The sequence below is a fragment of the Hyperoodon ampullatus genome, assembly GCF_949752795.1.
Source record: "Hyperoodon ampullatus genome assembly, chromosome: 8".
In the NCBI taxonomy this organism is placed as follows: Eukaryota; Metazoa; Chordata; class Mammalia; order Artiodactyla; family Ziphiidae; genus Hyperoodon; species Hyperoodon ampullatus.
The window spans coordinates 39612334-39756512 of NC_136921.1; the positions used below are offsets into that span (position 1 = coordinate 39612334).

A 144179-nucleotide genomic window follows, 5' to 3' on the forward strand; every position below is an offset into this window, starting at 1 on the left:
CTCTTGTATTTTTTGGGAGAGTTTGACAAGGATTGGTATTAATTATTCTTTGAATGTTTGGTAGAATTCACCAGTGAGGCCATCTGGTCCTGGACTTTATTTTGTTGGGAGGTTTTTGATTACTGATTCAATCTCCTTATTTCTCTTTAGTATATTCAGATTTTCTATTTTTCATGATTCAGTCTCAAGGGTTGTATATTTCTAAGAATTTATTTCTTCTAGGTTGTCAAATTTGTTGGTGTGTAATTCTTCATAGTAGTCTGTTATGATCTTTTGTATTTCTGTGGTATCTCTCTTTTTTTCTTGGTGGGTCTAGCTTAAAATTTGTCAGTGTTGTTTATCTTTTCAAAGAACCATCTCTTAGTTTCATTAATCTTTTATGCTGTCTTTTTTTCTTTTTTTTTTTTCTTGTGGTATGCGGGCCTCTCACTGCTGTGGCCTCTCCCGTTGTGGAGCACAGGCTCCAGACGCACAGGCTCAGCGACCATGGCTCACAGGCCCAGCCGCTCCACGGCATGTGGGATCTTCCCAGACTGGGGCACGAACCCATGTCCCCTGCATCGGCAGGCGGACTCTCAACCACTGCGCCACCAGGGAAGCCCTATGCTGTCTTTTTAGTCTCTATTTCATTCATTTCTGCTCTATTCTTTATTTCTTTCCTTCTACTAACTTGGGCTTCATTTTTTTCTTTTCCTAATTTCTTGAGGTATAGTGTTAGGTTGTTTGTTTGTGATTTTTCTCATGTCTTGAGGTAGGTGTTTATTGCTATAAACTTCCTTCTTAGAACTGCTTTTGCTGTATTCCATAAATTTTGGTGTGTTTTATTCCCATTTTCATTTGTCTTAGGTATTTTTTATTTCTCTTGTGATTCCTTCTTTGACCCACTGGTTGTTCCATAGCATGTTGTTTATTCTCCACATATATGTGAGTTTTCTAGTTTTCTTCTTGTAATTAATTTCTACTTTTATACCATTGTTGTTAGAAAAGATGCGTGATATGATTTCAGTCTTCTTAAATTTATTAAGACTTGTTTTGTGGCCTAACATATGATCTATCCTAGAGAGTATTCCAAGCGCACTTGAGAAGAATGTGTATTCTGCTGCTTTTGGATGGAATGTTTTGTGTGTATCTGTTAAGTCTGTTTGATCTAATGTGTCATTTAAGGTCTATGTTTCCTTATTGATTTTTTGTCTGGATGATCTATACATTGATGTAAGTGAAGTATTGTAGTCCCCTACTATTATTGTATTACTGTCTATTTCTCCTTCTTTTTAGCCTGTTAATATTTGCTGTATATATTTAGGTGGCTGTTATGTTCGGAACGTAAATATTTATACCTGGTATATCCTTTTGCTGGACTGACCCCTTTATCATTATCTCCTTCTTTGTCTCTTATTACAGTCTTTGTTTAAAGACTATAATATTTTGTCTGATAAGTATAGGTAACTCAGCTTTCTTTTCGTTTCTGTTGCATGGAATATCTTTTTTTATCCCTTCACTTTCAGTCTGTGTTCTTACAGATGGAGTGTCTTGTGAACAGCATAGATGGGTCTTAGTTTTTATGTGTTTTTTAATGCATTTAGCCACTCTTTGTCTTTTGATTGGAAAATTTAGTTCATTTACATTAAAGCAATTATTGATAGGTATGTATTTATTGCCATTTTGTTAATTGTTTTCTGGCTGTTTTGTACTTCTTCTCGTTCCTTTCTTCTCTTGATCTCTTCCTTTGTGGATTGGTGACTTCCTTTAGTGGTATACTTAGATTCCTTTCTCATTATCTTTTGTGTATCTACCATAGGTTTTTGCTTTGTGGCTACCATGAGGCTTATATATAACAACTTATAACAGTCAATAAGTTGATAATAAGTTTGAACATATTTTGAAGTTCTACCTTTTTATGCACCCCCAACGTTTATATTTTTGATGTCACATTTTACATCTTTTAATCTTATGTATCCCTTAACTAATTATTATAGTTATTTTTACTACTTTTTTCTTTTTAGTTTTTTAAGTGAATGATCCACTATATTTACCAGTGAGATTTATACTTTCATATGTTTTTCTGTTACTAATTAGTGCCCTTCCTTTTCAGCTTAAAGAAATCCCTTTAACATTTCTTTTAAGGCTGGCTTCATGGTAATGTTTCCCTTTAGTTTTTGCTTGCTTGGAAAACTCTTCATCTCTCCTTCAATTCTGAATAATAATTTTTCCAGGTAGAGTATTCTTGGTTGGAACATTTTTTTTCTTTTAGCACTTTAAATATATTGTGTCACTACCTTCTAGCCTGTGAAGTTTCTGCTGTAAAATCTGTTCAGAGTCTTATGGGAGGGTTCTCTTGTATGTAACAAACTATTTTTCTCTTGCTGTTTTTAAGATTTTTTCATTGTCTTTCACTTTTGAAATTTTAATTGTAATGTGTTTCAGTGTGGATCTCTTTGGGTTCATCTTTTTTGGAACTCCCTAGACTTTCTGGATCTGGATGTCTATTTCCTTTCCCATGTTAGGGAAGTTTTAAGCCATTATTTCTGCAAATAAGTTTCCTGCCCTTTTCTCTCTCTCTTCTCCTTCTGGGACCCCTTTAATGTGAATGTTAATATGCTTGATGTCCCATAAGTCGCTTAGGCCATCTTAACTTTTTTCATTCTTTTTCTTTTTGCTGCTCTGATTGGGTGAGTTCCACTGCCTGGCCTTTGAGTTGATTGATCCTTTCTTCTGCTTCATCTCCTCTGCTGTTGAAACCCTTTAGTATATTTTTCAGTTCTGTTACTGTGTTCTTCAGTTCTGTGACTTCTATTTGGTACTTTCTTATATTTTTCATCTCTTTATTAAAGTTCTCACTAGGTTCATCCATTGTTCTCCCCAGTTTGGTGAGCATTTTTATGACCATTATTGAACTCTTTATCAGCTAAATTACTTACCTCTGTTTCATAGGTTTATCTTCTTCCTTTATTTGGAACATATTCCTCAATTTCTTCATTTTACATGACTCTTTGTTGGTTTCTATATAGTAGACGAAACAACTACCTCTCTGTCTTGAAGGAGTGACCTTGTGTAGGAGATGAACCTTATCATTCAGCCCTGCCCCAGCTCTTCGTTGTCTCTCAATCCTTTGTGACTGTCCACACGGCCTATTTTATTTTTAATAGTTCCCAGTAGTTGAGGGTGTGCCAAGACCTGTCAGTGTTCCAAAGAGGGGTATTTCAGTCAGCACCTTGATTCAGGCAGATTTAGAAGCCAGACCTTCAGGCAGCAGCTTTTAAAGCATGCAAATATATACAGTCCTATGGAACTGCAAGCATAAGTCCTGCTGGCCCCTAGAGCCAGGTGATCTGGAGGTGTTCCCTGGGCAACAGCTGCAAAAATCAAGGCTCCAGAGGAGTGTATAAGTTGCTTTTCTGGGAGTGAGGCAGAGGGAGAGAGTGTAGATGGTGTCCTCTTGCCCATATTTCTTGAGAGCACCTCCACATGCCTCTAAATGCATGCTATACCTGAATCCTGTCCCTTAGGCCAAAGCTCCAGGATAAGTAAATACCTCTTTCACAGAAAGACCAAAGGTGTGTTTCAGGCTTCTGTCTGTGCAGTGCCCTGGGGGTGGCAGTCTGCCAAGAATTCTCTCTTCTATTGTTACAGTCCTGTGGAACCCAGGAAGGTGAGCCCCTGTGGCTACCAGAGCCAGGTGATAAAGGGATGTTTCCTGGGTGGCAGCCACAGAAACCAGGGCACCAGAGGTAAAAACTGGGGCGCTAGACATGTGTAAGAGCTCCCGCCCAAGCAATACTGGCATTCTGGAGTGCCAGTACCTGCTCTGGAGGGAGAGCATGAAGGCTGTGCCTGCCCTCTGCAGTCTCTAGAAAGGTTTACAGTCAGCCCTTGGTGTGTTTTTAATTAGAAGCCTTGCCCCTATGCTGCATCAGTGATGCTAAACATTTAGGCCTCTTTCATAAGAAGACTGAGCTCCTGGCTCTCCTGAGCTGTTGCCTCTTGCTGTGCCCTAAGGGTGGTAGCTGTTTAAGAATTCTTTCTCCTGGCTATAGTTCTGTGGGACCCATAGTGTAAGCCACCAGAGTCAGAAAATGTAGAGGTGTTCCCTGGTGGCAGCTGCAAAAATTGGGGCACCAAACAAGTGTATAAGCTCCTTTCTGGAATATACCAGCAAGCTGGAGTGAAGCAGGGGGAGAGCACAAAGATTGTGCCCACCAGCCTCTCTTACCCAAGATCACCTCATAGAAGCGTGCCAGACCAGTAAAGCCTGCCGCTCAGGTCAGAGCTTCTGGACGAGCAAATAGGCCTCTTTCTCAGAAACACTGTAAGTTTTAGTAGGCTATCTTTGCAGTGCCCTGGGGGTAGTAGTCTGCCAAGAACTGTCTCTGACTGTTACAGTCCTCTGGCACCCAGGAATGTAAGCCCCCAGGCCTCCAGAGCCAAGTGATCAAGGGGCATCCTGTGGGCGGCACCCACAAAAACCAGGCACCAGATGCATATAAAACCTCCCCTCTGGGAGATGCTGACACTCTGGAGCACAGTAGAGAGAGAGCACAAAGATGGAGCCCACCCCCAAGAAGAGAAAACAAAGGTCTAGAGTGGGGAAAAAAGATGGCACCTCTAGGTTTAGCAAAATTAAAGTTTTAGTGAGGATGGCACTCCCTGGTTGGAGGGTAGAGATGACACCTGCCAAGGGGTGAGAAAAAAAGGCACCCACTGGCTTTAGCAATGCAGAGGGAGAGTGTGAAAATGGTGTCCACCATCCTCTGTCCCTGGAGAGTATTGCAGCGCATCCCACCCTTCTGGTGGATGCTTTAAGATTAGCAATTGAATCTCTTTCTTGTAAAGTCGAAGTGCTTTTCTAATGGCTGCTTCTGTGCTGGACCCCATGGTGAGTTCATGCAAGTCCTTCAAGGGCCATTTGTCAGATTGCTGCAGCCCTTTGGGTCTCATGGACATGAGCCCTGTTGGATTTCAAAGCCAGATGTTTTGGAGGCTTGTCTCTCATGTGCAAATCTTAAAAGTTGGGGTGCCTTTTTTGGGGTACAAACCTTTCACTCCTCAGGGAGCAGCTCTGGGTTTATGTTTCCTCCTGATTGTGGGTTGCCATGCCAGGGATGGGGTTTGTGATGAAATTGGATCTCAGCCTCTCCTACCGCTTTGATGTGGCCTTTTGCTCATTTTCCCCATGTAGAGATGCTCAGCTAGTTTTCAGAGGAAATTGTCCCATATATAGCTGTAGATTCAGTGTGTCCGTAGGAGGAGGTGGGTCCAGAATCTTCTTACATCATCGTCTTGAACTGCCTCCCTTGCTTGTACTTTTTAAAATGCTGTTAGTCCAGTTTCCTTATTTAACCTTTGGCTATCTGGTTTATCAAGTTTTTTTTTTATCCTTTAATGCCCTCCTGTGGCCTATATAACATTATTCTATTTTTGTATTTCCTTCTTCTTTTTGCCATTTTTGTAGTTGCATTTCTGCTTTGTCATAATATGTAACATTTGTACATCAGTTTTCCATTGTCATTCTGACCTTTGCTTCATATATTGCTTTATATATTTTTAAATGCTCACACCATCAGTCCTTTGCCTGAAATTTTCCCAGTTATCACTTGGTTGGATGAGGCTCATCCTTAATACAAAGGTTGTTCAAATAAGGCCCACAGGCAAGTATGGCCCATAGCCCATTTTTATATGGCTTATGAGCTAAGAATTTTTCTCCTTATTTTTAAAGGATTGTATAAAACACACACACACAAACCAAAAAATAATGAGTGACAGAAACCGTATATGACCCTCAAAGCCCATAATATCTACCATCAGGCCCTTTACAGAGAAAGTTTGCTGACCTCTGCTATTGCAAATTCCTTAAGAAGGGCTGATGGGTACAGAATTCTCTAAGTTTTTATATGTTTCTAACCAATTTTCTTAGTCTTGCTATTTGAAGGACAATGTATCTGGATATAAAATCCTTGGTTCACACACATTCTTTGAGTTTTTTTTTTAACACATTCTTAGAGTTTTAAAAAAATGCTACTTGTATTAACTTCTTTATTGCTGCTACCTTAAACCCTTAAAATAATACACACTTATTATTTCATAGTTTCTGTGCATCAGGAATACAGACACAGCGAGGCTAGAGTCTCACTCAGGGTTTCATAGGCTGAAAGCAAGGTATCAGCAAGGCTGTGCTTCTCTCTGGAGGTCTAGGGAAGAATTTGCTTTGAAGCTCAACCTGGTTGTTGGCAGAATTCAGTTTTTTTTGCAGTTTTAGGACTGAGGTCAACATTTCCTTGCTGGTTTTCAACCGGGGGCTGTTCTCAGCTCCTAGAGGACACCTGCATTCTTTGCCATGTGGCCTTCTCCATCTTCAAGGCAGCAAGGGCACGTGAAATCTTGTGCTTCAAATCTCTGACTTCCCCTTCTGTAACCAGGTGGGGAAAACAGTTTTTAAAAGACTCACGTGATTAGACCAGGATACTCTTCCTTTCTTAAAGTCAGTTGTAACATATAATTGAATCATGAGTAAAATCACCATTTTCACAGTCCCAGGGATGGTGTAGGCATGCATATCAGAGTGTAGGGAATCTCAGGGCCTTAGAATTCTGCCTACCACACTGCTGCACTGTTGCTTTGCTTGGTGTGTTGGTTTTTAAATGTCTATTGCCAGTTTCTTTTGCCTTTTAAGTTATTTGATCTTTTTGCCTGTAGACTTTGATAACATTTTGTCTTTGAAATCTAATAGTTTTATTAGAATATGTCTCAAAGTTGATCAGTTTTCCCAGGGTACCCACAGCATCCTTATAATGTAGATTCAGATATACATTTTTTTTTTCTAGTTTTGGAAAGTGTGCTTGGGCTGTAGGTTAAAATATTACTTCTATTCTACTGTTTTTTCTTCCTCAGGGCCTCCAATAACACAATTATTATTCCTTCTTTGCCTATTTTCCATTCCATTTACATTTTCTCTGAACTTCTTTATACAATTTTCATTTTCTTGGTTGTTTTCCTGCCTTTCTTCAATGACTGTTATTTTCATCTGAATCTGTTCTCCCTTGAGCATCTTGTAACTTATTCCTCATTTCTGAGACAATTTTGTCTTTTTCTTCCATTTCTTTCCTGAGTTTAAACAACTCTCCTTTTACTTCTGATTTTTGTCCATTTCTGGTCTCAGTTTTTGAATTTGTTTCCCAGTGGTTTATCGTGTCCTCAAAAGTTTGTCTGAAATACATTTGTTTGGAATGTTCATTTTTCGTGTCCTCCTCCATGAATGCCTATTGGAAATTTTCCTCAGTTGAAATGTAGGGAATTTCACTTCCTGACTTTCAGCAGTAGCTCTGTACGGACTTAACTTTCCTCTTGTTCACAGGTATGATATTTTATGCTTGTCTTTTTTCTTACTGGCCCTACAATTTTCCTTTTTTCTCTTTCCCCTTAACACTTTCGAAAGAGGGCTTCTCCCTTTTGCCTTTTTTACTCCTCCAGAATCTATGCATTTTGATGACTGCCCCCTTAAATCATGCCTGTACCTTTTAAATCATGTATGTACTTTGAAGTCCCTTTCCTGTAGTTCATGCTCTGATCTGCCTGGACACTTTTTAGTATTTCCAGATTTAGGGTGCATTTAGTCTTTGTGGTGGCAGTTCCAGATCAACCTTAGACTCCTTCCCTAGTTTCCTTTTTCTGTCTTCACTGCAGTTATTTTGGTCTACCTTTGTCTGCCACAGAGCCTTTTATTGAGGGAGGTGGGGCAGAAGTGGGAGAGAGCCATGCATGGGGATTTGGTGATTTTTTTTCTCCTCATTTTACTTAATTATTTTGAAGATTTGACATTATCTGCCTTCGAGTTATATAGAGTATGGTTTTGTGTAGAATTTACTTTTTCTTTCTTGTTTCATATTGCTTGTGAAGGGAATATTAGGAGGCAGACAGCTAAGTAGCTGCCATGTCTTTAGTTACCTGAAAGCCCCTATACATAGGTTACTAATGAAATAGTTTTAAAAGCTTCAGGAAGAACTTGACAGCTTGTGGCTGTCCATTAGTGCTCTGGAGGAAAACGAGTGTCAGTATGAGGACCCTATCCGCTACTCAAAGCTTTCTGGCTGCAGTGTAAATGAAGTTCACTAGTGACCTTGGTGTATTTTCTCCACTTACAAACTTTTGACATCTATGGTTTTGATCTGGTCCACCTCCATTTCCCCTTTCTTCTGGAAATATCACTTAGATTTCCTTTGGGGACCACCCTCAGTTTCAGAGATGGACATATCTCACATAGAGACCTAACCAGTCAGTATACAATTCATCTTTCAAGTCACAGTGATTGGTTGAGGGTGGCATTGAACCAATCCTTCCAATGAGACTCAATCCTGATCTCTTATTAGAACTATATAAGAAAAGAAAAACACTCTGCTGGGGCTGGTAATCAGGAAATATTCCAGTCTGTTTTAGTCTTCTATATATTGTTCATCGTTTCTGACCATTTAGAAAAGGGATTACATTAGCAAATGGTTTACAGAGTCCCTATTGCCCAAGGAAATCCAAGGTGGAGAAAATATTATAGTGTGGTACCACCATAGAGCCATCTCACTCAATGAAGTGAGAGATCGCCAGAGATAAAAGCCCAGAATAAACACTCTTGAGAAGAGAGATGTCAAATATTATCAAATAGTCAAATTTCTTAGAAAATCTCCTCTTTTTTCGAAAGTATTCTGGGGTAGACCCCACAGCTGAAGTAAAGGAGGACTAGTCCTCCCTTTTTTTTTAAACAGGCTCAAATATAAACTAGGGAACTTATTAAGAAAAAAATTGAAATGTGAAACTATTTTTAGAAAATATATAATATGTGGCCAGATGTTTTTAGAGAGGCTTAGAGAGTAAACAAGCTATGGCTCTCTAGATAAAAATTGACCCCTGAGATAAAAACTAGACCAAAAGGTCTTCTGTTAAGAATTGGAAGCCTGTAGGTAAAGAAGCCAGGAGAATAGTGCAAGTGAAAGGAGCACTGAAATAACAATTGTTCAATTCTGGCTAAGAAGCTGAAGGACAATCCAAAATCTGTCTAATCATGGCCGCTCTGAGGGAGAACCTGAGCCCACAACAGTTCCTTGTCCTTCCTCTAAACTCCCAAGTGGAACAATATAGCATTCTTGTTGATATTAGTGTTCTCTACCCTTAATCCTGCTACTCTGGAACATCAGATCCTCAGAGGAGTTTTGAGGTTGTCTAAAAAGCAAAATGACTTACAGTGAGAGAGAGAGAGAATTTTGTCTTAATGTAAAAATGACTGACACGATAAAAGATGATGAAGAATTTGAAAATGTAATCATAGAAGCTTGAGAAGAAATAAACTTGATTTGATTTGGTCTACTAGAACCGCTCTGAAAACTGAGAATTTACAACAATTCTAAGTCTCAACCCATACCTGATACTTTGGGATCTCTGCTGGAGAAATATTCCTTTCTTCTTTGTGGCACCTACAGAGTTAATAGGCAGGATCTACTTGCAGAGAAAATATACTGCAGCCCTTTCATATTATCAAATTATAGCTGATGTGACATTAGATTACCTACACTAGCCTAAAGAAATGACTCAAGGAATTACCAAAGATACTTACATGTGGAATCCCCCCAAAAAAGGTCAAACTCATAGAAACAGAGATTAGAAAAGTGATTTCCAGGGGTTGGGAGGTAGAGGAAATAGGAAGCAGTTGGGAAAAGGGTACAAACTTTCAGTTATAAGATAATGTATAACATGATGATTGTGGTTGAAAATACTGTCTTGTATAACTAAAATTTACTAACAGAGTAGAAATTAAATGCTGTCACCAAATTTTTTTTTAAAAAGATGTGAGGTGATGGATGTGTTAATTAGCAAGTTGAGAAGAATCTTTCACAGTGAATATCAAATTATTACAATGTATACTTTAAATATCTTATAATTTAATGTCAGTTATACCTCAATAAAGCTGACCAAAAAATTACCAAAGAAATAGCTATGGTCTCAGAATCCCCAAGGGTAAAAGACTTTACAGACAGGCTAACTGGAACAAAGTCAATTAGAGTTCAGATTGATTCTTCCTAGATTTTCATAAATCTCTTTTTGTACTTACATGAAATGGTTAGGCCATGCTCTAGGGGTGTTAGAAACATGGCACTGCCTGTCCCTTAAATCAGTAGAAGCCATGGCTTAGTCTCCTTGCTTCAGAACAATTACAGTCTTCAAGAAATTAGTCAAAGCATCTTCAGATCTTGTGTTAGTCTCACCTTTAAATCTGATGTTACCACAGGCAGTAAATCTCTATTGCTAAAGGGAATCTCTCATCATTTTTCTACTAGTTAACTAAATAATTATAAACTATTGCTGCTTTCTTTTTCTCATATTACCATCTACTGATATAATATTCTTTGAATATACAGAATAGTTACAATAATTGTTTTAATGTCCTTGTCTGTCAACTCTAATGTTTGTGTTAGTTCTGGGTCAATTTTGATTTTCTCATTATGGGCCCTATTTTCCTGCTTCTTTGCATGCCTGATAATTTTGCCAGAAATCGTGATTCTACCTTGATGGGTACCATATTTTTTTGTATCCTTCTAAATATCCTTAAGCTCTGTTTTGAAACACAGTTACTTGGAAATGGGTCATTTGGGGCCATGCTGTTAAGACGTGTTAGGAGCAGAGCTGTGTTGACTCCAGGGCTCACTATTCACCACTACTGAGGCCAGGCCCTGTTGTGTACTACCCAGTGCCCGGAAATCACCAGGTTTCCAATTCTGGCTGGTGAGAACTGGTACTGCACGCGCGCACGTGTGCGTGCATGTGCATGCTGGGCACTGTCACTTCTAACCCTTTTGGATGGCCTTTTCTCCAGCCTTAGGTAGATTCCTCAAAGGCATGTGCTGCCCAGTACTCAGCTCAGTACTCAGAGAGGACCTTGTGGGCGTCTCTGACATGCTCCCTCTGTGCGGCTCTCTCCTCTCCCGTCCTCTGTCCTGGAACGCTTGCAGCCTGTGTCTCCCCGGACTCTCAATTCTCATTCCTTAACCCAGGGAACCCATCCTGATTTCCACTCCTTGCATCACAGCCTGAACTCCCTCAAGGCTGTAAGTCGTCGAGGCAACAACAGGGCCCACCTCACTTGTTCCCTTTCTTTCAGGGATGAGAGTGCTTTGTTGCTTGATGTCCAGTCTCTTAAAAACCATTGTTTCATATTTTGTCTGTTTTTTTGTTATTTCAAATAAAAGTAGAGGGTCACAATAGAAGCTAGTATATATGATAGACACTCTAAACGTACTATAGAAACACTTCTAAAGTATCATAGAAATGCTTTAACAAATCATCACACTAAATAGGCTGTTTTAACTATCATCATGACTAGAAATGATCACCAGTCTAACTCTATAATTCTCCTCTTGTTCTGGATGAGGATATTAATATTCTTGGCATGTGACTGTCACGACAACACTCATTTGCAACCCATTAAGATTGATCATCTCTCCTGTGCAGCAATTGGGATCTTTGTTCCTATGCATAATTCAGGACCAAGGTTTTCAGTGCCACCTCAGGACCAAGGTTAATTGTTCTCTGGGGCTCTTAGTTAGGCTGTTTCAAGATTCTGACTCCCCAATACCATCAAATTGACAATACCTCCTTACCTCCAAAGGGATAAATACTATAGGAGTTAGACAACTTAAGGAGGCTTTTACCAGCCTGCCAATCAGTGAGTCCCTCACTCTTGAAAGTCAGACACAGAAATGGATGCCCTCCAGGAAACTTGCCTCTGAATGTCAATTAATCAACAATAGTCTCACTCAAGTACTACACATCTGCAGATGATGTCAACCCACTTAAACCTCTGAAACTCTTCCAGTGCTTGAACTCCATGCTTCCTCAAAACCCTATATAAGATCAGCAGTTTGCTCTGATCAGGGAGGCCACTGTCTGACTAACTTATCTCTCCCCTACCACAGGTAAGCAATCAATTCAGCTGTGTTTTTTTATTTTTTAGTATTTTGTTCTATTTTTATTTATTTATTTATTTATTTAGGGCTGCCTTGGGTATTCGTTGCTGCGCGTGGCTTTCTCTAGTTGCAGAGAGCAGGGGCTACTCTTTGTTGCAGTGTGTGGGCTTCTCATTGTGGTGACTTCTCTTGTTGCGGAGCATGGGCTCTAGGTGCGCGGGCTGCAGTAGTTGCAGCATGCGGGCTCAGTAGTTGCAGCACGCAGGCCCTAGAGTGCAGCCTTCAGTAGTTGTGGCACATGGGCTTAGTTGCTCTGCGGCATGTGGGATCTTCCTGGACCAGGGATTGAACCTATGTCTCCTGCATTGGCAGGTGGATTCTTAAACACTGCACCACCAGGGAAGTCCCCAGCTGTGTTTTTTTTTTATATTAGATATTGAGTGGTGGGCTCATCAACCTCTGAGTCTTATATTTGATATTCTAATTTTATAATTGCTCATTTGATTTAGGTCCTAATACTATTATCAGCAGCTACCATTACTTAAGCATCAATTAAGCCAGGTATTATGCCAGCTGTTTACATACTTTAAATCTGGATTACTTAATCTGAAATGAGAAGATAAAGCTGAATTTATTGCTTACTATAGTAAGGGAGAGCTACATTGGTCAGGCATAATCTCCTGGAACAGAGTTGAATAAACTTCTTTGTAAATGTCCAAGGAACCTGCAAATACAACCTCTGAGATATCTTATATACGAACAGAGATATGGTCTTATAAAAGGTGTGCTAGTAATTACCCAGCATAGAAGGGTATATGTTTACTAGACAGTGGGAGAGTTTTTACCACTTTTCAGGTGATCGTATTTCCAGGGAGTATCTACTAGATGTTAGACTAGGACATTTCACTGAAATAAAGTATCATATCATTTAGTTGCCAAATCATCCAGTACCTCATTAAATGCTTTTTGATAAAATTTACTTAAAACAATAGCCAAGTATCATGCAACAGCATCTCCTATCATACAACACATTAATATAAATTTACTGGGTGGAAAATGGGGAAAGGGACAAAAAAGATGGGGTGGTTCTGTATTGATATCAAAGAGTTCATAAAAGGATAAACTCAGGTCCAAAATCTTCAGTTCACATCAAAGACTTCATGTCCTGATGACGGTGGAAACAGCCCAGCCCTAGTTGCTGGGCTCAGGGAATCAGGGTGATGTAGCTGTTCTAAGTGAAGAAGCTCCTCTGTCAAGGACACCACCTTCTCTTTACTTCAGAATGACACTTCTTGGGCACAAGTCTAAGATTCTGTTTATTCTCCCATCAATGTAGAGCAGACTGATCGGATATGCTGCTGTGCCTTTCATCTTGGTCCTATTGGAAAGAAAACACACCCCAAAACTGTTAGAAACTAACTGCAGAGCTGAGGACCTATTTTGTCTTTATGGATGTCATTTTTTTTTCAAGATAGGTGGTTCTAAACTAGACAGCTTGGGAGAGGTAGAACTTTTAAGAAAGAAATTCAGTTCATTGGTTTTCCAAACAGTAGTTTAAAGAAATCTACAGATTAGTGGAGAGTAGCTGGATGAAGAGAGAACTTGTGTAATTAGAAATCTGAGAAGGAACAAATCCAGAATTGCTTAAGACACACAAATATTCCACCTCTTTCCGCCACCTGTCTTCCCTCTGCAACGGGTTTTTGGTCAGCTCAAGTTGTGGGCCATCGCATTTGCACTTAAACCAGAGCCAAGCTTCTTGCAGTTTAGCTGTTACCTGCACATACAAATGTTCTCATTAAAATTTACAACAAAGGAACACTTAATCTTTTTGTGTATTAGTTCAAGAGACTCTTTTTTTTTTTTTTTTTTTTTTGCGGTACATGAGCCTCTCACTGTTGTGGCCTCTCCCGTTGCGGAGCACAGGCTCCGGACGCGCAGGCTCAGCGGCCATGGCTCACGGGCCCAGCTGCTCCGCAGCGTGTGGGATCTTCCCGGACCAGGGCACGAACCCGTGTCCCCTGCATCAGCAGGCGGACTCTCAACCACTGCGCCACCAGGGAAGCCCGAGACTCTTTCCTTTTACACTGTATAATTTAAAAGCTTTATTTCCCCCCACAATTAGCAAATGGGCTTCATATTAGTTAAACTGGAAGTTTTCTTCCCATAGTTGCCAGTTCAAGAGACTTTACCTAGATATTAAAAGACTCAAATTCTAACTGCATGGTCTTTGCAACCTGTTTGCATAATACACATCCTTCTATAGATGAGAGAATAATTTCTGAATATGGAGTTAAACAATGAATGCAAACCTGCTGATTTTCATGCATTTGTTAATATTTCCTGGATGTGAACTGAGGTGAGAGGGCTCGGGAGAAAGTTAAGATAGGAGTGAAAGTACAAGATGGCATTGAACATTCATGTGGTAGTTCAAACCACACTTTGAGTTCTGTTCTCTAAGACTAAACACTTCTCCAAAGTCCCTGAACTGTAAAGCCTAGATTTTCCTGCTGTGCTTTATAAAGGTAATAGAATGAATTAGTAAAAACACTGCACCAGCTTAGTGTAAATGGTATTTTTTATTTCCTTTATCAAAATATTTTATACTTTAGCTCCTAAGCACAAACTTCCAAATGATCTGTTAGACTTGAAAACAGTCCCTCTAATAGTCTGCCTTTGAAGATGATCTAGAATCAGTATTCATTTACTTGACAAATATTTATTGAGTGCCTATATGTGCCTAGCACTTTTCTGTGTATTTGGGATATTTTGTGATTTTGAAGGTAGAGCCAACAGGTTTTTATTATATATAAAGGTTGCTTCAAAATAGCTGTAGAACATATCCTCTAGAATAAAAAGTAAAATGACTGGTTTTCCCCCTTTGATTATTTATGTTTCATGGACAGCATTTTCATGTTTTGACTCTGAGGTCTCAGAGACGAGTGTATTTCTCTCTTGCTTGGGAGAAGGCAAGCTCGATGAGAGCAGGGGCTTCTTCTGGCTTCTTCACCCTGTAGCTCCATCACCTAGCACGGCACCAGCCATATAATAGGTCCTTTATAAATTTGTGCTACTATGTACTTGTCCTGTATTAACCAGGTCACAGTGTGAGTACAAAATAGTGAGATAAGAAAATAGAGCTCTGCTTGTCATTTAACTTTTAGAAAGCTACAAAGCTAAAGTATTTTCCAGGTCTGTTTGTGCATCCTGACGACAGACACACTCCCATCCACCCCCAAACCAAACCCCACTTTTCTCTTTATCAGAAGTGGAGGGAAAGATGCTTGAAATGACATTCATTGTATATCATGTCTCCTCTTGTATGGTGAATGAGAATGGAGCCAACATTTATTGAAACTTACTCCAAGCCATCTATTAGAGTAACAGTGGTAGGTAATAACTTCCTGACTATTATAGAAGTGGTAACTGATGAGTTACAGAAAGTAAATGTAACTTCCTTAAGGGCCCAGTAAGTGTCATTGTTGGCAAACTCACAAGAGACGAGTCCATATTCCTTTTAATTAATTAATTAATTATTTAAAACATCTTTATTGGAATATAATTGCTTTACAATGGTGTGTTAGGTTCTGCTTTATAACAAAGTGAATCAGTTATACATATACATATGTTCCCGTATCTCTTCCCTCTTACGTCTCCCTCCCTGCCACCCTCCCTATCCCACCCGTCTAGGTGGTCGCAAAGCACCGAGCTGATCTCCCTGTGCTATGCGGCTGCTTCCCACTAGCTATCTAGTTTACGTTTGGTAGTGTATATATGTCCATGCCACTCTCTCACTTCGTCCCAGCTTACCCTTCCCCCTCCCTTTATCCTCAAGTCCATTCTCTAGTAGGTCTGTGTCTTTATTCCCGTCTTGCCCTTAGGTTCTTCATGACCTTTTTTGTTCTTTTTTTTTTTTTTAGATTCCATATATATATGTTAGCATACGGTATCTGATTTTCTCTTTCTGACTTACTTCACTCTTTATGACAGACTCTAGGTCCATCCACCTCAGTACAAATAACTCAATTTCGTTTACTTTTATGGCGAGTAATATTCCATTGTATATGTGTGCCACATCTTTGTCCATTCATCTGTTGATGGACACTTAGGTTGCTTCCATGTCCTGGCTATTGTAAATAGAGCTGCAATGAACATTGTGGTACATGACTCTTTTTGAATTACGGTTTTCTCAGGGTATATGCCCAATAGTGGGATTGCTGGGTCGTATGCTAGTTCTATTTTTAGTTTTTTAAGGAAACTCCATACTGTTCTCTATAGTGGCTGTATCAATTTACATTCCCACCAACAGTGCAAGAGGGTTCCCTTTTCTCCACACACTCTCCAGCATTTATTGTTTGTAGATTTTTTTTTTGCAGTACGTGGGCCTCTCACCGTTGTGGCCTCTCCCGTTGCGGAGCACAGGCTCTGGACGTGCAGGCTCAGCGGCCATGGCTCATGGGCCCAGCTGCTCCGCGGCATGTGGGGTCTTCCCGGACCGGGGCATGAACCCGTGTCCCCTGTATCGGCAGGTGGACTCTCAACCACTGCGCCACCAGGGAAGCCCAATTGTTTGTAGATTTTTTGATGATGGCCATTCAGACTGGTGTGAGGTGATACCTCATTGTAGTTTTGACTTGCATTTCTCTAATGATTAGTGATGTTGAGCATCTTTTCATGTGTTTGTTCGCCATCTGTATCTCCTTAGGAGAAATGTCTCTTTAGGTCTTCTGCCCATTTTTGGATTGGGTTTTCTTGTTTTTTGATATTGAGCTGCATGAGCTGCTTGTATATTTTGGAGATTAATCCTTTGTCAGTTGCTTCATTTGCAAATATTTTCTCCCATTCTGAGGGTGGTCTTTTCATCTTGTTTATGGTTTCCTTTGTTGTGCAAAAGATTTTAAGTTTCATTAGGTCCCATTTGTTTTTGTTTCTATTTCCATTTCTCTAGGAGGTGGGTCAAAAAGGATCTTGCTCTGATTTATGTCATAGAGTGTCTCTAAGAGTTTGATAGTGTCTGGCCTTACATTTAGATCTTTAATCCATTTTGAGTTTATTTTTGTGTATGGTGTTAGGGAGTGTTCTAATTTCATTCTTTTACATGAAGCTCTCCAGTTTTCCCAGCACCACTTATTGAAGAGGCTGTCTTTTATCCATTGTATATTCTTGCCTCCTTTATCAAAGATAAGGTGACCATATGTGAGTGGATTTATCTCTGGGCTTCCTATCCTGTTCCATTGATCTATATTTCTGTTTTTGTGCCAGTACCATACTGTCTTGATAACTGTAGCTTTGTAGTATAGTCTGAAGTCTGGGAGCCTGATTCCTCCAGCTCTGTCTTTCTTTCTAAAGATTGCTTAGGCTATTCAGGGTCTTTTGTGTTTCCATACAAATTGTGAAATTTGTAAGTTGCTTTGGGTGGTATAGTCATATTCACAAATGTTGATTCTTCCAATCCAAGAACATGGTATACCTCTCCATCCGTTTGTATCATCTTTAACTTCTTTCATCAGTGTCTTACAGTTTTCTGCATACAGGTCTTTTGTCTCCTTAGGTAGGTTTCTTCCTAGGTATTTTATTCTTTTTGTTGCAATGGTAAATGGGAGTGTTGCCTTAATTTCACTTTCAGATTTTTCATCATTAGTGTATAGGAATGCAAGAGATTTCTGTGCATTAATTTTGTATCCTGCTACACTACCAAATTCATTGATTAGTTCTAGTAGTTTTCTGGTAGCATCTTTAGGATTCTCTATGTATAGTATCATGTCATCTGCAAACAGTGAAAGTTTTACTTCTTTTTTTCTGATTTGCATTTCCTTTATTTCTTTTTCTTCTCTGATAGCTGTGGCTAAAACTTCCAAAACTATGCTGAATAATAGTGGTAAGAGTGGGCAACCTTGTCTTCTTCCTGATCTTAGAGGAAATGGTTTCAGTTTTTCACCATTGAGGACAATATGCCTACTTTCTGGAGGGTTTTTATCATAAATGGGTTTTGAATTTTGTCAAAAGCTTTCTCTGCATCTATTGAGATGGTCATATGGTTTTTCTCCTTCAGTTTGTTAATATGTTGTATCACATGATTGATCTGTGTATATTGAAGAATCCTTGCATTCCTAGGATAAACCCCACTTGATCATGGTGTATGATCCTTTTAATGTGCTGTAGGGATTCTGTTTGCTAGTATTTTGTTGAGGATTTTTACATCTATGTTCATGAGGGATATTGGCCTGTAGCTTTCTTTCTTTGTGACATCTTTGTCTGGTTTTGATATCAGGGTGATGGTGGCCTCATAGAATGAGTTTGGGCGTGTTCCTCCCTCTGCTATATTTTGGAAGAGTTTGAGAAGGATAGGTGTTAGCTCTTCTCTAAATGTTTGATAGAATTCACCTGTGAATCCATCTGGTCCTGGGCTTTTGTTTGTTGGAAGATTTTTATCACAGTTTCAATTTCAGTGCTTGTGATTGGACTGTTCATATTTTCTCTTCCTGGTTCAGTCTCGGAAGGTTGTGCATTTCTAATAATTTGTCCATTTCTTCCAGGTTGTCCATTTTATTGGCATAGAGTTGCTTGTAGTAATCTCTCATGATCCTTTGTATTTCTGCAGTGTCAGTTGTTACTTCTCCTTTTTCATTTCTAATTCTATTGATTTGAGTCTTCTTTTTTTTCTTGATGAGTCTGGCTAATGGTTTATCAATTTTGTTTATCTTCTCAAAGAACCAGCTTTTAGTTTTATTGATCTTTGCTATTGTTTCCTTCATTTCTTTTTCATTTATTTCTGATCTTTATGATTTCTTTCCTTCTGCTAACTTTGGGGTTATTTTGTTCTTCCTTCTCTAATTGCTTTAGGTGTAAGGTTAAGTCGTTTATTTGAGATGTTTCTTGTTTCTTGAGGTAGGTTTTTTTGCTATAAACTTCACTCTTAGCACTGCTTCTGCTGCATCCCATAGGTTTTGTGTCACCGTTTTCATTGTCATTTGTTTCTAGGTATTTTTTTGATTTACTCTTTGATTTCTTCAGTGATCTCTTGGTTATTTAGCTGTGTATTGTTTAGCCTCCATGTATTTGTATTTCCTACAGATTTTTTCCTGTAGTTAATCGATATCCAGTCTCATAGCATTGTGGTCAGAAAAGATACTTGATACGATTTCAATTTTCTTAAATTTACTGAGGATTGATTTGTGACCCAAGATATCATCTATTCTGAGTGTTCCATGAGCACCTGAGAAGAAAGTATATTCTGTTGTTTTTGGATGGAATGTCCTATAAATGTCAATTAAGTCCATCTTGTTTAATGTATCATTTGAAGCTTGTGTTTCCTTATTTCTTTCCAGTTTGGATGATCTGTTCATTGGTGAAAGTGGGGTGTTAAAGTCCCCTGCTGTGATTGTGTTGCTGTTGATTTCCCCTTTTATGGCTGTTAGCATTTGCCTTATGTTTTGAGGTGCTCCTATGTTGGGTGCATAAATATTTACAATTGTTATATCTTCTTCTTGGATCAATCCCTTGATCATTATGTAGTGTCTTGTCTCTTGTAATAGTCTTGATTTTAAAGTCTATTTTGTCTAATATGAGAATTGCTACTCCAGCTTTTGCTTTCCATTTGCATGCAATATCTTTTTCTATCCCCTCACTTTCAGTCTGTATGTGTCCCTAGGTCTGAAGTGGGTCTCTTGTAGACAGCATATATATGGGTCTTGTTTTTGTATCCATTCAGCCAGTCTGTGTCTTTTGGTTGGAGCATTTAATCCATTTACATTTAAGGTAATTATTGATATGTATGCTACTATTACCATTTTCTTAATTGTTTTGGGTTTGTTATTGTAGGTTTTTTCCTTCTCTTGTGTTTCCTGCCTAGAGAAGTTCCTTTAGCATTTGTTGTAAAGCTGGTTTGGTGGTGCTGAATTCTCTTAGCTTTTGCTTATCTGTAAAGGTTTTAATTTCTCTGTTGAATCTGAATGAGATCCTTGCTGGGTAGAGTAATATTGGTTGTAGGTTTTTCCCTTTCATCACTTTAAATATGTTCTGCCACTCCCTTTTGGGTTGCAGAGTTTCTGCTGAAAAATCAGCTGTTAACCTTATGGGGATTCCCTTGTATGTTATTTGTGCTTTTCCTTTGCTGCTTTTAACATTTTTTCCTTGTATTTAATTTTTGATAGTTTGATTAATGTGTCTTGGCGTGTTTCTCTTTGGGTTTATCCTGTGTGGTACTCTCTGTGCTTCCTGGACTTGATTGACTATTTCATTTCTCATGTTAGGGAAGTTTTCAACTATAATCTCTTCAAATATTTTCTGAGTCCCTTTCTTTTTCTCTTCTTCTTCTGGGACCCCTATATTTCGAATGTTGGTGTGTTTAATGTTGTCCCAGAAGTCTCTGAGACTGCCCTCAATTCTTTTCATTCTTTTATTCTGCTCCCTGGCAGTTATTTCCACCATCTTATCTTCCAGCTCACTTATCCATTCTTTTGCCTCAGTTATTCTTCTACTGATTTCTTCTAGAGTATTTCTAATTTCAGTAACTGTTTGTTTGTTTGCTCTTTAATTCTTCTAGATCCTTGTTAAATGTTTCTTGTAATTTCTCCATTCTGTTTCCGAGATCTTGGATCACCTTTACTATCATTACTCTGAATTCTTTTTCAGGCAGCTTGCCTATTTCATCTTCACTTATTTGTCTTTTAGGTTTTCACCTTGTTCCTTCATCTGTAACATTTTTTTTTTGGTTGTTTCATTTTTTTTTTTTTTTGATGGGTGGTGCTGTATTCCTATCTATCTTACTGGTTGTCTGGCCTGAGACGTCCAGCACTGGAGTTTGCAGGCAGTTGGATAGAGCCGGGTCTTGGTGCTGAGATGAGGACCTCCAGGATGCCTCACTCCCATTAATATTCCCTGGGGTTTGAGGTTCTCTGTTAGTGCAGCAGACTTGGAGCTCCCACCACAGGAGCTCGGGCCTGACCTCTGTCCTGGGAACCAAGATCTTGCAAGTTTTGTGGCATTGTAAAAAAATAAAAAGAAAAAAGAAAAAGGAAAAAAAGGACCAGAGCAGCACAATATCAAAGAATAAAAAAGAAAATAAAATTAGAAAGATAAAAAATATATTAGGAAATATAAAACTATAATTGAAACAACTGCAACAAGGTAAAATAAAACCACAACAGAAAAAAGAAAAAGAAAAGGGGGGTACAAGCCAAAAGGAGAGAACAATAACAAAGTATAAAGAATAAAATAAAATTAGAAAAATAAAAGATTAGGAAATATAAAAATATAAGAGAATCAACAATTAGTCAACAAGGTAAAACAGAACCCCAATCTAAGAGAGAAAAAAAAAAAAGCCTTAGCTATGGGGGGGTGGGGTTTAGGCAGGGGTGGAACTTAGGCAGGGGTGGGGTTTAAGGTGGGGCAGGACCTAGGCTCAGGACCCCCATAGCAGGAAAAGGCCCTGGGGGTGGAGCCTAGGTGGGGTGATGTTCAAGTGTGGGGCAGGGCCTCTGCTTAGGACCTGCGTGGAAGGAAGGGAGGGCCTCTGCAGTGTGGAGTTCTGGAGTTTGGAGGTAAGGCCCTGAATGAGGGTGTGTGGGTAGGGTTTAGGCCCAGTGCCTTGGAGGGGGTCTCTGAGTGTAGAGGTGGGGCCCTGGGTGGAGGGTGTAGGGGTGGGGCTTGGGCTCTGCGTAGTAGGGAGGAGGCTCCGAGGATTAGGCCCAGGAGCCCAACAGGGAAAGCGCTGGCCCTGTTTCCTTCCATTCCTCTGTGCCCTCCCCCACTGTCTCCTCCAGGGTCTCCCCCGTTGCTGCTGGACCCCTAACTGTGGGTGGGTCCCGCTGGGTGTAGGAACTCCTCCCCTCCCCCAGCCACCCCTCAGGGGTGCCAGTCCCACAGGTCCAGCCTTTACTTTTGTTCCCCCTTCCCTCCCACTCCCTCAGGACCCGCACAGCTGGAGGGGGCCTCAGTGGGCAGAGGGTCAGGCCCAGGATCTCAGCAGGTTCCCAGGGGCCCAAGTGGGCAGGGGAAACCTGGCCCTGCTCCCTTTTGATCCTCTGCCCTCCCAGTGGTACCCAAATTTCCCCCTTCAGGCATGGAATCCCTTCCCCTCCCCTAGCTGCCCGTCAGGTGCCAGTCCTGTCCCACCTCAGCTTCTCCTCCCCCCTCACTCCCCCCCACACCCCAGGTCCTACCTGGTCTCTGGGGGTTCCTCCCGTCCCCTTAGGTATCCGTGGTCCCCGAGGTGCCTGGTAGGTGCCCTCGTTGTGAGCAGACGCGAATTCCGCATCCTCCTAGTGCACCGTCTTCACCCCGCCCCCCCATATTCCTTTTAATATACCATTCTGACAGTCATATTATCATGTAACTTAATGGCTACAAAAGGGATAAACTGGCAGCAATGTCACTGTGATACCTTTAGCTTAAGAATCTCTTCTTCTTTGAATTTTTATTTATTATACAGCAGGTTCTTATTGGTTATCTATTTTATACATATTAGTGTATATATGTCAATCCCAATTCCAGGGATTTCTGGAATTTCAGGGGCTTGGACTACCAAGTTAATATTAGTCAATGTCAATCAATATTTTAGCATTCTATGATGTCTCATCAAGACACAGAATCTTAATCTAAAACTATTCTTTATAACGGAGGCTATACTAAGGTATTGGTTCTTGCCTTTTGCACTCCTGACAACTGTGTTACTGAAGGATATCACACGGACTTGTGTTTCAGGGTCATCGTGTCTGAGGAAGCTTGTCTAAGTCTTCATGTCTGTGGGTCTCGCTTACCTGTTCTGATTCCATACTAGCTTCTTTCAGTTTATCCTCTGTTGCCTCTTTACACTTCTTCAGGTGTCTAACTGTTTCTTCCAATTCCTGAAAACGTGATACAAAGATTTTTTACAAACTCCCAATGTACTATATATGGAAGGAAAAGCTTCAATATTGTAATAAATGAGCAACCAAATTATGAAAGTATGATGGGGTACTTTCTAACTCCAGGTGCTACCAGACTATAGGATAAAAACTATTATTTTCAGTTTAACCTACAGTATACATTTGTGTATATGATTATAGATTTTGATTTACAGATTCTCCTGAGAAAAGATGATTAACATCTCTTTCCAGAACTGGGGAATACTTTTCATAGCAGACAATCTCTGTTGGAAGGCAAGAGCTTGATGGTCTCTTGAAGTCCCTTTTCCGTAATAAAATGTGCTTTTCATTAGGTTGGGAGTAGATAAAAGTCCTGTAACGGCAACAGATGTATCTGAGCTACGGGGAAGAACCAAGGGGTGTAAAGTTCCTGAAAGACTATGAAGTTCACAAGTTTTACTTAGTAACTAGTACTTTGCATATGTGAGCTTTAGTCGTTCTTTAAAAATGAGTATCATTTTTATTAAGTTGAACATGAAGACGAGGTGCCATAGTCAAAGCTCCAGGCTTCATTCCTAGATATGATTTTAAGGACTTAGCTAAGATGAACGACTTGTAAGTTTGTCTTCTTCTATAGAGCCTAGAAAAGCCAGGTGCCCTCATGCTGGGTTTTGCACATGGCCTTTGCTGGTAATCTCTGAGATGAATCTTAGGAACCCTTTTACCTGGCACCGATGCTCCAGCTCCCACCTCCTCTTCTGCTCTGCCTCGAGTTGCAGCTCTTGCTGTTTATTCTGAGCTGACAGATCATGTTGGCTCTTGGCCAACAGCTGCATCTCCTGCTGTAGGTTAGTCATTTCAGATACACATTTCTGGATACTCAGTGACTGGTAGGGCACAAAGAGGGAGACGGTTGGTGAACCTGTCCAAGTTTGGGATTTCATGTGAATGGTAAACAGAGTGTGTGGAAATCATCTACCTGTTCATAGCTTTTTTTCAGATACTGATCCTTAATTAGCTCCACTTGCCTCAATTCTGTTTCTGTTTGCTGAAAGTAAATGTGGAAATAACATAGAAAGATGATCAGTGGAAAAACTGGCTTGCTCTTTTTGCCTATAGGCTGACAGAAAGAATCCCACATGAGATCCACAGTTACCAGTTCCTGCTGGGCTCTCCTTCCCATCCAGCCCCCTGACCCCGAAAGAGCAAAGTCTTGTACAATCACTGTGGAAGAGACAGCTGGGGAGCCAGAATGTGACACTGGCAGCTAATGAGAAACCAAACACGGATGCAGCAGTATGTCCGCGGGACAAAGAGTCTCCCCCCACCTCCCCCCAGGCAATCTGCCCACTTCCCAGGTGTAGCTGTAATTCCCAGAGAACACGTGGTGGTGGTGGGGCTCTGAAACCATCTTCCCCAGACACCACTGCCTGCCTGGATCCTCATCAGATACTAAGGAGGAGAGGAGAGTTAGGGTTTCTCATACAACCTTCCTCCTCTCTATGTTCTGAGCATTATTCGCCTTAGCTGACAAGTGGAACTTAATTTGGGCCTTTTGATCCTTTATTTTCTCCTTGCTGCTGTTCAGTATCTTTTCCAACTCTGTAAGTTTCTGCCGCAGCTCCTGGTTGGTCCGGGATACTTCCACTGATCTGAAGTTGCTTTCATCAAGGGCTTTCTTCAGCTGTGGGATACAAAGGGAAAATTAGAACATTTTAACCTTCCATTCAGTAAGAGAAGCTTATGTTTAGCTGTGTCCCTATATTTTGTTCTCTTTGGACCTTTCTTTTAAAAAGGAGGTTAAGTGATGGGACTTCCCTGGTGGTCCAGTGGCTAAGACTCTGTGCTCCCAATGCATGGGGGCCGGGTTTGATCCCTGGTCAGGGAACTAGATCCTGTGTGCCACAACTAAAGATCCTGTGTGCTGCAACTAAGACCTGGCACAGCCAAATAAATAGATATTTAAAAAAGGAGGGTAAGTGAGGCAATAATAATAAGTAGATTTGTGGAGAAACACTCTCAGTGATTTTCATAATTTTTAACACTAAAGAACACAATTTTTCTTAGAACAGATAATGTAAATGTATGTTCGTCATTTGCTTTCTAAGAGCATGGCTTTGGAATCAGACAGAAGTTAAAATCTCAGCTTCACCACACACTAGTCAAGTAATTTCAGATAATTAACTTCCCTAAGCTTCAGGTTCATCATTGGAAAAGTATGTGAATAGCCTACTTCATAGGATTCATGTAACAGTTAAACAAGAGGAGGCAGAGAAGAAATATAGAGCCTGGCACACACTAATTGCTCAGTGCTCATTGCTGTGCTTTAAAGGTTTTTTTTTTTTTTTTTTTTTTTAAAGCTTAAGCTCGTCTCTTTCTGTCACTTGTGACCTCATGTATGGAGAAGTGAAAATAAATTATACGGAGTTTATGTAAATACACCTATCAGTTATTGACTATCCTTGCATGTATTTTTATAATATTGCTTTTTTTCTATTGAGGTATAGTTGATTTATGATATTAGTTTTAGGTGTATGATGTAGTGATTAAAAATTTTTATAGATTATACTCCAGTTATTATAAAATACTGGCTATATTCCCTGTGCTGTACAATATATCCTTGTAGCTTATTTACATAGTAGTTTATACTTCTTATGAATACTGCTTTTTGTTTAGAAATTTTAATAAACTTGTCTAGTGGAAAAATAACATAGTGATTACTATTAAAAACAAGACAACAGGCCCACAATGAAGTCACTTATGCTAAACCTTATGTCACCAAACTGAGACTTAATTACAGTTTTGGCTCTCCCAGAAAAGGACTCTTAAACCAGTCAATCAGGAATGGCCTGATCAGCATTAGGTGAGTAATCTGCCTGACAGACCCCTGCCGTCCCTTAAAGGAAGTAACTCTGCTACTACTAACTAATCTACTTTTTTGCCTAGTATAACTTCCTTGTTCCTGCTCCCCTCTGCCTATAAAAGTCTTTCATTTTATACAACTCCTCAGAGCGCCTTTCTATTGCAATTGATTGCATACTGCCTGATTCAAATTGATTTTTGTTCAAATAAACTTAATTTTATTATTCCTCAATTTATCTTTTAACATTACTTAAATCATTTTACAGAGTTCCCCCTCCTCCTATGCCCTTAAATGAGTACCACTGGATTTTTAGGAAGAAGAGACGGCAGCTGAGGAGGGAGACGATAGGAGGGTGGTATTCTCTGTGGCTGGTAAGTATTTAACATTTCAAAGAAAAAAGTCAAATTATTTGTTACCTTTTCTCTTTATACTAGCTCATTCCCTCAGATCCTAACCTCACACTACAGTGTTAGTCTTTTATTATCACCCAACTAAATTTCTGTTAGATATTCCACCATTACCTCAATCACAGCTTTGTCAAAACTGGGTAAGCCCTAAAAACTAACCCTCAAAACCACCCTGGAAAGCAGTTGTGATGATTTCCATTTTGATTGAGGAAACTGAGACTCAGAAGTGAAGTCATCTGCACAGATAGTAAATTTACACATTGCTAATAAGAGGCAGCGCTGGGAGTCTTAAACAGTGCACCCTGAGCCCACCCCTGCCACTAACTGCTCAAGACATCACACTCATACTGTTCCTTGGTCTCTCCTGCACAAGTTCACCATCTTTACTGATCCCTGTTAAAAGGATTTAAACTTTTAAATATTCTGAACAACTCTCTCTGAATAAAGGTACTTTTAATTTCAGTGCCCATTTTTGTTTCCCACAGAAATTATTTTTATAATATTTTTAACACTTATACAGTGCTTTTTCAATTTACAAAGCACCATATAAACGGTTGAATCTGATTTTGTGACTGTGCGCTGTCAAGTGCAATTGCTAAATACGCTAAATTTGGCAAAATACAGACTGGCCACCCCAACCAAGTCTTGGAATTATTTTAATTACTCCCTCCCCTTTGCTTATGATACATTTAGTGTCTGATTTTTCCATTAATTAAAATGGATTTTTGATTTGATTGTTCTCTATTTTCAACAGAAACACTTTGATTGGCTCTAATCATCTGAAGCCCAAAGTTACTGCTCTAGTTCCCCTGAGCCTCCATGTTTCCAGTTTCTCTTCATTCTTACCTACTCTCCACTGCTAACAGACTAACCTACCTAAAACTGTGCTCACAGCCTTCTCAGAAACCTACAGTGCTCTACTGTTACCTAATACTGTCCATCCAACGTTCTGGTAGTCAAGGCCATCTACCAGCTGGTCTCATCTAAGCTAACCCCTTTTTCTCAGAAATTTCCTAAAGTCTCTGCTCTGATCAAGAGAGGCAAATCCTTTTTCTTTGCTCACATGTCCTATTTATTTCTGTAACTAAGCTTTGTTCATCCTCTTACATAGAGTGTCACAGCCCTGTCAGCTCTGCCAGTCTCAACCCTGTTGAATTTCGTCAAGCTTCCCCTCTTCTTCGATCACCCAACCAGCCTAAAGCAAACTTTCCCTTACTTTTGAATTCCTTTAAAATTGTACACAGCTTCTAGCTATCCAGGAAACATCTTCTGATGTCTTCCTAGTTGTCTCATGTAAAGAGTGGAGATGACAATTAAATAAGGGGTAATTTAGCACGGACCACATCTTCTGCTGTTTTTACTTGTGCCTCTTAGGAGGAGGTAGGTGCATGATGGATGCTAGTTAAGTGAATTGAGGAGACAGGTGATTTGCCATCTGTCTAGCAGATGGCAGTCTCCTCCTTCCCACTCAGTTATTATTCTCCAATGGGAAGGCTGTCACCAAGGCATTCCTTCATTGGGCAGATAACTGTATATCAGAAACTTTTTTTTTTTTTTTTTTTTTTTTTTTTTTGTGGTATGCGGGCCTCTCACTGTTGTGGCCTCTCCCGTTGCGGAGCACAGGCTCCGGATGCGCAGGCTCAGCAGCCATGGCTCACGGGCCCAGCCGCTCCGCGGCATATGGGATCCTCCCAGACCGGGGCACGAACCCGTATCCCCTGCATCGGCAGGCGGACTCTCAACCACTGCGCCACCAGGGAGGCCCCAGAAACTTTTTGTGTGTTAATTTACAAACAGCATAGAGACGTATCTGGCTTGCTGGCAAAAGGGGGATTAGAAGGACCAAAGAACAACTGTAGCCATTCTCGGAAATCCTGTAGTTGGTTCTCCTCTTCAAAGGCATTCACCTAGAGGGAGACTTTTGTCACTTGCCTCCATACCTCAGTCACTTCCCGTTGTGCTGCTTTGTTTGCAGTTTCTCTCTCAATTTGAAACTGCTTTCTTAGAGCATTTAGGCGTTCAGCATGCAACTCTGCTTCTATTTTGGATTCTTCACTCATCCGTTCTCTGTTTTGAAAAAGAGACATGATAAATCACCTTTAGAAAACATCTTAGTAGGCGTCATTTACCAATGAGAAGCAGATCAGTCACCAGGTAAAAATCACTGATCTGGAACTCATTAACAGAAAGAAGAAGAAATAAGCATTTACCTACAGCATTAAAAAACAAAAAGTTATTCAATATAAAGAGATCCACCCAAAAGAGTGAAACACATGCTCTTGTTTTAACCAATACTGAGTAGTCTTGAGCCAGCAACATTTCACCAGAATATAAAATTTGTACAGATTACAAATATGAAAAATACCTTCTTTGCTTTAGCTTATACTTGTCTGCTATATCAGTATGTTCACTACGTGAAAGGAATAAAGATCCACGTGCACAATGCATTTCCCTTGGGTATAAATTTTCATGGGATGTTATTAATATCTAAATCCTATTTGCCTAGATAAAGTTTAACCAAAAACTTTAGTGGCTTGACCTGAACTTGATGGGTTTGACCTAACTAATCTCAGGAAAAAAATGGAAAACAATGAATGGTTTAGCAGCTGCTTAAATGGAATTATCCCACTCCTGGAGGGGTTATTCCCATCCATGCTTCTGTTTCTCCTTTTCCAAATCATGCTTTTAAAGGACACATAAGCTTCTGATAGAAAAGGTTTGGCAGAAACATGTAAGTATCCCTTCCAACTTGGTTTAAACCTTCATGTACGGAAGAAGACCGACACTAGATGAGGGAAGAGCTGAAAAGGAGCGTACCCCAGCCAGCTAATATCTGCTCTGCTCAACTATGCCTGCTTCCTTCACATGGCTCTGCTGGGAGTACTAGCTCAAAGTAGGGAAAAAGGGTTTAACTGGTTTATGTGAATTAGCCAAACTTTCTCTCCCAGAGGCTCTTCCCTAATTCCACTGTGACTATACTGCCCTTACATGAAGGTTTCCAAATTCCGTCGCTCACGTTCTTTGCTTTCCAATTTCTCTTGAACAGGATCAAGCTTTGTTTGCAGCTGATGATTTGTCTGGAGAGCTTGCTCCAGGCTCTTAGCCAGTTTCCTGTTTTCTTCTCCAGCTACATCTAGAGCTTTTTGTAGAGCCTCTATCTGAAAGAGAGAAGAAAGAAGATTGTTTTAAATTCCACTGTAAGAGATACAAGAAGTCCATAACACTGTATATTCACTCTTTAAACTTTGAAACAATAATTATTTGGAACCAGAACCAAAGACTCCAGATGCCTGGAATATATATATGTGAGAACTTATTACAGACAGTCCTTAGGAGACTCTTAGAAGGTGATGGGAAGGGTATGCTCCACTGGTCACTAGAGAGTTTTGGAAAATAGAGCCAACTTATTTATCCTAATTTCTAAGGTTTTAAACCAGTTAAACTCCCCTTCCTGATCCTATGACCCTCTGGTCTCGCTGCCTAGAGAGATAAGAAGTGGCAACTGTCCCTTGTATATCCTTCTAGAAAAAGCTTTTTATAGGAAATATCTCTATTTTATATGTGTGCATACGTGTAGATACATATTCATGTGTGTATACACCTATAAACATGTGAGTATGCCTCCTTATTAAGTGGGATCACTCTAGCTACTTCTGACTAAAGTTATGTTGTTTTCTAAGCCCTTTAACTTCACTTATGCATTAATACATGAAAAGAATGCAGACCATATAAGATAGAGAGTTAGGCATAATTATGGTCCTGGTTTGCCAATAAATGGTTCACTGTAAGATCACAGACCCATTTCCCATTTGGAAATATGTCACTGTACAAAACTCAGACTTGAATGGAAAGGAAATTTACCCGATTGTTTTACTCCATTTTTCCAAAATAGCAATATCCCAATAAAATAAAAAATATCAACATTATCATCTATAAAAACCTGGCTTCTACCTTAGTGTTGTGCTGGAAATCCATGACAAGGATTCTGGCCTGCCACTGGTCCACTTCTGCTTCCAGCTTCTGTACCTGCTGTTGATTTAGAGCCCTGTAAATGAAGGGCACAGGGAGAGTGACCATAGAAAAGTACCATCTAGGAATGATACCACTGGGAGTTACAGCGCACCTTCCAGGAAGCCCAAATGGCATATGCAGTGGGCTACAGATGCTCAGAATATCTGAGAGTTGGCAGGTGACAATTAGTAGCCTCAGCTTCAGGTTAAGAAACTAATTTTCCTATGGATTAAAAACTTGTCCCATTTATGATTCAATTTGGCTTTATATATTAAAGTATCAGTACATGTTAATGACTAACTTACGGGCTGGTAACTTTATACTATATATATTACTAGTACAAAAATATATCACCTCTGTATGGACTGGCTTGCTGTTGAGATTTCTGCTTTTTACCCAGAATTTTATTGTGAATAGTAAACTATTTTTAATACCATCCCCTTGACTTTTTTAAGTTCAGAGGTAATACAGATTCATAATATGTAAAAAAACAAGCACAATGAAGAATATGAAACTCATTTGTTCTCCCATAACACAGAGGCAATATGTACCACTACCGTATTACAATATGTCTTAGAGGTCTGATTAAACTCAAACCATTTGTTCATTAACCTAAAAGGGAAACTTTTATGTAATTTTTGAAACATTTAAAGGAGTTCACTTATAAAACATGGCTAAAAGTAGTTCTCAGACTGATTCATCTAAAATAAATAGGATACTAATAAATGGATAATTAATTCAAACAGAAGTAGACACTTGGTTTTAATCTTGACAGTTACCATTCTGTAGACCCAAGGGCAGGTATAAATGGTGTAGGAAACAGCAAGGATAAAACAGCATATATCACATGAATTTCTAGAATACATACTTATTTACATCACTACAAAATATGAGAATTTTTGGATATCATTTTTATTTATAATTCCAGATTTTCCTGAATTTGCTAGTTCTTTAAATACCATTTTACTACTTTATTTTCACAAGGGAATCAATAGAAAATGACTGTTTCTTGACTGCACTCTGTTCTTTACTACAAGGCAGCAGAAAAATACAAGTACAAAGACAGAAAAATAATCTCTGGTACCTTTCTTTCTTGAGGCCTGCAATCTCTGCATCCCTCCGCCCAAGCTCTATTTGCACTTTTTCCAGAGCGCCTCGCATCTTACTGTGAGAAGCCAACACATTCTCCAACATGATTGTAACTTTGCAGTTGTCTTCTTTAGCTTCTGCCAGTTGTTGCTGAAGGTTTCCCACCTAATAGAAAATGAAATAAGACAAAGATATTTGATCTTTTCTGGTTATTCTTCTGCTGAGTCCCATGACTTCTAGAAGAGTATGGAAACCAGGTCTGGTAGAATGCTAAGAGGAATAATTAAATTATATTTTATATTTATTTTGTTTCTTAAGTTATTCTGACTTTGAGAAAAAGAAAACTAGACCCTAGATCATATGGATCCTATGAAGAACTCTGCAGTGCATCCTAACTATTGTCGTGTCACAGCACATATATTAACTAGAGACATAAGGACCAACAGCTTCTTGGGTCTAGAGGTGGCCCCAGACTGGCCTGTGCTAGCCCTCCTCAGCTATCTTACCATGGGGTCAGAAGAAGATAACACATTTGAAGCCCATCAGAATTATCTGAGGAAAGAGGACCATAAGTGGAAGCTGCTGAAGAATGATGGGACTCACAGCCCTCTTCAGAGGGGCAAAATCTAGCACCTGCTGTCAAGAAGTTTGGGATGTTACCTCTCTTCCCACTAAGTACACACACTGTTAAGCAGAAAGCATTTGGTAATTTGACTTAACATAAAATCTTAACAGTGTTATATCACATTAATAATACATAAGTAGGTGGTTATTATTACCAAGGTCAGATGTGTTTCAACAGAAAAAAATAGGACTTTTGATTATTTTAAGACAGGAAGAAAAAAAAACATTGGGAGTTAAATCATGTATTTTTAAAGGAAATATTTTAGAGCTCTTCTAAAGTTATCCTTTCTTTAGGAAAAAAAAAATCCTCCTCTGATCAATCCTCATTCTTTTTTACTAAAGGTAACAAGAAAAGAAAGAATATGGCTCATGAAAGATTTCAGAAGCGCTTCATTTCAGTAACAGATTTCAGAGAGGATGGATGTCTTGCCTTCTTGTTCTCCCTGTCCTCCAAAGCTTCGAGGTCACGTTTCAACTTCTGACTCTCTTTCAGGGCTGCAGCCCGACCCTTCACAACTCGTGAGAGCTCCCCTTCTTTCTTTTCAAGAATGGATTTCACCTTAGTAGAAAAAAAGAAATGATAAATGATTCTCCCAAAGCACAGTCAATCAGCAATTAGAATAAGACACAGCAATTTAGAAACCAAATTTAAAATGTTTAATTAAATATGCTTATATATTATTGTAAATAAAAACTAGCTTTAGTAGCTGTTTTTCCCCTTAAAACTACAAAGCAAAAAAAATCTGTTAATAAACATGGGCAAATCTCTAATATATGTCAATCTCTATGAAAGCGCAGAATGAAGGTAAGGGAGATAAGACAATGATGCTAAGATGAAAAACGGGGGAGAAACTGATTATCACAGAATTTGAAAATACAACGTAAATTAATATCATAAAAGCAAAGGTGAATAAGTACTAAATAGTGTCAAGAAAACAGTGTTACAGAAGTGTTCTAAATAGTGTCCTAATCCTAATTAGAAGTATTAGAATTTTACATCTCTGAAATACTTTTAGTATATCTACACAGTTGTTTCAGATTCATCATACTATTCTAAATACTACTCTTTTAAAAAATACTTTATCTTGAAATACAGACTCACAGGAGTTTATAAAATTAGTGCAGAGTCCCCATGCACTCTTTTCCCTGCTTCTAATGATGACATCTTATATTGTAGTTCAACATTAAAACCAGGAAATTGACTTTAATGAGATTAACTAGACTACAAAACTTACAATTTTCACTTTTTTTTTTTTTTTTGCAGTACGCGGGCCTCTCACTGTTGTGGCCTCTCCCGTTGCGGAGCACAGGCTCCGGACGCACAGGCTCAGTGGCCATGGCTCTCGGGCCCAGCCGCTCCGCGGCATGTGGGATCTTCCCGGACCGGGGCACGAACCCGTGTCCCCTGCATCGGCAGGCAGACTCTTAGCCACTGCGCCACCAGGGAAGCCCTTCACCATTTTTTTTAACCTGCATTCATCTGTGTATGCACACATGCACATAGCTCTATGTAATTTGACCCCATGCACATATTCCTGTGATCACGACAATCAAGATACAGAACTGCTCCACTGCCGCAAAGAACTCACTTGTGCTACTTCTCTGTGTTCACACCCTCCCCCAAACTCATCCCATGTCCCCTGGCAACCAGTAATTTGTTCTCTATCGCTACTGTTTTTGTCATTTCAAGAATGTTATTTTAAACATTTAAAAATAATTAATTTTAGTATAATACATTCACATTTTTAAAAACAGCCTTACTGAGATATAGTTGAAATACAATAAGCTATGTATATTTAAAGTGTACAATTTTGATATATGTATAAACCATAATCATGATAATGAACACTTGCATTATCCCAAAAGTTCCCTTATGCCTTTTTGTAATTTCCCCCACTTCTATCTCTCCCTGTTCCTACACATCCACCCAAGGCTACCACTGACCTGTTTTCTGTCACAATCAATTCACTTTTATTTCCTAGAATTTTATATAAATGAAATCATATTTTATGTACTCATTTTTGAATGATTTTCCACTCAGCACAATTATTTTGAGATTCACTCACTCTTCTTTATATATCAATACTTCTTCCTTTCTGTTGCTGAATAGTATTCTGCTGAACACTTGAGTTGTTCCAGTTTTAAGCTGTTACAAGTAGAGCTGCTCTGGGCAGTTGTATACAGATCTTTGTGTAGATATTTGCTTTCATTTATCTTTGGTGAATGCATAGGAGTGGAATGGCTGGGTTGTATGGTAGTAATATGTCTCACTTTTAAAGAAACTACCAAACTATTTTCCAGAGTGGCTGAGTGATTTTACATTCCCTTCAGCAATGTATGAGAGTTCCTCCACATCTTCACTAACACTTGGGGTAATCAGTTTTTCAATTTTAGACATTCTAATAGTGTGTGGTAATATCTCACTGCAGTTTTAATTTGCATTTCCCTAATGACTGATGTTTAACATCTTTTCAGGTGCTTATTTATCATCCGTATATCTTTTTTGGTGAAACGTGTGTTCACCAAATAAATAAAATACTTTGTGCCTTTTTTTTTCGGATTGTTTTTCCTTCTTAGTGAGTTTTGAGAGTTTTTAATAAACTGTGGAGACAAGACCTTTATCAGATATGTGATTTGCAAATGTTTTTTTCCCCCAGCCTGTAGCTTTTCATTTTCTTAACAATGTCTTTGAAGAGCATACGTTGTCAATGTTACATTTTTTCCTTTATGGATCATGCTTTTGATGTCAAATCTAAGAAATCTTTGTGTAATCCAAGATCACAATGGTTTCATCCTATGTTTCAGAAGTTTTACAGTTTTAGGTTTTAGGGCTTTCATCCATTTTGAGTTAATTTTTATATATGGTAAGAGGTATGGATCAAAGGTATTTTGTTTTTTTGTTTCTGCATATGATACCCAATTGCTTTAGCACATTTGTTGAAAAGACCATCCTTTCTCTACTTTTACTTATGTTGAAAATAAAATGTTCATAAAATTATTCTGGAAGGGTAGCACATTCACATTACTCTTAAGGAACAAAAGGATAAAGTGAAAAATCTCCCAGCCACTCAGTTTCCTTCCTCGAAAATAATGTTGCCAATTTATTACGATTCATTTTAGAGAGACTCTATTCAAAAGTGAATACATATGTATACTTCATCGCCCCAACCCTTTTGCACACAAATAGTAAAATACTCTGTATACTCTTCTGAACCTTGACTGTTTTAACCTAATAATAGATATGTTATGATTAAGATAAATATATCTTCAAACAGTATTCCAAACTATGGATATACCATGATTTATTTAGCCAGCCTCTTACTGATGGAATTTTGGTTGTTTCTAGTCTTTTGCTAATAACAAACAATACTTCAGAAAGTAACCTTGTAAACATGTCTTATGTACAAGCTAGTGTATCTGTAGGAAAAAGTACAACTGTGGGTGTAAAGTGATAAAGCCAAATTGTCCTCCACAGGAAAAGGGCATTCCAAACAGCAGCAAAGAAGAATGCCTTTTCCCCACATCTTCCTCAATATTATACTTCCTTATAACTTTTAACCTGTAACATTAAAAATACTTTAACATCTTCTGTAAGGATTCAAGAATAGTACAAAAGATGCTAACTTATAAGGTTTTGAAAACATATTGGACTTTGTTCTAGAAAAGTACATTAGGAAGAATATAGTTTTTATAATTTTACCAGTGTTTATAAAATATTTATAAAAATGAAAAGGCCACTAGCAAAAGTGCTTACAGAAAGGGTCTAAATTGTAGTTAACTCTAGAAGACAAGCTATAGTACTTTCTATTTTTAAATACCAAACAAAGATGGATGCTCTAGTAAGTTTTCTTTGGAAAGTATTTTCCAGTGTTCAAGTTCTCAGGGCTTCTATTTATGTATTTCTACTTTAAAATCAGGCTTTACCCATTTTACGGTAAATGTTAAGACTATTAGCATTAATTTTTAAAGTGAAAATTAGATTAAAAATCTCAATGGTTACTCTTAAGCCAAATATGACATTTCTGTGTCCAAAACAAAAACTAAGTATGCAATAGCCAGAATGATGGTTTTGATCTACATCACCAGTTTTTCCTGTTTGTGAAGAAGTTCTTTCCTTGTTGTTACTCACACCTCCAAACGTTATCTTTCTAGATGTTACTACTTTTCTTCACTGTTGTATAAATCTGAAATTTCCTTATGATTTAATTTGTGGCCTTCACTTACCGAATCCCGGTGAAGAAAATTTGGTGACTCATCATTTTTTAATGGTCTTGAGGCAAGAATGTCTATTTTACCTTCCAGTCTTCCCTCCATGGTTTTAATGGCATTCAAAAGAGTCTTTAGAGAGATCTCAGAGTCTCCGATCTCCTGAGAAGACCTCACAGAAGTCAGGGTAGGTGCAAAGGTCACATGGTCTGTAGGCCTAACACTGGGCAAAACAACTGATAAACTTCGTTTCTTTACATTGTTGACACGGGGCCTATGGCTTTCAAGTAATTTTGAAGATGCAGGCCTCTCTGGAAACTTCCTTCTTCTTGGAGGCATCACCAATTTAAAAAGACAAAATCAACTAAACCTAGAATTATTTTTCAGTGAGTGCCCCCTTTACTATGAGAAACAACACAACGTTCTAAATGAAGCTGGGATGGAAAATATACTTAAAAATGTGCTCCTTTGCTTTCAGAATGAAGAAAATACTAGTGTAAAGTATGTCCTCATGAAGAAACAAAGCATATCTAATGAGGTCCCCTTTACCAGTATAGTCAGATTGTTAGAACCCTAGCAGCATTCCATTTGAAGACACATTCTAGTTGCTTGGTTACCAAGGGTATACATACACAAACGTTATAGTTAAAGAAGTTACACATGCTTACACTGTTAAAAATTAAAATTAAATAATGTGATAAATTTGTAAATCACTGAATCACTTTCTTTTAGTAACATATTCCTGGATTATTTTCTTCACTAAATGTTTTAGATATCTTCTTTGTCTAATTTTCTCTGTTAATGTTAAATTGTTATGTGACCTATGAACAGTTGTAATAGTCTCAATAGTCTCAGTCTCAATAGCCACCATGCTAACAAGTAAGCACCTTCACTACTAATACCTCTTTCAAGTGCGCTATTGCAGGTATATCTTGTTGGCAATGAGTTCTGTGTTCGCCTGTAATTAAAAACCCAAAGATACTTGTTCCTCACGTCTGCCGAAAGTTTTAAGGCTCAAATTAAAAAACCACTTCCTCTATGATAGAGATTCTCGATGCTTTCATCATGATGATGTTCCCTATGCATGCTCACAATACAATCTATTTTGTTTCTGAAAGGCATAACCTTCTATTCTATAATAAAGTCTGCCGAGTACATTACTAATCCTGCAATTAGAGCATGCAAGTTGAATGTCCCAATACTGCTTCAGGCATCTTTATGAATTCTTCTGTGGTTGAGTGGAACCTTGTACATCGAGGGTGTTTAAAATATTTTTGATAAATTGAGTCAAGTGAGAGAATATTCATCTTTCTGGGATCATATGGTGAGGTGGGGAGAAAGTCACCAATTTCTTAAAAGCTAATTAAAACAACATAGAAGCAATCTGTTTTATAGCTATTAATCACACCTGAGCATATTTGCCCTCTAGTGCCTTATTCAACTTGCGTAGATGGTCGTTCTGTGAACTAGTTTCAGTAAAAGAATGTAGTTGTTCTTCTAGCTGCTTAACTTTTATCTAGAGGAAAAACAGAAGAATAAAAAAACAAGTCTCATTAACGAAGTATATATATATACTCCAAAACAGAAAAAAAAAAAAAGATGTCACAAGCTTTGCAGAAAAAAAAACCCTTAAAACTTGTAAAAAGCGATCCTGTTTTTCTAATGACGCTATTTCAACTAAAATAGCTATTTCAACAAATAAAATAGGCTATAGCCCTATACATGTACTGAGATAATTCATTTGGTTTATAGCATTTATGGAAACTCCAAATTAACATGACTCATGAATATAACAGTGAGACTTTGTGGGTAAAATATTTCAATTTTAAAGAAATTGTGGTATCTAGTATTCAAAACCCTTTCTGAGTACGGATAATTAGAATTGTCAATATGTAAGGAGACAAGAGTCTTGTGTTTACCCACAGAGAATTACGAAAGTTGAATTAACAGAATTCTTATAGACTGAATTATTATTTGAAAACTAACTCATAAAGCTGACTACTCACATCTTTCACTTTAAAGAAAAGATGATTTGGGGGAATAAAATCATTAATATTTACTCACAAATCTCCAAATTGTGTGTTTTTCTACATTTTCTTCCTCTTATTCCCAACCCTCTCAATACAAATAGACAATTAACATTACTGAGCCTATCTCTGAATCAGAAAAAATTTCATCCAAAAATTTTAATTTAAATCAACTTTTTCCTCTCTCAGTATCTTTTCTTGTTTCCCACCTCTGAAGGGCAAACTCCTCTTGGTGGTAGCCACTGATTGTTTTCAAGAACTGTTAAAATTTGAGTGCTAATACTTAGTTTTTTTTAGAAAGGCTACATGAAAACACATTTTGTCTTAGGAAATCTCTCTTGTTCCATCAGCAGAATCCTTTTTCTCATCTTTGCCTGTTTCTGGTGCTCTTTTCCACAGTGTACAGTATAAAACATGTTCCATGGCTCCCCCTTAAGTGTATTCACTTAAGGTTCAGAATTAGAATGGCTTCCTCTAAAGAGAGGTATTGATGCAACACTTATTCTCATTTTAAACGTAAGCAAACTGCTGTTAACCTTAGAACTCAGTGGAAAATACTGATGAACACTCAAGAATTTTAGATTTGCCTCTCTTCAAACAAAACACAGAATATCCTTATTCCACAATATTTCTCAGGTAACTTATGCTACCCCCAGCCTCACAGTACTCAATAAAATGCCCTGAAACTTGTCAAATGGCATGTTCTCATCTATAAAGCACTTTACTTTTTATACTGGGTTTCTTTTTTGGAAGAATTTCTAATTCAGGACACTGAAATGGGGAAGAACACAGAAGCAAATAAATCCTGCTGCCCTCAGAGATCTGATGTTTCTGTGTCATTAAAATCCAAGTAGCTTCCACAGCTAGCTTACCAGGCAGTCTCAGAAATACCAGTATTTAGGTCAAGGTCATGTCCTCCTATTGTTTCAAATGATCTAAATATATAGAGATACATATTTTTAAAAATTGAGGTATAGTTGATTTATAATATTATGTAAGTTCCAACTATACAACATAGTGATTCACAATTTTTAAAGATTATACTCCATTTATAGTTATTATAAAATATTGGCTATATTCCATGTAATGTACAATATATCCTTGTAGCTTATTTTATACACAGTAGTACTTCTTAATCTCCTACCCTAATATTGCCCCTTACATATATTTTCTAATATAAAACTATAAAAACATAACACTATAGAAACTGTGAGACACCTAAGAAATGGATGAAAAGGAACTTTTTTTTTTTTTTTTTTTTTTTTGTGGTACGCGGGCCTCTCACTATTGTGGCCTCTCCCGTTGCGGAGCACAGGCTCCGGACGCGCAGGCTCAGCGGCCATGGCTCACGGGCCCAGCCGCTCCGCAGCATGTAGGATCTTCCCGGACTGGGGCACGAACCCGGGTCCCCTGCATCAGCAGGCGGACTCTCAACCACTGCGCCACCAGGGAAGCCCTTATTTTTATGTGTTTTATAATGCAAGTATTCTAAATTAATGCTATTAATAAATTTCCTAGGTTTTTTCTTCTTCGATACATATGATAAGTTGGAAATAAAGTAGGACAAGCCTACAACGTTACCCCGAAGTTTGAAATGAGCTACAGAGATGAAACAACCTAAACTGCCAGAGTTATGTATTGTGACTAGAAGTATGAAAATACATTCATAAAACTGATCATTTCAGCACAGCACCCTTAATAATATTCATATAATTCCATGAAGCAATTCAAATCAAAGAAGTACAACAACAATCAACATGGATGGATCTCTCAATTATAATGCTGGGTGAAAGAAACAAGACACAAAAACTATATACTGTATTATTATATAAAGTTCAAAAATTAATCTGGGGTATTAGAAGTCAGGATGATGGATAGTAACATCATGGGGGATAGTGACTGAAAAAGGCTATGAAATGGGTTCTGGGTGCTGGGAATATTCTGTGTGCCAGTCACATGGTTACCTCTACTTTGTGAAAATCCATTAACTGTATCCTGCGTACTTTTCTGTATAATATGTTATAGCTCAATAAAAATTTATTAAAACAAAACAAACAAAACCTTTAAATAATCTCTAAATTAAGATCACAAATGCAGCTGCTCCTAAGGGGCTAGGCAGCTAAAATAATATTTGAATCTAGTTGGTATAAGAGTGATGGGGCCAGTGGCAGATTAAAGTGAGCATAAAGCACTAACTAACATATGTTTAAAGACAAGAAAAAGGTGTGGGGCTTCCCTGGTGGTGCAGTGGTTAAGAATCCTCCTGCCAATGCAGGGGACACGGGTTCGATCCCTGGTCCAGGAAGATCCCCTATGCTGCGGAGCAACTAAGCCTGTGCGCCACAACTACTGAGCCTGCGCTCTAGAACCTGCGAGCCACAACTACTGAAGCCCGCGGGCCTACAGCCCGTGCTCTGCAACGAGAAGCCACCACAATGAAAAGCCCATGCACCGCAACGAAGAGTAGCCCCAGCTCACAGCAACTAGAGACAGCCCTGCATGCAGCAATGAAGACCCAATGCAGCCAAAAATAAATAAAATAAATTTATTAAAAAAAATGTTGGAAATCTTTCAGGCATATATAGCAACATCCCTTCTATTCATCACTCAACTTAAAAAGAATAAAACATTACTAATATAGTTGAAACCCTCTGTGTAGCCTAATCCAACTAAATCTCTTCCATCCCGGAGTTAACTACTATCCTGAATTTGGTGTTTTATCATTCCTATTCCTTTTAAATAATTTTACTATAAATGTATCCCTCAACAGTATGTAGTATTATTTTATGAGATTCATCCATGTTAACACATGTCACTCTACATCCTCTTATATAGACTGCTTTCTAAACTGGTATAATTACTTTTCGGAGAAATTTGAAAAACTCCAGTAAATTTCAATTTATGTACATCATGCAACCCAGCAATTCTCCTCCTAAGAATTATACCTAGAATAGAGAATATTTTGGATGAGTACAAAGACATGTGCAAGAATTCATCATATCAGCATTATTTGCAAACAACTGAAAACTGCCTAAATTTCCATCGACATAAGAAAGGATAGATACATTTGGGCATATTTAGATAATGCAATAGTATACAGCACCATATATGAAACTGAAATCATGTTTGAGTGTGAGGCGACAGTTTCTGACAGTCTGCATTAACACGTAAAACCCGGTATTTACATCATTAAGTCAATTTTGACAATACAATATTTTATCTAATATGGTTCATATGTAATATTTTAATCGATTATAATCCAATTGAGAGAACACACAGCAGACTATTGTTTTGATTACATTTAATATGTAGCTCTTCTTTTAGATTATCTTGTGAGAGTAATATGCTATACATTTACAATAGCCAAGACATAGAAGCAACCAAGATATGCATCGGTAGAGGAATGGATAAAGAAGATGTGTGTGTGTATATATGTATGTGTGTGTGTGTGTGTGTGTGTGTATACGTGTATATATATATATATATATATATATATATATATACACGTATACACACACACACAATGGTCTATTACTCAGCCATAAAAAAGAATGAACTAATGCCATCTGCAGCAACATGGATGGCCCTAGAGATTATCATACTAAGTGAAGTAAGTCAGAGAAAGAAAAATACCATATGATATCACTTATATGTGGACTCTAAAATATGATACAAATGAACTTATTTACAAAACAGAAACAGACTCATAGGCATAAAAAACAAACTTATGGTTACCAAAGGAGAAAGTGGGGGGGAAGATAAATTAGGAGTTTGGGAGTGGCAGATGCAAGCTACTGTGTATAAAATAAACAACAAGGTCCTACTATGTAGCACAGGGAGCTATATTTAATATTTTTAAATAAAGTATAATGGAAAAGAATATGAAAAAGAACATATATACACACACACACATATATATAAAACTGAACCACTTTGCTGTACACCAGCAACTAACACAAGATTGTCAATTAAAAAAGAAAATAATGTGCTATATAAGAGCACTTTCCCTTGGGCTGATGAGGTCAGTGCCTTTTGGAATGTGCCAACCCAAGGCATGACATAAAAACACCAGTGAATCAATAGTTTCAAAAGTGTTCCACCTTTCAAAGGCTATCAAAAAGCTTCAGCCCTTATTACAGGAATATGGACAGAAAAAAAGGCATGTATTTTCCTTAAGATTATAAGGATGATCTCTAACATGTAATCAAGGTTTAAAAGGTCAGATAGGTAACATCAGACTCACTAATAAATCTTAAAATGTATTCCACTCCCAGCTAAAGTTTGGCATCAAGGGTTTAAGATTTGGCTATGAGTATTTAAGAGTTTTCTCACACACTTAAAAATATACTTCATTTCTCTTGGGAAAGCTAAAAGCAGGTCAAAATCATGGGCCACAGCTTCTATGAGATGATTAGTTTCACAAAGGAGAAAGTATATACCCAGCCTATTACACTGATCACTTTTCCCAGTGAGAAGTAAATAAGAGAGGTGTACTTCCCCAGCTCATTTCATAGGGGAATAAGATGAAACAAGAAAATTAAGACTTGTGCAAGGTTACACAAGTATAGATGATTATACTTAAGTGCATCACTGCCTCTGGAAAATATTAATTAAAAGCACACAAATAGTGGCCAAATAGCTTTATCTTTTTTTTTTTTTTTGCGGTACGCGGGCCTCTCACTGTTGTGGCCTCTCCCATTGCGGAGCACAGGCTCCGGACGCGCAGGCTCAGCGGCCATGGCTCACGGGCACAGCCGCTCTGAGGCATGTGGGATCTTCCCGGACTGGGGCACGAACCCGTGTCCCCTGCATCGGCAGGCGGACTCTCAACCACTGCGCCACCAGGGAAGCCCAGCTTTATCTTTTTACTGGACAACATACTGTTTCATAACCATGGTTTATCAACTGCCTTTCAGATCACCTGCCATTTCTGGGCTGGATCTTGTCTGCTAACCCTATGGTAAGTCCTTTGGGAAGATGAGGTAAGATTAACACTGAGGTGTTCGGCAAATCTCTAGGGAGATTACTTATTCAGTCAGCTCTATAGCTGCCAAGGCTAACCAGACTTCACTTCATACCATTCAGTCCAGTGGTGCTCAACTATGGGTGCACATTAGAATCACCGGGGATTTAAAAAGTATTGAAGCCTATGACTTATTTCCTGAGATTCTGATTTAATTGCTCTGGGGTGCAAGCCCAGTCATGGGGAGTTTTCCCTTTATATTTTATTATGAAAAAATTTAAATATACAGAAAAATTGAAATGTGCATACACCTGCCATTCAAATTCAACCATTAACATTTTTATACTTACTTATCATATATCCATCCATCATTTCCTGTATCAATCTACCAAACTATTTTCTTTTTTCTTTTTTTAATGATTCATTTCAAAGTAAATGGCAGACATCATATACTTTCTAGCATGAAGAGTTTTTAAAATTCCCCAGGGGAGCCTACTGTGTAGGTAAGGCTGAGAACCACTAATTTAGACTTCAGTGTTTCTACTGAAGTTGGTTTAAGGCAGGTCTACCCTTATTAGTGGCAAGCTTCCTGCTCTGAGGACACTGTAGGGACAAAACTCACATGGAGTGAAAGAACAGTATCATCTCATGCACAAGTCAATTCTGTTGCCTTGCCTCTCAATTTCCAGGGTTATTTCTTTTTAGGAATGTTATAAAAATTCTGCAAAAAGGAAAACATATGCGATGGAGGGAATCAAGATGGTGGAGTAGGATGATGCTGAGCTCACCTACCCCTACAAACAAATCAAAAACACATCTATATGTGTAGCAGCTCTCAGTGAAAACAAACTGGAGACTGGCAGGAAGATGTCTACAACCAAGGCTGCAAAGAAAGATCCACAGAGTTTGGTAGGAAGGGAGAAGTGATCAGGTCGGGACCTATGTCCCTAGTAGGGATACAGAAGAGGAGGGGATATCACAGGTTCAGAGATCCTCCCTGGGGATTTTGGGGCTTGAACCACATATTAGGAACCCCAGTCCTGGGGACCAACAATGGAAAGATGAATCCCACTAGCTGGTTTGAAAATCAGTGGGACATACCAGAGAGCTGTAAGAACCTGAGACTCCGCTCCTGAAGACTGCACACACGCTTGCTTACTCCCAGGAACAAGGTAGAGGAAACAGATTAAAAATGGCCTGGGGCTCTGGCCGGTTTCCCAAGACCACCCCAACAGCTGCCCTAGCCTGCACGGATGCCAGCTCCAGCCCCTCTTGCTGTGGAGCAGCTCCCCACTAGGTAAAGGCTGCCATTGTCAAGGAGGATAAGCACTTGGGGGAGATGGAGCAGTTCAGACTGGGCCCTGCATCTGAATAGGGTGAGGGCAATCATTACCAGTGTGTGCAGAAGTGGTGGGGCAGGAGCTACCTGGAACTCCCACTGACGTGCTGGGACCATCCCAGTGCATACCCCAGCCCATGCCAGGCACCTACTCTGGACCCTTTTGCTCTGATGCAGCTGCCCACTAGGGCAAAGGCTGCCATTGCTGGAGGGGAGAGGGAGTGCACACTTAAGAGGGAACAAAGCCAGCCTGGACCTGACCCTTAGGGCTTCTGCTCCAGCACCTTGATACCTGACCGTACACCTGATAGGGTGGCTACAGCCATTGAGCAGAGGAGAAATGCCAGCTCACACCTGGCTCTGGCTCTAGCCCCTCCGTCTCTGGCCCTACCTCCCACTAAGGTGGTAACTGCCAGCACACCCTGGGGGAAGATGTAACCTGTGCTCACTTCAGATTCAGCTCTCCCAACAAAGCCACTGGACACGAGCAGACTGCACAGGGACACTCCCACACAAGGACACCCCTTTAAGTTTGGGATAAGTAACTTTTACCTAGAGATACAGAAAGTAAAACAAAATGAGAAGATAAAAGAATTTATTTTAAACAAAAGAACAAAAAGCACCCCTGAAAAAACAACTAATGAAATAGAGATAAATAATTTACCAGATATAGAGGTCAAAGCATTAGTAATAAGAATGCTAACTGAACTTGGGAAAAGAATAGATGAACAGAGTCAGAATTTTAACAAGGGACTAGAAAATATAAAAAAGAACCAGTTGGAGCTGAAGATCATAATAACTGAAATGAAAAGTATACTAAAAGGAATTAATAACAGACTAGGAGATACAGAAGAATGCATAAGTAATCAGGAAGATACAATATTGGAAATCACCAATTCAGAAGAGCAAAAAGGAAAACAAATTTTAAAAAATGAGGATAGTTGAAGGAACCTCTGGGACAACATTCCCATTTTAGGGGTCCTAGAAGGAGAAAAGCAAGAGAAGAAGGTTAAAAATGTATTTGATGAAATTATGGCTGAAAAAAATTATTCCTGAGGATGAAGAAAGAAACAGATTTCTAGGTATAGGAAGTACAAAGAGTTCCAAAAAAGATGAACCTAAAAAGACCCACACCAAGACATATAATTAAAATGGCAAAAGTTAACGAGAGCATTTTAAAGGCAGCAAGAAAAAAAAATAAAGAGTAACACACAAAGGAACCTCCATAAGGCTATCAGCTGATTTTTCCATAGAAACTTGGCAGGTCAGAAGGGAGTGGCATGATATATTTAAAGTATTGAAAGGGAAAAACCTACAAGCCAGAATACTCTACCCAGCAAAATTATTATTCAGAATTGAAAGAGAGATGAAGAACTTCTCAGAGAAGCAAAAACTAAGAGAGCTCATCTAACTGATGTTACAAGTGTTAAAGGGTCTTCTCTAAGTGGAAAAGGCTACAAGAAGAATTTATAGGAAAGGAAAATCCCACTAGTAAAGGCAAATATAAGATAAAGGTTGTGGATCAACTACTTAAATAAGCTAGTACAAGATTAAGAGACAAAAATTATAAAATCAACCATAACTACAATAAATAGTTAAGGGATAGACATGATATGTAAAATATGACATTGAAAACACAAAATGTGGGGGGGGGGATAAAAAATGTAGCTTTTAAAAAGTGTATAAATGTATCTGAACTTAAATGACTACTGGTTTAAAATAAGCACATAAAGTTCTAGGTCAACATATATGAACTCCACAGTAACCACAAATAAAAAACCTACAATAGATACACAGAAACTAGAGAAAAGAATACAAGCACACCACTAAAGAAAATCATCAAACCACAAGGGAAGGAAGTAAAAGAAGAAGATAACAGAGAAGAACTATAAAAACAACCAGAAAACTAGTGACAGAATGGCAATAAGTACACACTTATCAATAATCACTTTAAATATCAATGGGCTAAATGCTCCAGTCAAAAGACATAGGGTGGCTGACTGGATAAAAATGAAGACCCATCTATATGCTGCCTGCAAGAGACTCATCTCAGAGACACACACACAGCCTGAAAGTGAGGGGATGGAAAAAGATAGTTCATGTAAATGGAAGAGGAAAAAAATGCTGAGGTAGCAATACTCATATCAGACAAAGTAGACTTTAAAATAAAGTCTATAACAAAAGACAACAAACAGCATTATATAATAATAAAGGGATCTGTACAAGAATAGGATTAACTTTCATTAACATATATGTACATAAAACAGGTGAACCTAATCAGGAGCATCTAAACATATAGAGCAAATATTAACAGACATAAAGGGAGAAAATGACAACAATACAATAATAGTACGGGACTTTAGCACTCCACTTGTATCAATGGACAGAAAATCAATAAGGAAACAGTGGTCTTAAATGGCACATTAGACCAGTTGGACTTAATAGATATCTACTGGACTTTCGTCCAAAAACAAGAATACACATTCTTTTTAAATGCATATGGGGGTTTCCCTGGTGGCACAGTGGTTGGGAGTCCACCTGCCAATGCAGGGGACACAGGTTCAAGCCCTGGCCTGGGAAGATCCCACATGCCACGGAGCAAATAAGCCCATGTGCCACAACTGCTGAGCCTGCGCTCTGGAGCTCGCGTGCCACAACTACTGAAGGCCGTGCACCTAGAGCCCATGCTCCACAACAAGAGAAGCCACTGCAATGAGAAGCCTGCGCACCACAATGAAGAACAGCCCCTGCGTGCCACAACCAGAGAAAGCCTGCACACAGCAATGAAGACCCAATGCAGCCAAAAATTTTAAAAAATAAAAAAGAAATAAAATTTAAATGCATATGGAATGTTTTCCAGGATAGATCACATGCTAGGCCATAAAACAAGTCTCAACAAATTTAAGAGAACAGAAATTATATCAAGCATTTTTTTATGAACACAATGGTATGTAACTAGAAATCAACTACAGGAAGAAAAATGGGAAAACCACAAACATATGGAGACTACACAACATGCTATTAAAACCTATGGGTAGGTAAAGAAATCAAAGAGGAAATCAGAAAATACCTTGAAACAAATGAAAATAAAAACACAACTTTCCAAAATCTACAAGATGCAGCAAAAACAGTCCTAAGAGGGAAGTTTATGGCAACACAGGACTACCTCAAGAAAAAAGAAAAATTTCAAATGAACAACCTAACATACCATCTAAAGGAATTAGAAAAAGAACAAAGCCCAAAGTCAGCAAAAGGAAGGAAATAATAAAGATCAGAGAGGAAATAAATGAAAAGGAGACTAAAAAAAAAAAACACCAATAGAAAAGATCAATGAAACTAAGAGCTGTTTTTTTTGAAAAGATAAATAAAATCAATAAGCCTTTAGCCAGGCACTTTAAGAAAAAAAGACAGAGGACACAAATGAACAAAATAATAACTGAAAGAGGAGAAATTACAACTGATATCACAGAGGTACAAAAAAACATCAGAAGAGAATACTATGAACAGCTATATGCCAACAAATTGGAAAACCTAGAAGAAATGGATAAATTTCTAGAAACATACAATCTTCCAAGACTGAATGAGGAAGAAAGAGATAACTGAACAGACTGATCACTAGTAGTGGAATTGAATTAGTAATCAAAAAACTCCCAGCAAACAAAAGTCCAGGACCTGACAGCTTCACGGGGAAATTCTATCAATAACAAACATATAAAGAAGAGCTGATACCTATCCTTCTCAAACTACTCCAAAAAACTGAAGAGGAGGGAACACTCCCAAATTCATTCTATGAGCCTACGATTATCCTGATACCAAAATCAGACAAAGACACCACACAAAAAGAGAAAATTACAGGCCAACATCTCTGATTAATATAGTTGCAAAAATACTCAACAAAATATTAGAAAACTGAATTCAACAATTATAAAAAGGATTATATACCGTGATCAAGCGGGATTTATTCCAGGGATGCAAGGATGGTTTAATACCTACAAATTAATCAATGTGATACACCACATTAACAAAAGAAAGGATAAAAATCACATGATCATCTCAACAGATGTAGAAAAAGGATTTGACAAAATTCAACAAACATTCATGATACAAACTTTCATCAAAGTTGGCATAGATGAAACATATCTCAACATAAATAAAGGCCATTTATGACAAACCGACAGCTAACATCATACGCAATGTTGGAAAGCTGAAAGCTTTTCCTCTAAAATCAGAAACAAGACAAGGATGCCTACTCTTCCCATTTATATTTTACACAGTATTGGAAATCCTAGACACAGGAATCAGACAAGAAAAAGAAATAAAAGGCATCAAACTGGAAGGGAAAAGGTAAATCTGTCACTATTTGCAGATGACATTATACTTATATATAAAACCCTAAAGTCTCCACCAAAAAACTATTAGAATAAATTAATTCAGTAAAATTGCAGGATACAAGATTAATATACAGAAATCTGTTGCTTTTCTATACTCTTACAATGAACAATCACAAAGAGAAAGCAAAACAATCCTGTTTAAAATCACACCAAAAGAATAAAATACCTAGGAATGATCTTAACCAAGAAGGTGAAAGACCTATACTCTCCAAAACTATAAAACACTGGTGAAGGAAATTAAAGATGATATAAGGAAATGGAAAGATATCCCATGTTCACAGAAATTTTGGTAAAATGTCCATACTACACAAAGCAATCTACAGATTTAATGCAATCCCTATCAAAAACGCATGACATTTTTCACAAAACTAGAATAATCATAAAATTTATATTGAACCACAAAAGATCCTGAATAGCCAAAGCAATCTTGAGAAAAATGAACAAAGTTGGAGTTTACATATGCTCCCTGACTTCAGACTATACTACAAAGCTACAGTAATCAAAATAGTATGGTACTGGAATAAAAAGAGACACATAGATCAATGGAACAAAACAGAGAGTCCAGAAAGAAACCCACACATATATGGTCAATTATTTTACAACAAAGGAACCAAGAATATACAATGGGAAAAAGGTAGTCTCTTCAATAAACTGTGTTGGGGAAATTGGACAGGCACTTGACAAAGAAAGAAAATGGACCACTAATTTATACCATTTACAAAAATTAACTTGAAATGGATTAAAGACTTGAATGTAAGACCTGAAACCACAAAACTCCTAGAAGCAAACACAGAACACTCTTTGACATACATTGTAGCAATCTTTCTTTGGTTCTTTCTCCTAAGGCAAAGGAAACAAAAGCAAAAATAAAACAAATGGGACCTAATTAAGCTTAAAACCTTTTGCACAGCAAAGAAAACCATTGACAAAATGAAAAGACAACCTACTGAGTGGGAGACAATGTTTGCAAATGGAATGACTGATAAGGGGTTAATATCCAAACTACATAAACAGCTAATACAACTCAATATCAAAAAACCCAAACACCCCAATTAAAAAAATGGTCAGAAAACCTGAATAGACATTTCTTCAAAGAAGATGTACAGAGGGCCAACATGCACATGAAAAGATGCTCAACACTGCTTATCATCAGGGAAATGCAAATCAAAACCACAATGAGATATCACCTCACACCTGTCAGAATGGCTATCATCAAAAAGACCACAAATAACAAACATTGGCAAGGATGTGGAGAAAAGGGAACCCTAGTGCAATGTTGGTGGGAATGTAAATTGTTGCAGTCATATGGAAAACAGTATGGAGGTTCCTCAAAAAACTAAAAATAGAACTACCATATGATCCAGCAATTTCTCCCAAGTATATATCTGAAGAAAATGAAAATACTAATTCAAAAACCCCAATGTTCAATAATAGTGGGGGACTTTAACACCTCACTTACACCAATGGACAGATCATCCAAACAGAAAATTAATAAGGAAACACAAGCGTTAAATGACACAATAGACCACATAGATTTAATTGATATTTATAGGACATTCGATCCAAAAACAGCAGATTACACTTTCTTCTCAAGTGCGCATGGAACATTCTTCAGGATAGATCACATCTTGGTTCACAAATCAAGCCTCAGTAAATTTAAGAAAATTGCAAAGATCAATAAAACTAAAAAGCTGGTTCTTTGAAAAGATAAACAAAATTGATAAACCATTAGCCAGACTCATCAAGAAAAGGAGGGAGAGGACTCAAATCAATAAGATTAGAAATGAAAAAGGAGAAGTTAGTTACAACAGACACCGCAGAAATACAAAGTATCCTAAGAGACTACTACAAGCAACTCTATGCCAATAAAATGGACAACCTGGAAGAAATGGACAAATTCTTCAAAAGGTATACCTTCCAAGTCTGAACCAGGAAGAAATAGAAAATATGAACAGACCAATCACAAGTAATGAAATTGAAACTGTGATTAAAAATCTTCCAACAAACTAAAGTCCAGGACCAGATGGCTTCACAGGTGAATTCTATCAAACATGTAGAGAAGAGCTAACACACATCCTTCTCAAACTCTTCCAAAAATTGCAGAGGAAGGAACACTCCCAAACTCATTCTATGAGGCCACTATCACCCTGATAACAAAACCAGACAAAGATACTACCAAAAAAAGAAAATTTCAGACCAATATCACTGATGAATATAGATGCAAAAATCCTCAACAAAATACTAGCAAACAGAATCCAACAACACATTAAAAGAATCATACACCATGATCAAATGGGATTTATCCCAGGGAAGAAAGGATTCTTCAATATATGCAAATCAATCAATGTGATACACCATATTAAAAATCTGAAGAATAAAAACCATATGATCATCTCAATAGATGCAGAAAAAGCTTCTGACAAAATTCAATGCCCATTTAAGATAAAAACTCTCCAGAAAGTGGGCAGAGAGGGAAATTTCCTCAACATAATAAAAGCCATATATGACAAACCCACAGCAAACATCATTCTCAGTGGTGAAAAACTGAAAGCATTTCCTCTAAGATCAGGAACAAGGATGTCCACTCTCACCACTATTATTCAACATTGTTTTGGAAGTCCTAGCCACAGCAATCAGAGAAGAAAAAGAAATAAAAGGAATACAAATTGGAAAAGAAGTAAAACTGTCACTGTTTGCAGATGACATGATACTATATAGAGAAAATCCTAAAGATGCCACCAGAAAACTACTACAGCTAATCAATGAATTTGGTAAAGTTGCAGGATACAAAATTAATGCACAGAAATCTCTTGCATTCCGATACACTAATGATGAAAAATCTGAAAGAGAAATTAAGGAAACACTCCCATTTACCACTGCAACAAAAAGAATAAAATACCTAGGAATAAATCTACCTAGGGAGACAAAAGACCTGTATGCAGAAAACTATTAAGACACTGATGAAAGAAATTAAAGATGATACAAACAGATGGAGAGATATACCATGTTCTTGGATTGGAAGAATCAATATTGTGAAAATGACAATGCAACACAAAGCAATCTACAGATTCAGTGCTATCGCTATTAAATTACCAATGGCATTTTTTACAGAACTAGAACAAAAAATCTTAAAATTTGTATGGAGACACAAAAGACCCTGAATAGCCAAAGCAGTCTTGGGGGAAAAAAACGGAGCTGGAGGAATAGACTCCCTGACTTCAGACTATACTACAAAGCTATAGTAATCAAGACAATATGGTAGTGGCACAAAAACAGAAATATAGATCAATGGAACAAGATAGAAAGCCCAGAGATAAACCCATGCACCTATGGTCAACTAATCTATCACAAAGGAGGCATGGATATACAATGGAGAAAAGACAGTCTCTTCAATAAGTGTTGCTGGTAAAACTGGACAGCTACATGTAAAAGAATGAACTTAGAACACTCCCTAACACAAAAATAAACTCAAAATGGATTCGAGACCTAAATGTAAGACCAGACACTATAAAACTCTTAGAGGAAAACCTAGGCAGAACACTCTGACATAAATCACAGCAAGCTGTTTTTTGATCCACCTCCTAGAGTAATGGAAATAAAAACAAAAATTAACAAATGGGACCTAATGAAACTTAAAAGCTTCTGCACAGCAAAGGAAACCATAAACAAGAAGAAAAGACAACCCTCAAAATGGGAGAACAAATCAACAGACAAAAGATTAATCTCCAAAATACATAAATAGCTCATGCAGTTCAATATTAAAAAAACAAACAACCCAATCCAAAAATGGGCAGAAGACCTAAATAGACATTTCTCCAAAGAAGACATACAGATGGCCAAGAAGCACATGAAAAGCTGCTCAACATCACTAATTATTAGAGAAATGCAAATCAAAACTACAATGACAGGGCTTCCCTGGTGGCGCAGTGGTTGAGAGTCTGCCTGCCGATGCAGGGGACACAGGTTCTTGCCCCAGTCCGGGAAGATCCCACATACCACGGAGCGGCTGGGATCATGAGCCATGTCTGCTGAGCCTGCATGTCTGGAGCCTGTGCTCCACAATGGGAGAGGCCACAACAGTGAGAGGCCCGCGTACCACAAAAAAAAAAAACAAAAAAAAACTACAATGACATATCACCTCACACCAGCTAGAATGGGCATCATCAGAAAATCTACAAACAACAAATGCTGGAGAGGGTGTGGAGAAAAGGGAACCCTCTTGCACTGTTGGTGGGAATGCAAATTGATACAGCCACTATGGAGAACAGTATGGAGGTTCCTTAAAAAACTAAAAATAGAATTACCATATGATCCAGCAATCCCACTACTGGGCATATACCCAGAGAAAACCATAATTCAAAAAGACACATGCACCCCAATTTCATTGCAGCACTATTTACCAAGGCCAGGTCATGGAAGCAACCTAAATGCCCATTGAGAGACGAATGGATAAAGATGTGGCACGTTTAAACAATGGAATATTACTCAGCCATAAAAATGAACGAAATTGGGTCATTTGTAGAGACGTGGATGGACTTGGAGACTGTCATACAGAGTGAAGTTAAGTCAGAAGGAGAAAAGCAAATACCGTATATTAACACATATATGTGGAACCTAGAAAAATGGTACAGATGAACCAGTTTGCAGGGTAGAAATAGAGACACAGATGTAGAGAACAAACATATGGACACCAAGGGGGGAAAGCAGCTGGGGCGGGTGGTAAAAAAAAAAAAAAGAAAAAAAAAAGAATTCTTTTTTACACTTCAAAAAGTTAAACATGGTCCCGAATAGGAATATCTACAGAAACAGAGAGTAAATTAGTGGTTGCCAGAGGCTAGGGAAGGGGAGAATGGGGAATGACTGCTAGTGAGTACAGGGCTTCTTTTTATCACGATGAAAATGTTCTGGAATTAGACAGTGGTAATGATTCCACAACTTTGTGAATGTACTATAAACCACTAAATTTTACACTTTAAACGTGAATTATATCTCAATAAACCCATTATTTTAGGGGGAAAAAAACCCCAACCTTCATAGCAGCATTATTTACAAAAGCCAAGATATGGAATCAACCTAAGGGTCTATCAATAGATGACTGGATAAAGAAGATGTGAGAATATATATATATATTCTCTCTCTTTCTCTCTCTCTATATATACATATACATACGTGTACGTATATATACACAGACACACACACATATATATATAGAGAGAATATTAGTCAGCCATAAAAAGGAATGAAATCTTGCCATTTGCAACAACATGGATAGACCTGAAAGGTATTATACTTAGTGAAATAAGTCAGACAAAGAAAGACAAATATTATATGTTAGCACTTATATGTGGAATCTAAAGAATAAAACAAAGCAATGAAAATAACAAAACAGAGACAGACTCACAGAAATAGAGAAAAAACTAGGGGTTATCAGTGGGGGAAAGGAAGGTGGGAGGGGCAAAACAGGGGTAGGGGATTAAGAGGTACAAACTACTATGTATAAAATAAACAAGCTACAAGGACTGATTGTTCAGTACAGGGAATATAGCCAATATTTTATAATAACTTTAAATGGAATATGATCTATAAAAGTATTGAGTCACTCTGTTGTACACCTGAAACTAATGTAATACTGTAAATCAACTATACTTCGATAAAGAAAGAGAGAACATAGGCTTTCTACATTGGCAGCAAATGACCATGCATAAAATAATTATAATAAAGTTTTATACTGTCACAGAATGAGCCTTGGCTTCACAATTTTAGGTTTCAGTATTATATTATAGGTGTGTAAATAGAAGTCACCTGGATTTGAATGAGGGACCAAACTTAGGGAGGCTTAAAAACTTGTCCAAAGTTATAGAATTAGTAAATGACAGAGCTAAGTCCTCTCAAAATCCAGCAAAATTTAGCTTGACAACTGGCATTAAGAAATTAGAAAACAAGGGCTTCCCTGGTGGCGCAGTGGTTGAGAGTCCGCCTGCCGATGCAGGGGACGCGGGTTTGTGCCCCGGTCCGGGAAGATCCCACATGCCGCGGAGCCGCTGGGCCCGTGAGCCATGGCCGCTGAGCCTGCGCATCCGGAGCCTGTGCTCGGCAACGGGAAAAGCCAGAGCAGTGAGAGGCCGCGTACCGCAAAAAAAAAAAAAAAAGAAATTAGAAAACAAAAATCAAAAAACAAAATCTCATACCTGTAGTCTTCCCTTTTCATAGGCCAGTTTATTTTTACTCTCAGTAATTTTTCCCAAGACATTTTCCACCTGCTGTTGGGCAAGCTGATAAAGCAAACACAGGTATCAGTACCTCTAGGCATAGAATGAATAATCATTTTCTTTCTTAAGTATTTATACCCTTACTATTTCTAAAGTTATGAATCCAGGATTCATATTTATTTGCTACTGCTATCTCTTAGTCTGTCTTTAGACAGCTGATCATAGTGTAATATGAAACATGTAGAGAGACTGCTAATGAAAATATGAGTGCCTTAGGACTCACTGTTGTTCTTTGTTTCCTAATTCTGTTTTTGTTATGTCAAGTATTCCTTTGTAGTTGCAACCTAACCCAGATGTGGGGTGGTTTTATCAGTGGTTGCAGATATGCAGTTTGAGGATTATATGCAGTCGGCCCGCTGTATCCACAGGTTCCACATCCACTGGTTAAACCAACTGTGGATCAAAAATATTCAGGAAAAATTAATTTCCAGTAAGTTCCAAAAAGCAAAACTTGAATTTGCCACACACGGGCAACTGACAACTATTTAAATAGCATTACATTGTGTTAGGTATTATAAGTAATCTAGAGATGATTTAAAGTATATGGAAGGATGTGCATAGATTATATGCAAATATCACACCATTTTATATAAGGGACTTGAGCATCCACAGATTTTGGTATCTGGGGGGTCCTGGAACCAATCCCCCACAGATACTGAGGGATGATTGTAGTTATTTAAGACAATGGGAGCTACAAATGATCACAACCATTTGGTCAATAACAGACACCTCAGTTACCATAGTAAAAGGCAGTAAAAAAAGAAAAAAAAAACTGAAAAAAAAAACAAAAGAAATGTTTGTCGGAAACTCCAACATTGTTTGATCAAGTACTCAACATAATGTTATCTAGGACAAACATTACTGAAGTCTCTATATTTCATGAAATTACATATTTAATCATTCAAACAGCCTTTAATAATGAGAGGTTTTTTTTTGTTTGTTTGTTTGTTTTGCGGTACGCAGGCCTCTCCCTGTTGTGGCCTCTCCCGTTGTGGAGCACAGGCTCCGGATGCTCAGGCTCAGCAGCCATGGCTCACGGGCCCAGCCGCTCCGCGGCATGTGGGATCTTCCTGGACCGGGGCACAAACCCGTATCCCCTGCATCGGCAGGCGGACTCTCAACCACTGCGCCACCAGGGAAGCCCTGGGATTATGTTTTGATCAAGCCTTCAGCAGAAAATATATGACAAGGATGGCCAATAATGCTACAAAAACAAAGCTACACCATAACCATAAAAGCTGAATTATTTAAAACTTAAAATTCAGTTCCAAGTCCTATAAATCAAGGTGCCCAATGTGCTGCAAAATGTAGGTATAGCTTATAAAAAGTCAAGAGCCAGATTTAACCAAAAATATGCTAGCTATTACAAATAAAAACACTCAAAAATAACTTTGTTTGCCTTCTTGGAATGTGGAAGGCTTTTTATTTTTTTAAATAACTTGGATAGTCTGGGTCTCTTATAAAATGTGTCCAAGAATTTTTAAAATAATGGCACTTTTTTCCTCAATAACATTCCCTCTTTTAGGCAAAGGCATAAAGAATTCTATTACTCTTTCAAATACACTTTTAAAATAATTTCCTTTTTGCCACCCAAGAGAACACTAATGCACTGATAAGTGAAAACTAAGAAAAATCAAAATGTGATACTGTTTGACACAAAGTCACTTATTTAAATTTATGACAAACAAAAATAAATTGTTCCAGTTGCTAAAGGAAAGTAGATGTTAAGGCAGTAACTTAAATTACTGTTTTCAGATTATTTAAATAGGCCCTGTACTTAAGAAAATTGGTGGAACACCAAAAATTAGAGAGAGACCACTTAAATGAGTGAATATCTCAGATTCTGAGTTGTGGAATGCAGAACTCAATGTAACCTTTGCTTAAATAATCTTGGCAATATACTATAAAAATTATTAATATACAGAGCAAAACAGAAACTGGAGAATCACCTGAGAAACAGCATACAAAGAAAAATGCTAATGGTTAGAATATACATTTTAACTCAAGCACAAAAACATCACTCCTTGGAAAAGCAGGAAGCGAACACAGAAAGAATTATCTTAAGATATGAAAGGTAGGTTGACAAGGATCAACAGTAAGCCACAAAGTGATTTCTAAAATAATTTTAAAAATCTGGGTAAACTCTAAAAGTTAGCAGAAGCTGTTAGAAGGATACATAAAACCAAGAGATAGTAGCATCTTGGTAAAGCTGTTTTATAAGTAGATTGTTAAGTACGAATTTTATTCAAAATGTTTAACAACCAGTATGACATAGCCCCCCCCCCCCGGAAATGGAACCAACTGTCACCCTCACAAGTATACACTGACTGAATGTCACCCTAGTTTTAAGAAATACTACATTTAATACATTGTTTAATTTCAAGTCATTATAATCCTAGTTGTGTATGCAACTAATTCTACTTCTGTCTGGTGCTACCATTTGAAAATGTATGTTTAAAATACAAATGAGAAGTGGGGCAAATAGTCAGTTAACTTGAATCCAGGAATAGTAACCTTCTCACATTTGGATCTTTTCTCATTGTGTTTCCCTGCATGACTGCCTGTGGTAACGGACTTAAATTACACCATTATTCATAGCAAACAGACTTGTGGTTGCCAAGGGGGAGGGGAGAATGGAGGAGGGAGGGAGTGGGAGTTTGGGGTTAGCAGATGCAAACTATTATATATAGAATATATAAACAACAAGGTCCTACTGTATAGCACAGGGAACTATATTCAATATCCTGTGATAAACCACATGGAAAAGAATATTTAAAAATATAAAAGTATAGCCGAGTCACTTTGCTGTACAGCAGAAATTAACACAACATTGTAAATCAACTATATTTCAATAAAAAAATTTAAAAATTACACAGTCATTAAAGGCTGAAATGGCAAACATAAACCTAAAATTAGGAAGTGTGAGAAAAAGAAGAAATTATATTTATACAAGTATACTGTATATGTTGGCCCTGTGAGGGGCACTTTACTCGCAGTATGACATTTAATCCTCACAGCCTGGTAAGACAGACATGACCCTCTTTGTGCTCTACCCAATCAACATTTCTTAAACACCTATTATGTATTAGGCGTTACGGTAGGCAAGGGAGTATACAGATGAGCAACTACTCTTCTTGCATTAGAAGAGAGTGAAGGCAGATGCATAAGCAGGCCAATTTCTAACTTAGCAGTTAGAAATGTAGTAACTATTTTGATATGGGTTTGCACAGTAGAACCCCACAGTTAGGGCAGATACCCTTGGTGCTGAAGGCCATAGAGGTTAAGAACTTGCCCAGGTCCCACAGTAAATGGATCTGAGTATTGTAACCAGGTCTGAATTTAAATCTGTGGTGTGGCATACACAACACACATTCATATGTATATCTCTAAAAATCAGTAAGAGGTTATACTAGAGGGTAGTTTTTATTGAGAATTTCAAGTGTTAATTCTCAATGAACAATAGGTTTAATGACATTGCTCGGATTGAAAAAAAAAAAAGTTCTTAACCTCTTTCCTCAAGACTCATACAGGGCTTCCCTGGTGGCGCGGTGGTTGAGAGTCCGCCTGCCGATGCAGGGGACACGGGTTCGTGCCCCGGTCCGGGAAGATCCCACATGCCGTGGAGCGGCTGGGCCCGTGAGCCATGGCCGCTGAGCCTGCGCGTCCGGAGCCTGTGCTCCGCAACGGGAGAGGCCACAACAGTGAGAGGCCTGCGTACCGCAAAAAAAAAAAAAAAAAAAAAAAAAAGACTCATACAGCCAAGTGAAGCACTTCTAGGCAGGTTTGGTCAGAGAAGATTCTATGCATAGACATATAAGCTGGAATTGAGGTATGGGATATCACTGGGAGACCTTAATCAAGAGATGCTGTGGACAGGCAAGAATCAACATTGAGCAAATCACTCGCAAGACCTGTCAAAGTCACTAATAGGATAAGGCCACAGGCCTGCTCACTGGCAGTAGAGGCATGAAAGAATCATGCAGACTGAGATATGGTCTTCCAGAGAGACCCAAACCAGGTGGGTGGATAAGCCCAGCTGAGGCCTGGCCAACAGGAAAGGACATGAATGAATCTTTAATCTTGGGGGAGGGAGGCGTGGTTTGAGACAATACCAGGAATTAGAGCTAATGCACCTTGTTGCTCTGATAGAAACTTACAGGCTTTCTTCTGAGACAGTTGATACTAAGAATTCAATAAATGTTAGAATGCTCTACATGCTTTACATGTATTAACTTACTTAACCTCAACCACCTACTAATAATAGTATGATTATCCCCATTTTGAGAGATTAAGAAACTCAGGCTCCGAGAGGTTAAAGATCACACCCAAGGTCACAGCCAAAATTGAAACATAGATAGTCTGGATCTAAAGCCATGAAAATGTAAGAGTATTTATACATATATTTTTAATTTTTATTTATTTATTTATTTTTGGCTGTATGGGGTCTTCGTTGCTGCGCACGGGCTTTCTCTAGTTGCAGTGAGCGGGGGCTACTCTTCATTGGGGTGTATGAGCTTCTCATTGCGGTGGCTTCTCTTTGTTGCAGAGTATAGTCTCTAGGCATGCGGGCTTCAGTAGTTGTGGCACGAGGGCTCAGCAGTTGTGGCTCGCGGGCCCTAGAGCGCAGGCTCAGTAGTTGTGGCACACGGGCTTAGTTGCTCCGCGGCATGTGGGATCTTACTGGACCAGGGCTTGAACCCGTGTCTCCTGCATTGGCAGGCGGATTCTTAACCACTGCACCACCAGGGAAGTCCCAGGATTTAGATTTAGTCTCTGTAATTTTTTATAGTTGAAGTAATGAGCAGCTTATGACAGAGTTTGAAAGAATTTAGTTCAGATTAAGGCAGACTTCACAACAGGGCCTTCTTTGGAATTTTGAAAGATGATTTGCATGTTATAGAAGCAATGGCTAATTCTTTCTCAAGTATTCAGAAGCACATGGAAAACTTATTAGCTGTTTAACATAACAATCATCTCTTTAAATCTCCTTCATCCGGAGATGTTTTAAGAATTCTACCATTTATTTGTAATGGATTGACCTTGTCAAGTAGCTTTTAGGAATCGAACTTACTATTGATTTCCTAATGGATGGAACTGTCAGAAAGAGAAAAAAAATACAAGTTTGTTCCTCACAATTTATGGAAAAGAAAATATTTTAAAACGTTAGAAATATTGGTGCTTTTCAGCATTATAGATCATCTGTGTAGGCAGACATTTAAAGGCTGTCTTAAACTCTTGTTTTCCTAAATCCTGTATTGTCTGAATACCATAGGGCTCTCTGACATATTTAGCCTGCATTATTCAGACTTGTGATAATTATCAAAAAAAAAAATGAAGGAAACCCATCTCCTGATTTCTGATTGTTTTTCAAACTCATAGTCATTAGTTGCTACTTTAGACTGACTTTTTATACCCCCAATGGTAATCAGAAGTTGCTTGCTCAAGTTCTAGGGAAGCAATTTGATCTGCCAGTTGCTTATTCTTTTCCTCTACAGTCTGCAGGTTGCGGGTTAATGCATTTATGCCTACCTTTAGAAGAAAACAGAGAAAAGAATTCTATGCCAGGTCCAAAAATATTATCTTGTTTTTTTTGTTGTTGTTTTTTGTTTGTTTGTTTGTTTTTTGCCGTACGCAGGCCTCTCACTGTTGTGGCCTCTCCCATTGCGGAGCACAGGCTCCGGACGTGCAGGCTCAGCGGCCATGGCTCATGGGCCTAGCCGCTCCACGGCATGTGGGATCTTCCCGGACCGGGGCACGAACCCGTGTCCCCTGCATCAGCAGGCGGACTCTCAACCACTGCGCCGCCAGAGAAGCTCTTATCTTGTTTTTAAAATGACATTTTTAACTGTAAAATAAATGGTATCTTATGAATATGTTTCCCTGCTTTTTAGTTGTCTTTAGCAGGAGAGTTATTACAAATTGCATAGTGTACATTTACTAGAAGTGAAAGTCCTTCTGGTACTTGGTACCTATTTATATATTAACTTGAGCATATAAATATAGAGGCAAAAATACTCCAGAAAATATTAGCAAAATGAATCCAGCAATATATAAAAGGATAACAAATCAGGACTAAGTGTAGTTTATTCCGGTAACACAAGGCTTGTTCAACATTCAAAATTAATTACTATAATTCACCACATCAATAGACTATAGAAGAAAAACCATATGACCATCTCAATAGACACAGAAAAAGCATTTCACAAAATTCAAATTAATTTATGATAAAACGCCAGTAACCTAGAAATGAAAGGGAACCATCTCTATGTGATCAATTATGTCTGTAAAAACCTACAACCAATATCAGTATTGGTGGAAGACTGAATGTTTTCCCCTAAGACTGGGAAAAAGGCAAGGATATCTGCTCTTGCCATTCCTATTCAGTATCATATGGGAGGCCTTAGCTGGTCCAACAAGGTTAAGAAAAAGTAATAAAAAGCATAGAAATTGGCAAGGGAGAAATAAAACTGTCTCTACTTACAACAGACATGATAGTCTACATAGGAAATCCCAAAGAATCTACAAAAGAAATCCTAGAATAAGTGAGTTTAGTAAGGTTGAAGGATACAAGGTCAAATCAATTGTATTTCTATATATTAGCAACAAACAATTGGAAATTGATATTTCCTAAAAGTTCCATTTATAACAGCACCAAAATCCATGAAATCCTTAGGTACAAATCTAAGAAAAAATATGTCCAATATTTGACATGCTGAAAATTACAGTATGCTGACAAGACAAATCAAAAGCCTAAATAAAATGGAGAGACATACTGTGTCCCTGTATTAGGAAGATACAATATTGCTAAGATGTCAATTCTCTCTAATCCCAATTTAAATTTTGTGGGATAATTTACCAGTGTCCACCCTTTGGTGGGGTCTAGACTGTGAGGCTAGAAAAAAATGCCCTGTAAGAAATGCTAAAGGGAGCTCTTCAGGCTGAAATAAAAGGGGATTAGATAATAACTGGAATTCACATAAAGAAATAAAGGGTACCAGAAAATGTAGCAACATAGGTACATGTAGAAGACATATAAATATGTAGTTTTTGTTTGTAACTCAGTTATCTATAAATCAAAAATATATAGTAAAAGAAAGGTTAAGGGAATTAAAATAGTGCACCAGAAATATCTACTTAACACAAAGGAAGGCAATACTGGAGAAACAGAGGAACAAATATCACATAAAACATATATAAAAATAGTAAAGTGGCAGATGTAAATCCTACCTTATGGGTAATTATGTTAAATATTAATGGATTAAACACTCCAACTAAGAAGCAGAGACAGGCAGAATAAATTTTTTAAAAGACCCAACTGTATGCTGTTTATAAGAGACACACTTTAGATCCAAAGACACAAATGGGTTGAAAATAAAAGGATGGGAAAAGATGTATGATGTAAACAGTAATCTGAAAAGAGCTGGAGTGGCTACACTAACATGAGACAAAGTAGATATTAAGACAAAAATCTGTGAGATAAAGAAGGACATTATAGGGTTTCCCTGGTGGCGCAGTGGTTCAGAGTCCGCCTGCCGATGTAGGGGACACGGGTTCGTGCCCCAGTTCGGGAAGATCCCACATGCTGCAGAGCAGCTGGGCCCATGAGCCATGGCCGCTGAGCCTGCGCATCCAGAGCCTGTGCTCCACAATGGGAGAGGCCACAACAGTGAGAGGCCCACAAACCAAAAAAAAAAAAAAAAAAAAAAAAAAGGACATTATATATTGAAAAAAGGATCAACCCATTAAGAAGATAACATTTATAAATGCATTTGCATCTAACAACACAACCCCAATGAAGCAAAAACAATACAGCAAAAACTGACAGAATTGAAGGGAGAAATAACAATTCAACACTAACAGTTGAAGACTTCAATATCCCTCTTTCAATAATAGGTGGAACAGTTAGATGATCAATGAAGAAACAGCTGATGACTTGAACAACACTATAAAGCAACTGGACCTAACAGACATCTTTAGAACACTCCGTCAAACAATAATAGAATACACGTTTTTCTCAAGTGCACACGAAGCATGCTCTAGGATATACCACATGTTAAACCATAAAACAACTCTCAAATCTGAAAGGACTGAAATTATATAAAGTATGTTCTCCAACAACAATGAAATAAAATTAAATGAATAAAAGAAGGAAATTTGGAAAATTCACATATATGGGGAAATCAACAACATATTTCTAAATAATCAATGGGTCAAAGAGGAAATTACAAAGGAAATTAAAGAATATTTTGAGATGAATGAAAATGAAAATATAACATGATAAAATGTATGGTATGCAGCTAAAGTGGTGCTTAGAGGGAAATCTGTAGCTGTATAAACTTATATTTTAAAAAAGAAATATCTCATATCAATAACCTAAGCATCCATCTTAAGAACCTAGAAAAAGAAAATTAAACTCAAAGCAAGCAAAAGGAAGAAAATAATAAGGATTATAGCAGAAATAAAACAGAGGCTAGAAAAACAATAGAGAAAATCAGTAAAACCAGAAGTTGGTTCTTTGACAAGATCAACAAAATTGACAAACCGCTGTGGTATTAACCAAGAAAAAAATATAAAGAATACACAAATTGCTAAAATTAGAAATGAAAGAAGAGACATTGTATTGAACTCCCAGAAATTAAAAAGGGGCTACTATGAACAACTGTATGCCAATAAATTACATAGCCTAGATGAAATGGACAAATTCCTAGAAAGACCCAAATGACTAAAACTCAAAAACAAAGTAGAAATATGAATTGAACTATAACAAATAAAGAGACTGGATCAATAATAATAATAATTAAAAACAAAACACTCCCCACAAAGAAAAACCTAGAACCAGATGGCTTCACTGTTGAATTCTACAAAACACTGAAAGAATTAACACCAATCCCTCACAAAGTCTTCTTAAAATAGGAGAGAGAACACTATCAAATCATTTTAAGAGGCCAATATTATTGAATACCTTGATACCAAAACCAAAGATGTCACAAGAAAAAAAAAAAACTATGGGATAACCCTTATTAATATAGATTTTTAAATCCTCAACAAAATAATAGCAAGCCAAATCAAACAACATATGAAAAGGATTATACACCATGATCAAGTGAAATTTATCCCCCAAAGGAAAACTTGGTTCAACATTTGAAATCAATCAATGTAATACATCTTAGTAATAGAATAAAGGACAAAATCCACAAGATTATTCCAACAGATATAGAAAAAGCAACTGAACAAGTTCAACATATTTTCATGATAAAAATTCCCAACAAACTAGGAATAGAAGGGAATTTCCTCATCCTGATCATGGGCATTTAGGAAAAGCACACAGCTAACATCATACTTAATGGTGCCAAACTGAAAGCTAACCCTCTAAACTCAGGAACAAAACAAGGATGTCTGCTCTCATCACTTCTATTCAACCTCTCATGGCTGGAGGTTCTAGCCAAAGCAATTACACAAGAAAAAGAAACAAACAGCAACAAATTGGAAAGGAAAAAATAAAACTATCTCCATTTGCAGATGGCACAATCTTATATAGAGAAAATATATACTCTATTGTTAAGATCACAATACTCTCCAAATTGATCTACAGGATCATACAAACCCTATCAAAATCCCAGCTCCTCTTTTTTTGCAGAAATGGAAAATCTGATCCTGAAATTCATATAGACATGCAAGGATCCAGAATAGCCAGAACAATCTCAAAAAAAATAAAGTTGGAGGGCTCACACATCTCAATTTTAAAACTTATTACAAAGCTACAGTAATCAACACCATGTGGTACTGGCATACGTACAGTCATATATATCAATGCAATGGAATTGAGAGTCCAGAAATAAGCCCATGCATCTATGGTTAACTAGATTTTGACAAGGGAGCCAAGATCATTCAATAGAAAGAACAGTCTTCCAACAAATCGTCTTGGGATAACTGGATATCCACAGGCAAAATAATGGAGTTAAACCTCTACCTCATACCACATATAAAATTTAACACAAAATGGATCAAAGACCAAAATGTAATCTGTAAAACTATAAAATTTTTAGAATAAAAAATGGGTGCAGGATGACAGTTGCAAGATGGGGGAGTAGGACATGAGCTCACTCCTTCATATAAAAACACCAAAATCACAACTAACTGCTGAACAACCATAGAAAATAAAACACTAGAACCTACCTAAAGAGATACCCTACATCCAAAGACAAAGAGGAAGCCACAGCGAGATGGTAGGAGGGGCACAACTGCAATAAAATCAAATCCCATACCCACTGGGTGGGCGACCCACAAACTAGAAAGTAATTATACCTGAAAAGGTCTCCCACAGGACTGAAAGTTCATAGCCCCATGTCAGCCTTCCCAGCGTGGGGGCCTGGTAAGAGGAGGAAGAGCCCCCAGAGAATCTGGTTTTGAAGGCCAGCGGGGTTTGATCGCAGGAATTCCACAGGACTGGGGAAACAGAAACTCCACTCTTGGAGGGCACAGATAAGGTCTCATGTGCACCAGGACCCAGGGAAAAAAAGCAGTGACTTCATAAGAGACTAGGCCAGACCTACCTGCTAGTATTGGAGGGTCTCCTGGAGAGGCAGGGGAGGTGATATGGCTCACTGCAGGTACAAAGACACTGGCAGCAGTAGTTGTGGGGAGTAATCATTAGCATGAGCACTCCTGGAGGCTGCCATTTCCTCCCAATGACGTAGCCCCACCCAACAGCCTGTAGGCTCCAGTGCTGGGACGCCTCAGGCCAAACAACCAACAGGGTGGGAATACAGTCGTACCCATCAGCAGACAGGCTGCTTAAAGTCTTCCTGGGCATGGCCCTGCCGAGAGGGACAAGAACCAGCTCTACTCACCAGTGGGCAGGAACCAGGAAGCCTGCACAAGCCTCTTAGACAGCCTCATCCACCAGAGGGCAGACAGCAGAAGCAAGAAGAACTACAATCCTGCAGCTTGCGGAATGGAAACCGCAATCACAGAAAGTCAGACAAAACGAGACGGCAAAGGAATATATCCCAGATGAAAGAAAAAGATAAAACACCAGAAGAACAACTAAGTGAAGTGGAGATAGGCCATCTACCGGAAAAAGAATTCAGAGTAATGATATTGAAGATGTTCCAGGATCTCAGGAAAAGAATGGAGGCACAGACTGAGAAGATACAAGAAATGTTTAAAAAAGACATAGAAGAACTAAAGACCAAACAAACAGAGATGAACAATACAATAACTGAAATGAAAAATACACTAGAAGGAATCAATAGCAGAATAACTGAGGCAGAAGAATGGATAAATGAGCTGGAAGACAGAATGGTGGAAATCACTGCTATGGAGCAGAATAAAGAAAAAAGAATGAAAAGAAATGAAGACAGTCTAAGAGACTTCGGGACAACATTAAATGCACCAACATTCACATTATAGGCCTCCCAGAAGAAGAATAGAGAGAGAAAGGACCTTTGAAAATATTTGAAGAGATAATAGCTGAAAACTTCCCTAACATGGAAAAGGAAACAGTAACCCAAGTCCAGGAAGCAGAGAGACTCCCAGGTAGGATGAACCCAAGGAGGAATATGCCAGGACACACAGTAATCAAACTGACAAAAATTAAAGACAAAGAAAAGATATTAAAAGCAACAAGGGAAAAGCAACAAATAACATACAAAGGAATTCCCGTAAGGTTATCAAGTGATTTCTCAGGAGAAACTCTGCAGGCCAGAAGGGAGTGGCAAGATATATTTAAAGTGATTAAAGGCAAGAACCTAAAACCAGGAATACTCTACCCACCAAGGCTCTCATTCAGATTTGAAGGAGAAATCAAAAGCTTTATAGACGAGCAAAAGCCAAGAGAATTCAGCACCACCAGACCAGCTTTGCAACAAATGCTAAAGGAACTTCTCTAGGTGGAAAAGAAAAGGCCACAACTAGAAACAAGAAAATTATGAATGGAAAGCTCAGCAGTAAAGGTAAACATGCAGTTAATGTAGGAAATCATCTGCACACAAATATGATATCAAAACCAGTAACTGTGAGAAGAGGAGAGCACAAATGCAGGATATTGGAATTGCATTTGAAATTAAAAGACTAGCAACTTAAAGCAATCTTCTTTATATATAGACTGCTATATCAAAAGCTCATGGGAACCATAAACTGAAAATCTGCAATAGATACACACAAAAAAGAAAAAGGAATCGAAACACAACATTAAAGGTAGTCATCAAATCACAAGATAAGAGAACAAAAGAGGAAGGAAAGAAGAAAGACCTACAAAAACAAATCCAGGGAATTCCCTGGTGGTCCAGTGGTTAGGACTTGGCATTTTCACTGCCATGTCCCAAGTTCAATCCCTGGTCAGGGTACTAAGATTTCAGAAAACAAGGGGTGCAGCCAAAAAACACCACAAAAAACCCCAAATCCAAAACAATTATGAAAATGGCAAGAGGAACACATATATTGATAATTACCTTAAATGTAAATGTATTAAATGCTCCAACCAAAAGACCCAGACTGGCTGAATGGATACAAAAACAAGATCCGTATATATGTTGTCTATAAGAGACTCACCACAGATCTAGGGACACATACAGACTGAAATTGAGAGGATGGAAAAAGATATTCCATGCAAATAGAAATCAAAAGAAAGCTGAAGTAGCCATACTCATATCAGACAAAATAGACTTTAAAATAAAGACTGTTACAAGAGATAAAGAAGGACACTACATAATGATCAAGAGATCGATCTAAGAAGAAGCTATAACAATCGAAAACATATATGTACCCAACATAGGAGCACTCCAATATATAAGGCAAATACTAACAGCCATAAAAGGAGAAATTGACAGTAATACAATAATAGTGGGGGACTTTAACACCCCACTTTCATCCAAAACAGATCATCCAGAAAGAAAATCAATAAGGAAACAAAGGCCTTAAATGACACATTAGACCAGATGGACCTAACTGATATTTATAGAGCATTTCATTCAAAAGCAGCAGAGTAAACATTCTTCTGAAGTGCACATGGAACATTCTCCAGGACTGATCACAAAGCAAGTCTTGGTAACTTTAAGGAAATTGAAATCATATCAAGCATCTTTTCCAACCACAATGCTATGAGATTAGAAATAAACTACAAGAAAAAACTGTAAAAAACACAAACATGTGGAGGCTAAACAATATGTTACTAAACAACCGATGGACCACTGAAGAAATCAAAGAGGAAATAAAACAATACTAACAGACAAATGAAAACCAAACCACAATGATCCAAAATCTATGGGATGCAGCAAAAGCAGTTCTAACAGGGAAGTTTCTAGCAATAAAATCTTACCTTAGGAAACAAGAAAAATCACATATAAACAACCTAACCTTACACCTAAAGCAACTAGAGAAAGAAGAACAAACAAAACCCAAAGTTAGTAGAAGGCAAAAAATTATAACGATCAGTGTGGAAAGAAATGAAATCGAGACAAAGAAAACAACAGGAAAGATCAATGAAACTAAAAGCTGGTTCTTTGAGAAGATAAACAAAATTGATAAACCTTTAGCCAGACTCATCGAGAAAAAGAGGGAGAGGGCTCCAATCAGTAAACTTAGATATGGCAAAGGAGAAGTTACAACAATCACCACAGAAATACAAAGGATCATAGGAGACTGCTAAAAGCAACTATATGCCAATAAAACAGGCAACCTAGAAGAAATGGACAAGTTCTTAGAAAAATATAATCTCCTAAGACTGAACCAGAAAGAAACAGAAAATATGAACAGACCAACCACAAGCCCTGAAATTAAAACTGTGCTTTAAAAACTCCCAACAAACAAAAGTCCAGGACCAGATGGCTTCACAGGCGACTTCTTTCAAACATTTAGAGAAGTGTTAACTCTTATCCTTCTGAAACTATTCCAAAACACTGCAGAGGAGGGAAGACTCGCAAACTCATTCTATGAGGCCACCATCACCCTGATACCAAAACCAGACAAAGATACCACAAAAAAGGAAAATTATAGGCCAATATCACTGATGAACACAGATGCAAAAATCCTCAACAAAATACTAGCAAACCAAATCCAACAATACATTAAAAGGATCATACACTACGATCAAGTGGAATTTATCCCAGGGATGCAAGGATTTTTCAGTCTCTAGAAATTAATCAGTGTGATACACCACATCAACAAATTGAAGAATAAAAACCATATGATCCTCTCAATAGATGCAGAAAAAGCTTTTGACAAAATTCAACACCCATTTATGATAAATACTCTACAGAAAGTGGGCATAGAGAGAACCTACCTCAACATAATAAAGACTGTATATGACAAACCTAAAGCTAACGTCATACTCAACTGTGAATAGCTGAAAACACCTCCCCTAAGATCAGGAACAAGACAAGGATGTCCACTCTCACCACTTTCATTCAACACAGTTTTGGAAGTCCTAGTCATGGTAATCAGAGAAGAAAAAGAAATAAAGGAATCAAAACTGGAAAAGAAGAAGTAAAACTGTCACTGTTTGCAGGTGTTTGCAGATACTATACATAGAAAATCCTAAAGATGCTACCAGAAAACTACTAGAGGTCATCAATGAATTCAGTCAAGTTTCAGGATACAAAATTAATACACAGAAATCTGTTGCATTTCTATACACTAACAATGAGAGATCAGAAGGAGAAATTAGGGAAACAATCCCAGTTACCATCATATTAAAAAGAATAAAACACCTAGGAATAAACTTACCTGAGGAGGCAAAAGACCATTATTCTGAAAACTGTAAGATGCTGATGAAAGAAATCAAAGATGACACAGATGGAAAGATATACCATGTTCTTGGATTGGAAGAAGCAATATTCTCAAAATGACTATACTACCCAAGAAAATCTACAGATTCGATGAAATCCCTACCAAATTACCAATGGCATTTTTCACAGAACTAGAACAAAAAATCTTAAAATCTGTATTGAGATACAAAAGACCCTGAATAGCCAAAGCACTCTTGAGAAAGAAAAACGAAGCTGGAGGAATCAGGCTCTCTGAGTTCAGACCATACTACAAAGCTACAGTAAACAAAACAGTATCATACTGGCACAAAAACAGAAATATAATTCAATGGAACAGGATAGAAAGCCCAGAAATAAACCACCCACCTATCATCAATTAATCTAGAACAAAGGAGGTAAAACTATACAATGGAGGAAAGATAGCCTCTTCAATAAGTGGTGCTGGGAAAACTGTACAGCTACATGTAAAAGAATGAAATCAGAACACTCCCTAACACCATACAGAAAAATAAAATCAAAATGGATTAAAGACCTAAATATAATACTGGACACTATAAAACTCTTAGAGGAAAACATAGGAAAAACACTCTTTGACATAAACCACAGCAAGATCTTTTTTGACCCACCTACTAGAGTAATGAAAATAAAAACAAAAATAAACAAATGGGACCAAATTAAACTCAAAAGCTTTTGAACAGCAAAAGAAACCATAAACAAAATGAAGACAACCCACAGAATGGGAGAAAATATTTGTAAACAATGCAACCGACAAGGGATTAGTCTTCAAAACATACAAACAGCTCATGCGGCTCCATACCAAAAAAAAGACCCAATCAAAAAATGGGCAGAAGACCTAAATAGACATTCCTCCAAAGAAGACATACAGATGGCCAAGAGGTACAGGAAAAGATGCTCAACACTGATAATTATTAGAGAAATGCAACTCAAAACTACAATGAGATATCTCCTCACACCAGTCAGAATGGCCATTATCAAAAAGTCTACAAACAATAAATGCTGAAGAGGGTGTGGAGAAAAGGGAACCCTCCTACACTGCTGGTGGAAATGTAAGTTGGTGCAGCCACTGTGGAGAACAATATGGAGGTTCCTTAAAAAACTAAAATTAGAACTACTATATGATCTAGGAATCCCACTCCTGGGCACATATCTGCAAAAAAACATGGTTTGACAGGATACATGCACCCCAATGTTCACTGCAGCGCTGTTTACAAGAGCCAAGACATGGAAGCAACCTAAATGTCCATCGACAGAGGAGTGGATAAAGAAGATGAGGTACATAAAAATAATGGAATATTACTCAGCCATTGAAAAGAATGAAATAATGCTATTTTCAGCAACATGGATGGAGTTGGAGATTATTATACTAAGTGAAGTAAGTCAGACAGAGAAAGACAAATATCATGATATTATATGTGGAATGTAAAAAAAAAAAAAAGATACAAATGAACTTATTTAAAAAACAGAAACAGGGCTTCCCTGGTGGCGCAGTGGTTGAGAGTCAGCCTGCCGATGCAGGGGACACGGGTTCATGCCCCGGTCCGGGAAGATCCCACATGCTGCGGAGCGGCTGGGCCCGTGAGCCACGGCCGCTGAGCCTGCGTGTCCGGAGCCTGTGCTCTGCAACGGGAGAGGCCACAGCAGTGAGAGGCCCGCGTACCGCAAAAAAAAAAAAAACAAACAAACAGAAACAGACTCACAGACTTAGAGAATGATCTTATGGTTACAGGGGGAAGGGTGGGGGAGGGGAGGGATTGGGAGTTTGGGACTGACATGTACACACTGCTATATTTAAAACAGATAACCAACAAAGACCTACTGTATAGCACAGGAAACTGTTCAATATTCTGTAATAACCTAAATGGACAAAGAATTTGAAAAAGAATAGGTACATGTATAACTTAATCACTTGGCTGTACACCTGAAACTAACACAACATTGTTAATCAACTATACTCCGATATAAAAACAAAACAAAACAAAAAGGTGTAAATCTTTGTGACCTTGGATCAGGCAACAGTTTCTCAGATGTGACACTTAAAGGAGAGGCAACCAAAGAAAAAGTTGATAAACTGGACTTTATAAAAATATAAAAATTTAAAAAGAACCCACAGAATGGGAGAAAAATATCTGCAAGTCACATATCTGATAAGGGTCTACCATCCAAGAACTCTTACAACTCAACAATTAAAAGACATTAAATAACCCACCTTAAAAATTGGTAAAGGATCTGAGTGGACAGCTCTCCAAAGAAGATATACAAATGGCCAATAAACACATAATAAGATGCTCAACATTATTAGCCATTAAGGAAATGCAAATCAAAACCAAAATGAGGTACCACTTTCATATTTACTAGGATGGCTATTATCAAAAAAACAAAACACAGGGCTCCCCTGGTGGCGCAGTGGTTGAGAGTCCACCTGCCGATGCAGGGGACACGGGTTCGTGCCCCGGTCCGGGAGGATCCCGCGTGCCGTGGAGCGGCTGGGCCCGTGGGCCATGGCCGCTGGGCCTGCGTGTCCAGAGCCTGTGCTCCGTGACGGGAGAGGCCACAGTGGTGAGAGGCCCGCATACCACACACACACACACACAAAAATAGGTGCTTCCCTGATGGTGCAGTGGTTAAGAATCTGCCTGCTATCCAAGGAGAAACACACTAAGACACATATTAATCGAACTACCAAAAATTAAATACAAAGAAAACATATTAAAAGCGGCAAGGGAAAAACAACAAATAACAGACAAAGGAATCCCCATAAGGTTAACAGCTGATCTTTCAGCAGAAACTCTGCAAGCCAGAAGGGACTGGCAGGACATATTTAAAGTGATGAAGGAGAAAAACCTACAACCAAGATTACTCTACCCAGCAAGGATCTCATTCAGATTTGATGGAGAAATTAAAACCTTTACAGACAATCAAAAGCTGAGAGAGTTCAGCACCACCAAACCAGCTTTACAGCAAAAGCTAAAGGAACTTCTCTAGGCAAGAAACACAAGAGAAGGAAAATACCTACAGTAACAAACCTAAAACAATTAAGAAAATGGAAATAGGAACATACATATGGATAATTACCTTAAATGTAAATGGAATAAATGCTCCCACCAAAAGACACAGACTGGCTGAATGGATACAAAAACAAGACCCATATATATGCTGTCTACAAGAGACCCACTTCAGACCTAGAGACACATACAGACTGATAGTGAGGGGATGGAAAAAGATATTCCATGCAAATGGAAATCAAAAGAAAGCTGGAGTAGCAATTCTCATATCAGACAAAATAGACTTTAAAATAAAGACTATTAGAAGAGACAAAGAAGGACATGACATAATGATCAAGGGACTGATCCAAGAAGAAGATATAACAATTGTAAATATTTATGCACCCAACATAGGAGCACCTCAATACATAAGGCAAATAGTAACAGCCATAAAAGGGGAAATCGACAGTAAAACAATCATAGTAGGGAACTTTAACACCCTACTTTCACCAATGGACACATCATCCAAAATGAAAGTAAACAAGGAAACACAAGCTTTAAATGATACATTAAACAAGATGGACTTAATTGATATTTATAGGACATTCCATCCCCAAAAAACACAGAATACACATTATTCTCAAGTGCTCATGGAACATTCTCCAGGATAGATCACACCTTGGGTCACAAATCAAGCCCTGGTAAATTTAAAAAATTTAAATTGTATCAAGTATCTTTTCCGACCACAACGCTACAAGACTAGATATCAATTACAGGAAAAGATCTGTAAAAAATACAAACACATGGACTCTAAACAATACACTACTTAATAACGAAGTGATCACTGAAGAAATCAAAGAGGAAATAAAAAAATACCTAGAAACAAATGACAATGGAAACACGACGACCCAAAACCAATGGGATGCAGCAAAAACTGTTCTAAGAGGGAAGTTTATAGCAATACAATCCTACCTTAAGATACAGGAAACATCTCGAATAAACAACCTAACCTTGCACCTAAAGCAATTAGAGAAAGAAGAACAAAAAACCCCAAAGGTTAGCAGAAGGAAAGAAATCATAAAGATCAGATCAGAAATAAATGAAAAAGAAATGAAGGAAACGATAGCAAAGCTCAACAAAACTAAAAGCTGGTTCTTTGAGAAGATAAACCATTAGCCAGACTCATCAAGAAAAAAAGGGAGAAGATTCAAATCAATAGAATTAGAAATGAAAAAGGAGAAGTAACAACTGACACTGCAGAAATACAAAAGATCATGAGAGATTACTACAAGCAACTCTATGCCAATAACATGGGCAACCTGGAAGAAATGGACAAATTCTTAGAAATGCACAACCTGCCAAGACGAAATCAGAAAGAAATAGAAAATATGAACAGACCAATCACAAGCACTGAAATTGAAACTGTGATTAAAAATCTTCCAACAAACAAAAGCCCAGGACCAGATGGCTTCACAGGCGAATTCTATCAAACATTTAGAGAAGAGCTAACACCCATCCTTCTCAAACTCTTCCAAAATATAACAGAGGGAGGAACACTTCCAAACTCATTCTACGTGGCCACCATCACCCTGATATCAAAACCAGACAAGGATGTCACAAAGAAAGAAAACTACAGGCCAATATCACTGATGAACATAGATGCAAAAATCCTCAACAAAATACTAGCAAACAGAATCCAACAGCATATAAAGAGGATCATACACCATGATCAAGTGGGGTTTATTCCAGGAATGCAAGAATTCTTCAATATATGCAAATCAATCAATGTGATACACCATATTAACAAACTGAAGGAGAAAAACCATATGGTCATCTCAATAGATGCAGAAAAAGCTTTCGACAAAATTCAACACCCACTTATGATAAAAACCCTCCAGAAAGTAGGCACAGAGGGAACTTTCCTCAACATAATAGAGGCCATATATGACAAACCCACAGCCAACATCATCCTCAATGGTGAAAAACTGAAAGCATTTCCACTAAGATCTGGAACAAGACAAGGTTGCCCACTCTCACCACTCTTCTTCAACATAGTTTTGGAAGTTTTAGCCACAGCAATCAGAGAAGAAAAGGAAATAAAAGGAATGCAAATCAGAAAAGAAGAAGTAAAACTGCCACTGTTTGCAGATGACATGATACTATACATAGAGAATCCTAAAGATGCTACCAGAAAACTACTAGAGCTAATCAATGAATTCGGTAAAGGAGCAGGATACAAAATTAATGCACAGATATCTCTGGCATTCCTATACACTAATGATGAAAAATCCGAAAGTGAAATCAAGAAAATACTCCCATTTACCATTGCAACACAAAGAATAAAATATCTAGGAATAAACCTACCTAAGGAGACAAAAGACCTGTATGCAGAAAACTATAAGACACTGATGAAAGAAATTAAAGATGATACAAATAGATGGAGAGATATATCATGTTCTTGGATTGGAAGAATCAACATTGTGAAAATGACTCTACTACCCAAAGCAATCTACAGATTCAATGCAATCCCTATCAAACTACCACTGGCATTTTTCACAGAACTAGAACAAAAAATGTCACAATTTGTATGGAAACACAAAAGACCCCAAATAGCCAAAGCAATCTTGAGAACAAAAAACGGAGCTGGAGGAATCAGGCTCCCTGACTTCAGACTATACTACAAAGCTACAGTAATCAAGACAGTATGGTACTGGCACAAAAACAGAAATATAGATCAATGGAACAGGATAGGAACCCAGAGATAAACCCATGCACATATGGTCACCTTATCTTTGATAAAGGAGGCAGGAATGTACAGTGGAGAAAGGAGAGCCTCTTCAATAAGTGGTGCTGGGAAAACTGGACAGGTACATGTAAAAGTATGAGATTAGATCACTCCCTAACACCATACATAAAAATAAGCTCAAAATGGATTAAACACCTAAATGTAAGGCTAGAAACTACCAAACTCTTAGAGGAAAACATAGGCAGAACACTCTATGACATAAATCACAGTAAGATTCTTTTTGACCCACGTCCTAGAGAAATGGAAATAAAAACAAAAATAAACAAATGGGACCTAATGAAACTGCAAAGCTTTTGCACAGCAAAGGAAACCATAAACAAGACCAAAAGACAACCCTCAGAATGGGAGAAAATATTTGCAAATGAATCAACTGACAAAGGATTAATCTCCAAAATTTATAAGCAGCTCATGCAGCTCAATATCAAAAAAACAAACAACCCAATCCAAAAATGGGCAGAAGATCTAAATAGACATTTCTCCAAAGAAGATATACAGACTGCCAACAAACACATGAAAGAATGCTCAACATCATTAATCATTAGAGAAATGTAAATCAAAACTACAATGAGATATCATCTCACACCAGTCAGAATGGCCATCATCAAAAAATCTAGAAACAATAAATGCTGGAGAGGGTGTGGAGAAAAGGGAACACTTTTGCACTGCTGGTGGGAATGTGAATTGGTACAGCCACTATGGAGAACAGTATGGAGGTTCCTTAAAAAACTAAAAATAGAACTACCATATGACCCAGCAATCCCACTATTGGGCATATACCCTGAGAAAACCATAATACAAAAAGAGACATGTACCAAAATGTTCATTGCAGCTCTATTTACAATAGCCCGGACATGGAAACAACCTAAGTGTCCATAATCGGATGAATGAATAAAGATGTGGCACATATATACAATGGAATATTACTCAGCCATAAAAAGAAACAAAATTGAGCTATTTGTAAAGAGGTGGATAGACCTAGAGTCTGTCATACAGAGTGAAGTAAGTCAGAAAGAGAAAGACAAATACCGTATGCTAACACATATATATGGAATTTAAGAAAAAAAATATCATGAAGAACCTAGGGGTAAAACAGGAATAAAGACACAGACCTATTTGAGAATGGACTTGAGGATATGGGGAGGGGGAAGGGTAAGCTGTGACAAAGCAAGAGAGAGGCATGGATATATATACACTACCAAACGTAAGGTAGATAGCTGGCGGGAGGCAGCCGCATAGCACAGGGAGATCAGCTCGGTGCTTTGTGGCCGCCTGGAGGGGTGGGATAGGGAGGGTGGGAGGGAGGGAGACACAGGAGGGAAGGGATGTGGGAACAGATGTATATGTGTGACTGATTCACTTCGTTGTAAAGCAGAAACTAAAAAAAAAAAAGAATAAATGCATTCTTCTGATATTTAGGCTTCTTGGGAGTGAGAAATAGATATTAGACTTAATTACTAGCAAAATTACATTAGACTGCTTAAACTAATGTATCATAATTTTCCCTTAAATTTCACATTCCTTTTAATCCAGTAAGAAGGTAGATGAAAGACTTTTGTAAGTTTTAGTATGGAAAGATCTATGGTGCCATTAAAGCGAAAACCTTGGTGGAAAAAAAAAAAAAAGAGTCATGTACCAAAATGTTCATTGCAGCTCTGTTTACAATAGCCAGGAGATGGAAACAACCTAAGTGTCCATCATCGGATGAATGGATAAAGAAGAAGGGGCATATATATACAATGGAATACTACTCAGCCATAAAAAGAAACGAAATTGAGCTATTTGTAATGAGGTGGATGGACCTAGAGTGTGTCATACAGAGTGAAGTAAGTCAGAAAGAGAAAGACAAATACTGTATGCTAACACATATATATGGAATTTAAGAAAAAAAAATGTCATGAAGAACCTAGGGGTAAGACAGGAATGAAGACACAGACCTACTAGAGAATGGACTTGAGGATATGGGGAAGCGGAAGGGTAAGCTGTGACAAAGTGAGAGAGTGGCATGGACATATATACACTACCAAATGTAAGGTAGATAGATAGTGGGAAGCAGCCTCATAGCACAGGGAGATCAGCTCGGTGCTTTGTGACTGCCTGGAGGGGTGGGATGGGGAGGGTGGGAGGGAGGGAGATGCATGAGGGAAGGGATGTGGGAACAGATGTATATGTATGACTGATTCACTTTGTTATAAAGCAGAAACTAAAAAAAAAAAAAAAAAAAAAAAGAATCTGCCTGCTGATGCAGGGGACATGGGTTCAAGCCCTGGTCCAGGAAGATCTCACATGCTGTGGAGCAACTGGGCCCGTGTGCCACAACTACTGAGCCTGCGCTCTAGATCCCACGTGCCACAACTACTGAAGCCCGCAACCCTAGAGCCTGCGCTCCACAACAAGGGAGGCCACTGCAATGAGAAGCCCGCGCACTGCAAGGAAGGGTAGCCCCCGTTCGATGCAACTAGAGAGAGTCCACGTGCAGCAACAAAGACCCAACACAGCCAAAAATAAAATAAATTAAATAAATAAATAAATAACGTGTTGGTGAGGATGTGGAGCAACTGGAGCCCTTGTACACTGCTGGTGGGAAGAAAAAGTGGTTCAGCACTGTGGAAAACAGTCTGGTGGTTCTTCAGAAAGTTAAACATAAAATTACCATATGACCCTGCAATTCCACTCATAGGTATATATCTCAAAGATATGAAAACAGGTACTTACAAATACACATACAAGTGTTTATAGCAGCACTAATCACAACAGCCAAAAGGCAGAAACAGTGCAAACATACATCAACAGATAAACAGATAAAGAAATTGTGGTATGTGTGTGTGTACATATATATACGTGTGTGTGCGTGTATACACACACACATACGTATATTGGGTTGGCCAAGAAATTCGTTTGGGTTTTCTGTAAAATCTTACAAAAAACCCAAACGAGCTTTTTAGTCAACTCAACACACACACACACACACACACACACACACACACAAAATGAATATTACTCAACCATAAAAAGGAATGAAGTACTGATACATACTGATACAAAAACATGGATGACCCTCAAAAACATTATGCTAAGTGAAAGAAGCCACATACAAAAGATCTCATATTGTATGATTATATTCATATGAAATATCCATGATAGGTAAATCCATAGAGACAGAATGCAGAGTAGTGGTTGTCAGGGGCTGGGGGAAGGAGGGAATAAGGAGTGATTGCTTAATGGGTATGGGGTTTCCTTTCGGGGTATTGAAATGTTTTGGAACTAGACAGAGGTGGTGGTTGCACAATATTGTGAATATTGTACTAAATGCCACTGAATTGTTCACTTTTAAATGGCTGATTTTATAGTATGTGAATTGCACCTCAGTTAAAAAAAAGAACCGCAATGAGATACTTCACACCTACTAGGATGGGTGTAATTTTTTTTTAAGTTTTTTTAAACAAGTTTAGGTAAGGACGTAGATAGTGCAATGCTCATACATTGCTAGTGGGATTGTAAAATGGTGCAACTACCTTACTTGTGAAACAGTTTGGCAGTTTCTCAAAATGATAAACAGAGTTATCACATGACCCAGTAGTTTTGCTCCTGGAGAACTGGAAACATATGCTCACAAAAAGAACTGTACACAAATGTTCATAGCATTATTCTTTTTTTTTTTTTTTTTGCGGTACGCGGGCCTCTCACTGTTGTGGCCTCTCCCATTGCGGAGCACAGGCTCCAGACGTGCAGGCTCAGCGGCCATGGCTCACGGGCCCAGCCGCTCCGCGGCATGTGGGATCCTCCCGGACCGGGGCACGAACCCGTGTCCCCTGCATCGGCAGGCAGACTCTCAACCACTGCGCCACCAGGGAAGCCTCATAGCATTATTCTTGATAGCCAAAAAATGCAAACGGCTTAAATGTCTATCAACTGATGAATGGATAAATGAAGTGTGTTATATTCATGCAATATTATTCAGCCATAAAAGAAACGAAGTACTTATATACACTACAAAATGGACAAACTTTGAAATCATCATGCTAGGAAGCCAGACCCAAAAGGCCACATACTATTTGATTCTATTTACATGACATGTCCAGAACAGACAAATCCATTGAGGTAGAAAGTAGAATAGTAGTTGCCAGAGGTGGGCAGGGGTAAATAGGGAGTGACTCCTAATGGGTACTAGGTTTCTTTTTAGGATGATAAAAAAAGGTTCTAGAATAAGATAGTGGTGTTATTTGTGCAAACTTGTGAATATACTAAGAAATCACTAACTTGTATATTTTAAGAAGGTGAATTTATGGTATATTAATTATATCTCAATAATAAAAGGTACTAAAACAATCAGATGATCCACCTAAGAATAAATGAACCTTGGACTACATCTTGCATGATATACAAAAATTAACTTGAAGTGGATCATACACCTAATATTGAACAAAAAAGTTCTAGAGAACAAAGGAGAAAATGTATGTAATCTTAGATTAGGCAAAAATTTCTTAGCTACAACACAAAAAGTATCATCCATAAAATGTGAAGAATTGATAAACTGGACTTAATCAAAATATAAAACTTCTGCTCTTTAAAAGAGCATGAAAAGGCATAATACAGAAGAAAAGTAGGTAAAGCACATATAAAATTTGTTTATATACAAATAGTAATAACTATTACATGAGGATTAATATGACACTATTTTTAAAGCTCTGAAATATAAATTATAAGAAAACAAACAACTGAATTAAAAATGGTTAAAAGATTTGAAGAGACACTTTAAGTTGTTGATGGCAAATAAGCAGATGAAAACGTACTCAATGTTACTAGTCACTGGAGAAAAGCAAAGTACACCACAACGACATACCCCTACACACCAATCAGAATGGCTGAAACTGAAAGAACTGACAATGCCAAGTGCTGGTGAGAGTGTAGAGAAACTGGAACTCATATATTCCTGGTAGGAATGCAAGATGGCACACATCCTTTGGAAGACAGTTGAACATATATTTACTGTAGGATCTAGAAGTCCAATTCCTGATATGTATCCAAGAGAAATAAAAATACATGTTCACATATGAATATTTATACAGGCTTTTTCATAACTGCCAAAATCTGGAAGCAATCCAAATGTTCTTCAATTGGCAAATGGGTAAAGAAACTGTGATATAACAGAACATAAACTACTGATACATCCAGTAACATGCATGAATCTCAAATCTCAAATGCTTTACGCTAAATAAAAGAAGCCAGACTTATAATGCTACATATTGTATGATACAATTTATACGATATTCTGGAAAAGATATAACTACAGGGATAGAAGAACAGATCAGTGGTTGCCAGGGGATGGGGATGGAGGAAGAGGCTGACTACTAAAAGGCACAAGGGAACTTTCCGGGGTGATAGAAATGTTCTATATTTTGATTGTTGTGGTGGTGGTTACATGATTGTGTTTATCAAAGCTCACAGAACTGTACAGTAAAAAAAAGGGTGAACTTCACTCTAAATTATAACTCAATAAGCCTGACTTTAAGAAAACATAGCTTTACAATGAGTACACATGTAAAAAATATCAAGTTAGACCAAAAAACGGAACTCTGTAGAAGCACTGTCATTTGGCTTAATAGAACCTCTCTAACAAGCAAGTATCTTTCAGCCCCATGAACATACACTTAGTCTACATTAAAACAAATGAAATCAGACAAGCAAAATAATAATACCATGTTTTAATCACAAATAGCATTTGCCTTAGCCATGAAATATTCACTAGCATTTTAAAGCAAAAAGTATTAATGAATTTAATAGTATCCACCAAATTCCCAAATTTTAAAAAACATATTTGAGGCCACATTGACACCAGCAAAGTCCTTGCCACAGGAAGTCAGCTTTATTTAAAAGATTTTTTGGGTGGACTGTTTTCAAATCACTAGATATGAGTGACTAAACCACAGAAGGTACCTGCCAGCTTAGTGAACTGTCTTTGAGCTCCAGCTCAGAATTTAGCTTTTCTTCTCTCCCCAGTTCTTAAACTAAAAGTTCACATATATGGTACTAAGAATGCTATTTAGTTGACCCAAGAAACAGTCAAGGCTTGATGACTATATCTGACACCTGTTGCTGGGTTTATTGAATGGGGATGGGCTGAGAGTCCTTGATGCTCCAGATATATTCTCTAGATGATAGTGATACATAATCTTTACCCTGTTCAAATTTTGAAATGCAAACAGCAATGTCTTAAAGTTTTTTTTTGATTGAATAAGGATTGTATTTGTTTCTCTGGCCATTCTACCTTCATAGAACCCAGAAAGGGGTATCTCACAAATAAAGTGGCAAGTGCTAACAAGTTAGGAAGCTTAGTTTTTTTAAAAAAACCCAAAAAACAAACAAAAAAAAACACCAGCATCGTCAGCAATCATCCCTTTGCAGCCCACAGGCCCATTAGCTCACTCTCAGGGGACTCCGTGGCTAAACTACTCGGTGAACACTAGGGTTCGAGGCAGTGATGACTCACTGGTAAACACGAGATGCTCAACAAGCAAACATTCCCCAGATGCAGCCTTATGCTGAAGTGACTGGGGTGCTCCAAGTGCATCCAGCTTCGTGGCTTCTCTATTTCCCCCACGTTTTGGTATTCAACAAAATAACCCATCTCCTCATTAAGATAAGCTGATACCGGAGGCAGCAATACAGAAGGAATTAAATATAATGACATAACAACAAATAAAATGTGGAATACCTTGCTTTTAGCTAATTCCTTTTCCAAGTTGCATTTTTCTTCTGCTATTTCTTTCTCGGTTTTATTAACCTGCCCAAGAGAAGGGGGAAAAAAAGAAATGGGTCATTTTAAAAACAGTTGACAGGCTCTACTATAGCAGATACACCCTGCATGTCAATTAATACCTACACTGCAGAGATAGCACATCCTGTCAGAAAAGGGGCCACTCGGGGAGTCTCTGAGGCAGAGCAGACTTCACAAATAGCCCTGAAATTAGAAAGACACGTCTGCATGTCAGACTCTGCCGGTTCTTTCCTAACTAGGAAGACAGGGCTGTTTCCTCTTACATTGTTTCCGCTACTCTGTCCCACTTCTACTGGGAAAATCGAGTTTTAAATCTGACTCCTTAACTAACATGAGGATGTGTGAATGGTTAACATTCACTCACACTATATAAGGGCAACTATTTGGCACAGTGCACTCACATGCTAAAAGACACAGATTAGCCACCCAAAGATTTCTTTCATGGGCAACTCAGACAAACTGCATCTGGGTTGTATTTCTTGTCTTTTGCACTTACAAGAAAATTTTAAAACAAGATCACCACCACAACCAGGAGGTAACATAAATCTGCCTCTACCTACCTCTCCCTGAAGTCCTTCTTTCTCCTCTAGCAGAGAGGTCTTCTCTTGCATTGATGCTTCCAGTTCACTTTGCAATCTTGCAATAGTTGTTTCTAGCAGCTCTTTTTGCACAGCTGCCCTCTTCTCAGCATCCTGTGCTTTCTGGATACACTGGTTATGCTCAAGGACTAAATGGTCCCTGCAGGAAGAGAACAAGGAGATATGAAAGCTGAACGAGAGTTCTTCTTTAACAGAAAGACTAAATGTTCTTACAGAACATATCTCCTGCCTGAGAGCAGTTACTGAAATGTTCTAACAAAACTAGTTCCTTGAGGGCAGAGTCTTTATTTTTGTGACTGGCCCAGCAAATGCAGAATTAAACATTTTCATTAAAGATAAGAAATACAAATGCGAAAACAAAAGTTGCCCACAGTTTACTTATAGATGCATTTGGAGCTGTGTTTTCTCATTCTGAACAGTCTGTAGCTCACTTGTGATACTGGTATGGGCTGCATCCAGCAGTAAGTTTTGTTCTTGAAATGTCTGTGTCATCATTTTCTGTTCTTCCTGAGTGTTAGAAGCAATATTAAAAGTTGAGATGCCAGAAGTCATTTGATAGGGTATCACTCTAAACAACTGATCAAAGATACTGATACTTACAAAAGACAAATTTAATTTATATAAATAAAACCTCTTTTTAAAAGAATTTATCTTAATGTCCAGCTTGCTCTTTGTACCTACCCTGACCTGACCACAATTCTATCATTTTATAGCTCTTCTAGCCAATAATCAAGAGGCATTATTTATCCAGCTTGCTGCAAAATTTATAAAACTCCTAACATGAACAAATTTTTAGATATCATGCATAAAACAGACAACTGATAGGAACATACTGTATAGCACAGGGAACTCTACCTAATGCACTGTGGTAACCTAAATGGGAGGGAAGTCCAAGAGGGAGGGGATATCTTTATGTGTACGGCTGATTCATTTTGTTGTGCAGTGGAGGCTAACATAACATTGTAAAGCAACCATACTCCAAAAAAGATTTAAAAAAAACTATATTAAGTATATTTTGGTACTTCAAAACTTCAACATGATACTATATTTTAAAAAGTAAAACAATATCAACGTATATAAAGTGAAATGATTGCTCCACCTCTATCTCCCCCACATCTCTTCCAAATAATTCCATTCTCCAGGGACAATCATGTTTCATAGTTTAGTGTAAATTCTTTTGACAGTATCTGAAATTGCACTCAGATATTGCTACAGCAGATGTCTAAGACTGTTCTGCACAATTTCCTCTGGCTTTACTATTTTCAGTTATCAAAACAGCATGTTTATGCACACCTCCTCTACCTACAAGTTATAAAGCTTCTGTAAATAGAGTATATATTAATAACTATATTTGTAAACATATTTTAAAACACTTCTTTTTGAACAATATTTGATTGCAAGGTAAACCTTCACACCTTCATACTTGGTAAAATGGGATCTCACTTGTGTCATATTCCAAAGTTTTAAAATGTTTGTGAAAGTGTTGCATACGTAAGTCACATTATTCAGTCTACTAAATTGTAAGTTCCATGAAAGTAGGGACTTGTCTTGTTCACTGCCATAATTCTATCTAGATCTAGCAACATACTTGCATGAGGTAAACACTAAATGCTTGCTGAATAAAAAATACTTATTGAGTACTTGTTATGTGCAAAACACGCTTAGCCCTATAGGTAATAACAAAGGTATGTAAGACAATGTCCTAGGAATGTAGTACAGGAAATGAGCCATGCACATAAACTACTACTATAGAAGGCAGAACAAGAGAAGCAACATAACATAAATGATTAAAAACACTGAGTCTGGAGTCAAGTCTAGATTTAAATCTGGCTCCACCCTACACTAGCTGGGTGATTTTGGGCAAGTTGATTAACTTCTCTAAATCTTATTTTTATTATCTGTAAAACAAGGATGACAAATATCCCTTTACGTAACTGCTAGGAGTAAAGGAGGTAATATATGTAAAATCCTTAGCACAATGCTTGGTATATAGTAAGTATGCTCAAAAAAAAAAAAAGAGAGAGAGAGCCTTATTATTACAGCCTGTTCAGTGTCCTAGAAGTAGAAATTAAAAGACAAAACTGATTTTTTCTGACTGGAGTGATCAAGCTTCTGGGTGAAAGTGAGTCTTAAAGAATGAACACAATCTCAAACAGTTGAAAATGAAGTAAAGACCATTCTCAGCAGAGGGAATGGCATAAGCAAAATGGGAAAGCACAGGTCTTTGGGGAAAAGATAAATACTTTAGGGTCAGTCATAAGTATTCTCCATAATTCTATCAATACTGGGACAGGTAATTACTTTTCCTAAAGTAATGATATTTGAGAAGAAACCATTAAGAAAGCTCTGAGTGTAAGGCCAAATGACCCCTCTGATGAAAACAGAAAACAACTAATTAAAAAATAAAATAGTTCAGAAAAACCCTTGAAATTAATTGCTAAAATATTTTATGTATCCAGTTGGCTATTTGTATTTCCTGATCTCTTAGCCAAGGAGGCTTCCTGATGACTCTACCAGAAATTGACTAGTGTTAAAAATGAATACCTGCAGAATGGCTTGGTGGTCAGCAATGATTCTGGTATTTTCCATTCTAACAGTCTGAAGCATTCTGTTCAGCTCTGAACACTTTCTAGTCAGTTGGTCATTCAAAATCTAAGACAACATATATAGCAAATCACAGATCTCTCCAATAAATAAGTCTTTTTACTTACGTATCATCATTTTTAACAATGGCATAGTATTTCACAATACATGTGAACCTTATTTATTTAACCTAATCCCAATTGATATTTCATTAGATTATAAAATACTTTCAAACATTTGGAGTCATCATCCTAAACAACTGTAAATTAAAAGGGGAAATTTGGTGATACAGTGGAACAACTGAAGCATTTGGCAGTTTACCAACCTTCCATTCTTCATAATTTTGAATGCTGGTCAATTACAGCAAGACATCTACAGAATGGAATTTACAATGTAGATGCATGGCCAATGTTATAGAAATCCATTCTCAAAACTGGATGATGAGCTTTCAGAATTGTTTAGCTGATAACAAAATACCTAAGCTCCTTCATCACCAATTACAGTATTCAAAAAAGCAAAATACAGATCACTGTGCCATTTCACAAGATTAACCTTCCAAAATAAAACAAAAATCTTTTCTATAACATACATGTAGTTAGTTTATAATTCTCTTGTCCTTTTGGTATTTTGAAAATTTGTATTCCTGTGGAAAATATTTATCTCAATTCTCAGTTATTTTTGCAAAGTATATTTGGTAAGGATCTTATGTTTTAATGTATAAACTCTTTAAGGATGGGGCAAATAACTCTGAAGGGTTAATAGAAAAAACACTCAAAAAAACAGTAACAAGAAAGGAGAGATAAAGATTATCTGTACAGCATCACAAGTGGGACAGCATCATAAGACAGGAATACATTCATGGGCATTTTAAAGTTATAACCAGATGCACAAACTACTTATCAAGAAATACTTGGGGGTAAGACAGAGGAGAACTCTTGCTCCTTGAAAAGAAATAGCTAATTTTCTTTACAGCTAGATTGCTGGGCTCAAATTCCAACTGGGTCACTTACTAGCTATATATATATATATTTTTTTTAACTTATTTTTGGCTGCGTTGGGTCTTCATTGTTGCACGCTGGTTTTCTCTAGTTGCGGTGAGCAGGGGCTACTCTTCATTGCAGTGCGTGGGCCTCTCATTGCGGGGGCTTCTCTTGTTGCAGAGCACGGGCTCTAGGCTCGAGGGCTTCAGTAGCTGTGGCATGCAGGCTCAGTAGTTGTGGCTTGCAGGCTCTAGAGAGCAGGCTCAGTAGTTGTGGCGCATGGGCTTAGCTGCTCTGCAGCATGTGGGATTCTCCCGGACCAGGGCTTGAACCCTGTTCCTTGCATTGGCAGGCGGATTCTTAACCACTGTGCCACCAGGGAAGCCCTAGCTATATTATTAAACTTCTCTGTATATCAACTTTCTTATTTTTAAAATGGTAATAATAATAGTTCTAAAGAAGTCCTATTGAGAGGATTACAATTTGTTAGTAACATGAAGTGCTTAGAATTGTGCCATGACTGTAGTATGGATTCAGTAAATGTTAACTATCATTTATAGTAAGAGTAGTAGTAGTTACTGTTATCATTATTTTATGAAAGATCACATTTTGTATTTTTTTTTATCATAAAGAGAGCATAACAACACTATGATCCTAACACTGAAATAATCAAATTTTACTAACAAAAAGTTCTTTTAAACGATCAATACTATTTCTTTGGGCCCTATGAGAAATAACTCGGTTGCTTGCATATGTGGTGACTCCTCTCCATATACATGCATATACAGAAAACATCAGCTGAATTTGGGAACCACCATCCCACATAAAATGATTACACATAACTCCAAAATCAGCAAGTATTTATTAGGTTCCTACTGTGCTTTGACATAGAAGATACAAAGAAAGTACAAGATAGCCCTTGGCATTGAACTGCTTAGAGTTTCATTGGGGGAAATAAAAGGTATACATTTAGTGAGTAAATTAGAAAGCAAACAAGGCAAAGTTTAAACTAGTGCATGGTTTAGCAGTATATCTCAAATACCTACGTATCACAGGAATTTAGAGGGTGAAATGGGAAATGTAGTTAATTTGATGATGTTTCACAAATGAAGTAAATCTTATGGAAATAAAAATTTTGGATGATGGCAATGGTATGAATTCATTTATCCAGGATTAATCTTGGTTCTTGGTTCTTTAACTGAACAAAATTAACATCTAAACACTAGAGAAACGGGAAGATTTACCTGTGCTTTTTCTGAGGCTTCATGAAGGGACATTATTTCAGACCTCAAATATGCATTTTCTTCATGTTCCTTATTGAAAGACATCTGTATATTCTACAGGAAAAAAAAAGAATTTCTCTTTTTCTACATGTAAGAGCTATTACATGTATCTCTATCAAAATACCTGTTCTGTATTGTGACTAGTACCAATTCAAGTTCTAATATACATAGATGAGTGTCTTATAAAGGATTTTTTAAAATCTTGATATATCCAACTCCCAAACTTCTCTTAATTTATAAATTATTTATCAAAACTATTTATTAAAAATATTCTCATACTGGGACTCCAATTAGAATGAATTTGCCTAAAAACAAACCTTGTTATTTACCTAGTATCCTTACATCAAAAAAACTCTACTATGATGAAATATTTTTAGTTTATGTTACATACACATTTCTTCCTATTAGCAGTATGAGCTTATTATTTCAAAGAAACACATGCAAGGATCTTTTAAAATTATTAGTAGGTGAAGAGATTTTCATCAAGGAATACCTGAGGGTGGAGCAGAAGAAAGCACCTTTGTTCTGTGAAAAAAAATGTTCTCTTTGAGATGAGGGAAAGGTGATGGGGATGTGAGTTTTGGGCTGGGTTTTACCTAATAGGTACTTAGTCAAATGGGGAAGAACAAAGTCTAAGTCCTCTTCCTTCAGAGAGAGAACCACTTTTCTAGCTTTCCAAAAGAAGCATCTCAAGAAAAGTTAACATCATATAACATCTACACCATGAGACTGATTTAGAAATGTCTTGATATAAAAGTAGTAACATTTATTCTATTTTTTATTTTTTATTGTGGTAAAATACACATAACAAAATTTATCATTTTAACCATTTTTAAGTCTTTTTAATGAAATGTCTTTTTTACTGAAGTATAGTTGATTTACAATATTGTGTTAGTTTCAGGTGTACAGCACAGTGATTCAGTTATATATAATAATAATAATATTAATATTATATACAAATATACATTATATTATTATATAATTACATATAACAATATGTATTCTTTTTCAGATTCTTTTCCCCTGTAGGGGAAAGGGGTGGGGAAGGATAAATTAGGAGGTTGGGATTAACATATACACACTACTATATATAAAATAGATAACCAGCAAGGGCCTACTGTATAGCACTATACTCATTTTAACTATTCCTAAGAGTACAGTTCACTTAAAACTATTTTTAAGTGTTAAGTGTTAAATTCAGTGGTAGTAAGTACATACATTCATGTTGTTGATAAACCATCACCAAAAATAGTTAATATTTCTTACATTTCATAGAAAAAGCTTCACAGCAATTCATTTGCAATAGGTATAAAATGCAAATAAGCCTCATTAGTTTTGTCAACTCACCTTTTTTCAAACTATAATAACATGCATGAAATGATTTATTTCCTAATACCCAGTTGACAACAGTTCTGGATATACACTCATTTACACTGAAACTTTTTTTAATAAAGATTTTAGGAGAATCAAAAGGACTGTAAACCAACATGAGTGAGGAAATACTATTTAGTGAAGAGATGAAAGAAAACCTCTGTACTCAAAACCTCAAAACCTACCTTATTTTCTTCAACCAACTTGGAAATGAGGTCATCTCTAGAAACTAAAAACAAAAAAAGTCCACATAACTATGATGATAATAACTTATAAGTACATCGAAATCACATGGTATTTTCCCTGAGAAACTTTGATTAAAAAAAAATTTGTTTTAGTCTGTATTTTGCAGAAATAAGGAGACCGCAAGTATTTCTATCATATTTTTATAGACTGGAAACTAAATCCTGAAATTATCAAGAAACTAGTCCACAGTCACGTACAATGGTAAATGAGGTCACATTTTACTCAGTGCACTGATGATGATGAGTCCGAGGGATTTCAAGACAGAGAGGCACACAATCAAAAAGATCAAAAAGCCTTTTGTTAGATTACCCTGACAAAGGCTCAATAAAGACAGGGAGATCAGGTTAGTAGCTGTTGCAGTAACCCAAGTGTAAAACAATGAGAGCTGGCTGAGGTAATGATGCAGAAGGAAAAGACTTGTGAAAAGCAGGCAGGGAGAATTATCAGGACTTGGTGACTGACTGGTGGGGTAAAGGCAATAGATGAGTCAAGGAAAATACCTAGTGTACAGACCTGGACAGTGGGGGTGGTTGGTGGATTCTAACAGGGAATTCAGGGCAAGGAGCAGGTTTGGGGGATATAATGAGTAAAAATGACTGCAAGACTTAAGCTTTCATCATGTGTTTTGAGGTATCTGCAAAGCATCTAAATATAGATGATTAGTTGGCAGTAAGATACCATCTGAAGCTCAGGAGGATGATTTGGTGTAGGAAAAAAAAAAGATTTGAAACCACTCAGAGTATGTATATACAGTGAAAATAAAACCAAAGGCAGAAATAGGAGAACAGTTTGGCACTGTATACTAGTAGCCAAGAGATATAAACTTTTCTGAGCTTAATGTTTGGCTTCATAGAAAATTCATAAGGATCTATTAGTTTTGTTTCACTTAAAAATTCTAAAGCCAGAAAATTATAAAACACATAAAAACTCATTTTATTTATGATATACTCAGAAAAACTGTACTTCTTGAAAATGAGTCCAAGACTCATTTTAAATAAATTCTAATTTAACATATGTGAAGGATCAAAAAGATAAACTACATGATCTATTTTGAAAATTCCACTAATCAAAGAAAGACTAAAAGGGGAATGTTTATCCTACTTTGGAGAACAATTTAATCACTTTAATTAATTTGTGTGTAATACACACACATATACACACACATATATACATATAATGTTTATTGCTAATAAATAAACAATTATTAATAAGTACATTTTAAAATTCATTGAAGCAAATATCTAAAGGCATTCCTTTTATTAATATAGTTAGAATAACTATTTGTACCTTAAAGTAATAAAATTGCATGCATGTAAAGCATCTATTATTCAATATGAAGCATATAGCTGGTATTCAGACAGGCTTCCTTTTTTTATGTTAATTTGAATTACTGTTATTCTAATCTCAATGTTTTTAATGGTCTTCCATATATTCTTACAAAATTCAAAAAGCATTAATACTTTAAGAAAGTAACATTTTAAAAAATCACTTAATCAGAAGGACAACTAATATAATAGAAAGATCTGTGTTTAGTCCCAGCTATTCTATTTACTGTGGGTCCTTCACTATAGATCTTTTCATCCTTTTGTAGAATGGGGTATATTTTCTTATCTTTCTCACTAGTTTGCTGTAAGGCTCAAATGGGATAATGTGGTAGTACAATAAAATGTAACATGTATTTTTGTAGGCATGCAGTCACAGGAAGACAGAAAACTATTTAGGGACATTATCAGTGAGAACTTCACAGAATGATTCATTACTCAACAACTATATGGAAAAAGAATACTTTCTGCTAAAAGCAGTAAGTAAAAGCATTGAATGGGTTACCCTTTATGGTTTCTTTTTTCTAATTTTCATTCCCCTTTTGGTATTCCCTGTCCTCATGACAGCCACAGAGCAGGGAGGCCACAGTGGCAAGAACATTGGGTTTGCAGTTAGAAGATCCAGGTTGAGGCCTCACTTCACCATTTACTCATTTTGTAACTTTAGGAATTACAGATAGTTTTGTGTATGACATGAAATAATGTATGTGAAAGCCCTGTGTAAACCATGAAGTGTTATTCATGCGTAAAGCACTGCACTGGAGCTCTGTGTGATCTCTATAGTGAGATCTACCTGAAAACTGCTGTTACAATTATATATTAACTAACAGTCGTCTGATAAGGGCTGTTGGGTTGGAAGAAGCATGTCTCTGAGCAACCTGGGATCAAGTCTAGACACTTCCATTTCCTAGCTCTGTCACCTTTTAGGACTCTTTTTTAAAACAGATGTTTTTTCCTCCTCAAACGAGTAGTTAATCTAACCTCTCTCTATGGTACCTTACAACTATCCATTTCTACAAATACAAGTTGACCAAAACAGGTCGATAACCTGAAGAATGGAGAGTCTGACATGATAAATCGTTAGAATCAGTAGGATAGCAAGGATTAATGACCTCATTTCCTTATTAGCATTCTATTATCCAATATTCAATCTAGATTTATAGAACCCAAATGTTCCCAAGTCCACAGTTAAATAAACCTGAAAAAAATCCACATAAGTTGACAATTAAGAGGGTCAAATTCTATTTTATTACCAACATTCTCTGTCTTTCTCAGTGCCACAGATAAAAAGGAAATCAGCAACTTTTTACATTCAGGTCTGTGGGAAATACCAGTAACATTGGCCACTTCGAGAATTTGGAATCTTAAGAGTTTTCGCATGAAATCTCAAAAAACTAACAAAAGTGTAATTTCTAGCATCTGTTTTCGTACCTAGATCAGACTTGAGCTGTGAGGTAGCGGTCTCCAACTCTCCTTTCTGTTGTCGCTCCTGTGCCAGTAGTTCTTGGGTGGTCTGAAAACAGCAATGCAGTTTTGCTGCAAAATTTGCACCTGAAATCGTATAAGAAAAACTCCTTTTCTGTAAGGTAAAGATTTCTACTAAGCTAACTTATAGCACAGGTGTAAGGTAGATTTTTCTGATCTTAATGTTCCTGGAGGAAGAAGCGGTGTTTATGTGTTACAGTTAAAAGATCTCAACAGAGTGCAGTGTCTTACAGCAGTGCTGTCCAGGAGAACTTTCTGTGCACTCTTCAACAGCACTCAAAATGTGGCCAGAGTGAATGAGGAACTGAATCTTTAATTTTGTTTAATTTTAACAAATAAAATTAATTTTCATTTAAATAGCCACATGTGGCTAGTGCCTACTATATTGGCAGTATAAAGTATAGCAATAAAGGATCATTTGCAAATTCTTTAAGTAGAATCCTCTTTATTCTACTTAAGGACATTGTAGAAGGACAGCACTCATTAAAATAATAAAAATTATGTAATCTAATAATAGGTATTATGATTTGAAACTACTAACTGCCTTGGTACTTAGAATTTAAAATATTCTAAATTACATATAGATATTTCAAATAACAACTTTGATGAAAGCAAAAACATTATGCTAAAATAAATAATGAGACTTGAAAACAGCAGTGTAAACACATTCCTGATTATTTGACTTATTCCTTGCTTCAAATGTCAGCTCAGTTTAAATCTTTCTTTTCTATGCACATCATATACAATACATATAACATGAGACTAGGTCAGTACCTTCCAAAATCAATTCTTGTAACAGAGATTATATGGTGTAGAGGGAAGGATTCCCTCCCAGGAACTAAGAGTTCACTTCTGCAAAGCCCGAGACAAAATAACCTCTCTGTCCTTAGCTCCCTTATTCATAAATTAAGAGCACTGGACTAAATGGCATCAGAGTCTTTTCTTATTTTGCACTAAAAGTTTTAAAATTGTAGTAAGAATGTTAATAGAGGAATACTAAAATAAAGAATTTAATAAATCTAGAGGAAATAAGCAAAACTATAGGTTTGTAGGTAAAACATTAGCTTTTCCCTTTTGGTTTCACTTTCCCAACATAAACAAGGAGAGAAAATCTCTCTACCTGTTTCCGTTCCACCTCCACTGTTGATCCCATTTCTTGAATTTTGAGTAGCATGGCTGGTCCAGATTTCTCAAGAGATTCCCTTAGGTGCTTCTCTTGAGACAGTTGTCTCCTTAGCTATAGAGCAACACTGCAGTTAGGCAAGACCAAGGGAACTTCATAGCAGTTTAACAAAGATCAAAGTCACCATGAAAAGTTTACCAGACACGCCATCTCACCCCCATTCTTTGTTCATTTATGACTACTCAGAAACATGCTTTTGTTTCTCCCTAACGGATAACCTTCTAGGAAATGCAGAGTCAAATTTGTTACCCTCATCTTCCTACTGTGTAAGTCTGTTTTCCAAACTGTGGGTCAAGACGCATTAGTAAGTTGCAAGAAGCACTTGAAAAAGGGGCGAGAAAAAAATAGAAAGAAAATATCAGAGCACATAGCAAGTAGTAAGGAAGGGTAAGTACTGCTTCATGAAATGTTTGTGTATATGCATGTATGTATGGTGTTGTACTGTAAAATATGTCTTACAATGTATTGCTGTCAAAAGAAGTTTGAAAAACACTAATATGTCTTAGTATATGTATTTTCTGTATTTCTCTATTTTCTAACTTTATTTTTTAACTCTTTATTTTCCTGTATTTTGATTTCTTCACCTATATATATATATATATAATCCCATAGTATTATAAACATGCCTCTGAAAGCTGTTTCAATTATGTACTGGAATTTTTTTTTCATGTATTGGAACTTAAAGATCAAAACAAATGAAGTAGTTGTTAAGCAGCAGACAAAAACAACACTCAAAAATTTGGGTACACTGACCTTATCTCCATCAATAAATGACTATAAAATGAGTCAGATAAAGATACAAAGAAGGTTAAGAGTCTCCTTTATCATGAAGTAAAATAATCCTGTCTAATTTAAATGGGAACTGAAAAATGCTGTTCCTTTTATGAAGTGACGTTAAATTGAAAGAATTTCCTTTTTAATTTATTTACTTATTTATTTATTTTTGGCTGCGTTGGGTCTTCGTTGCTGCACGTGGGCTTTTCCTAGTTGCGGTGAGTGGGGGCTATTCTTCGTTGTGGTGCGCGGGTTTCCTGTTGTGGTGGCTTCTCTTGTTGTGGAGCACGGGCTCTAGGTGAGTGGGCTTCAGTAGTTGTGGTGCACGGGCTTAGTTGCTCCGCAGCATGTGGGATCTTCTCAGACCAGGGCTTGAACCCATGACCCCTGCATTGGCAGGCGGATTCTTAACCACTGCGCCACAAGGGAAGTTCCAGAAATTCTATTTTTAAACCCCAGTAAACATGACGTAAGAGTACACTTTATAACTCTTCTCTACATTGTACATATGCACTTTATATGTGTTTTCTTGAAGGATGATATATTTAACAATTTAAGAAGTTTTTAAAAAGTGAAATGAGATGAAAAATATGTTGACATGAAATAGTTACAAGATAGCCCATTTTGGAAATGTTCTATGATTTTCTTAACCATACACCTAATATTGAACATTTGGATATTTCCAGTGTTTTGTTATTCTAAATACTGTTCTGCTGAACATGCTTGTGAATAAATCTTTCATTGAATTTCTGATTATTTCCTTGGGATAAATCCTACAAAAGGAATCACTAGGTTAAAGGTATAAACATTTTTTAGACTTTTGATACATTTTGTAATTCTCCTTCCAATTTTATCTTATCAGTAGTATTTGAATAAATCTCATCAGCACTACAGATTATCATTTTCTTAAATCTTTGCTAATAAATGAAAAACAACACCTTAATATTTTTGCATTTCTTTGGTTCCTAGTGAGATTAAACATTTTCTAATATGGTTATTAGTTCTTTATATATTTTCTGAACCGTTCTTATCCTTTGCCCTCTGTTTTTTTTAAGTCATTTAAGTTCTTTAAAAGGGACGATTATTAACTGTCTAGTTTTGTTATTTTTGTTATTTTATTAGTTTTGCTTTTTTTATACATATATAAGATTTTAATTTTTATATGGTCAAATTTATCGAGCTTTTTATAATCCTGTTCCTTCTTTTCAAGCTTAGAAATTCCTTCCTTATCCAATAATCAGTTAAATATTAATATTAGAATCTTATTTAAGAATGAGTTATAGTTTCTGTTTTGGGCTATATTTTTCAGGTTTTATTTTAGTATCAGATTATAATCACTTTATAATTTAGAGTAGCATAATATACTTTTCTAAGCTCTACATCGAATTATATAGTATAATTTGCTCAAGATATAATTTAAGTGCCTTATAAAGGGAATCTTTATTTGATAATTATACTACTATGATATTCATCCCTAAAGCATTATGAAGGGCTATCAGTTAATCTATTTCATGTTCATCAGAACCAGATTTCATATATATATATGTATTTCTTATCTCTTAGAAAGATATATACTGCATTTACTTTACCTTTGTATAGTCCTTTGTTATGGGCTGAACTGCATCCCTCTGAAATCCATATGTTGAAGCCCTAAACCCCAGTATCTCAAAATATGACTGTGTTTGGAGATAGAGCCTTTAAAGAGTTGTTTAAGTTATGAGGCCGCTAGGGTGGGCCCTAATCCAACATGACTGTTGCCCTTATAAGAATAGGAAATTTGTACGCAGAGAGACACCAGGGATGTGTACACAGAGAAAAGACCATGTGAGGACACAGAAAAAAGGCAGCCATCTGCAAGCCAAGGAGAAAGGACTCAGGAAAAAACCAAACCTGCTGATGATATCTTGATTTTGAACTTTTCACCTCCAGAATGGTGAGACATAAATTTCTGTTGTTAAAGCCACCAGTCTGTGGTACTTTGTTATGGCAGCCCCAGCAGACCAATACATCCTTCCTGCCTCACATACCCTCAAAATGTCCCTATTTGACTAGCACAGTCCTTCTTCAGGTCCTTGACAAGTTCAATGAAAATTCAACATTTTACTACAGCACCAAGAATTAAGACTTCCCCAATAAAAAAATAATGTTAAGTGGCAATCCAAAGGATAGTCTTTTCAACAAATGGTGCTGGAACAACTAGACATACACATACACAAACTCACCCAAAGAATCTAGATACAGACCTCACACCTTTCACAAAAAATAATTCAAAACCTAAATGTAAAATGCAAAGCTATAAAACTTCTAAAAGATAACATAGAAAAATCTAGGTGACCTTGGGTTTGGCAATGATATTTTATTAATAGATATAATACCAAAAGTACAATCCATGAAAAAAATGGGTAAGTTGTACTTCATTAAAATTAAAAGCGTCTGGGGCTTCCCTGGTGGCGCAGTGGTTGAGAGTCCACCTGCCGATGCAGGGGACACAGGTTCATGCCCCGATCCGGGAAGATCCCACATGCCGCGGAGCGGCTGGGCCCGTGAGCCATGGCCGCTGAGCCTGCGCGTCCAGAGCCTGTGCTCCACAACAGGAGAGGCCCTAACAGTGAGAGGCCCACGTACCGCAAAAAAAAAAAAAAAAAAAATTAAAAGCGTCTGCTCTGCAAAAGACACTGTTAAGAGAATGAAAAGATAAGCTAAAGATTGGGAGAAAATATTTGTAAAACACATACTGGATAAAGGATTGGTATCCAAAATATAAAAAGAGCTCTAAAAACTCAACAATAAGGAAAAAAATCCAGCTGCAAAGTGGGCAAATGATCTAAGATACCTCACCAAAGAAGATAGACAGATGGCAAATAAGCATATAAAAAGATGCTCAATATCATGTCCGTAGAAAACTGCAAATTAAAACAAGATACTATACATACGCCTATAAAATTGGCAAAAATTCAAAACACTGACAACACAAAATCCTGGTGAGGATGTGGAACAACAGGAACTCTCATTCACTGTTGGTGGGAACACAACATGGCATAGCCACTGCAACAGGTTGGCAATTTCTTAGAAAGCTAAACATAAGCTTATCATATGATAAGTATGAATCGTACTCCTAGGTATTTATCCAAAGGAGTTGAAAACTTATGTCCATACAAAAAACTGCATATGAATGCTTACAGCAGCTTTATTCATAACTGCCAAACTTGGAAGCAACTAAGATGTCCTTCAGTAGGTGAATGGATAAACTACGGTACATCCAGACAATGGATTATTGTTCACTGATAAAAAGGAGCTATCAAACCATGAAAAGACATGGCGGATTAAATGCATATGCTAAGCAAAAGAAGCCAGTCCAAAAAGGCTACATGCTGTATGATTCCAACTAGAGAGACAGTGAAAAGATCAGTGGTTGCCAGGGGCTTGGGGAAAGACAGGGGTCAGGGAGGGAGGCGCGGGGTGATGTGTATGTAGAGCACAGGGCATTTTTAGGGCAGTGAAGCTATTCTGTATACTGTGATGACCAAAAAGTAAAACTTAATCTAAACTGTGAATTTAGTAATCATGTATCAAAACTGGTTCATCACAGACTAATACAGAATGTGAACAACAGAGGAAGCTCTGGGGGTGGGGAGAAAGGATATATGGGAACTCTGTTTCTGTACAATTTTTCTAAAAACTTAAAACTGCTCTAAAAAGAATCTATTAAAATAGCCAAAATATTTTTTTAAAGCATGAAACAATATACTCCAACTAACAATGAACAATCATGCTTTTATAAGTAACTATTGGCAAAAAAAAATACTCTACATGAGAGAATGTCCCAGATAGCTACACTTACCACCCTAAACACACTGAAATTCATAATTTTTAAAATAGTATATCTATTTCTGTTTTGTATAACAGAATATTTTAAATATAACTTGATCCTTTGATTTGGACTAATGTCAACTATTATTCTGTCAGGGAATATTGAGGTTTTTAGGCCACTGTCAAGGTGTATTGAATTGGTAATTCTTCTGACTCTTCCACTGCTTTCAGCTGCAAATTTTTAGTCCAACAACTTTTAGCAGCCACCTACTCCATAATTCCAATCTGTTATCTACTTAAATTTAGACTGAAATGAAAGTTTTAAGGTAAAATTAGATGAGCAGACTTATTAAAAGCTTTTTATTTTAAACACAACTTTAGTGTAAAAGGTCTTTTTATGTCCACTTAACTCTAGTATATGGGCAACTGCATGAGTTTCACGGTAACTGTTTCCCTCCCGGCTCAGAGAGCATTTATTTTTTATTTCTGGTTTTGTGGCAGTATTGAGGTGAAAGGAAGTCTTAATGTCACATACGGGCAGGTATAACTTCATGTGGCATATTTTTTAAATCTTCCTAATAAACAGCCACATATTTTCTTCTTCAATGGTTTCTTTTCATTCTATCCACTACCTTGACTTCCCCCTCTGCAATTCCAACGCCCCCTTCACCTTCCAGCTTCCTTTTTATCTTACCTCCTGAATTTTAAGGTTCATTTTACGTTTTGTGGTCTTCAGTTCCTCTTCAATAATGGCTGCATTCTTCTAAAAATAGAAGGAGAAAAGGTTCTAAATAATCTGAAATGACAGGAAGAAACTGTCTATGGTATATCACAGTTCAAATCTAGACTTTTTTGGGGCAACCTATAAATGCTATTCTGAATACAGTTATAAACACTTCTTATTATGAGTCTAAAGTAATTATTACAATGAGATATTTAAAGTTATTTTATTACTTTCATTCATGACTTCTATCATTTTCCCTTTCAGATAATTAAAAAATGATTAGTCACATGTACCTCCTATGTAAAATTCAATAATCAGAGGAAAACCTGGTAATTGCTAGACATTTTTCTTACAGGGTATAGTCCTATCTTTTTAAGTACTCCATTTTTTCTAGCCTCAAATATTATCTATGCTTAGGAGTTGAGGATGAAAAACACAGCTTTCACTATTCATTCTCTCTTTTTTTTTTTTTTGGATTCTGTGTTGTTTATTACCATCCAAATACATGAAGTTCTGATGAAATAAAATCATAAGGTACAGATAAAAACAGGCCATGAAAGCCCAGAGTCGTTTTAGGGCCAAACTGCAGACCACCCAATAGTTCACATTTTAGGAATTTGAAATGCCTAAAAATAGATAAGGTGGTTTCTGAAAAAGAGAGAGAGAGAAGAAAAGAAGAAAGAAAAAAAGAAAAAAAAGGAGAGGAAAAGGAGGGAGGGAGGAGACAAGACAAGAAACCATTCAGGAAATGTTAGCTCCCAAGAACGCCCGACTTAGAAAGAAGGGACAAACGCATAAAAAATGCATAAACTTTGCGCAGGTTAATGCAATAGTAAACAGTAGAATACATAGGCCTCATAATACTTTTGTAATGGCATACATATAATGTCTCTAGCACTTTTGAAAACTATGCAGACACTAATTAAGGATGATTCTAGGTAAAAATACGTATTTCTTTAAAGGGGCGGGGTGGGAGGAGGGGAAGTATGGTCTCAGGGCGGATCCCCACAGACACAAAGATGAAACTATGTTTTTTGGTAATTCTAGTGGATATGGCAGCAAAAATTTGTCGTAAGGATGTTGGCTGGTTTTAAGAGGGTTATTTTCAAATATAACCGTACAGCTCTATTTGTAAAAAAATCTTTGTGAAAAGTTAATTTTATTAACCCTGAAAAATGCCTATATTGACATCTCTTTCTAAGATAAACTAAAAGTAGCAGAGTTGTGAACGGGTAAGGGCTATATGCTTTAAAGCAAATGTGAACCCTCTTTGGGTTCCTCTCACACAAAGGATACAGAGTCTTAAATACAATAAACTTCCTTAAAAATCTGCCACCTAACAATTGTTTACATCATAGAAAAATAGCATTTTTGTAAAAAGAAAGTTACTTTGTTAAAATGGTCTATTTTAAACCAGCAATTATTTTTCATATAAAGAATTTCTAAACATCCATACAGGAAATAAAAATAGATAATACTGAGTGCAAAGCAGACAACATCATGTTTGCAAACGATCAAAGTATCTCATTGCCAGATAAATAACATTTTCACTATTCATTCTCTTTTATATTATTATTAATAGCACTACAATCTAAGATGTAAAAACTCAAAGCTGTCCTTGCCTTCTTCTCTACCTTCAGCCCCTATCCAATACCACATTCTAACATATCTTTCCTCTCAAAATGCCACAACCGTAGTTCAGACCTAATAAGGTTTGTGTCTCAAATAAGGCAATGGATTCCTAATGGGTTTTCCTATCTCCAATCTCTTCTCCTATAATTGATACTATACACTACTGCTAGATTAGTTTTCTTGTTTTCATTATGTTACTTTCTTATCAAAAATTTAATCACTCTCCATAGGATCAAGCCCAACTACTTAATTATTCTTGATTTTGAGATCCTCTATGATGTTATCCCTTGCCAATTTCCAACTTATTTTACACAAACAAATCCTCACTCCTGTCCAGCTAGTTTATGCATTGCCTCCTAACTGCACCCAAGGGAAAGATCTAGGTTCAAATCTGAGTTACAGGAAGAAAACAGGCAAGTGTGATCTCAGAGAGGCGACTTCTCTCTGAGCCCCAGTACACTTATCATTAAAATAGAGACAATAGGGTTTCCCTGGTGGCGCAGTGGTTGAGAGTCCGCCTGCCGATGCAGGGGACACGGGTTCGTGCCCCGGTCCGGGAAGATCCCACATGCCGCGGAGCGGATGGGCCCGTGAGCCATGGCCGCTGAGCCTGCGTGTCTGGAGCCTGTGCTCCGCGACGGGAGAGGCCACAACAGTGAGAGGCCCGTGTACCGCCAAAAAAAAAAAAAAAAAAAAAAAAAAAAAGACAACAATATCCTACATCTTGAGGTTTTGCAGAGATTAAACAAAACATGTTTTAAACAAAATAACATCTGTTACACTGCCTGGCCTGTGGAGGGAAAACAAAATCATTAGTTTTTTTTCCCTAGTCTTATTTTTTGCTGCCTCTGTGTGTGGTCTTTTAAATGTCCTCACTTCACTGCTTTGCCTTCTAAGGGCTCATCTCAAGTCCCATCTTCTCCTTGAAGCCTAGCCTAATCTATTCTAGACAGGACATGCGCACCTTCTCAAACCCACCTGCATACAGAACACTTAGTTGGTAATATCTGCTTATTGTCCTACACTGTCCTTTAATATTTCTTATACCCTTCTTTTCTCTCTTTAGTTTTTCCTGCTGTGCCTTGTTCTCCCAGCTAGCATACAAGCTCTCGAAGAGCACAGACTCCCTCATATGTCTGGATCCGCACAGTCACAGGTAGAGGGTAGGAATCTATAAATACTCAGTTACTGACAGCACACAATGTTATAGGCTATCGATGTAGATAAATTTCAGATGTCAAGAATCCTCACACCAACATCACCTATTTTTAAAAGTCAGCTTTATGGGTCTGTTGCCTCCTCCAGCTAACACATTAACAGTGAGTTTGTATTCCAGAACTCTGGACTCAAACCTTTGTCTCTGAGGCAAGCTGCAGAGTCACAGTCAACCTTTGCACCTCATCTTGTGCCGTGTCTTCTTTCTCTTTTACATCTCTTAGTTGCTGGCACAAATTCGTCACTTCCAGTTGCAATAGCTTCAGATCCTTGGAATGCTCCTCCTGTATTGTATTCAGTCTTTCCTTCAGAAAATCTATCAGACAGGACAGGAGGGTCATCAAGCAGTTTAAAGAAGGTCAGGAAAGGAAAAGAATCATGAACTCATCAAGCACCCACACAGGACCGAATTTCTGATGACCCTCTTCTCTCTATACCTGTTTTCTGTGGGTTCAAATCTTTTTCAGTGTGCAGACGAAGATGTTCATCTCCAAGGACTGGATGAGGCTTTCCAGACGGCACATTCAATTTACCAGAAACTCACAGTTCTTCCATAAAATATCTGTTTTTCCTAAACAAATTATTTCATTCTGGATAGGGCTAATGATGTCCTGGCTCACAGGCTCTTCTAAACATTTTGGAGTTTCCAAGTGGCCTCTGGACAAAGATCCCAATATAACAATATTATAGGGTAATCCCAACCATCGAATCAATGTAACACTTCTACTGAGTATAAAAACTATAGTCTTTAGTTAACCAGTATCTGATAGCCCCTGCAAATTTAAACACAGAGAGCACGATTAGGTAAAGAGGATGAGACCAATGTGGGATGGGTAAAGACCACTGATTTTTTTTTTTTTTTTTTTTTTTTTTTTGCGGTACGCGGGCCCCTCACTGTTGTGGCCTCTCCCGTTGTGGAGCACAGGCTCCGGACACGCAGGCTCAGCGGCCATGGCTCACGGGCCCAGCTGCTCCACGGCATGTGGGATCTTCCCGGACCGGGGCACGAACCCGTGTCCCCTGCATCGGCAGGCGGACTCTCAACCACTGCGCCACCAGGGAAGCCCAAGACCACTGATTTTTTAATGGTTATTTTCATCGGAATTTTTTGTAAACTTATTTTGTATGTAAAAGCAAGTGATATATAAAACATGTTAAATGCTAATTCTATAATGGTAAACTAAGAATTAAAGTTAGTATGGAGGCAGTATTTCACATCCTTTTCAGAAAACTTTTAAACAAAGTGATAATAAATATTCCCATTTTGTTCTAACATACTCAACACTGGTACAAATTTAATCTTTGCTGAAGAGTTATTTTTCTACGTGTGCTATAATACCAACTATACCAATTTTAGGTCTTCGTAAGAGACATTCAGGAAATATATACATAATTTTAAAGAAAATCACACCAGTAAATTCAACATTGGCCACTTAAGCACCCAGATTCCTCAAGGCCTTTTGACAATCTAACTTTTAATGGCAATAACTTCTTCAGGAGCACAAAGGAAAAACACAGTTCTTTTTTTGAGTACTTCATTCTAAACTATGAATTTTTTTTAAGACTTATAACCTCTCTTTTAATTTACAATAAATCTGGAGAAAGAAAATACAGACCATATTAATGGCATGAATCAAGTTGTAGATGTTCACCTTAACTAATATCAAAGTCTATTTTTAATTTTAAAAAAGGCCCCCCAATTTTTTTCTAATTATGTAAAAAATTACATTTGTTTTTAATCAAGTATTGAAGGAGAATAGGATATCAAAGTTTGTGCACCTAATTAACACACTTTAAAAATATGTTTAGAATAGTGGTAGTAGCTCCATTACAGGAGGACAACTCTTTATCTTGCAAATATTTTCTAATTAATATTCTAATGTTATTTCTCAATTCTTTTCTAAGTACCTATTTCACCTGCCAAACCACCCACACTGTGACTCCTTATTAGTAACCAGTGAGGCAAAATTCTTCAACCTACAAAGATATTGTAACACAATTTTTCAATTTGTTACCTTTTTTCACCAAAGTCCAACATTATTAGGTCATCCCTCAGAGAACTGGTCTGTTCCTCAACTATTCTCATCCTTTGCTGAAGTACCGTGAATGTTTCAGAAGCTGTAGCATTGATGCAGGCTGGAGAGAGGACTGGTCTGGACATTGTAGTTTCCATATGCACCTGAGATTAAAGTCACAATATTAGTGTAGTCGGTTCTATTATTGTTCAGAATGGCCACTGCCCCTTCCTGTGGAGGATTATACATCCCTGTCCTGTTGAGCTTGGAAATGGCCATGTGTCCTGCTTTGGTCAATTAAATGTGGGTAGAAGCTTTAAGAGCCAACTTGTCATTCATCATCTCTTTTCCCTTCTCCATGCGATGAGCAACATCCCAGATAGGGCCTGCTCCCAGAGTAAAGCCAAGATCCCAGAGTAAAGATTACATGAGCAGAGCCATGGCCCATCCTTGACATACAGTGTGAGTGAGCAAGAAACTAATGTTGTTATAAGCCACAGATTGTTAGGTAGTTTGTTACTGCAGCACAGTCTAGTCTAACCTGTCTGCTACTATTAGACATACACTAGGACCTATGACTTGGCTGAAGGAGTTATTACCTCTTTTCATTGCCAGCCATTTTCATTTTAACATATTCCCATCCAACCTTTCTGAAAACAAAACAAAACAACACTCTACAGTACTTGGATCTCCGAGCAGTTGTCATAAAATAGGTTTACCAACTACCTTGAAGCAGTGACTTTTAAAAAGAACTTGCAAACATAACTTCATAGCAAAGACTCTTTTACACTTACTGACATCAAATTTCCAGACTCCTCCCGCAAGACCACATGAGAGTAAATGGGAGTAGTGAGACTACTCTTTCAGTTATTAGTGACAGAAGCAGAATCAGCTTATAAGAAGTCCCAACATTTAAACGAATCATGTGCTCAAAGTTCAATGACAGGATCATTGGTGGAAACTTTAAGGACATTTTCCTGCAACTCTATCCTGTACAGACAGTTCTATACTAATCAAACCATAAACCTTAAGCATCACTAGCAATAGTGTATCTGTGGGAATGTGTTCACAAAGGCCCCACCTGGGATATTCGTAATACAACTTTCTCTCCCACTTGCTGTGTGATTAGATGCCTCCCCGAGGTATCCCAGGCAATGGAAGTGGGGACTCCCTTAGGTTCAAGTCACTAAAGGTGGTCCCCAGGACCCAGGGAAGGAATTAAAGAAGTCTTAAAACTGGTGGCAGGATTTAAGGGGGCACCAGCGGAAAGGCTGAGCTTCTTGCCAGTGTAACACTGTTACAGCCACTGAGGACAGCTCTCTAACCACCTTCCGTCTTTCCCCCACTGGTTCCAGAGAACGGCCTGTTTCTCTCTTTTTACTTAAAACAAAACAAAACAAACTCCAAACAAACAAACAAATACTTTACTGAGGAATAGTTGACAAATATAATTGTATACATTTAAAGTGTACAACATGATGATTATATATACATATACCTTGCAGAATGGTTACCAAGATCAAAATAATTAATACATCCACATAATTAACAACCTCACATAGTTAATGTAAGTAACTTTTTTTCTTTGTGGTAAGAATACTTAAAGATACTCTCAGCAACTTTCAAGTATACAGTACCGTATTATTAACTATAGTCACCATGTTATACATTTGATCCTCAGAATGTCTTATTTGAAAAGGCAACCTGCAGAATGGGAGAAAATATTCGCAAACCATATATCTGATAAAGGGTTAATATCCAAAATATATAAAGAACTCATACAACTCAGTAGCAAAGGAAGAAATAATCCAATTAAAAAATGGGCAGAGGGCCTAAATAGACATTTTTCTAAAGAAAATATACAGGTGGCCAACAGGTACATGAAACGATGCTCAACATCACCAATCATCAGGGAAATGCAAATCGAAATCACAAGATAGTAGCTCACACCTGTTAGAATGTCTAGTTTTAAAAAGACAGATAACAAACGTTGGCAAGGATGTGGAGGAAAGGGAACCTTATGTACTGTTGGTGGGAATGTAAACTGGTACAGCCATAATGGAAAACAGTATGGAGGTTCCTCAAAAAATTAAAACTTGAACTACCATATGATCCAGCAACCCCACTCCTGGGTATATATCTGAAGGAACTAAAGTCAATATCTTGAGATATCCACATATCCATGTTCACTGCACCATTGTTCACAATAGCCAAGAGATGGAAACAACCTAAACGTCCTTCAGTGGATGAACAGATAAAGATGTGATTTATACATATATATATATATATATATATATATATATATATATATGGAATGTTATTCAGCCACATGAGAGGAAATCCTGCCATTTGCAGGATGAATCTGGAGGGCATTATGCTAAGTGAAATAAGCTGGACAGAGAAAAAACAGTGTGTGGTTATCACTTATATATGGACTCTAAAAACCAAACAAACAAAAAAATCTGATTTCATAGAAACAGAGAATAGAATGGTGGTTGCCAGGGGCTGGAAGATAGGGGAAATGGAATGATGTAGGTCAAAGGGTACAAATTTTCTTTTTATTCTTATTTTATGCTCCTGACCAAGATTTCTCTCCTTTGTGCTCCTCTATAAAACAGAATGCATTTCCGACACATATAACCTTTTTGAATTCTTTAGATTTTCTGTTAACAATCAGCTTAAGGACAGGAGGTAAAGAAGTTCTCTTCTATTAACTGCTTTTCATGCTTTCAATTCGTTCTTGAAGGGAATGACAAAAGTAGACCCAGATATTAATAGAGTCTCTGGATACACAAAGATGTGAAGTAAGGTTCATCTACATTTCTGAAAAAAGCCAGGTTTGGAGTTTCCTGCTCAGGTTACCACATGGGCCAGGATAGTGTCCCTCAGGTAATAGAAAGAAGAGCCTCGAAGACAAACCTTAGGGCTGGTTCTACTGCCATGAAACCAGGGCTAGGGTTGGGGGAACCACCAATAGTGTGGGGTGGGAAGAAAAGAGAGGTAACAGTGAAGAAACACCAGATGGGTTTACCCTCCATTCCATTTTCTGTCACCTGCTGTCTGGCTACTGCCAACATAGAAATAAACCAGGCCTGGGGTTGGGAGAAAAAGTACGGAAAGGGTGTTTAATGGGGTTTGTGACAGGCAGTTGGCTCCTTTTCCCTCCCTCCAAAAGCAGCTGAAAAGTTCATGTCTCCACCCTCCCTTACAGCTGGCATATCCATGTGACATATCCTGGCCAGTGAGACTTTAGGCAGAAGTTTGCAAGAAGCTTCTGGGAAGACTTTTTTTTTTTTTCTGATAAAAAGAACAGAAATGATGGCACCTGTCCTTTCCTTCCCCTGTAGGATGCCCGGAGCTCTGAGGGCTCTCTTTAAGTCAGCCATGCAGTACCTCACTGTTAAATGTAAACAACGGGTCGGGGATCACCAGCATCTGAGAAACAGGGAAAAGGCCAGAGAAGCTCAGATTAACCTGACTTTTTGAAATAAAACTAGTAACCTCCAAGCTTTGCTTATGTGAGAAATATAAACTTCTGTTTAGTCACACTTCCCTGTTGCTTGCAACAAGAGCAGTCCTGGAATACATAGTCGTCCCAGATAATAGTTGGTAGAGAAATGGGAAGAAGGAGGAGGTAAAGAAAATGACAAGCGGTGCCGGGGGTGGGAGGGGAGGGCAATTTCTGTGGCAACTTGTTAGGCCCAGGGAGCTGGTTATAATATAAAGGACTGTCTAATTAATTTATGTCAGAAGTCAGATCCATAATACTAACACAAATATAAAAGTTCATTTTTGGAAAAAAAATACAGAAAATGGAGTACAAGTTTCCCACATATTTTTAATAAGATGCAGATTCCCACCTAAAATTCTTTTGTGTAATTGTTGAAATGTCATAGTTTTGCTGTTATTTCCCCAAGGTACCCAAAATAGATATAAAATGCTTACATAACCTTACAGGGTATGTGTGCGCATTCAGCCATAAAAACAAGATGGAAAACAACACAAATTAAATGGCTTCATTTTCTCAGAAAAGAGAAAGTAAGTCTATATATGTTTAGGTAAGAATTTGATTGGCATCATCACTCACACCCACCTGAACCTGATCTATACTGGAGCGTCTCAGGCTTCTGGAGAGAAAAAATACTCTCAAACAAAAAAGAAGAAGAAACTTGGCCCCCAGCCTTTGAGGGAGAGGAGGTTTATAGAAAATTCATCCTACGGAGGGAGAGATCGAGGTGCCTGGGACACTGACTGACAGTGGGCAGAGGATAAAGCTTTTTAGTGAAATACATGGTGTTGTCCTTGAAATATCCTCTTAGTCAATCACTGAGGTTCAGGTCATCAAAGTGGATTCAAAAACGAAACAAGACAATCTACCCTTTGAGGATTTATTACAAACAGGTCTCAGGGTTAGTTGAAAATTCTTCCCTACCCCCTCTCCACATGGGGAGAAAAGCAATGTCAAGGTCAGGAGAGCCCTCAGAAACAAAAATGGAAGCAATGGTGGCCCAGTAGCAAGAGCAGGACAGCCTTAATATCCACCAGGAAGTCCCTGAGTACCTGCGAGCCTGCTAAAGGAAGAGTAAAGTAAGAACTTGGGATCCAGTGAATCCGTTGATTTGAGGTTTAGAGTCAGGAGAGATTCTCATTTTCGCTGCAGTTTCTCATACCCCTGCCTCTCCTCCCTTATCTGGCAGGTCCAAGAAAGGGTAACAGAAACACCATGCCTCCACACACAATCCGCAGGCCACCTGGAGGCCAGTGGCCATAACTCTATGACTTCCATGCTCAGCAGACTTGTAACTCTATATGTTATTAAGAAGTTACAGACTTTCAATTCTATCTATAACTTATGGGGATAGAAGCCATAACTCTTCTTACAAGAAGAGAACTTAGCTGTAATTGCTAATATTCCAGCAAAGAGACTATAGCTTGAACATATCTGTGCTTTGCTGTTTTTGAAAAGGAGTAAATATCATTGAATGCAGTCTTGAACCTAAGTCCTGATGCTTGATAGCAACGATAATAAAAATACGAAGATATAAGCTTTTATTTTTAAAAAAGTTAATTCACAATTACTTTCATAAATATATCATTATCAAATTAATACAGTGCTGTCTCTATGTTTAGGGAAAGTATTTCCAGAGAGCTCAGGTTACCTCACTGAAAGCATGGCATGAATAAGACAAATGTCATAAGTAATATACTAGTAAAAGCCAGGTGGCTTTGAAAAGGCAACACTTGCTTCTGTAGGCACAGGCTCCATTCTTATATCTGGCAATAGCTACAACTATATGCTGTTGGTTCCAAAGTAACAGGCCAGGAACTCAGTGTTGCTTACCACAGCCACTGGAAAATAATTTGGTAATATTTTCTTCATTCACTCATATGTCCAATAAACGTTTCCTGAACGCCTACCATGAGCCAGAAACTGTTTTGACACCAGGGAATACAGCAATGATCAAAAGAGACTAACTCCCTGCCCTCCTGGAGCTTATATTCCAGTTGAAGAAATAAGTAAAATATATAGTTTGTTCACCAGTGATAAGTACAATGGAGAAAAAGTAGGAAAGAGGATGGGAGGGAGGCTGTGGTGCAGGCTTCCAATTTAAACAGAGCGGTCAAAGGAAACCTCACTGAGATGATATTTAAGCAAAGACCTGGGAAGGAGGTACAGGAGTGACATAAGGATGGGACAGAAAGGTCCAGAAAGAGTGAACAGAGAGTGCAAAAGCCCTAAGTCAGAAGGCCTGATGGGTCCACAAACAGTAAGGAGGTCAGTTTGACTGGGAAGCACAAAGTGAAGGAGAGAATAGTGGGAGATAAGGTCAGAGAGTAATAACAGGACAGGTTACATAGAGCCTTAAAGGCTATTGTAAAGGTCTGCCTTTACTTTCAGAGCTATTGGAGGGTTTAGAGTGGAGAAGTGTTGTGATCTACCTTAATTTTTAACTGGATCGGTCTGCCTAGATGGTAGCCAGGCAGAGATGGTAGAAAGACAACAGCAAAGTAGGAAGACCAGTTGTAAAGCTGCTACAATAACCCAGGGGAGATGCCGCTGGCTAGGACCAGGGTGCTAGCAACGGAACAGTAAGAAGTGTCAGAGTCCAGACATATTTTAAAGATAGGTTTGGTTGATAGATTAGATGAGAAAGGATGCATTGGAAGCACGGTGCTGCCATTAACTGAGACAATGAAAGCCTTTAGGAAGAACAAGTTTCAGGGGGAAAGATCAAGAGTTGTTTTGGAAATGTTAAATTTAAAACACGAAAGATGCCCAATACCTGACTGAACTTGTAGATTTGGAGTCAGGGGAGAAAGGTGGACCTTTTTCCCCTGACTCCAAATAAGGGATATAAATTCTGAAGTTGTCCATATATACATGGCTTTTAAAGCCGCGGAGACTGGATAACAGAGAACAGAAAAGATTCAAGGACCTAGTCCTGGGCGCTCCAAGATCAGTGTGGAGCATTCAAGCCAGACTAACCCGAGCTTCACCTCAGTAAGCTCAGATTCTTAATCATTTTCTATCTTCAGAGCCCAGACAGTACATGGGACATTGTGGGTGGCAAACAGCGGTATAGTTCAACAAAAATTTAACTTTGTTCCAGCCTAACTGGTAGGAGCTGGGGAAACAGCAATGAACGAATGTAAATTCCTGACACCTGCATTCTAACGAGTGGGCCAGGGAAGATAACCGATGGCAAAACCAGAAAATTAACGAAATAGCTTTCCCAGGAACCTATAACGCCAACCTAACATATAAATAAAGAAAAGTCGGACTGGGGCTTATGCGCGACCCTCTCTGGTGGCTATCCTTCCCCCGCTGGAGCCAGGTCAATGCAAACCTCGCTCCTAAACGGTTTTCACCGGCATCCAGCGCAGAAGCGCCATTAATCAGGGTCCTGAGGTCCAGAGGGCAAGAGTAAACTCCGCCAGCTAGGGGAGAGGGCGGCAGGGAGAGATGACTGGGACCTTATCTTAACTGCCGACCCGCCCCCGCGGACGCCGGACCTCCCAGGGCCCCGCAGCCTCACCCCACAGTCCATCTGTCCGCCTGTGGCTCTATCCGGCAGCAGGTGGGCTGGTTTCTGTAGAACTAAGGCAGCGCTTAAACCTACCCGCTCTCCCGCGCGGTAGCTCCCGTACGCAGGCGCACCCGTGGCAGGGCATGCCGGGAATCACAGTTTTCCCGGCCCTGGAGGGCCCTCCGCCCCGGGCGGGACCCAGGCCGCTACCCGGGGGCGCGCACGGAGCGCGCAGCCCCGTGACCCGGACGACTACAGATCTTCGTTGTGCTCGCGAGCGAGGCACGCCGGGATAGGTAGTTTCAGCCCACTCACGTCCCGGAGGTCCTGGGGCGTCCGCTTTGCGGAATTACCCATCCCATGCCGGTGAGCGTGAGGCGTTTGGGTCATTTGACACATACCCTGCATCCGGTCAGAGTCCAAGAGAAGAAAATGTTTTGAGTTTTAGAAGAATGAAAGTATCAAGTAACTTATGAACGACAGGAAAGTAAGATTTTGTTAATGAGCATAAAAAATGGTAAAAATACCGAGCTCAAACATTCTCATTGAAGAAAAAAACAAGCCCCTCTTCATCCTCATTCATCATGGCCAGACCAAGAGTAAAACACACGTCTGCTCCCTGGTTTTTTGTCTCTTCGGCATAATTTATTTCTTGCTTTGTCTACAGGTGAGTAGGTATTTCTGTTTGACTGTAAGTAGCTGCGAAACGAGAGAGAGCACCGAGAATAAAACTGCAGTCGTTTCTGAGTTTTGCTGTAAGACTGGGAATTCACACTTACCGGGAAGTCTTCTACAGTGAAAAGGCAACACGGCTTTGCTTTAGGTAGCTGGACAGAACACCTTTTACCAGCACCAGGGCAATTAATGTATTCTTCTCGTCTCTCTGGGGTTGCAGCTGAGAATAACTTTAGCCCTCAAGTGAATGCAGTCAGATCCGAGATGAGTCCTCCTTTGCTTAGCGAGTGGCTGGCTGAATTGATCTGGCAATTCTTATTCTGATAGACAAGACTCACGTGAGATGGAGAGAATGTCCAAACCACAGCTGTAAGGCATATTCATCAAACTGTAGGGCCATTCGGTGAAGGAGAAATGAGCACCGCAAACGTTATTCAGGTGAAGGGGCCAAATAAAGCTTTTAATATGAAAAGTGGGGGAGTATTTTAGAGCGTCAATACAAAGAGCCAATTACTCGTAGGTTTTCTCTTGCAGTGACCTCTGATTTATGGATGAAGATCGGGGATATGTGTATGCACCCGGTAGATAATCTGCACACTTCAGTGTAATGAGAGTTTTCACCTTCCCCTTGACTCTCCATATTAAACAGCAGTCAGGGAGCCAAACTGATTAAATTTAGTGTTTTTAATTTATTTTCCTCTGTCAACCATTTGGTAAACCACATTAGAACTTAAGTCAGGCAATTACAGAGTTAAAGAATCTGAAGTCGTCAATAAACGAATTCATCTGTTAGAGAAGGGGTTTCTGGACACCTGAGAATTTACTATATTAAAAGTCTGGGGGTTTTTTGTTTTGCGGTACGTTGGCCTCTCACTGTCATGGCCTCTCCCGTCGCGGACCACAGGCTCCGGACGCGCAGGCTCAGCGGCCACGGCTCACGGGCCCAGCCGCTCCGCGGCACGTGGGATCCTCCCGGACCGGGGCACGAACCCGCGTCCCCTGCATCGGCAGGCGGACCCTCAACCACTGCGCCACCAGGGAAGCCCTAAAAGTCTGTTTTTATTCTAAGTGCCTGAACATATTGATTTTTTTTTCTATTTCCCTCTTGATTTTCAATTGATAAATAGTTTCACACTTGTTGACCCCACTCAAAAACAAGGTCTTTTCGACCATGGAAATCCTAGGGATTCCATGAGGACCATCCTCTCTCATGACTACTATGATAGCCTTCTAACTGGTTTTCTGATCACTTCCCAAAGCATCCTTCATATAGCTACTAAAATGATCTTTTGAGAAAGTAAATCTGATTATCTTATTCCTTTGCTTAAAAACATTTAATAGTTTCCCACTTGAACTTTTAGTTTCCCACTGAACAGTATGAAGCCCAAATTTCTAATGGCTTCAGCCTAATCCACCAGCCTCATCTGCATCTGGCCCCCCAAGGGAACCTTGAATTCAAGCCTACAGGCACGTCTTTGTGCTTGCAGGCTCTGCGCCCTCCGCCAGGCATGCCCTGCCTCTTATCAGTGTGGTGAATTCAACGGAAATGTAACCTCTTCTGTAGAGCCATCCTGTTCCCTCCCAAAGTATTTATTGTACAGCATAATTGTCAGTGTGCCTTACCTCCCCTTGATTAGGCTGTAAGCTACTTGAGGACAGGACCTTTTTTCTCTTTATTTTGATTTTAAAATTTTCAACAGCAAGCACAATGCCTGGCAGACAGTAGAGGCTTGGTAAGTCCTTGTTTAGTGAATGAATTAATGAATAAATTTTGAATGCTTCTACAGAGGCTATGTCTCACTCTCCTGACTAATCTTATATAATCATGGTACAGTGATCAAAACTAAGAAATTAGTACTGGTATGATACAGTTAATGAAACAACAAACTGCATTTGGATTTCATCAGTTTACCCACTAATGTCTTTTTTCTGTTTCAGGATGCAATCCAGGATCCTACATTGCATTTACTTGTCCTGTCTCCTTCCTCAGCCTTTGTCTTTCATGACCTTAGGATCTTTGAAGACTACTGGTCAGTTATTTTGTAAAATGTCCCTCAATTTGGGTTTGTCATGATTTCTCATGACTAGATCGAGGTTATGCAATTTGGGAAAAATACCACAGAAGTGATATTGTGTACTTCTTGGTGCCTCATATTCGGGGGGACATGATATGCCTGCCTTATTACTGTTTAAGTTAATATTCATCCCTTGCTTATGGTGATGCCTGTTAGGTTTCTCCAGTAATCTTACTGTGTTCTTCTCTGTAACTAATAAGTATTTGGGGAGAGACACTTCAAGCCTGTGCAAATATCCTGTTTCTCCTTAAACTTTCACCCACTAAATTTATCTGGTTTTTCTTGCTAACAGCTTTTTTGGTGTGTTAATGGTGGCTTTCTATTTTCCTCATTTACTAGTTTGAGTTCTTTGGTAGAGAGGAGTTGTATGTTTTCTCCCATTTATTTATTTATTCAGTTATTTACATCAGTATGAGCTTATGGATATTTATTTTATTCTTTGGGTTATAATTCAATACCACTATTCTTTTATTTCTGAAATTGTTCCAGCTTTGGCCATTCAGAGACCATTAAGGAGCCACTGTGTCTCATTTTATTTTTTTCTTTAAGCACTACCCTACTTTCTATCATTGCACGATTTCCAGGCTCATCTTGTATTTTCCTGGCCCAGCCCTAGATTCAACCACTTCTCCAAGGAGCCCTGTTTCTTTTTGTTAAAGAATGGTATTTAAAATCTGAATGCTAGGCTATCACTGCTTCTAGTTCCTGTCAGAAGACAGAGATAGGAAATATATGTATAAATACCACCCCATGCATACACATTAATATATCTATATTTCTGTATCTATCTGTGTATATATATATATATGTTTTACATGTATGTAAATGTGTGGATATATAAACAAGACCTGAGTTCATACTGATATTCCCACTCAAATCCAGCACCACAGTTTATTCTAACTTTTGCCCTTTTCTTTTAACTTCCTTCTGTGACTGTGGGAAACCTGGCTCTCAATATCCACAATACATCTACTTGTTTGTTCAACCCTAGTACACATATAAAGCAGTTTTAAAAATTGCTAATCCATACCGGATAAGAAACACATTTAAAACTAGAGCATGTTGCTTGGGCACAGATCTTTTTGTCTTTAGCCTTATAGCACCCAGTCCAAACACCATTTTCCAAAGTTACTTGGGTCACTCCTTTCTTCTCCACCTGCTTCAGGGTGGCTATTTGATTTATTTGTAATACAGTTAGATTTATATGTCCCAGTCTGCATTCCAACTTGTGTTCAGTCCAAATCCTGGTTGGTTTTATCTAATTTCCATATGGCAAAATGTACCATTTGTGGTGTACAGTCCAATGAGTTTCAACAAATTATTAGAGTTTTCTATCTCCCACCACAGTTGTATACAGAAGTTTCCTCACCCTCAAAATTCCATCATTCTACCCCTTAATAGTCAATCCCTCCCCCCCACCTCCCAGCCTCTGACAACTACTGATATGTTTTCCATACCCATAATTTTGCTTTTCCAAAATGTCATGTTAATGCAGTCATACCCTTTGGGTCTGACCTCTTTCATTTAGCAAATGAATTTAAGATTTATCCATGTTGTTGCATGAATCAGTAATTCATTTGGGCTTCCCTGGTGGCGCAGTGGTTGAGAGTCCACCTGCCGATGCAGGGGACACGGGTTCGTGCCCTGGTCCGGGAAGATCCCACATGCCGCGGAGCGGCTGGGCCAGTGAGCCATGGCCGCTGAGCCTGCGCGTCCAGAGCCTGTGCTCCAAAATGGGAGAGGCCACAACAGTGAGAGGCCCGCGTACCGCAAAAAAAAAAAGAAAAAAAAGAAAAAAAAATTCATTTTTATAGCTGACTAGCATTCCACTGTATTGATATATCAGTTTGCTTATTCATTCACTGGTTGAAGGACATCTCAGTTGTGTCCAGTTTCGGGGGGGAGGTTGTTAATAAAGCTTCTATAAATATTTGCATAGAAGTTTTGTGTAAAAATAAATTTTTCATTTCTCTTGGATTAGACACTTAGGAGTGGGATTGCTGGATTATATAGTAGGTATATGTTTAAATTTGTAAGACACTGCCAAACTGCTTTCCACAGTGGCTCTACCATCTTGCATATACATCAACAATGTATGGCATTCCCAGTTGCTTCTCATCCTTGTCCACACTTGATAGTGTCAGTATTTTTTTTTCTTTAGCCATTCTAGTAAGTGTGTAGTGGTATCTTGTGGCTTAATTCACATCTCCTCAGTGACTAATGATGTTGAACATATTTTCATATGCTTATTTGACATGAATGTATCTTTTATAATAATTTGTCTGTTCATACCTTTTGCCCATTTTAAAAATGGGGTGGTTTTTTTCTGGTAAATTTTTTGAGATACAAGTCCTTTATCAAAATGTGATTTGACAACATTTTCTCTTAGTCTGTGGCTTGTCTTTTCATTCTCTGAACGGTGTTTTGCAGAGCAAAAGTTTTTAATTTTGATAGAACCAACTTCCCAGTTTTTTTTCTTTTATGTATTGCTCTTTAGGTGTCATACCTAAAAATTCCTTGCCTAACCCTAGGTCATGCAGATTTTTTCTTATGATTTCTTCTGGAAGTTGTACCATTTTGTGTTTTACTTTTAGGTCTATGATCTAGAGTTATTTTTTAAAATTAGATATGAGGTATAAGTTGTTTTGTTTTTGGTTATGGACATCCAATTATTCTAGCACTATTGTTGGAAAGATTATCCATCCTTTCTTCTAGTGCAACACTGTCTTTGGTTAGTGTAGTTTACAGTATTTCTTGAAATCAGAAAGTGTAGTCTTCCAACTTTGTTCTCCTTTTTCAACTTTATTTTGGCTATTCTAATTCTTTTGCCTTTCTCTAGAAATTTAAAAATCAACTTGTTGATACCTACAAAAAATTCTGCTAAGGTTTTGATGGGGAATATGCTGAATCTGTATATCAAGTTGGGGAGAATTTAGGATTAATATTATTGAGTCTCAATCCACGAACATGATATATCTCTCTACTTATTTAAGTCTTCTTTGATTTATTTTATCAGTATTTTGTAGTTTTCAGCATATAGATCCTATTCATAGTTTGATTTACATCTATGTTTTCTTTTTTTTTTGGTGCTATTGTAAATATTGTTTAAAAAATTTTTAAATCCAAGTTAGTTTATAGAAATGTAATTGACTTTTGTATTTATCTCTTATCCTGTGACTTTGGTAAAGTCACTTACTAGTTTTAGGAACTGTTTTTGCTATAATTGGGGGGATTTTCTATGTAAAAATCCTGTCATCTGTATATAAAGTATTTCCCCCCTTACAATCTGAAATGACTTTATTTTTCTCACCTTGTTGCACTGGCTAGGACTTTCACTGTGGTGTTGAGTAGGAGTGGTGAAAGGAGATTATCTTTACCATGTTCCCATTAAGTTTGATATTAATTGTAGGTTTTTTTATTGTTATCCTTTATCAGGTTAAGGAATTTTCCTTCCATTTCTAGTTTGTTGAGAGTTTTTATTATGAAGCGGTGTTGAATTTTGTCAAACGCTATTGAGATAATCATGTTTTGTTTTGTTTCTTCTTTAGTCTGGTAATCTGGTGAATTACACTGCGTTTTCAGAAGTTGAACCAACCTTGTATTCCTAGGTTTTGCCTGACTTGGTCATTCTGTATTATTTTTGTTATATATGCCTAGATTTGATTTGCTAATAGTTTTTCTTTTAATTTTTATTTTATATTGGACTATAGTTGATTTACAATGTTGTGTTACTTTCAGGTATACACAAAGTGATTCAGTTATACATATACGTATATTTATTCTTTTTCAGATTCTTTTCCCATAATAGGTTATTACAGAATATTGAGTAGAGTTCCCTGTGCTATAAAGTAGGTCCTTATTGATTATCTATTTTTTTTGTTTTGTTTTGTTTTGTTTTGTTGCGGTACGCGGGCCTCTCACTGTTGTGGCCTCTCCCACTGCGGAGCACAGTCTCCGGACGCTCAGGCCCAGCGGCCATGGCTCACGGGCCCAGCCGCTCTGCGGCATGTGGGATCTTCCTGGACCAGGGCACGAACCTGTGTCCCCTGCATCGGCAGGCAGACTCTCAACCACTGCGCCACCAGGGAAGCCCTGATTATCTATTTTATATATAGTAGTGTATATATGTTAATCCCAACCTCCTAATTTACCCCTTCCTGCAACCTTTTCTCTTTGGTAACCATAGGTTTGTTTTCTAAGTCTGTGAGTGTCTCTGTTTTGTAAATAAGTTCATTTGTATTATCTTTTCAGATTCCACATATAAGTGATATCATATGATATTTGTCTTTCTCTGTCTGACTTACTTCGCTTAGTATGATAATCTTTAGGCCCATGCAGGTTGCTGCAAATGGCATTATTTCATTCGTTTTTATGGCTGAGTAATATTCCATTTATATGTGTACCATATCTTATTGCTAATAGTTTATTGAGGATTTTTGTATCTATGTTTGGGGGGGGATACTGGTATTTATTTTCAGTTTATTATAATGTGTTTGGTTGTGATATTAGGATAATCCTAGCAGTATAAAATACATGAGAGGTGTTTCCTCTTCTTATATTTTCTGAAAGGGATTGTTTAGAATTGATATTATTTCTTCCTTAAGTGTTTTTTAGAATTTGCCAGTGAACATTTGGGCCTGGAGTTTTCTCTGTTGAAAAGTTTTGAGCTACAAATTCAATTTCTTTAATAGCTATAGGACTAGGTTTTTTTCTTTTTTCTTTTTTGGTATTGCAGTGTTTTTTAGTGAGTTTAATTGATTTTTGTCTTTTAATAATTGGTCTCTTTTATCTGAGTTGATTTATAGGCATAGAGTTGTTTGCAGTCTTCTTTTATTATCCTTTTATTCTCTGTGGGATCTGTTGTGATAGTTCCTCTTTCATTCTTAATATTGGCAGTTTTTGTCTTCTTCTATTTTCTTGGTCAGTATGGCTAGAGGTTTATCAATTTTATTGATTTTTTTTTCAAAGAACAAGCTTTTGGTTTCATTGATTCTCTCTATTGATTTTCTGTTTTCAAATTTATTGATTTTTTTCTCTCATGTTTATTATTTAAACCAGAACATTTTCAAGAATAAAAAGGGGGTACTATTAATAATTAAACCAAGATAAAAAGCACAAACTGGAAATGTTCCAGGAAAACCAGGTTGTATGGTCACTCAACCTATAGGATATATGGGATGGGGAAAATGGTAGCTGGGAACCTCTGTGGGAATAAAACTTTACAGTGTATACCTTTTAGTATTATTTTCATTTTTAATCATTTGAATGTATAATCTATTAAAAATAAAATAAATGTACTTCTTTAAATATCTGGCATATAGTAAGATCTCAGTGTATGCTGTTGAATAAACAAATGAATCAGTCGATTAGTTAGCATTGGTGATTACCTGAGTTTCATTGGAGAAAATGGGATAATCATTATATATCCAACTCTGAAAGTCTACAACATATGTATCAGAATTGAATGATTAGTTTGCTCTGTATTCCTAACCTGTAGGTTTGGTGACATGAATATTATTATCTCAGACTTGGTTATATTGTTCTCATTATTTATATCTTTCTTTGCCTGTTTTTTGATTTATTTGAAGCATCTTACATATGAAGAAAGAGTAAACTGCAACTTACTGTAGAAAATCGGGAGAAAAGAAAGGGGCATCACTGAGGTCCTGCAGAGGGCATCATTGAGGATTTCCTCAGCACTATTCCTTTTCCTCAGAACCTGTGCCTCATCTCCATGGTTACTGTGGGGATTTCCATTTTCATACTTTGCTCTGTATATATGTCTCCAGCACAGCCAGAGCCTTTTCCACATAATTTGTGGCCAAGAGAAGCTGCACAGTAATGGGAAAATTGATGAAAAATAAAATTTATAAAGTGGTTGTTTAGAATTCAATGGGTGAAATGTTATAACTGCAGCAAGGACCTTAGTTCAGTTGTTTCTGAAATTTAGCTGCATTATTGTATATTCAGTACCTCCTCGAGTTCCATGAGTCAATAAATCATATGAATAGAATAAAATTTTCATTTATGGAATGAAAAAAGTTTCTTAAAGAATGATCTGGGGCTTCCCTGGTGGCGCAGTGGTTGAGAGTCTGCCTGCCGATGCAGGGGACGCGGGTTCATGCCCCGGTCTGGGAGGATCCCACATGCCGCGGAGCGGCTGGGCCCGTGAGCCATGGCCGCTGAGCCTGCGCGTCCGGAGCCTGTGCTCCGCGGCGGGAGAGGCCACAACAGTGAGAGGCCCGCGTACCGCAAAAAAAAAAAAAAAAAAAAAAAAAAAAAGAATGATCTGATAAGTTAAATGTAAGTAATGAATTCAGATAAGTGTTCCTATAAATAATAAGAATGCTCCTATTTTTAATAATCAAAGATTAACTCAGCCCTTCAAAACACAAGGCTCTGGAATAAGCTACAGGTCAGTATTACAACAGGAATGTGTCTCATCTAAAATATAGGAAATTTCAAGTGGGTGAAAAAGGTGGAAATCAAAATAATGTTTTACCCAGACATTGAATTCTAAACAGCCAATTTATAGATCTTATTTCTCAGAATATGTTCCATTATTGCTAAGGTTCTATGATTCCTTTATAGACCTCTCATAATTATAGTTGGACAGAGATGACACCTTGTTACAATAGTGATAATCCCTACAGAATATAAATATATGTATTCCACTAAAAACATTCAAATCGAGATCAAGGTATCACTTGGATATCTCAGTGAAACAATGATCAAATGGTAAAAGGTTAAATCTTTATAAAACATTATTTAATAAGATTATATAACAAAGTAGAACTGTTTCTCCTCTGGCACTCAACAAATAGGAACATCCATATTCACATTGCTTTCTTCTTTGTTTCCTCCATAACAATCAGTACTGAAAACCCACAAAGATAGTAAATTCAGTCAAACATATTGATGATAAAATCAAGCTTCTATATTAGCTCTGAAGTGCATACTGTCTCTTGAAACCTTTGACAACTTGGCTGGTTTCATTTTCTACCCCCGTGTATTCGCTTCCTGGAAAGCGTCCTGGCTTCTTAAAATAACTGTTCGTGGAAAGCATTCTTTCTAGATACAGTGCTATGAAGATATAATATTTTTCCTTATATAAACTCCACAGCTTAATAAAGTCAAAAGGACTACTATTTAATATGATAATAAAGAAATTGAGTTCATATATTCCTTGTTCTAGAATTACAGTATTAAAGATTTTTCTTAAACAGAAATCTATCTTTGTTCTAGAAATATTAACCAATATGCCTGACTCTTTAGCTGTATGATCTTGGGAAATTTACTAGACTCTCCATACTTTAGTTTCCATATTTGTAAAGTAGAGAGGATTAAGTAAGTTAATAATACCACCAGGATACAATTGTCTATAGGTCTCTCACATTTCTCTATGACTTGTGAAGAAAGGCACTGATTTCCCTTTCTCTGGACTCTCTTTTCAAGAATATTTTTAGAGGGAAAATAGAGATAGAGTCTGCCTCTGGAGCAAAGGGAAGGCTTGCTTACCATCTATTATAAAAGATTTGGATTCCCAAAGCTCAGGGATCCCTTCTTGTAACACCATCTACTTCATATGCAATGAGGCCCCTCTGGTAATTTGAGGAAAAGGGAACTAATGCAAACATGCTGATCCTTATGCTGCTTGCTGTGTCCAGAGTAACAAAGTCCTTTGTCTCTTACCCAGGAGTCTCATGTCTCTGTCAGCATCCATGAAACTGTGGCAGGATAACTTGTTAGCTTGAAAGTAGGGTAAAATCTGAGACCCTTTACAGTTTTTGGCACATATGACAGTCTTGGAGTCTGGAATGTAGAAAATGTTCAACAAATATTAATATTTATCACCATCAACATTATTTAGCATCAAAAATACTAAGATTTGACCTAGCAATTATACTTCTGGGAATTTGTCAGGCTGAAGGTTGTGAGATATGTGTAAAGTGCTAGATATTAATTGTAAATTTTTAATAAAAATTGGAATAAACATAAATGACCATCCTATAAAAATGCTATCACCACAGTAATACCATCAAACACAGCCATTCTAAAACTAAGTGTCATAAAGCCAAGCATTTATTTTCACATTTGTGATGTCTGTAAGTTGGCTGGGAAAACTCTGCTCCATGTGTCCCCTTCTGGGCCCCAGGCAAAAGGGGACAGTGACTATCTGGGGCATACTCTTCTTGGGAATGACAGAAGAACAAGAGGGCAAGCCCAATTGCACGAGCACGTTTCAAGCCTCTGCTTGTGTCACATCTGATAATATCCTAATGGTCAAAGCAAGTAACACAGCCAAGCCCGAAGTCAAGACATGGGAAATTATACCAAGACCACCACAAAGCCATGGTAAGGATGTTCAATGTACTATAGTAGAGTGAAAGATTGGAATCCACAATTTACTCTACCATAATCAATAGGAAAGTGGCTAACTAAGTACAGTGTATTCATACTAAGCAGCCATCAGAAAGAATGAGTGAATCTGAATGTTCTAAAATGGAAAATGTATACAATACATTACTGAACGAAAAGAACAAATTGTGAGATATGCATATGATCTATTTTCATTTAAAAGAAAAACCTTTGAATACATGTATTTATTTTATATGGACAATAAAGAGCTTGAATAGATATACAAACCGTTAGTATTTATCTTCAGGATTGGAATTGGGAGATGAGGGATAAATTCCTTCCACTTTATGCTTTATGCACTTTTGTATTATTAGAAAAAATGTTTTATAAATATGTTTTACTTTTGTAATAAAAAACCTGATAAAGATAAGACAAAAAGTACTAAAAGAAAATGACAAAAATGTTTTTAGCTTCCAGGTATTTTTTAGTTGATGTCTCATTTTCCATTCCCTTTCCCCAGTATACATAAGAATAAAATAATTCTAATACCTAGAAGATTTTCGTCTCAGATCTTGCCCCTACAAAACTTCATTCTGCTTCAGAAATGATTTGTTTCATTCCACATAATCACCCTTAGACTTATGTGATACATTTTGATCCTGTTGGGTCTCTCGGTAGAGCAGAGAATTCCTAATAATATTTAAGGATTTTCTGAGTTTCTTGACATTTATTTCAGATATGTAGTTTTTCTGTTTTAAAATTCCCATTTGGTTCTTTTTTGTTATTACTATAGTTTCTATTTCTTTTTTAAAAAAATAAATTTCTTTATTTCTGGCTGTGGTGGGTCTTCGTTGCTGCGCCCGGGCTTTCTCTAGCTGTGGCGAGGGGGGGGCTACTCTTCGTTGTGGTGCGCGGGCTTCTCGTTGCGGTGGCTTCTCTTGTTGCAGAGCACGGGCTCTAGGCACACGTGCTTCAGTAGTTGTGGCACGTGGCCTCAGTGCTTGTGGCTCGTGGGCTCTAGAGCTCAGGCTCAGTAGCTGTGGCACACGGACTTAGTTGCCCCACGGCATGTGGGATCTTCCCGGACCAGGGCCTGAACCCATGTCCCCTGCATTGGCAGGAGGATTCTTAACAACTGCGCCACTGGGGAAGCCCTAGTTTCTATTTCTTAGTTGAGAAGATCTCTATCTTTTCATCCATTTCAAGTGTTTACCTTTACTCATGGTGTATTGTTAAAATAGCTACTTTAGAATCTTTGTCTGATGTTTCCACCATCTGTATCAAGAGCCAGCAAACTAAAGCCTGTAAACCAAATCCAACCTATTGTCTGGTATTGTTTGGTTCATGAGCAAAGAATTGTTTTCACACTACAGTTTTAACCAAAGCTAAACTTTTAAATGGTTGGGAAAAAATTTTTTTAAAGGCTAATATTTTGTGATGTGAAAGTTACATGAAATTAAAATTTCACTTTCCATAAATACAAATTTATTGGAACACAGCCATGCTTATTCATCAACATATTGTATGTGACTGCTTTTGTACCACAATGACAGAGCTGAGTTGTTGTGACACAGATCATATGGCCCAAATAACCGAAAATGTTCCTTCCATTTGGCTGTTTACATAAAAAGTTTGCACCTGATCTGGGTTATCTCAGGCTTTGCATCTGTTGAGTGTCTTTTCCATTAAGAATTGGCCACGTGTTCCTAGTTTTTTGTATGTTGAGTAATTTTGGATTGTATTCTGGACATTTTGAATAATATATAGTGAGACTCTGGGACCTGTTAAAGTCCTCTGGAGAATGTTGATTACTTTTTGATTTAACAGAAATCCACCTAGTTAGGTTCACACTTTAAGCTCTGTCTCAACTTCTGTGGGAGTGGCTCCAATATCATTTCAATTTTTGAAGGCTTTTCTATGCTACTTTACATCTATTCCGTGTGTGTACAGCTCGGTGGTGAGCTTGTGACTTATGTTGGTTCATACACAGAACCAAAGATCTCCTTTAGCTCTCTCCTCTCTGATATTTCCATCATTTTCTCCAACTTTTTAGGGCCCCTTTTCGCAGTCTTCTGATTAGAAAGATGGTATTTCTCTCAGAGTTATAGTTGCCCATGGTACTGCACAGTTACACACAACTGGAGTTTTCTTTAGGTTAACACCAGCAGATAAAAGAGAAAAAGAAAAAAAGAAGAAAGGGAAATTAACCCCTGCACAGGCCATTCTTCAAATTTTGAGTCCTCTCCGTGGTCCACCTGTTATTTTTCTCCCTGAAGTCCCCAGGTAGTTGCTATTCATATACTGTCCATGGTTTATGTTTGTATAAGGTTTTAGCTCCTGCATGGAATTAAGGGGTTGAGATTTCCAAGGCATAAACACATCCTAAGCAATATCTTAATAATCCATATAGCACTATTTGGTAATAATTTTGCTCTAAAATTTTGGACTTCTTGGGATTCAGAATATGCAAAAGGCAATATCATGTTTGATTTACCCAAGACCATCAATCCTCATGAATCCTGAGAATTTATACTAGAATGTAACAGGTGAATGAATTCCCATGATGAATCCTCATTGACCTGGGTGAAGAGATTTACAGACCATGATAAATCCAAGTGGACTCAAACGATTTATTCTGTAAGATTAAATATGAGGAGTTTTGTGGTCAGTCAGTGAGGCCAGGACTCTTATTTGCAAGTGACAAGAGGAAGAGAAGAAGAAAATAATTTTTACAAGTCCAGGGGGGATTTAGTGTGGTAGAAAGACCAATGGCCCCCAAAGATGTCCACATCCTAATCCCCAGCACCTGTGGGTATGTTACCTTGCATGGCAAAAGGGACTTCACAGATGAAGATCTTGTCATGGAGAGATTCTCCTGGATTTTCTGGGTCCAAGTAATCACAAGGGACTTTATAAGGGAAAGAGGAAGGCAGGAGTGTCAGAATTATAGAAGAAGATGACATAATGGAAGCAGGGGTCAGAGAGAGAGAGAGCGAGCTTTGAAAATGGAGGAAAGGGCCATGAGCCAAAGAATTCAGGTAGCTTCTAGAATCTGGAAAAAGCGAGGAACCAGATTCTCCTCTAGAGTCTCCAGAAGGAATAAGTCCTGTCAATAACTTGACTTTAGCCCAGTGAGACTGATTTTGGATTTCTGCCCTCCAGAACTGTAAGGTAATAAATTATATTGTTTTAAGCCACTAAATTTGTAGCAATTTGTTATGGCAGTAATAGGAAACAAATACAGTTAGCTCAGCCACAAAATGGATCCATTGACTTAAATTATTATTAGCAAGGCTAGGGCCCAACCCCTCCCTCTCTCTCCCTCCCTCCCCCCCAACTTCCACCAACTTACTCTTCCTTCTGTTTATCCCTACTTGACCTCATTTCTATTGCAGATACAGGCTTTTCCCACATGGTAAGGAACCTGGCTGTAAGCAGCACCAATTTCACCTCTTTCTAGCCCTGTGTCTTTGGAGTCAAATGGGACTTTATGCCCTAGAGCCATTTAGAATCTCAGAGGAGGACTTTAATTGGCTTGGCTAGGGTCAGGCGCCCAACCATTGAACCAATTATCCCAATAAATGGAAGAGGGAATAATGATAAGCCAGAACTGCCTGAGTCACCTGCAGACCCCTCCCCCGCAACTATGTGGAAGGTAATGAAATGGCAGTCCCACTAGAAGCAAGTGGAAAAAGTAACAAATTCTCTGAAGGAGAAAGGGGTGCATTCAGACAAAGTGAACAAATGTCCACGACAACTAGTCATTTTACTAGCTAGACCCAGCAAGGATAATGTCAATACATAAACCTGAATTTCCACTGAGACTACCAACTAAGACCACAGTCCATCTCCTTTTCTATCAACGTGGCTGCGCTCACTTGCTCACATCCCCAGATGCTCAGTTAATGTTAGATTTTGCGTTAAGTGACAGTAAACTGAAAATAACAGTGGCTTAAATAAGATGGTGTAGGGGAGGGATTGTTTCTCGGTCATGTAAATGAAGTCAGGAGGTGGACACTTCAGGGCTGGAAGATGCTCCTTGGTGCCAGGGTTCTAGACATTTCTTGTCTACCATCCTTAAAAGGGACTTCCACGTTATGGTTCCAGATGGCTCCTCAGGCTCTAACCATCATTTTTGTACCACACAAGGCAGAAAAGAAGAAATAAAGAGGAGCACCTCTCCTTCCTAAAGATATTTCCTGGAAGTTAAACACATCCAGTTGATCAAAATATAGTCACATGGCCTGGTTCTCAAGCCACAGGCTTATTTCCTGAAAGCTACTGGAAAATATATTTTTTAACATCGTTATTGGAATATAATTGCTTTACAATGTTGTGTTAGTTTCTGCTGTATAACAAAGTGAATCAGTTACATGCATACATATATCCCCATATCCCCTCCCTCTTGCGCCTCCCTCCCACCCTCCCTATCCCACCCATCTAGGTGGTCAAAAAGCACCGAGCTGATCTCCCTGTGCTATGCAGCTGCTTCCCACTAATTATTTTACATTTGGTAGTGTATATACATCAATGCTACTCTTTCACTTCGTCCCAGCTTACCCTTCCCCCTCCCCATGTCCTCAAGTCCATTCATTATGTCTGTCTTTATTCCCGTCCCGCCCCTAGGTTCATCAGAACCATTTTCTTTTTTAGATTCCATATATATGTGTTAGCATATGGTATCTGTTTGGTTTTTTTTAACAACTTTATTGGAGTACAATGGCCCCAAAATGGTACATTAGTTTCTGCTTTATAACAAAGTGAATCATCTATACATATACACGTATCCCCATATCTCCTCCCTCTTGCATCTCCCTCCCATTGTTTTTCTGTTTCTGACTTACTTTACTCTGTATGACAGACTCTAGGTCCATCCACCTCATTACAAATAACTCAATTTCGTTTCTTTTTATGGCTGAGTAATATTCCATTGTATATATGTGCCACATCTTCTTTATCCATTCATCTGTTGATGGACATTTAGATTGCTTCCATGTCCTGGTTATTGTAAATAGTGCTGCAATGAACATTGTGGTACATGTCTCTCTTTTTTTTAAAAAAACATCTTTATTGGAGTATAATTGCTTTACATGTTGTGTTAGTTTCTGCTGTACAACAAAGTGCATCAGCTATATGCATAGGTATATCTCCATATCCCCTCCCTCTTGTGTCTCCCTCCCACCCTCCTCATCCCGCCCCTCTAGGTGGTCGCAAAGCACCGAGCTGATCTCCCTGTTCTACACAGCTGCTTCCCACTACCTATCTAATTTACAGTTGGTAGTGTATATATGTCATTGTCACTCTCTCACTTTGGGTCAGCTTACCCTTCCCCCTCCCTGTATCCTCAAGTCCATACTCTAGTAGGTCTGTGTCTTTATTCCCGTCTTACCCCTAGGTTCTTCATGACCATTGTTTTATGTTTTTTTTTTAAGATTCCATATGTATGTGTTAGCATATGGTATTTGATTTTCTCTTTCTGACTTACTTCACTCTGTATGACAGACTCTAGGTGCATCCACCTCACTACAAATAACTCAATTTCGTTTCTTTTTATGGCTGAGTAATATTCCATTGTATATATGTGCCACATCTTCTTTATCCATTCATCTGTTGATGGACACTTAGGTTGCTTCCATGTCCTGGCTATTATAAATAGAGATGCAATGAACATTGTGGTATATGACTCTTGTTGAATTATGGTTTTCTCAGGGTATATGCCCAGTAGTGGGATTGCTGGGTCATATGGTAGTTCTATTTTTAGTTTTTTAAGGAACCTCCATACTGTTCTCCATAGTGGCTGTATCAATTTACATTCCCATCAACAGTGCAAGAGGGTTCCCTTTTCTCCACACCCTCTCCAGCATTTAGAGTTTGTAAATTTTTTGATGATGGCCATTCTGACTGGTGTCGGTAATACCTCTTTGTAGTTTTGATTTGCATTTCTCTAATGATTAGTGTTGTTGAGCACCTTTTCATGTCCATCTGTATATCTTCTTTGGAGAAATGTCTACTTAGGTCTTCTGCCCACTTTTGGATTGGGTTGTTTTTTTTGTTTGTCTTTTGTTTTTTTTTTGCGGTATGCGGGCCTCTCACTGTTGCGGCCTCTCCCGTCATGAACCACAGGCTCCGGACGCGCAGGCTCAGCAGCCGTGGCTCACGGGCCCAGCCGTTCCGCAGCATGTGGGATCCTCCCGGACCGGGGCACGAACCCATGTCCCCTGAATCGGCAGGCAGACTCTCAACCACTGCGCCACCAGGGAAGCCCAGGTTGTTTGTTTTTTTGATATTGAGCTGCATGAGCTGCTTGTATATTTTGGAGGTTAATCCTTTTTCAGTTGCTTCATTTGCAAATATTTTCTCCTATTCTGAGGGTGGTCTTTTCCTCTTGTTTAAGGTTTCCCTTGCTGTGCAAAAGCTTTTAAATTTCATTAGGTACCATTTGTTTATTTTTGTTTTTATTTCCATTTCCCTAGGAGGTCGGTCAAAAAGGATCTTACTGTGATGTGTGTCATAGAGTGTTCTGCCTATGTTTTCATCTAAGAGTTTGATAGTGTCTGGCCTTACATTTAGGTCTTTAATCCATTTTGAGTTTATTTTTGTGTATGGTGTTAGGGAGTGTTCTAATTTCATTCTTTTACATGTAGCTCTCCTGTTTTCCCAGCACCACTTATTTAAGAGGCTGTCTTTTATCCATTGTATACTCTTGTCTCCTTTATCAAAAATAAGGTGACCATATGTGCTTAAGTTTATCTCTGGGCTTTTTATCCTGTTCCATTGATTTATATTTCTGTTTTTGTGCCAGTACCATAGTGTCTTGATGACTGTAGCTATTAAGTCCAGGAGCCTGATTCCTCCAGCTCCATTTTTCTTTTTCAAGATTGCTTTGGCTATTTGGAGTCTTTTGTGTTTCCATACAAATTGTGAAATTTTTTGTTCTAGTTCTCTGAAAAATGCCATTGGTAGTTTGATAGGGATTGCTTTGAATCTGTAGATTGCTTTGGGTAGTAGAGTCATTTTCACAATGTTGATTCTTCCAATCCAAGAACATGGTATATCTCTCCATCTGTTTGTATCATCCTTAATTTCTGTCATCAATGTCTTATAGTTTTCTGCATACAGGTCTTTTGTCCCCTTAGGTAGGTTCATTCCTAGGTATTTTATTCTTTTTGTTGCAGTGGTAAATGGGAGTGTTTCCTTAATTTCTCTTTTATAATTTTCATCGTTAGTGTATAGGAATGCACGAGATTTCTGTGCATTAATTTTGTATCCTGCTACTTTACCAAATTCACTGATTTGCTCTAGTAGTTTTCTGGTAGCATCTTTAGGATTCTGTATGTATAGTATCATGTCATCTGCAAACAGTGACAGTTTTACTTCTTCTTTTCTGATTTGCATTCCTTTTATTTATTTTTCTTCTCTGATTGCTGTGGCTAAAACTTTCAAAACTATGTTGAATAATAGTGGTGAGAGTGGGCAACCTTGTCTTGTTCCTGATCTTAGTGAAAATGGTTTCAGTTTTTCACCATTGAGGATGATGTTGGCTGTGGGTTTGTCATATATGGCCTTTATTATGTTGAGGTAAGTTCCCTCTATGCCTATTTTTGTGGAGGGTTTTTTATCATAAATGGGTGTTGAATTTTGTTGAAAGCTTTTTCTGCATCTATTGAGATGATCATATGGTTTTTCTCCTTCAGTTTGTTAATATGTTTTATCACATTGATTGTTTTGCATATACTGAAGAAACCTTGCATTCCTTGGATAAACCCCACTTGATCATGGTGTATGATCCTTTTAATGTGCTGTTGGATTCTATTTCCTAGTATTTTGTTGAGGATTTTTCATCTATGTTCATCAGTGGTTTTGGCCTGTAGTTTTCTTTTTTTGTGACATCTTTGTCTGGTTTTGGTATCAGGGTGATGGTGGCCTCGTAGAATGAGTTTGGGAGTGTTCCTCCCTCTGCTGTATTTTGGAAGAGTTTGAGAAGGATAGGTGTTAGCTCTTCTGTTGCCTTGCCAGAGCACCAAGACCCTGACAGCCACATGGTTCAGAAGAAAAGGAAGGGGCTTCTTAGTGTGTGGAAACTTTTCCCTCTTCACAGCTCCCTCCCAGAGGTACGGGTCCCATCCCTATTCTTTTGTCTCTGATTTTCATTTTTCTTTTGCCCTACCCAGGTACATGGGGATTTTCTTGCCTTTTGAGAAGTCTGAGGTCTTCTGCTGGCATTCAGTAGGTGTTCTATCAGAGTTGTTCCAAATGTAGATGTATTTTTGATGTATTTATGAGGAGGAAGGTGATCTCCACGTCTTACTCCTCCGTCATCTTGAAGGTCTCCAGCTGGAAAATAATCGAACTTGAGGGAGAAAAACTTTCTAGATTTGTAACTTTGGGAAGTCATAATCTAAGACTCAGTTTGAATTTGAGGGTGTGACAGTTAAAATAATTTTTAACTAAAAAAACACATTATTTCTCTTAGTTTATAATGGAAAGAATGTTCTGAACTGATTGTTTTGCATTTCTCTTATCTCTCTTTAGATATTGTAATTGGGTGACTAGCTTCAATACTTTCCTGTATTGGCCATTTGAAATGGCACTATTGACCTCCATTTTGCAGAATCCCAATGGCTTTTATTTGCCACCATTCCTCCTGACCTCTCTGCAGATATGACCCCATTATCACCCTTATCCTTTTGGACATACTCTCTTCACTTGAATTTTAGAATAGAGCACTCCAAATCAAGCACAAACTTAAATCCTCACAGCTGAGCTTGAAGCTAGACTCTATGCTGTAAAAAAAAAACTCCACTGAAGTCTCAGAGGATATGGAAGGGAAACCCAGTACAGACTACTGGCTACCTGTTGTGGCTGTTTTTGTAACCCTGGTTCATCCATACAACTTCTCTTCTGCCTAGTTACCACACTGCTTCTGTGGCAAAGGCTGGTTTCCTTCACCTCTTATGAATAGCTTCATGTACTTGGAACCCAGGCCTGGAGAAGGGGAGAAAATTCCCTTCTCACCCTATTTAAGGTCTTTATCTTCCAAAGATGATTGACAGTGACAATAATCACACTCTTCATAACAGCTCGAGTACCCTCCCTGACATGACATCTCAATGCACAGTATCTGATATGAGTACGGGAGATGCACTTCCAGCAGCAGAGAAATTGCAACCTTAAATCCCCCACTTCCAAATAGCAGAGAGACAGATTTTTAAAAACAGTTCTCAACCCTGTGTTATTATATTTTAAATAATATACGTGGTACAGCAGCAATTCAGTCTGAGATGAGCTTTGTCAAACCCAGTCTAGTTTCTTTTATGACCTCTTCTCCAGTGTGAGATGAAAATGTATGCATATGCTCCTGCCATTCTTAGGATTACGGGGTCTTATCTGTGATAACCATTCAAGTGAGAACACAGCCATCTCATCAGAACCCAGCAACATTCTATGGGCACAGTGCAGTTTAAATCTACTCACAGTAAACTTTTCTCCAAAGAGGACACAGATTGCAGAGATTCAGTTCTGGCTCAAGCAAAGAGACAAATCCATGATCACAAATTCAGTTCAGCTTCTTAGAACACACAGAGCAGACACTTGGGTGCCCCATGTCATATCCCGTTAGCTCATGTGATTCCAGCACAAAGGTGGTGGACAATTCCAAGCACAGTGCCAGTGTCTAGTCTCAATGTGGGCAGTGAAATCTCTCCACCTTTCTAGCTCACGGTTTTCTCTGAAGCCACAGAAGGCCACTCAGAACAAGCAGGCTCAGCTAGAAAGTTGGAGGAGGGGATAGTTAACAGCCCTGTGGGCAACCATCAACCAATGGTGGAGGGAGGTGAGAGAATAACCAGCCCCCCTCCAGTTCTTTAGTAAAATGATTTTGGAGCACATTCTACATGGTTCTTCAGAGGGTTCCCAGGGGGAATCAAACCCCAATTGCCCACAGGTCACTGAGGCACTCTTTGTTGGCTCTTCTCCTTTCTCTATTTCATTCTTTCCACCCTTTTATTTCAGCTTCCTGGGATCACCTCCTAAATAAACAACGTGTACCCAAGTCCTGATTCTGTTTCAGGTATTGGGAAGACCTGAACTAAAAATCACAGAACTCCAATTCTACACCATTTTACATGGGCTCCAGTTTTCTTTTGTATATTTAAATGTTCTACTTGGGTGGCTTTTTTTCAAATTAAGAATAACTCGTATCAAAGCTGCATTCAATTCTCTATATCTTACAATACTCAAAGACTGATTGTAGCTCTGAGATGACATTTTGCCCTATCCCCAGATTTCTACTATTTCCATCAGTGCCTCAAAGATCTTAGAAATGTGTTGAGCCAAGACTGAAGCTTAAAGAACCTTGTTCAATCCCCCTCCAGCTCTCTCTGCAAAGATGAAGCACCTGTGAAGCACATGCCTTAGAAATGGGAACTTAACCTTGAGCTGAGGGCAGAGGAAAGGCTACTTTTCTCTTTCACATCTTGCTCCAAGAGTCAATACCTTCTCACTGTGTAGTTAACTGCATTCTCTGCCAACTTCCATGTATCTTAAAAGTGCAAGCTTATTGATTCATTAATTAAACAACCATTTATTGCTTGGGTCAGACACAATGCTAACTACAGGGGGAACAGAAATTAATAAGACAAGAATCCAGAAGACAAGGGGATCACTATCTCATAAAAGAGACTGAAATGCAAACAACCCATCTGCTGTGATCAAGCCTAATAAGGCCCAGAGAGTACATAGGAAAGGCATCTCAAGAGGACATCTCACATGGATCCAGGTAGTGAGGTCTGAGAAAATTTTCTGGAGGAAATAATGCCAAGATTAAGTAAAAAGAGATGAGTAGGTGTTGTCCTGTTGACTTAAGGACAGAAAGGGAACTCCAGGATGGAAGAACAGTCTGTGCAAGTGTGTCTGTGGGGAAAAGTAAGATATATATGGGAACTGAAAGTGCAGTGTGAGTAGAGCAGAAATGGTGAGAAATGAAACTAGACAAGGGTAGTTGGATCAAAGTTATGCTAAGGAATTTTGTCAGTAAATATGAAGTTATTTGCCTAGGGAGTGAAATGGTTAGATTTACACTTTAGAAAGATAGATTTGTAGTTCTATGAGAACAGATTGGAAACAGGAAAGGATAGATATAGAGAAACTGATTAAAAGGCTATAGCAATATCCAGGCAAATGATTCTGAAGATCTGAATTTATATATGGCATACTTGATATACCACTGAAAAATTTTTGTGTGTGCAGTATCTACTTACAGTCCATGGAACAGAGTCTTCGAATTGTTAAATTAAGAAGCTATTCAGGAGGCAGAAATGGTGGCCCACAGAGACTGGTTGAATGTAGAGGTGAAGAGGGAAGAATTCAGGATGGCTTGGTCAACAGGGTAGAACATATAGCCATAAGGAGACAGAGAAAAGCAGAAGTGGATGAGATTCTGGGGTATATTAGTTATCGCTGCTGTGTAACAAATTTCCACAAACTTAGTAGCTTAAAACAACACATTATCTCAAAGTTTCTGTGAGCCAGAAATCTGGGCATAATTTAATTGGGTCCTCTGCTTAATGTCTCACAATGCTGTAGTCAAGGTATTGGCCAAGTTTGCATTCTCATCTGGAGGGTCAACTGGGAAAGTATATGTTTCTAAGCTCACTCAGATTGTTGGCAAAATTCATGTCCTGTGATTGTAGAACTGAGGGCCCCAGCTTATTGATGATGACAGCTGGAGGCTGCCCTCAGCTCCTTGAGGCCACTTGCAGTTTCTAGAGGCTGGCCACAGATCCTCGCCACTTGGACTCTCCCAACATGACTACTAACTTTGTTTAGCCAACAAGGAGTCCCTAGAGGAAGTCTGCTAGCAAGACAGAATCTAGTATAACTTAACGCCACAGGAGTGCCATCCCACCAACTTTGCCGTATTCTACTGGTTAGAAGCAAGTCTCAGGCCCCATCCACTGTCAGGGGGAAAGGGTTACACAAAGGTGTGAACACTATGAGGCTGGAATCAAGGGCCACAGAGGGGAAAGATGAGTTCAGTTTGGACATGTTGAGTTTCATGTAACATCTAAGTAAAGATGTCCAGTGGGATATGTGAGTCTAGAACCAAAAGAGAAGCTTAGGGCTGGAGCTATAAACCCACAATCCATGTTGAATATAAATGGCAGGTGAAATGATGGAAGTAGATGATGTTGTCCAGGAAGAGTGTATATGTAAGGGTCTGTGGAGATGGAGATGAATTAATAGCCTCTCTGTAAACTTGAGGACAGCCAAGTTGTTCCTCAGCCTTCTTCTTTTCAGAATGAAACAATACTAAGCACCCATTTCTAATTTCTCCGTACCTACTCATTTTTATAATCGTTTATTTCCTTTGTTCCCCTCTGGACATTCACTTGTTTTTGTACGTTATGCTTAAATTAAGGAACTAAAATAAGAGGTGGTGCATTAATAAAGGTTATGATTAATCCCCAACAAAGCAGAACTACCTCCAAGGAATTTCAACGTCTTTTTTGTTTGTCCCCATTAATATAATTCAAAGATTTTAAATAATTTATTCTATCCTAAAAGGTATTTCACTTACCAAAGACAATACTGAAAGAAGCAAAAAATAATTGAAGTCTCCTCAAAGTAATTAAAAACCTCAGAGCGTATCTAATAGTAATTTAAAGAGTGAGAAGGAACATATAGTTATTGACAGGTTTGACGAATTAATTTGGGCATCTGTGTTGAAGGGTAATAAATAAGGGAAGAATGTTAACAATGTTTCTAGTACATTCAATAGGTTACTATAATATAGCTGGTCTAGTTCTTTAGATTTCTGGAGTCAGAATTTACAGGAAAATTATAGATTGTGTAAGTTAGGGAGTTGCATAAATTAGATAACAATATTACTTTTTGCAGTGTTACAGCAAGTGACCAAAGAGTTGAAAAAGAGAAAGTATTGGGGTGATGGCTAAGGGGTGTGGACTTTCTATTTGGGATAATGAAAATGTTCTAAAACTGGTTGTGATGATGGATACACAACTCTATGAATATACAAAAATAATTGAATTGCATAATTTTAATGGGTGAATTGTATAGTATTTGTATTATATCTCAAAGTTTTTTGTTTGTTTGTTTGTTTTGTTTTTAAGATGGGACAATGGTGCTTATTTGCTTATGCATTTTTTCAGATGCTATATCTCTATTCTCCACTAGGGCAAGGTGAAGGGTGGAACCCGTAGTGATTCTGAAGATGCTCAGTTGACAGGAAATAAGAAACTTCTGTGCTCTTGCTGCTTCTCTAAGCCATCATAGAGGAAAAATAAATCTACCCCTTTCTTCAACGAACTCTGGAATCAACCAACCTCTCTGTGTCCCACCCCCGCTCCCCACCCCTCTCTCATCCCCTCTCTCTTCCCTCCCTCCACCTCAACCTCTTTTTCTCTTCTTTCTTTTTTTTTTGATTATCAAATGCATATTGATGAATAACTGTAGTGCTCAGAGATAAAACTTGTAGTTTAGTAACTTGGTTTCTTAACTTATGGTTGAAAGAAACAGTTTATATATCATTTTAAAATTAGATTTATGTACTTTATGATAGTCTTTATGTTAACTTTTAAAATACAGAACCATTGTGTTATCTGTTTGACTTTCCAGATCGCATTTTCACCCTTCTATTCCCTGTTCTGTGCCACAGGAAACTGACCTTTATGGAGAGCATCAGACAAGCTATCTTGGCTTTTAGTTGGTTGTGGCCAATGGAAGGCACAGGCAAGCGATCAGAGGAGGGAGGAAAGAGAGCCTGGTATTGATTTTCCCTAGAAGGCCTTGGTTTAGGCAACAACTGAGATCCTCTAATTCCTCTATTGCAGGTCAGAGCCCCATCAGACCCCTGTCCCAAACTACAGCTCACACCAGGTTCTGGAAACATGACTCCCTCCCCTTGCCCTTTCAAATGCACAGGTGGTCGGGACTTCCCACCGTTGCTACTTCCTGGATGCTTCACCACATCTTGCTTTTCTTTATAACTGCCCATCTCTCCATGAAAAGTCCCTTTTTGCCCTCCATAACCTCTCTCTAATTACTCCTTTGAGTGCGCCATCTCCTTCTTGCTGGGATCCTAACTGATTTAACCATAGCATATCTTATTTCTGGACATATACACAGGGAGAAAAATGTTGCCAACCCCCTTAAAACAAAACAGAATGGGAATGATGTACATCAGCTTCAGGGTAGTGGTTATTTTTGAGGAAGAGAGGGAAGGAGGAAAGTGAGAGTTAGGGGTTTTATTTGTTTGTTTTTGTTTGTTTTTAAGCTATTTCTAAACTGTCTTAGTTCTGAAACTAATACTTAACAATAACAACAAAAAAGTAAAATAAATATGGCAATTAATTAATGCTTGTTTAATCTCAGTCATGGACACATGGATGTCTTTTTTCTGTATTTTTGAAAAATAAGAAATGAAATAAAATTTACCTTATTTTAAATTTAACCTGTTTGTAAAAGAATCTACTCTGTATGACAGGTTGGATGTACACATGAATGCAGATTTGTGTTCATGGACTAAGGAAAGGGAAAACCATGCCTGAACATTTAAGGTCCTAGACTGGTTGAATTGCACACAAAAACTTAGCTGAGTCTATACACATAGTAACAAAGATAAGTTCCTATTGTTCCCAGGAGAAGTGATGACATTACCCATCTTAGAGTTCTCATGGAAACAGTATCTCAGGGCCACATAATCTCTTGAAAAATGTATATACAGATAAACTTGGAGCAGATTTAACCTTGAGGCTACTGCAAAGAGAAATCTTTACTGGCCCTGGCAGCTTCTGGTTTGGGGAGGAAAAGAGTCCATGAGCAATAGTATAAGCAGAATGGAAGACTGTGAGGATGGCCAGGGACTAGGAATTAAAGGTGTTTGCTGTAAATCCTCACTTTCTAACCTAGAAACATTTTTTGCTAATTATTATATGGCTCAAATTCTTCTTCTAAGGCCTTGGAGAAGCCTCTGATGAAACTGGTGGGCTGACACACTAAGTCTTCTAGACTGCCTCTGAATACTCATTGTCTCTATAACATACACCCTCCCTTGTTCTCAGCCATATTGTATGTGGGGGATGGACCCCACTCCCAGCCATAAGGGCAGGTCCTGATTGGTGTAAACCAATTCAATTAGATTATCCCAACCCTCAGTCCCCACAGCGACTGGCTCAGGAATATGTACATAATCTAAACAGAAGTAATGAGACCTAATAAGACCTTGAAGGGACTTCAAGAACAGAGAGGCTTTCACTCTTCCTCTGGGTTTAAGGAATTAAGGATATGAGGAAGATGGGATTGCTGCAGCCATTGTACCATCAGGAGAGGAACCAGATTGATGATGAAGCCCTGAGGAGGCAAAGCCAACATGGATCCTAGGGTTCTAGTTTGGCCTGAAGTCAGGCTGTGCCTGGTGCCAGCCCTAACTGAAGTTATGGGGGCTGACACATTTTTCTTTCCTTCCCTTCCCTGCACTTTCCTTCCTCCTTCCCTCCCTCCCTCCTTTCTTTCCTTCCTTCCTTCCTTTCTTCCTTCCTTCCTTCCTTCCTTTCTTTCTTTCTCTTTCTTTCTTTCTTTCTTTCCTTTCTTCATTTCTTCTTTTCTTTTCTTCCTTCCTTCCTTCCTTCCTTCCTTCTACATTTAGTTTGAAAGCCCTACTAATGTAGAGGCACACAGTGCAGTGTGACTCTTAACAAATACCCTCTGATCAACAGAAAATGTAGATTTGCTGAATTATACAGGGAGTCAAGTCAGGCAAGTATTGTATTTGGATGATAGTAACAGACACAAATAGTGACTTGTGTACCCAAGAGTTTATTATCTCATGGACAGTAAGTCCAGAGTTTGACATTTCAAGCTGGTACAGTGACCCTGCAAAGGCTCAGGCTTATTCTACCTTTTTTGCTTCACTGCCCTAGTCATGGATTCCACTTCCAGTGTTAACCCTGGAGTCCATAGAAGCTGCTGAACTCCAGCCAACATATCTGTATTTGAGGCAGAAGATAGGAAGAAAAGAGGAAGAACAAAAGGAACGGTACACCTTCCAGTTAAATCAACTTCCTTTAACCATTCTTTCTGGAAGGCCCACTTATTACATTTCATTGGCCAAATTTAATCTTATAATTGTATCTGGAAAAGAAGCTGGTAAGTATAATATTTTATCTGGAGCTATAGGTTCCCATGGTAGACCGAATCATGGCCCCCTTAATCCCTCAAATCTGTGAACATGGCAAAAGGTACTTTGCTGATATGACTAAGTTAAGGATCTTGAGACAGGAGGATTATCCTGAATTTTCCAGGTGGGTCTAATGTATTCACAAGGATCCTTATAAGAGGGAGGCAAGAGGGTTCAAGGTAGAAGAAGGAGATGGGACAATGGAAGGAGAGGTTGGAGTGATGAGCCTTGAAAATGGACGAGGGAGTCACAAATCAGGGAGTACAGGCAGCCTCTAGAAGCTGGAAAAGGCAAGGACATAGATTTTCCCCGAGAGCCTCCAGAAGGTAGGTCTGATGATACCTTGACTTTTTGTCCAGTGAGACTGATTCCAGACTTCTGACCTCCAGAACTGCAAAATAATACATTTGTATTTTTTAAGGCACTAAATTTGTGGTGATTTGTCATAGCAATGATAAGAAACTAATACACTGCTCCAGATGAAGTCAGTGTTCTTTTACCAAGGAAATGTGCTCTATCAGTTTCTGCAGGAGTGGGAGGTAATATACATGTGGAGGGTTGTGCATCCCCAAACCTGTCGCTGCTTGGGTACAGCCAGTTTACAAGACAATTACCATTACATTCTTCTAATCATAAAAGCAGGCTCATCTAAAGAGAGTGCCTTAGTCGATGTACTTTAATTTGGAACCATAGTTAGCTGAAAAGAAGTCCCCACATTGTCATTTCATCAGGTCTTTAGTTCGTTAAAAGTAAGGGATTTTTTTGTTTGGTTTTGGTTTTGGTTTTGGTGGTGGGACAGGGGTGGGGGAGTAATAGCACCTATATTTGCCACGGCTTTAGTTAGCCAAAGGAAAAAGAGCATATTTGCAACTGGATTTCAAAAAGTGGATTAGAGCGCTTTATAATTGTATTAGAAAATCTCCCACTGGAAGTCTGGCTGTCATGAGCCAGGGGCTTCTTATGAAGGCCATGAAGGTATCCTGTTTCTTTTGACAGCTAGGTGGGTGAGATAAATCTTGTTATAAACAAACTAAACCAAAATAATAATCAAATGCCTAAAGTAATAAACTATTATTGTTATTAGAAGCAATTATATGACAGTGCTCAAAGAAAAATGATATTTTCTTTAGAGGAGTCAAGGCAAAATGGAATGTAATTCTTTATTGCAGGGTTTCTTTAATGCTCATGAGTGATGTTTCTGAATGCTGTTTAAACAAAGTCCCTCTGGCATGGCAACCGTTGCCAGGTAGGGCTTAGCTTCCTAAGGAGTTCAATGAGATAAGAGGCTGCTTTTAATCAACAAGCCAGAGGAACCATATGTAGTCTGTAGGCTGAGCACCTAATGCTTCCTCCCACTAGTCAACATCCAGATCAAATAAGCAAGAACAAACATGGCACCGTACAAATCTCTATCTACATGCAAGGCTTTGGGTCACCCTGGCCTTCAAGTAGGGGGCTGCTGGTGCCATTAGATGGCCCTTAAGTTTGATTTTATTATCTTCCTCCAATAGTGTGAACCCTTAGTTTGTTTTGGCATAAAATAAGTTAAGTAAGCCTCCAGGAGAGTGGTTTTTTTTTTTTTTGCGGTACGCGGGCCTCTCACTGTTGTGGTCTCTCCCGTTGTGGAGCACAGGCTCCGGACGTGCAGGCTCAGCGGCCATGGCTCACGGGCCCAGCCGCTCCGCGGCATGTGGGATCTTCCCGGGCCAGGGCACGAACCCGCATCCCCTGCATCGGCAGGCGGACTCTCAACCACTGTGCCGCCAGGGAAGCCCGGGGAGAGTGTTTTTATTTGTGTGGTAAAATATATGTAACATAAAATTTACCATATTAACCATTTTTGAGTGTACAGTTTAGTGGCATTAAATGCATTCACAGTGTTGTGCAACCATCACCACCAATCATCTCCAGAACTTTTTCATCTTCCCAGACAAACTCTGTACCCATTAAACACTAACTGTCCATCCTGCCTCTCCCTAGTTCCTGGAAATCACCATTCCACTTTCTGTTTCTATGAATTTGACTACTCTAAGTACCTCATATAAATGGAATGATACAATATTTGTCCTTTGGTGTCTGACTTAGCATAATGTCTTCATCCATGTTGTAGCATGTGTCAGAATTTCATTCTTTTTTAAGTCTGAATAATATTTCATGGCATGTATATACCAGATTTTGTTTATCCAATCATCTGGTCACAGAAATTTGTTGTTTCTGCCTTTTCGCTATTGTGAATAATGTAGCTATGAACATTGATGTAGCCAATATCTGTCCAAATAACAGAGCGGTTTTTAAATAGAGAAGTGCATCTGATTCATCCAGGACACACTTTCAAAATACATATGACAAGAAAGTGGGAGACTATAGAGGCTTTGATTCAACATGTGTGGGGTGAGATTCCAAGGCATACATCTGATTACAAATCACTGCTCTGGTGTATCAAGAAGGCACATAAAAATTGAGATTAAAGTTTTAAAAGAGGTCAATGGAGGGCTTCCCTAGTGGCGCAGTGGTTGAGAGTCTGCCTGCCGATGCAGGGACATGGGCTCGTGCCCCAGTCCAGGAAGATCCCACATGCCGCAGAGCGGCTGGGCCCATGAGCCATGGCCGCTGAGCCTGCGCGTCCGGAGCCTGTGCTCCGCAATGGGAGATTGCCACAACAGTGAGAGGCCCGCATACTGTAAAAGAGGTCAATGGAACTCTCTCCAGAAATAGCCTAATCTAAGATATTATTTCCAAGAATGTTTTGTGACTAGAACCAAAGAGTTATCATTATGTTTCATCTGGAAGACATCCAGGAATTATGAGGTGCTAATGTCAAATAGTTGTGATGTTAGACATTATTATTTGAGATAATGTCATGATAGAAGCTTTAGTACTGACAATGACTACCCCATCCGAAAAGCAAAATTGATGGTCGTTGGTCAGTGGATCTACAGTATTGTCCAGTAGAGGGCAAACTCCATTTCTAGGAGTGGTACTGATAATTTTGAAAAACTTTATTTAAGTATAATATAAATACAAAAAGGTGCACCCCTATTATAAATGTATAACTTGATAAATTTTCACAAACTGATCCCCTTGTGTCACTAGCACCCAGATTAAAAAAGAGAACATCACCAGCTTCCCAGAATCCCCCTCGAGGCTCTCTTCCTGTCATAACCTCCCACCCCACCCCAAGGTAACCACTGTCCTGACTTCTAAATGACATTAATTAATGTATTATACAATCTATGCTCTTTTGTGTCTGCCTTCTTTCACTCAACTTCATGTTTGTGAGAGTCACCCATATCGTTATTTGGTTGTAACTTGTTTATTCCCATTACTTTATAGTATTCCATGTGAATACTGTTTGTTTTTTGTTGTGTTCATGTAGGCAAATGCCTGAAGTGTATAAGAGGAATTCATTGTGTTGATGTAAATACATGGGAAAAGACCTTAAAAATATCTAATGCCTCTAATTCTAACTCTGTGTTCACCATGATGCAAACCTCTGATTTGTAATTTGAGACTCTACATGATATTATCCACCTAAAAGGAGAACCCTGAGCTGATGGTCTAACAGTTCTGGTGCCAGAGATTCCCTTCTGTAAGTTAATAAACGGAAGTCTAGAAATAGAACTCTGTGTCCTATGAGTTTATTTGGCATGAACAGATTCCCTATGGTTCTGTCATCTCTAGGTGAGTTGATAAACTGAAGTTTTTGAACCTTCAAAACTGAAGGCTACAACTCTCAATGAATCTAGGTCTGAAATAACCTGATGGCAGGATTTCTCTGGTGGCGCAGTGGTTAAGAATCTGCCTGCCAATGCAGGGGACACCGGTTTGATCCCTGGTCCAGGAAGATCCTACATGCTGCGGAGCAACTAAACCCGTGAGCCACAACTACTGAGCCTGCGTGCCACAACTACTGAAGCCCGTGTGCCTAGAGCCCGTGCTCCGCAACCAGAGAAGCCACCGTAGTGAGAAGCCCGTGCACCACAATGAAGAGTAGCCCCCGCTCGCCGCAACTAGAGAAAGCGCACACCCAGCAACAAAGACACAACACAACCAAAAATAAATAAATAAAATATTTTTTTTAAACACTGAAAAAAAAGTTCCTTATGAAATTACCTGATGGCAATTGATCTGAGCTCTATAAACCTGAACCCGATTGATCAGAACTGTAAAGACCATCTAATTTAAATGTACTTCTAACCATGTCTAAATCTATCATTTCTCAAAGTATAAATATCCTGGAAAAGGATGGCAGTTGAGAGCCCAGCAGAAAATAGAACACATGCTGAGTCGGACTGTAGTACAGAATGTCACAAAAACTCTGTTCACAGAGGCTTGGGCAGAGTTAAGAAACCTAGCAGGAATGTTGAGGTAGCTAGGGACCAGCAACAGTGGGAAGCTGCTCTTATCCATAGGCAGAAAGGGCAACGATGTCCCATAGTCCAGTGAGGGCTGGAGGAGTAGAAAGGGAACTGCCTAATGGGGGACTCTGGAACTGCATCACCAAGTCCAGGAGGGAGCTGGGGAGAAAACACTCCAACCCCTCTGTTGTCCTACCATCCAATCTCCTCCAATGCCAGGGAGCAAGGGAGCCTGTTGTGCAGTCTGTATGGGTCAGTCTTCCAGGACACAAAGCGGGGTGGAAAAGGGTGGAGCATGGGTCTCCAGAGGACGTGGCTTGGCATACAAAGAAAACCAGTATAAATGGATAAGCTGTATGTGGTATATCACTGACTCCAGGACATGAGGAAAGAATAACACTAAAAAATGACACTATAATCAAACTTTTTATAAAATTTATATTATTTTTCTAGGACCTCACCCTTGATTTTAATTTCACAATGTATTTTCTATGTTTCTGTTTCACTTTAAGTCTTCTTTGATTAATTGCTGCATCACCTGCTACCTCTGCGTGACCTTGAACTAAATCACAATATAAGCTCCTTGGCACAAGTTTCAATAATGTTACAGCTTCTGGGAAAGATGTATTTTCTTTGGCCAAAAGCTACAGCATCACTCATAGTCTTCTATCCCAACAGAATCATGCTTTGGGTTGGAATTTTGAGCCAAGTGGAAATGCTGGGTTTATCCGAGATAAATATTTGTTCGTCAACAAGAGAAATATGCCAACTATAGTATACATTTTGGATTTTTAAAGCATTCATCACATTTCTAACATAATCAAAATATCCTTGTAGGGGATAGATCTCTTTCTGTATCATTAAGTTCATTTTGGCCTCTCATCTCAAGAAATTGTGAAGATATATTCATTCAGAAAGCAAATTGGGGCTCTTCCTATATGAATATTATTAAAAATGCTATAAGGAGTTGTGGTATTAAGGAAGATGCTGAAAAGATGAAAACAATAAGAAAGTAAGAAACAAGGAAGGAGAAGTAAAAGAAAAATGTCTCTTCCAGTGCCAGCAGGTCATAGAAAAAGAAGGCAGACAGAGATAAGAGCAACCCAGATGTGTCTCTCAAACTGTATGCCCTCTTCAGTCTCTGGCCTCAGGGGGTGAATATGTTAGGGCAGGGACTCTTGCTTTGATTTATTTTATTTTTTCATTTATTTGTGTATTTATTTTATTGGAGTAAAAGACACATAGAATAAAATTTACCATCTTAACCATTTTATGTATTAAATACATTCACATTGTTGTACCTCCATCACCAACACCCATCACTATAATTCTTTTCACCCTGTAAACTGAAATTCTATACTCATTAAACAATAACTCCTCATTCTCCTCTCCCTTCAGCCCCTGGCAACCACCATTCTCCTTTCTGTCTTTATGATTTTGACTACTCTAAGTACTGCAAGTAAGTGAAATCATATAATATTTGCCTTTTTGTGACTAGCTTATTTCACTTAGCATAATGTCCTCTAGGTTCATCCATGTTGTAGCATATTGTAGAATTTCCTTCCCTTTTAAGGCTGAATAATATTCCATTGTATGTATATAGCACATGCTTTGAGACACAACTTTTAATTCTTTTGGGTATATATTCAAAAGTGGAATTACTGGATCATATGGGAATTCTATTTTTAACTTTTTGAGGAACCACCATACTGCTCCACAGTGGCTGTATCATTTTAAATTCCCACCAACAGAGCACAGGGGTTCCAATATCTCCACATCCTCATCAACAATTGTTGTTTTCTGTTTTTTTAAATAGTCGCCATCCTAATGGGTGTGAGGTATCTCATTATAGTTTTTATTTGCATCTCCCTGATGTTTAGTGATGTTGAGCATCTTTTCATGTGCTGATTGGCCATTCAAATATCTTCTATGGAGAAATGTCTAT

At 38.1% G+C, this 144179-nt stretch overlaps 1 protein-coding gene across 1 annotated transcript; it reads right to left on the reverse strand.

Annotated features, from left to right (window-relative positions):
• Window positions 1-12960: 12960 nt before the first annotated feature.
• CCDC150 (coiled-coil domain containing 150) lies at window positions 12961-103703 on the reverse strand (the record flags this gene model as incomplete). The annotated part of the gene is given in 31 exon segments (XM_079709617.1): window positions 12961-13266; window positions 13270-13317; window positions 13606-13716; window positions 22700-22786; window positions 23512-23673; window positions 23766-23834; window positions 24276-24470; window positions 27997-28123; window positions 29045-29214; window positions 30008-30101; window positions 31152-31321; window positions 32211-32339; window positions 37395-37502; window positions 54895-54978; window positions 60389-60391; window positions 60394-60504; window positions 82261-82329; window positions 82884-83061; window positions 83305-83429; window positions 85467-85574; window positions 87730-87822; window positions 89325-89368; window positions 92139-92223; window positions 92226-92258; window positions 93313-93429; window positions 98654-98722; window positions 101668-101846; window positions 101968-102006; window positions 102009-102054; window positions 102058-102187; window positions 103546-103703. Coding segments are annotated over 31 exon segments (3216 nt in total). The 3' UTR covers window positions 12961-13191.
• Between the last annotated feature and the right edge of the window lie 40476 nt (window positions 103704-144179).